The sequence below is a fragment of the Schistocerca cancellata genome, chromosome 3, assembly GCF_023864275.1.
Source record: "Schistocerca cancellata isolate TAMUIC-IGC-003103 chromosome 3, iqSchCanc2.1, whole genome shotgun sequence".
Taxonomy (NCBI): Eukaryota; Metazoa; Arthropoda; class Insecta; order Orthoptera; family Acrididae; genus Schistocerca; species Schistocerca cancellata.
Genome location: NC_064628.1, coordinates 835,539,740 through 835,683,918, shown reverse-complemented (window position 1 = coordinate 835,683,918; position 144,179 = coordinate 835,539,740).

The window sequence follows — 144,179 nt, the reverse complement described above, 5'->3', positions numbered from 1 at the left end:
GTTCACTGTTGTTATTTGAGTTTACTTACTGTCATTTTGACATCTAGAGACAGTGAGTAGAGCTGTGGATTCTAGAAAAGGATCAATCGGAGCATTTCCGTCATATTCTTCTGTTTGAGTTCAGTAGAGGAGTGACCGCAGCAGAGGCAGCCAGAACGTTTGCACTGAGTGTGGGGATAATGCCACTGGGCAGCACACTATAAGAAAAGGGTTTTCTCGTTTTAAGGAGGACGGGTTTGATATTAATGTCTCTCCACGTTCAGGAAGAACTTAGAGGTTTGATGAAGAACGTTTAGACGCATTAACCGTCGATGATCCACATCAGTGTACTCGAGAATTGGCACATGTAACGAAGTGCGATCATTCCACCAGCCTGCGACATTCGCGTACAGTAGGGAAGGTTCAATAATCAGATGTATGGATACCGCATGCTCTAAGCCAAAGTAACAGAAATCGGCGAATGGCCAAATGTACGTCCATGCTTCCTCGTCATCGATTGGCTTGTGGGTAACACCTACCATTCCTATCACGTATCGTTACTGACGTCTAGAAATGTAGTCTGTATGCTAACATAAGGAACACAAAAGAATGGTTGAGCCCAAACAAAGCAGTACCACCCCGTACAATGACCTGCTGGCGCATCTGGTGATAAATCAACGGTGTGGCTTACTAGGAATTGCTCCCTCGAGATGTAACCATCAGTCGGGTACGTGTTTGAAGTCAGACTCAATTTTTCTTTGAACCGTTGGGCAAGTGTAAAAGGAGGTCGGTAAAAAAATGGTTCAAATGGTTCTGAGCACTATGGGACTTAACATCTATGGTCATCAGTCCCCTAGAACTTAGAACTACTTAAACCTAACTAACCTAAGGACATCACACACATCCATGCCCGAGGCAGGATTCGAACCTGCTACCGTAGCAGTCGCGCGGTTCCGGACTGAGCGCCTAGAACCGCTAGACCACCGCGGCCGGCGAGGTCGGTAAAAGGATCCACTTATTATTTTATTCCGGTTGCCAAGAATGACCGCTGCCCATACCAACTCGCAGAAAGTATTTCCTTTAATTTCGCGACGAACACGCCACCGCCAACCGTGTTTGGCCTATCCTTTCGGAACACCGTTAGCTTCTTCGGAAAATTTCGGCTGAGCTTATATCCGGCTTTAGCCAGCTTTCACTGCCTACAACGATCTCAGCATCAGTGCTTTCTATTAGTGCTTGGAGCTCTGGTACATTCCCAACACAGCTACGACAATTTACAACTGTTATACCAATGATTTCTGTATCTACGTTTTCTTCTGTTCAGGCTGCACCCTTTGTGACTGAAGTCCTTCTTATGTCTTCCCGAGACGCTCTAACCTAAAAAACCGCCCAGTTCAGGCCACACAACCCCTGCTACCCATGTAGCCGCCTCCTGCGTATAGTGGAAACCTGACCTATTCAACCGAACCCGAAATCCAACCACTCTTTGGCGCAAGTCGAGGAATCTGCGGCCTATACGGTCGGAGAACCGTCTGATCCTCTGATTCAGACCCTCCACTCGGCTATGTACCAGAGGTCCACGATCGGTCCTGTCGACTGTGCTGCAAATGGTCAGCTCTGCTTTCATCTTGCAACCAAGGCTGGCAGCCTTTACCACTTCTCGAAACCAGAGAGAATCTCTTCTGATCCAAAGTGACACACATCATTGGTACCGACGTGAGCCACCACCTGCAGTTGGCTCCACCCTGTACTCTCCATGTCATATGGGAAGACCCTATCCACATCTGGAAGACTCCACCCAGTATGCACACGGAGTGCACATTGGATTTCTTACCCTCCTTGTCGGCCAAGTCACTAAGGGGTCCCATAACGTGCCAAACGTTGGAGCTCCCAACTACCAATAATCCCACCCTCTTCGATTTCCCGGATCTTTCACGCTGATTGGTTTCCTCTGAAACAGGACAGGCGACAGCATCTGGCTCAGCGACAGTGTCAGCCACAGACAGCACCTCGAACCTGTTTGTCAGACAAACCGGGGAGACTTCATGTGTGGCCGCCTGGGAAGTCTTTCGCCACCTGCTTCGCCCTGGGGCGACCTCCCACTCGACCACAGGTGAGGGTTCAGCCTCAGTGCCAGCAGTAACTGGATTAGCCACCGGTGAGAACCGAGTGGAAGACTCTTACTTGCTGGAGGTCCGTTGGATCCCCACGGTCATTCCAAAACAGTGGTGCCCCTTTACAGTTACAATATTCGCTTACTAACCACAAACCATCATTTCTAAATATATGTTCTAGTAGTAGAACGATGCTGTGTGACGAGTTTGAAATTTACGCCTGCTGATCTTAATTTTCGCTGTTTGAGGTGCGGTAAGAATAACCACCTCATCTACTTGTCTTCTTAGGCCGCGCTTCTACCGATTATCAGTGCCCTAAAGATGAACAGCGAAGGAAAATTTCAGTTCATTTATCATATTTTCTATTACTTTTATTTAGATAGTTTTATTCCGTTTTCAAGACATCCATTCGTAACTCATTCCTATATGTGACGAGAGAGGAAAAAACCAATTACTTTGATTTCCAGTTTGCATTAGTTCGCCAAGAGCTCGGATGGATACCCATTGTTAGGAGAAATGCCACAGAAATTAACATCTGCTTGCTGCATAAAGAGCAGAAAAGGACTCTGAAGCTCGCATTGCTGTTGCTTCTTCAGTTTACAACTCTGGGTATTTGCGATTTCGCTGGAGGCCCACTACGGTCGATTGGATGCTTGTTTGGAAAACAAGTTACAGGACACAACCAGGGGACCGACAATTCCATAACATCCCTCAATCCATTGATCACGAGATAGCCAGACCATATACAGCGGTCAGTACATCCTGCAGTCCAAGGTTGAAACGAAGCTGTCGTGTGTCAGACGATCTTTCAAAAAATGGCTCTAAGCACTATGGGACTTAACGTCTGAGGTCATCAGTCCCCTAGACGTAGAACTACTTAAACCTAACTAACCTAAGGCCATCACACACATCCATGCCTGAGGCAGGATTCGAACCTGCTACCACAGCAGGAGCACGGTTCCGGACTGAAGCGCCTAGAACCGCTCGGCCACAACAGTGTAGAAACGAATGTGCAATTACTTACAGTGGGCAGGCACAGTACACAAGTGTTGAAATGATGTGTCACGAAGATCAGGCAGTGTAGCGAAGAACTTTAAAGTGACGGAACGATAGAGAATAATGCACTAGATCAAACCGTAAAAGCTTTTGTGGCTGGAATTTACTCTGTTGGTGATTTCTGTTACATAGATTGGCGATTTTTGTTACATAGGTACTGTGCCATGGTCTCACAACAGTTCCTATAGCAGATCATGTCAGCAGAAGAAGATTGAGTCTTGGCACTGTTTAAGCGGAAAAATGTTTCAACACTGTGAAAGAACCTATAGCTTCAGCACATGACGTAGTGAGGCAAACACACTTCTCTGTCCCCGCCCAGCACTGGCATACGGACGGTGGCTTCCGCCCAGGCGGCTCATCCAGTACTCTGCGTTGATGACGGAAAGTCCGTGATCGGCCAGCAGCCTCGAGAGGACACGCCCACTGACGTCAGAGGTGCACTACTTTCCTCAGCGCCTGTGCCCATTCCTTCTGTCGCGTCGCTGCGACGGAACGCGATGTAAGCTGTGCTGGGTGGGATGGGGGGTATGTCTCTCTGCCCTCTGGCAGGAGTCAGGCGACTGCTGCCACTATGGCGCCTGGTCCCACTAGAAGTCGGCATCGGCAGCAGCAGGCACAGACGGATGGTCAGTGGAGTTGTGGCACCATGTCCTGTGGCAGGCACAGCACGGTCTCGAACCCATGGCGCCTACTGGCGATGTCCAGTCGTCTGTCCCATTGGGTACGGAATGGAAACCACAGTGAAAATCCGAACTTTGCACAAATGTGTTGGGCAGTGTCACTAGTAGGCTCGTCGATCGTGTTATGCCTCTCTTTTCAGTTCAGGGTGCACAGTGAGCATGTAAAGATAACTACATTTGTGGCGGGGTCAGGGATTTTCTCTGCCTCGTGATGGCTGGGTGTTGTGTGATGTCCTTAGGTTAGTTAGGTTTAAGTAGTTCTAAGTTCTAGGGGACTGATGACCATAGATGTTAAGTCCCATATTGTTCAGAGCCATTTGAACCATTTTGATGCCTACATAAATAGTGTTTCTCTCCAAGTATGTGGGCCTGGGGAGAGATTTCGCCTATAGTCATGCAGCCCACATAACATAACTGTCATGCGTTTGCTTCTTCAAAACAATGTTCAGCCACACTGTCAATGAATATGCTCCTGCAATGCTGTCGATGGGAACTGTCTGATTACCCACAATACAATCTGTAATTGGCTCCTCCTGAACTTTATCTCTGCTCACATGAACCACTGGCTATAAACGTAATATTTTGTCAAAGACAATTAGCAGTAGACCAGTGTAGATAATTGGCGGAAAGCGCAGGGTGGCTGCCGTCTATGACAAGGGTATTGGACAGCTGGTACAATGCTACTACAAATGTCTAAGTCGCAGGGGTGAGAAGTTGCTGGAACGCGTAGCTAACAGTTGCAAACAAAGCATTCATTATTTTCACAGTGTTTCCATTTCGCAACCGATCGGACATCACTTCCCACATAGCCCTCGTATTTTGCCTTTAGAGCTAGAGTTTGGTAACAATATCAGTCAACTTTTATTTGTACTATGTTTATACATTGTTTACACCGTATGGGCTTACACCAGCATTGGTTAAGAGCAAGTATTCCCTGATGGCAAAAATTCTTGTCTGACAATCTTAGCCAACTTTCCATTGCACTCTCATCAACTCAAAATGTGTGCCATTTAGAGAATCCTTTAGTGGCCCAAACAAACGAGAAGTCCGAGGACGCAAGGTTTACATCACAGGGTGCACAAGACAATGATGTCGAACCAATTTCGCGATGTGTTGCCAGTTCTGAGACTTGTATGTTGGCGTACATTGCCGTGATCGAGTAAGATTTCTTTTGGATTTTTCTCTAACTGGAAACGTTGTAAATGGTTCCTTGCTTTGTTCAGATTCTTAACATATGCCTGTCCCTCAATGTTTTGTCCCTTTCGAAAGCAAATCTACTAGCATGGCATGATCACTGTCCCAATAGATGGGAGTCATGACTGTGCTGCCTTGAAAGTCTTTTATGGATTTACGAGTGATGACACCCCACTGCCTTCTCTTTTCTGGCTCAAACGAATGCCCCCATGTTCCATCGCCTGTAGTGATCCATAACAGAAAGGCCTCTCCATTCGCCTCAAACACCCGCAATTCAGATGAAATGGATCTTCTTTGAAACTTGTGGTCTGTTAATATAATTGCGTAGGCTTCCGCGACCAGAGTCAGTCGACATGAAAGTTTTCTGGATATGGTACCGCGCCCAGACCCAGAAGAAGGCCGTTGCAACCGTGGCCGAAACGTTGTGTTTTCTCCAGCAGCATTAGTTTTGTACATTATGACGCGGTACCATATCCAGAAAACTTTTATGTCGATTGTGGTCTGTTTATTTGCATGCCTCGAACTCGCCTTAGGCACACTAAAGAATATCCAAAAGTTTCCGTCACTGCACACGCCTTTCCACTGCTCACCGATAGTTGGAAAACCAACTGAGTTGTGATGCACAAATCCGCACGAATAATGACGTCGTTACGATTCAGCATGCTGGGGCAGTGGATCTAATAGAACGTCCCGGGTATGATCCAGGTTGGAGATCAGTTTCTGCATTTCCTGACGCATCGTCTATCAAATACACCACTATCCTACACTGCATACAGACGTTTATGGATGTTCAGCACGGGTTGTTTTTTCCCAATCAATAATTCAGTTACTGTACTTCACATGTAAAGAGTATCTTGCGTAGATTCGAATTTAATGGTTCACTATGGGTGTGACTTCTGCCGGAATAGTTCAAAAATTGAAACACGGGGAAAAGAAACATCAAACACCTAAATGGAAGTTTTATTATATGGATTAGCAACTGCAGAAAAACGTTGTGGTATTATTGACTGAAGGGCTCTTGTACAGTTTCATTATTTTAATGAGTTAAAGAATTAAACTGTATTTTTTTCCAGCTGTACGTCTGAAATTGTGCAATGTCTTTACTGACCTTTAAGTGCTGGCGAGAGTGTGTTAAATAATTATTTTCGTGCCAGCCGCTGTGGCCGAGCGGTTCTAGGTGCTTCAGTCCGGAACTGCACTGCAGCTACGGCCGCAGGTTCGAATCCTGCCTCGTGCATGGATGTGTGTGATGTCCTTAGGTTAGTTAGGTTTAAGTAGTTCTAAGTCTAGCGGACTGATGACCTCGGATGTTAAGTCCCTTAGAGCTTGGAGCCATTTGATCCATTTTTTGATTATTTTCGTGGTGTAGTAATTTGTGTGCAAATTATTATGAGGCATTTTTGGTTTTTATGTTTATCGTTGGTTTTCTTGAAGTTTCTATTTCGCATTAGCAACTTTTAGATGAGGTACTTGCGTATATCACTTTTCGTAACCTATGGTGGCAACGTAACACATTTCGTCTCAGATTAAGGAATTCAACCGGAAATAACGCAACTGAGCAATAAGCATTCGACCCGTGTATCAGAGCACAATATACGAGTAGTATAAAAGTAAAAAATCTGTGTCAAATTTAAAGATGAGCTGTTCGAAATTATGAGTACGTTTGTAACTTGAACAAATAGGCGCGACGATTCAGTCAGTGTGTGAAATCTTATGGGACTTAACTGCTAAGGTCATCAGTCCCTAAGCTTACACACTACTTAACCTAAATTAGCCTAAGCACAAACACACACACCCATGCCCGAGGGAGGACTCGAACGTCCGTCGGGACCAGCCGCACAGTCCATGACTGCAGACCACGCGGCGCGCGGCGATTAAACCAGTGATTATCTTTAGCCTTTCCAAGCAAATCTTTATCATAGAGATGAAATTGCCTTGAGCACAATCATAGTGATCACATTGAGTCACCTATTGACTGACGAAAATACTCGCAACACCAAGGAGGAGTTCGAACGAGGTCATGCAATAGGGCTACGAAAAGGTAGATGTTCCTTCCGCGATACTGGAGAAAGACTTGGCACGAATGCTGCCATTGTACACGATTGTTGGCAGCGATGGTCACGAGAACACACGGTCGCAGGAAGACCGAGCTCCAGACAGAAACTACCGAGAAGGGAGACCATCGTGTTCGGTGTATGCGTCTGGCGTATTGTACCGCTTCTACAGCAGGAATATGAGCAGCAGTTGTCACAACAGTGACGCAATGGAGTGTTACAAATCGGTTATTTCAAGGAGAACTCCCAGTCAGACGCCCTGCAGTGTGCATTCCACTCACCTCGAACCATCTCAATTGGACAGAGCACGGCGAGAAAATGGTTTTCCCATTTTAAGAATGGTTGTTTTGACATTAGTGATACACCGCGTTCAGGAAGGGTTTGATGAAGATCGTTTTAAAGCATTAATCCACAATGATGCACGTCAGTGAACTCAACAACTGGGAGATGCGATGAACTGTGATCATTCCACAGCCGTGCGACATTTCCATACAGTGGAGAAGGCATGCAGGCCGCGGTGGCCGTGCGGTTCTAGGCGCTCCAGTCCGGAACCGCGCTGCTGCTACGGTCGCAGGTTCGAATCCTGCCTCGGGCATGGTTGTGTGTGATGTCCTTAGGTTAGTTAGGTTTAAGTAGTTCTAAGTTCTAGGGGACTGATGACCACAGCAGTTGAGTCCCATAGTGCTCAGAGCCATTTGAACCATTTTTTTTGGAGAAGGTATAAACGTCGGGTGTATGGGTAAGCATGCTCGAAGCCAAACCACAAAAATCAGCGGCTGGCCGTCTGTGCATTTTTGCTTGCTGGTCATCAAATGGCTTTTGAACAACAGCGACCATTCTGTTCCTGTATCGTTACTGTTGGCGAGGAATGATCTCTTTATGCTAACATAAGGAAGAGAAAGGAAATGTTGAGCTCAAACAAAGCCATAAGACGCCGTACAAAGATCTGCACACATACGCAAAAGATATTGTCATGCATCTTGCGTAACAGCGACAGTGTGGTGTATTGCGATTTGCCTCCCTGAGGTGTAACCCTTACTGCTGACATTTATTCTCAACAACGGAGAGGTCTTGCAGTCGCAGTCCAAGAATAACGACCAGGAGGATTGCGTGAAGTGATGCTTCTCAACGATAACACCCGCCCGCATTCTGATAGACTAACAAAATTACAGGAGTTGGGTTGGGAAGTCATTCCGCACCCATCATACTCACCTGATCTTCCGTCCTCATATTTTCGCTATTTTCGGTCTCTATCGGATAGCTTTCAAGGAACTATGTAACCTCCCCTTCACTTATCGACCTTAATGACAGTGAAAAATTAAACCGCGTGTACCTAATGGAAATTTGGGAAAAGCAATCGTCACCGAAGTTAATTTGTCGGTAAAGCGGGAAGAAAGGGTTACATCTAAAAGGACAAATGCAAATGAAACTGGTGGAAATTAATTTTGAAAAGGGGTAAAGTTAATAAAGAAAGTAAATGTGCGGCCGTTACGTTAAGAATTAACTAGCGCTAATTAGATATTTGAGATTTGGGGGAAATTACGGTCGCTAGTCCTAAGGACAATTACTATAATAACAAAAAAAAGAAAAGTTATTAGACATATAATTAGCACTAGATGCGTGGCAACTGAAGGATGACACGTGTAGTGTGAAAACTGAAAATTTGTCAGAAGTAATAAATTTCGCTACACTCTGACTTAATTTACCAAAAGAATTAATAAAACCGGAAAATCGAAAGTTAAATTAGTGACTGAAGTTAATAGTGAGCTTTCTTTCTGAAGCACATCGAAATTCAGTAAAATACGGTTAGTCTTGGACAACCTCAACAATCATTTTAAAAGCTACTTGAATCTATGCAATTTAGAAATAAGAGATTTAACTTTGAACTTGAATTAAATGATTCTGAACAATTAACAATAGTAAAATTTAGTACGTACCAAGCTGAGCTGCAGTCACAGGTAAGCTAAAATACGGTAACAAAACTCGCACTCTTAATTTGTGCTTGTGCAGTCTAAATATTGTAGCCAGCTATGAATACCTTAACTGAACTTTGAAATTAAAGGAGCGAAATCGAATGATGCTGGCGTTTGAATTTCAACGACACTCGGGTTCATTCTGGAAAAGGAAGGGACCCTGCTTGGTAATGCAATTGGGACGATGAGCAACAAAGGTTCATGCTAAGTTGCTGTAATTTTGTGGTGCAACAATTTTAAAAGTTTGAAAAGCTTAGATCTGTCATACAGTTCTAAAACTTTATGTGCTTCCAGTCTTCCTTGTTGCTTGATTGAAGGTTTGAAACCATCGATCGAGGAGGTGGCGACAGTCACTCATTGTCGGCCGTCGCTGTTGCAGAAGCTGGATGTTGGCGCGCCTTCTTCTTGACACGGTCACCAGACGAAACGGGCTCTTGATGTGCGCCAGCTAATGCTTCCCGTCCGCAACACCATGTCAGAAACTATCATCACAAGTCGAGCGCAATTACATGCTGCCAAACCCCGAAAGCGCGGCAGCTCGCGGGAGCTTCACACAACACACCTGCTCCACTGCACCACCCCAGCCAGACTCTCCCTGCTCTGCCCGCGCTCCATGCGGCAGAGTTAACAGTACCAAAGATCCTAAACACTCTGGTTCTCCACACGACCTATCGACGTATTCGTTCGATAGCATAGTTTTCCCTAGGCAAGACCCAGCGTAAAAATACAAGTAATATTTACAAAACAACCAATTATACATCGACATAAATGCATAAATATATATATATATATATATATATATATATATATATATATATATACAAATAGTAAAACATTTACAATATATAAAGACACAGAAATGTCATATCTTGAGGTAACAAAACAAGGAAAAAGAATTATAGTACAATAGATGGAAATAGGAGGATTGGCATTTCTGGCGTTACAACTTCCTTGCCTGATGAAGTCTCGCTCCGAACATGGCTGGATGAAACTATGTGCTGGACCGAGACTCGAACGCGGGTCCTTTGCCTTTCGCGGGCAAGTGCTCTCCCATCTGAGGCTCGATGAGTTCTCCGCCTCAAAACTACGTGGGTTCTACAGTCGAGGAATAGAAGAGCTACCGCAGCGTTGGCAGACTGTTATAAATTCTGAAGGAGAGTGTACTATATATTTGATGACTGTAATCTCTATCACGTATACCTCCTGTGTTTCTTAAGCTTATAGAAAAACACTGTAAAATATGCACCAACCTAATAATAATGTTCTACGTGCCATATGGCATGTCCAATAAGGACTAGCTAGACGCCATATAATAAGAGAATTTGATGGAATAGCTTGGAAAGGAAGATTTACAAAATGAATCCAGATTCTTTTCGAAAATAGACCTAGGTGTGAAGATACTACCGTCCAGCTAGTGGAAATAAGTCATACAATCACCTAAACGAGGAATATACGCTGTTTCAGGGCGGTGAATGTAAAAGACTAGCTTTTGTTCCTACATGTTTCAAAAGCTGTGATCTAGGTTATTTCATCAAATTATGCAAGGCATAGAAACTAGTTTGTTCCCATTGTGGACTCAATGTGGACGACTGCAATTAGCGGGTTGAGAAAGCCAAGTTTATTCAGCGCCTTAAAAGTGGCAGTTATGGTCACGTGAATGAAAAGATTATGCCACCTACCAGTTCCACCTACAGGGATAAGTAGCTTGGGCTGATCACAAGTGCCTGCAGTAACGCGAATACTTTTGATTATGATACAACTAATATTCGAAATCCATAAGCAGCACGTTGTGTGCAGTGGCAGGACGTAGAAGTAACCTTCCACGAAGACAGGAGACTGTTACGGGACAATTGTGTGACGTGAACATCTTGGTATCCCAGTCTTTTGAGAAATTCAAGATGATTATCATGCTACACTACCTACGTACGTATTTGAATATTAGAACGACATGATTAACTAAACAGAGGGGCAGTTAGTAAACAGGCCATCAGATTCGAAACATCAGGTTATTCCAGCGCGTGTAGTGACAGAACATTCAAATAGTTGGGAAGCACATCAGGGTCCACGCCACACGAACCTCTGGCGCACACGAGGGATACAAGCCACCCTCCGTCTTGCACACGCATAATCCTAGGAAAACTGTGTGTTTTCTAGCGAAGAAATCGAATTAGGTGTATGGAAATACCAGTTGGAGCATCAGGTTGTCTAGGTTGGAGGCAGCCATAAGATTAGAAACACGTGTTGCTCACCATGAAGGAACCACAATTACTTTTCATTGCCACAGCCAGCTGAAGGCTTTTTGCTTTACTTCAACAACGTTTATATACATGTCAAAGCCCTCTGCAATTGACTCAGACAGATCTTTATACGCCGGAAGGAAGCTTTCGACGTAGAACAACCGTTCAGAGATTTCCCGAAGTCCCACAGACAAGTTTATTTCGACACTAGCCTACCGTCACCTAAGTGCTATGTCCATACAAAACACGTCCAATAGAGGAACTGGGAGCCGATGTTGTGCTACTCTGGTAAAGGGAAACTTCCGGACTTCATGACACACGTGACCAAAAACAGTGCAGAACCAGAATACCAATCTTCATCCTGAACCGTTGCTGTCTTGTTATCAAAGTCACACAGATGTGCGCTGAGCATTCTTTTAAAGCAGAGATCTGTACAGCTTAATGCAAAATGGTCATAACCTGCATATACAACTAATATTCTCACAACATACATCAAATTAAGAGCTGTAACAAATATAATCGTGGTGCGTACCACATACACTGAGGTGACAAAAGCCATGGCGCACCTCATAACACCTTGGTGGACCTCCTTTTGTCTGGCGTAGTTTAGCAACTCGACGAGGCATAAAATCAACAGGTCGCTGGAAGTCCTCTGCAGAACTATTGAGCCATGCTGCCTCTATAGCCGTCCATAATTGCGAAAGTGATACCGGTGCAAAGTTTCGTGCACAAACCGACCTCTGGATTATGTTGCATAAATGATCGATAGGGTTCATGTTGGGCGACCTGGATGGTCAATCCGTTCGTTCCAGTTGTCCAAAAAGTTCTCCAAACCAATCAGAAATAACTGTGGCTGCGGGCTTGGTGCATTGTCAGCCATAAAAAATTCACGTTGTCCGGGAACGTGACGCCCAGGAATGATTGAAAATGATCTCCAAGTAGCCGAATATCCCGAACACCAAGTCCATTCCATGCAAATACAGCCAACAACATAATAGAGACACCACCTGATTGCACAGTGTCTTTTTGACAACTTGGGTCCATGGTTTCATGGGGTTTGCGCAACACTCGAACTCTACCATCAGCTCTTATCAACTGAAATCGGGCCTCATCTGACAAGGTCACGGTTTTCCAGTCGTCTAGGGTCCCGTCGATATGGTCACGCGCCGGCCGTGGTGGCCGTGCGGTTCTAGGCGCTCCAGTCCGGAACCGCGCTGTTACTACGGTCGCAGGTTCGAATCCTGCCTCGGGCATGGGTGTGTGTGATGTCCTTAGGTTAGTTAGGTTTAAGTAGTTCTAAGTCCTAGGGGACTGATGACCACAGCAGTTGAGTCCCATAGTGCTCAGAGCCATTTGAACCATTTTGATATGGTCACGAGCCCAGGAGGGGCGCTGCAGGCGATGTCGCGCCGTTCTGCACAGGCACTCGCATCGGTCGTCTGCTGCCATAGCCTATTAACGCTAAATTTCACCACACTGTCCCGACGGATAGGTCCGTCTACCGTTCCACATTGATTCCTGCTCTCGGTAGTTAACTGAAGGCTGTCGGCCACTGCGTTGTCGGTGTTGAGAGGCAATGCCTGAAATTGGTATTCACAGCACGCTATTTACACTGTGGGTCTAGGAATATTGTATGTTCTAACGATTTGCAAAACAGAATGTCCGATGCCTCTAGCTCGAACTAGGTTTCGCGTTCAAATCACTTCGAAAATCTTTTCAAATGAATCACCTGAGAACAAATCACAGCTCCACCAACGCACTGCCCTTTTATACCTTGTGCATGTGATTCTACCGCCGTCTGAATATCGCTATTTCACGACCTCTGACCTCAGTGTAGTAGGGGCCGATGACAACGAGGTCTTTTCATTAGCCCAATGATAGAAGAATAACTTGAAACGCTAGATGTTTCTTATTCAAGAATTAAGTCTGACTGTGAACAACAAATCAGGGCAGTATAAGATGAGAACAGCACAGTTCTGCCGAAACAGGTCATCCGGTAAAATACGTTTCTAGCGATCTTGGCTTCTGCAGTTTCTTCAGTTACCTGTCAAACGACAGTTTTGTAAATATTCAGCCCAGTCACTCCAACCATTTTTCATTGTGTCTTCTTACGAGGGGTAAATAGGATGGTGGTAGACATAAGTTGGCCACCGTAAAGTTTTTGTGGCAGTCCCCCTGAGTTTCCTTTCAATTGCTCATTCAGAAAAGGCTCCCAGAGTTCCTTCTCAGTTTCTAGAGTTTTTGTCGAAACCGGTCATTTAGTAAATGATTTTTTAGCGATCTTAGCTTGAAAAGCTTCTTCAGCTACCATACACTTCAGATCGTCACCCTGACTGACCATGTCACGAATATATATCTTTTGCCAGATGACTTCTCAAACACTGACAGTAACAACTAGTCAAAGCTCCGTGACCAAATGGGTTCGGATTATATTAACAACGATGTCCCACTCCCGTTTGCTGAAGAAGAAAATGGCTCTGAGCACTATGCGACTTAACTTCTTAGGTCATCAGTCGCCTAGAACTTAGAACTACTTAAACCTAACTAACCTAAGGACATCACACACATCCATGCCCGAGGCAGGATTCGAAACTGCGACCGTAGCGGTCGCGTGGAATAATATGCAGAAAATATGATTGCTATTTATGATAATGAACGATGTTCAGACACCTAAGCCATTTCCGAGATCCAAGGCGACTAAGTTTCATGGACTGCTGTAAAGGTCGCACAGTCTAATGGTTTACAGGGCAGCAGAAGGTAACAAAGGAGGTTATGAAAGACCCTACAGACCCGATAATCTGGAAACTGACAGATGAACCGCTGGAGAGGTCTGGAGGTGTCTGATGAAGCGGACTGGGTTGTAGCTTAATCTGATGACAGTAGCGATCTCTAGAGATTTCAGACGGAAGCTGGAGGAAAGTGCACACCACGTGCCCCAAAAGATGCAGCACTGGTGAAAGAGCAGCAAATTTAGCTGCAAATAAAACTACATATATGTTACTTAAGGAGGAACTCTACTTCAGCCTGATTCTAGCTCTTAATCTAGCACGCAGCTAGCGTGTACCAGTGTATGCCGGCTGAGGAAACTTTCCAGAAGATGTAGATACAGTCTGTCAAGAGGTGGCGAAAGTCATGCACAAAATTGCCAGAGCCAAAATTTTCTCATGGAAGCTGTAAAGCTACACCACAATATAATAGCAGTAGTTTTTGCGAGCTTTGCAGCAAGTGCTTGAACTCACCGACTTCGTCTGGTACGACACAGAGCCTCCCTAAGACGTACGGGTTCTCACACGTATAACGGCAGCCTTCAGTACAACGTCAGCAAGGCCTCTTCTTGACGTACTGGGATTACGTCCCGCTGACACAACTGTCAGATATCATATCAATATATTTGTTGTTCCAGAAGTATGGACTCCAAAATATTCTATCAGATCTTCGAAACTGAACATCTGTGGGACTGGGAATGTGGAAATACGGGGTGCCAAGTATACAGTTTCCTTTCAGAGACAACAAATTTATCACATTATTCCCAGATATGATTCACTGTATGGACTAACTACTGTCCAGACACCCGCTCCAACCGAGCGAGGTGGCGCAGTGGTTAGACATTGGACTCGCATTCGGGAGGACGTCGGTTCAATCCCGCGTCCGGCCATCCTGATTTAGGTTTTCCGTGATTTCCCTAAATCACTCCAGGCAAATACCGGGATGGTTCCTCTGAAAGAGCACGGCCGACTTCCTTCCCCATCCTTCCCTAATCCGATGAGACCGATGACTACGCTGTCTGGTCTCCTTCCCCAAACCAACCAACCAACACCCACTCCACAAACAGGATAGGGGAGAGACCATTACGGGACTGTGAGTTTCTCCATGTCCTCTCCAAGTGGAAGCTAGGAGACATGAAACTCCTTCGGAGAGATACGCAACTAATTAGGAATGGAGATAAACCTAAATTATGGAACATTGTAATAAATATCATATTAGGAAAAAACATTATGGTACGCACTGGAGATGTCAGACATGGCTAATAGGTGTTACAAGAGGAGCGGAGGTGAATCAGAGGAAAGATACCAAAGATGGAGAGGTGCCAATGGCTAGGAAATGAGCGTTGTGATGTGATATGCAAGTGATAATAAACACGACAAGTGAATGAATATAAATTAAAAAGCTGCGTAAAAACACTAGGTGATCGATGTAGTGTTGTGTTTGTCACATAACTGCATGTATAATTGTAATTTACTTTCATGTAAACACTGTCACAACTAGTAATTCGGTAATAAGTTCATCTACAAAGAATTGTGATGAGACGATACTTCGCCGAATCGCTGAATAGTTACAATACGAAGTGCTTGATGCTGAATAAATGAAACCATATAATAGCACATTATGCATGAATACTACACAGAGTCGTGCTGGCTCGAGCTTTATCAGGCCACATACTAACCTGTAGGCTACTCGTAGTACAGAATACAGATTGTCTACGCAAGGATGTTGTTTGCAGGGAATGCATAGGCAAGTGGATAAATGTAGGTTGCTTTTTAATTCGTTACAGCCAAAACTCAAAGGAATACCAAGGCATTCGCAAAACGGAAGGCAGCGAGAAAAATCGTTAGAAGCAACCTAATACAATAATTTTATTTTTTTCTTCATTACCTTCTTTCTATTCATGTTCATTCTAATTGGTTAGAATTCTATTTACCTATTGTTAAGTTGTATTTTGTTATTGCATTATTAGAGTGAAGAGTTAAATACTGTTACGCAGAGAATTTTCTATGTAGCAAATGTACTGCACGTTCTGCTTTAGACAGACAAAGGAGTAGGTTTTGTGAACACAGTGAAGAAATAAACGAAGTATTTGAAGGGAAAGAAACAAATATTGTCTAGAAAAATGACAAGGTTAGTAAGATACGCTGACAGAGCAGACAAATATAGCCACTAGTGACACAGTATTGATAATGTTATTGTAGAGCAACATACGATGCTCTAAACAGAGTAGAAAGATCATTTGCAGAGGGCTGTTGACTAACATATTTACCGCTAAAGAGAAATATGACGTGGAAATCTACAAGCTATGAGCAATTGTGTCACGTGTTTGCTTACGAGGCAATTCAGACCCAGCCTTGCGCGGGATGCTCACAAAGAACCGAGAATTAGCTCCGTAATGAGTCGTCTCAGGAGCAACGTGCGCTAGCAGGAAGTAATTGCCGTCCATGGCGAAACAGGGCACGTGCGGCATGTTCTGGAAGCCGTTTTCGCTCTGCCGTGGCACGGAAAACGATCCAGAAAGCAGCTTCTGGATATCAGTAAGCAGCGGGAACATTCCAGTGGGTATACTGGGAGCTCTCTGCAGTACTTTTCTTAGACATCCAAGAAAAGTACATTTTGGAAGCGTTATATTTAAAGATCTGATTTTGTCTCGGAAGCTATGAATGCACTCATTGGACTCTTTTAGAACATTGTTAAAACAAAAGTCCACAGTTTTCATGTCTTCTGTATCTCATACTTACAAAGCGACCACACGGCCAAAGGATTTTTATGTTTTTAGAGTTCGATGCCCCATAGGACAGTTTTGTTGTCCGTCTGTCTGTCTGACTGTTAAAAACGGGAACGGGTAGGTGCATCAAGCTCAAATTCATGTTACACAATTAGATCTGTGGTGCCTTGGTGGTGCAAAAAAATTGAAGCGTCTACGTCAATTGAGTTAAAAGATATCGCCACTTATGTCATATATTTTAATACTCGGGAACTCACTGATAGGGCACTTCCCTTGAGTCAAGAACCATGAAATTTGGTAAGAAGCATGGTTTCACAGTAGAACCAAAGGAGAAGATCGGAAAAGCACACATTTATAATTATATCACATGAAAAATAATTTTTTGCCATTTTTTTTTCTGACTCTCTCTTTATCCGTCCGTGAAGACCCCTTTTCCTCCAGGACGGGGATACATATCTAGTTGAAATTTATCTCACATACTAAGGTCTATAGGCTCGCAGTGTAGTAAATGTAAGCTTCTAAGTCAATGCAGCCAAAAGCTATGGACATTTAGGTCAGATATTTTGATACTCGCAAATTCACTGATCAAAACCTATAGGATACTTCACGTTGGCCTAGAATCATGAAATTTCCTAAGAAGCACGGTTTCACAGAACAAGGAAAGGCAAAAAAATCCGAAAACAGTTGATTTCTTATTATACCTTACGAAAAACATATTTCTTTGGTCATTTGTTATTCGATGTCAAACTTGAACTTAAAAGAGTCAGTAGTTCTTCGTTTAGGCTGACTGGATCGCAATGGTGAAAGTCAAATATCAGGCAAGGAAAGAATTAGATTTTCACTCGGCAGTGGAGTGTACGCTGATATGAAACTTCCTGGCAGATTAAAACTGTGTGTCGGACCGAGACTCGAAATCGGGACCTTTGCCTTTCGCAGGCAAGTACTCTACCAACTTTTTTCTTTCCTTTTTTTTTTTTTGCAGACGCTCTGTCCATCCTTTTTTTCCCAGCAATCCACTTTATTTATTTTTTTTATTTTTAGGATGGTCAGGGCGTGGTACACGCCGTACTAGCAGTGGGGTCTCTTCACGGCACTGCCAGTGCGTCGAGGCCCAAACCTCTCCCACCCCTTTTTTCTTGTTCCCTGTTGGGTCATAGCACTAAGTGTGCAGAAATCTTAACACAAAATTCCCATTCTCCGATGTAAGAAAGACAAAGAAACCTCTCCTCTGAGTATAAACTGAACACCGATAAAAACTTAACAATTCTTCTTGAATCACACAAATACTTTGGAAGTCGAACACGAGTAATTCTGAACAAAATGTTTTGAAAAAAAAAAACTTTTCGTGTAACATAGAAGTTCCGGAAGCATGGTAATAGTAAATAATAATAAGAAACCAAGTGACTTTTAATTTTTTTCTGTTCGTTCTCGTTCGAGGTGTTGTAGTGGTTCCACATATTTAACCAACAGCCATTCTTTCAAAAATGTTCTTCAGCATGTTGCCGTAGTGCTTCTTGTGGTTGCTATACGTGCTGATTTTTGCATATTCATGTAAACGCAGAATTCTGTCTCGTTGTCCGTCCCAAGTTTGTGGATGACATAACTAACATATTTTCCCAGTAACCAGCTAATGGCGTTGGTTGTTAATTTCGGAAAGTATGTCATGTCTGGTCTCAGGAGGAGCGATGGCGTTATATATTCCGTAGAGGATCTGGTGAGAAAGGCGATTTGTTGCCTGATCCAATTCCATTTATGCACATTGCCACCACAGGTGAATCTGTGGATGAGTGTATCCACCAGACTGCATTTTCCACAAAGGTGTGTCTGGTTTAAACCGATCCCATATAGTCTCTCGTTGGTGCTGATTACATTGTTAACTGTTTTGTACCATGCGGAAATAGCGTCTGTAGATAGCCCGGCATAGTTGATGTTCTGCCATACAGCTTTCCAGTCACAATTTGGGAATTTCGGTTCAATTTTGTTTCTGCCCTCATTTAACTTCCTTTCAAGTATGGTGTCGCGCGCTGTGATACATGTGTTACTTCTGATTTCGTCACTAAGAAAAGGAAAAAGTTCGTCACATACTGCAGACGGGCATTAATCCTTCGCACATCAATCGGTGCTTGCAGGCTATGGGGTACCACAGCCTCAAAGAGCCTTGCGGTTATACATTCTGGAAGGTCTCTGAGTTTATGGAAAGTCCGTTTGAGGAACAGAGCAGACGCTTTGTTGCGAATATTCACCAAACCGAGGCCCCCGTTTCTGACATCCAGTATAACGGTAGTCGCACCAACCCTGAATATGTCTCCTTGCCATAAATAATTGGTAACAGTGGACATGATCCCTTTCGCTACTAGTTTAGGGATTGGAAATACCTGCGCAGTTGAAACGTCCCCTTAGAACAATTTATACAAGACTGTGCTTAAACTGACACACAATATTTTTTAGCGCAACGTAATCTGACTTTCAGAAATCCCTACAAAGGAATGGCCCTGACTAACATTAACCTGTACCTTTCACAAATCACTTACCTCACCAAAAATCTTCGTTACTCGAACTACTGCAATACAGCGAGCGCCACTACTGCCAGCTAAATAAAAGATTCAAACTACGGAAGTCACTAACTACAGATAGGGATAGTTAGCAAATGAAAGATTTTAATAGAGAACAAACAATGTATTTATCTTAATAGTCATAATATATATAGCAGTTCATAATATCCAGTATAACAAATTTCAAAACTCCGCCATCTCTCTCCCCACATCCACCACTGCTGGCGGTTCACCTCCAACTGCGCAACGCTACGCGCTGTTCACATCCAGCTGCCGCTGCCCAACACTACAATGGCAGACAACAATGCAAACTAGCCACAGACTGCACACAGCACAGCCAGTGGGCGAGTAGCATATCGGTCATTGTTACGTCGTGTCGGCGGTTCCATCTCAAAATTCGGTGTACCTTGCCAATTTCTTTCATAATTTCCGAAGTGCCCTGAGTTATTATTTTGTGGCTGTTCCGTATTTCTATGGCCCTCTTCCCGTATTGGAGCGCGAGTGGCCTCTGAAAGACGTAATTCTTGTATTACCTGTGTCAGCTGATCTTGTACTTCCCGGATTTCTCTTTGGTGTTGCGTATTAATTTGATTCTGATTTTGTTTGAATTTCCTAATTTGTTCGCACTCTTCTGTGTCAGTGATGGCTACAGGTCTTGTGTCATTCAGATCATCATCTACCTTTGCAGATAAGTTAGTGAACTGATCCGAAAGTTCGGCTACTTTCTCCGATAGTGTACTTATTTCCTCAGTGTGTTTTTCTGAACCAAGTTTCAGAGTGTCATTTGTGTTGAAATCGTATCTACTGTGTCCTTTAAGTTTTCTTGAGTTTTTGCAAGTTGCGTAACCGAATCGGTAGATGCAACTGAGTCAATTTTAGCTTGCAAGGTGTCGTGATTTTCATGAACAATAGTTTGCAGTTCTTTTATGGCTGCTTCATGATTCTGTAATGCATTTTCAGGACGCGAAAAAATAGGTTGGAAATGCTCACAAATTTGTGTTTTTACGTCATTACAGACTTTCTGACATTTCGATTCAATGTTATATAACTCAGCAGTTAAATCTTCACGTGTTTGTTCGAGAGTTTGTTCCAATGAGTCTAACTTTTGAAGCTTTTGCCGTGTTTGTCTCTGATTTTGTTCCATTGTGTGTAACTGTTGCTGTGTTTGTCTCTGGTGTTGTTCCATTGTGTCTAACTCTTGCTGTGTTTGTCTCTGATTTTGTTCCATTGTGTCTAACTTTTGAAGCTTTTGTCCCATTTGTTGCATTAATTGTAATAACAATGCACTGGTGTCTGAAACATGTTCCTCAGTGCTTTTCGGCAGTGAATTTGCACCGGCAACATTCACATTTTGACAAGTGGAAAATGTGTCTTGACTCATTTGAGAAAACGGTGAGAACCCAAAACCTGAGTCTACAGTATTTGCAATATTGTGTTCTGTCATTCCCGATTCCTGAGGCGAGCTGTTGCTGACCGATCGATCGATAATGCTTCCCTGTTCACTACCTGTTTCACTGTCTACTCCATTATTTGACGCCCGCTCCATTTCCCTATTCACAGTTACCAAATTACTACTTTGAATATTAGTTAATTCATTACATGGTGGCGTTAACACACTGCTTTCGTCTTCACTGTCATTTCTCAGTTTACTTTGGAGCCTAGTGTTAGGTTTTTCACACGCCATTATTGTCACAATATTTCACACGACAACACAGAAAAACACAATTTGAAGAGCAAAAATAGGGGAACACATTAACATAGCACTGAAAATAATATCTAGTTAATTGCAAGCGTAGCTTCGAAATACTTGGTGCAAATCTACATGCATGCCACAACTGTTTTACTGTACAACAATGAAAGGCTGCAACTACAAAGGAGATTCTCTCTACAATTACACGCTAGCAATAAACAAAATCTACACTAATTACACAAACTACAAGAAAACAATCAGAAGATTCCAGTGAGGTATCCTGGCAGGGTCGCCATATGAAACGTCCCCTTAGAACAATTTATACAAGACTGTGCTTAAACTGACACACAATATTTTTTAGCGCAACGCAATCTGACTTTCAGAAATCCCTACAAAGGAATGGCCCTGACTAACATTAACCTGTACCTTTCACAAATCACTTACCTCACCAAAAATCTTCGTTACTCGAACTACTGCAATACAGCGAGCGCCACTACTGCCAGCTAAATAAAAGATTCAAACTACGGAAGTCACTAACTACTGATAGGGATAGTTAGCAAATGAAAGATTTTAATAGAGAACAAACAATGTATTTACCTTAATAGTCATAATATATATAGCAGTTCATGACATCCAGTATAACAAATTTCAAAACTCCGCCATCTCTTTCCCCACATCCACCACTGCTGGCGGCTCACCTCCAAATGCGCAACGCTACGTGCTGTTCACATCCAGCTGCCGCTGCCCAACACTACAGTGGCAGACAACAATGCAAACTAGCCACAGACTGCACACAGCACAGCCAGTGATTTTCATACAGAGCGCTACGTAACGTTGCCAATAAGAAAACAGAAACAGCCTACTTACACAGTGAAATACGCTTTACACAACCCACAGGAGTTGATGAATCTGACTTTTTGCACCAGGTCCATAGTTCGATGGATGTTCTCCATTACAGCACCATGAACTTTCCTCCTAGTTTCTGTCTAGTTAAAAGCAGCCATCCTCATCGGACATGCCATTAAGTTTATTCCCAAAGTTTTATGTTTGTTGTCTTGTTTTGCCCATGCCAGTCGGAGGTGATCTAGGCCCCGTAGATTCAATATTTTACTTTTGGTTTTCATTTGTTGTCGCTCCCGATGCTATACAATACCTTTGGATATCCCTTTCCAGTGTAACTGTCTCCTCCTTATTCCTTATTACAACGCCCACGTCATCAGCATAGGCTCGTATGACAGTTTTCTCACCACTCAAGGTTATGCCTGTTAATCTTGCGTGGCCAGAGTGGGGGAAGGGCTCTAAAGATACGGAAAATAAAAACATAGATAAGGGACTGCCCTGTGGAACCCCTCGCCTTATCTGTATGGGTTTAGAAGTTTGGCCATTGATTACTATTTTCGCATTTATACCTGTTGCAATATTTCTTAGCATGTTGACAATCTGAGGGTGAAAAGCCATTCTTGATAGCGTTGCAAAGAGGTATCTATGACTAACGCGGTCAAAAGCTTTGTTGAAATCTATAAAGATTAAAGCACATTTCATACTTGTCACTGAGGTAATTGCAATGACTTCTCTGTATGCAGATAGACTTTCGAATATCGTTCTGGTCGGAGAACAAGATTGATGATGACTCAATATTTTGTTGGAAAAGGCAGAGAGTCTTTTGTTGATAATACGCGAAATTATTTTGTAGTCAGAATTTAGTAGCGAAAGAGGGCGAAAATTGTTTAAGTTGGTTTTGCCTTTACTCTTAGGAATCAGTACTATTTTACTTTCCTTAAACTCTGCAGGGACCGTTTTTCCGTTCAGGACCTCATTTTCCATGGAAGCGATCTTGTCCCCAATTATAGACCAGTAGCGGGCATAAAACTCCACAGGGAGGCCATCAAGTCCCGGAGAATTTTTGAACGGTGAGTTACGCACTGCCTCATGCACTTCATCTTTAGTAATAGGTGACAGGATGTCAGCGTTGTCTGTTCCCGACAATTGTGGACCTAAAATAGTGAGAAAGTCCTCGAGAGCTGCACTTCCACTGTGGTAGGGGCATATAAGGTTTCATAGTACCTGTGGACTTCGTCCAGTATTTCTTTCTGGCATGTGGGTCTCGTACCAGTATGCGTCTGGACTTCGTCAATAGAAGTTTGACGTCTGTTTTTAGCATGCCGCACCAAGTGATACAGAGAAGCTGTTTCATCTGCTACGACTGATGTGGCTTTCGATTTAATTTTTAGTCCCTCCATCTGTTGCCGTTTAATGCTTAATAACTTGGCTTTTATTTTTTTGATATCTTTCAGACGAATTACGTCATCATGGGCCTGTTGATATAAGTCTCTTAAAACTTTATAATAAAACTCCATTGTATTCCTCAACTCCCTGTGCCTCGCTGCACTAAACTGCATGACAACTTACCGCAGCCTTGGTTTAGCCCTCCTAGTTGTGATGTTACAAAATAAAAGTGATGTTGTTATTCAATGGAAAGTTGGAAATTGAGATTTAACTAACTGTTTTATCAATCACAATTGGCGTAAGAATCATGGATTGACCATTGTCATAAAATATTGCATTATGAGATGTGAATAGTTTTTACTTGCAGTTTCGCGTGGCTTGAGGCAGTCACAACTAGCGTGCTATTGATTAAGAAGTTGCGTTATCGTCTTTCTAATTACTTCATGATCGTAGATACGATCATACCCGGTTGTGAAGTTATTGTTATGACAGAACAATTTCCTAAGGGACCAGAAAGTTCTTAAGGGCGCAAAAACAACTAACATCACACAAAAGGGAAACTCAATATTAAAGCTGATGCAAGAAGACGATAAAACAGTTTTCTTTTTATCAATGTAACACGCACATTGGACTGCTGGTCTTGGAGTCTGTAATATTAGCAAAATGCATAATTAAAATGAAAATAATACTGAGGAGATAATAGAAATGAGCACTGCTAAATGATTCAGTATTCCCAGAACAAATATTTATTATAACTAAAACATATATCGTACCTTAAGCCTAATACTACAATGACGGTAGATTTTTATGTCCATATCATGTCCATTGAGCGCTCTTTTATATAGCCATTGTCTTCTTTGAGTCGCTCGTGCGTCGTCACGGTAAGTTCTTTACACTTCACTCAGACTTAGACATAACACATTTATATACATTTAGTAAAAATTAGATCAGACTACCACAAATCTGCGTCCGTCTTACTCGAGAAAAACAGTAAAAGTCTTTTTAGCTCTCAAGGCTTCATTTGTTCTCCAGCGAACAAAATGGTGAAGGATCGCATATCCATCCGTATTTTTCTGTTTATATTGCCGCCCAAAGACGACGAATTACATTATTTAGAAAATTCCACCGTCGCTATGCGACGCCTTATTATATATTAATCATTCTTTATAAACAAGCATTTGCCTTCTGGCTGAATTTGCTATTTTAATTAAGCCAAAAATAGCGAATATCACATTGCCTCCCATGAGGAGAGAGGGAATGCTGAAGGATTACCTCGATCCTCATGTCCTCATGAGATATTCGTGATTTTTGGTGTGACATTTACATAATGTTACTGGCGTACAAAGTACATAAATTGAAATTACATTTATAAACATATATCAGATATTTATCATTTTTCAAAATAAAGTTTTTCATTCTTTGTTCATCAGTCACTTCATTCCATAATACCAAGATTAACGTTTATGTGCATATTTAAGTTTGGTCCATATTTGCTTATAACAATAAGTGAACGTTCATTTCGCACTTCAGGGGATAGAATTCAGAAATTACTTTCTCTTGAGCTTAACAACTAATACATGAGTACAGTGAGTGTTATTTTCACTAAACTAGAGTGGACAATGTTCGAGCATCTGTTGACTCATTGTGGTTCAATTACAGTTTAATAACGTAGCACTACACTTCGTGATGCTTTCACTTTCTGTGTTAGCTGTCTACGGCGTTCATCATGCAGTACATCTGTCCTTTCCACTGTGGTGCCAGGAATTCAAGTGGCTTCCCGGGTTTTTATTTACAATATGAAACAGAAGAAGTGGAAAATTATTAGTATAACTTACAACCTATTTGATACATTTGTTAAGGATCGGGACTGGTCTGGAGTTTAGGGTCTTCCTATAATGCACATTCATTTTCTTTGTCCATCAAGAGACAGGATTATAATTCATTTTAGCAGTGTTCAGGAGTGCCGGTATTAATGGCTTTAAGGCCTGAGTAATCTAACAATCTACTTCTCACTCATCTTAACTTCAACTCAAGAGAATTGCTTAATTTACGTATGAAAATGTAGTCACACAAGTGTACAAATGTCTTTCCTCCAGTATGTACGATGGAAGTCATGGCGGTTAGCAGTTTAGAGTTTGGATTGTTTCGTCACCCACACGTCAGCCACTCACAGCGGCTGCACAGTATTGCGTGAGCTCCAATACTCAGTATCCGTTCGCGCTCAGGCTGTAACAGAGCTGCTGGTCGTCGATTGCTCCTTTTTTTTGTGAACTTCGTATCACACGAGTGCATCGATACAAACACCTCGCGCGCGTTTTCCATCGGAGGAGCCGGACACTGAAGCTGCCTCCATACTTCTCTGTCAACTGCCTCCCATGAGGCTCACAGGTAAGTGACGACGAATGTTTTAGCTGTCGCTGCACTTAGAACAACACTGAACTTTGCGTTGCACCTGTTGTCGTAGCCTTGACTTCTTTTTACACTTGCAGTACAACACTACCACTAATATACAGTGAACAGTTATTTTTATTATGCACGTCGCACTTTAGTGTGCATCTTCACACAGCATTCGTGCTTAGTTCCTTCGCCGATAGAGTTCATTTACAAAACAATCAATTTTGCACGTTTCCTCCACTGGTATAGAAAGACTTATATTCTACTATTTACAAAAGATCACTTACGAGCTAATATTTACAATTAATGGTCACTCCTTTTGTTAAGTCCAGTGAACAACTGCTTTATGAATGGACTCTTTATATCTCAAGGTTTACTTTCACTAGTGAACCTAAAAACTATTCTTTCAAACTTTCTTTTAAGGGCTCATCTCCTCATTATGAAAACTACAGGTTTCGCATCACTCGTTGCATTTATTCTTTAGTGCACCCAGGATCATTTTCTACTGCCACGCAGCATATCTACTACTTAACGAGTACACATTTAACGCTGAATCTTTCTTTTTTTCTTTTTCTTTTTGTGCTTTCCTCTGTGCTTGCCAAATTTTTTTTATATTTGAGGGCAGACTGGATAACAATAGGTCTCCCTCTTCGCTTCATGTACTCAGCAATCGTTCTCTGTTAAAAAAATAGGGTAACGCGTGTCTACTATTTTTCGCATGAATGGAATTACCGACAGTTCACTGGGTTTACGCAACCGGTCCATAACAAACATTACCAAAGCTAGCGAAGTTCATCACGCTACGTGTCTCATTTCTCATAAGCACTGCTTTGCCTCGAAGCACACGTGCCTTTTACAAGTCGACCCTTGGTCTGGGTTAATGAACCAGGATCAAAAGGAACGGGCACAAGGAAAATGGATTTCATAAGAGGAGTGTCTTAGGAGACATTTTTGCAATAAAATCTGCATGTAAATAAAATTATCATAATAAACATAGGCACATATATAAATTTCAACCTCTTTCATTACAGCATGCTTTGCTACTTCTACGTCTTACTCAGGTTATAGTCAATATTAAGTTTAAATATCACTGCATTGCTTGTTCTTTAGATTAGCCTTCAATTAGGGTATTGAATGATCGCTAGATTACACTACAAATCTTCTGAAGATCTTTACTTGGACTTATTTATGATACAGGGGGCTTGCTGTGTGGTTATTTAGTACCTTGATTCTACTGAAATCAATTCGTCAGCTAACATTCCTCATATACTCTTTACATTGGGCTCAGATCACAGGGAAATAGTTTACTTTCATAGCAATTAGTGGCCTCGTGGAGTACTTACGCTACATTATTGATGCTTCATGGTTTGCCTCTCTTTTTGTACTGTACTTCAACTAACTTAGTTTACGACAGCTTATTGTCTCCTTGCGTGAACACATGTGGGTTACCACTTGTTTTTCCATTTAACAGCACGCTTTAACTGAACTTTAAGCTATTTCTTCTACTCCTGTCCACTGTCTGGACGGTTTGAACATGTACCCTTTTTTTTAAGCAGGTAATTTGGGCTTTTACAACAGAATTTCAAGTACTTACATTACTAAATATAAATCTATAAATCTTCTTGTACCTTGAGAGAAGTGCTTATTTACGCATCCTCCTCCATTTCTCACCTTTACATATTTATATAGCTCCGGGCAATCACCTCGCAAGCACTTTTTTTTTTAAGACTAACTTAAAATTAAATTGAAATTCTTGGTGCAACCTCAATTTCCTGCTTCAGCTTGTTGAAGAAATATCAGTTCATGTCCATCACTATAAACAATTTTTCCATACATAGCATTTAATACTTAAAGTTTACATGTAGTAGCCGTTACCATGTAGTCAGTGCGCTGTTCAACACAATAACAGTTCACACAAGGAAATTTCCAGTACGCAAGAAGCAAGAAAGCAAAATAGATTCTATCTGCAGTTGAGGCTGTGTCTGTAAACTAACTGTCTGTTTCAATGGACCAATCGCTCCCGATATGGAGCAACCCTGAATCGGCAATGATAAAACTTTTGAAACAGAAGACACCTGTCTGAAGAGACATGATGGCATCACATTGATGTTTGCTCCTGTATCAACAATGGCTGTGACAGGAATGTTGGCAATAGAAATCTTAATCGAAGCCTGGGCCTGTTCATCATAAATGTCATTAATGTCTTGAGCTTCTAGGTCAGGTGCAAGGTCATCTCGTAAGTCGGTCTCATGGTCGTACCGAATCGCATTAACATACTCAGATTCAGAGTATTCGTTAGTACTTCCACTTGAACCGGCAGCGACCTCTAGGAGGCTGGAAGGCGCTGCCTCTAATTTTCCGCAGGATGTTTAACCTGTTTGTCATTCATGGCCTTAAGTGTTTGTTCCGTTTCATATTGGTGCTGGTTATGTGGTACAAATGCCGGTGTAAAGGGGTAAAATCCACTGGGTGCATTCACTTGTGAATAGAATACTTGAGACGGCTGATGTCGCCCGATCTTTTGGTTGCCGGCAAAACCATTTCCTTGTGAAGGAAAGTTCGCATTTGGTGCCATTTGAAAATTGTTCCGCGGTCCTCTATCCTGTGAAAAGTTGTTCTGATGTTGTGCTGGGTGGCCTCCGCCTTGCCCATACCACTTGCTATTTTTCGACCTATAACTTTGATTGTACACTGGCCCATTTGAAAAATTACCACTAGTTTGTGGAGAATTTCCATACTGCTCAGGCGCAGAATTGAAGGGTGGGTTTCCGTACTGATGTTGTACCTGGTGGTTGTAAATTGGGTGGTATCTCTGCTGATTACTGTAATTGGTTTTCTGCTTCCGTTTCAAGTTATAGCCGTTTGCGTTTTGATAACCGCTGGCAGGTTGGTAACAGCGATCACAGTAGCGCACTCTCTCCTTCGGCGCATTGTTGTCCGCGTGCGATGCATTCTGCTGGCTGCCAGGGAAGAATTTGCCGCTGCCAACCTTGGAGCGCACATCCTCGCTAATTAAATCTACGGAATCTAGCACAGAAAGGAATACATCCGTGTCTTCTTCGGACACATTTACTAGTTTCTCTCTAATAGACACAGGGAGTTTGCTTTTGAGAATCATAATTACGTCCTTGGAAGAAATCGGAGAATCCCAGAATTTAATTTTTGCTAGATACTTCTCGAAGTATCGCCGGAGACTTCCATGCTTCTCATTGAAAATTTCCGCACCATACACCTCCTTCCTTAATCTTTGCTGTACCCCATTACTCCAAAATTTTGCCAAGAACATTTTCTCAAACTCTTCATAATTCCTACACGTGTCTACCATTTCCGTTCCCCATAATGCTGCATCACCAGAAATAAAGCCAGTGACGAACTGAATACGCTGTCTGTCTGTCCAGCTCCTGGGAAATATGCCGGAAAAATTCTTTAGGAACACGATGGGGTGTATTTCTCGTTTCTGCGGATGAAAAACAGGAAAAGTGCGATGCTTAATCACACTTTCCTCTTGCATTAAACTCACAATGGTGGGCGGATCATTTAGTTTCCGCACTAGTGTCTCAACAGGACTGTTGTTTTGCATGCAATCAGGTGGTGAACCATAAGGAGTTGACTGACATTCGTCACCGTCTAAAGAGTTGTTCCCTATAGTTTGCGTATGTGTGTGCGGATTTTCTGCCCAGTTTCTCAGCATTCTGACTTCGTCCACTACTTGCTGCTTCCACTCGGGAAGATCCCGTGTAAGTGTCCTCCGAATCTGTCCCAATTCAGAAACCACTGTGTCTCCCGACTTACCAGGAGCAGCTAAGATTTCATAAGTTACATCCTTGACAGTCTCCCTAAGCTCCTCGCTGACCTTCTTTTCGATAAAAATATCTTTACCCTTTATCCATTCACCGTAGTGTTCCGACAATGCCTCTGCGTGTGCCTTCACGGTGCTCTTAACCTGTTCTTCAATATTGATTGAGTCTATCTGCCTCGACAGATCCTCCACTACACCTTCAATGTCAGATACTGCATTTCTAACTGAGTTTATTTCTTTGGTAGCTGCCTGAATTTTTGTGTTTAATGTTCCAGATACTTCAGCTATTTCACTTTTCACCTGTTTCTGCATTTTCTGAATTTGATCACTGATCTTAGTTTGGACCTCACCCAAATGGGTATTTAATTCAGGCGTAATTTCTTTATGCAGATCTGTTTTGATTGTGCCTAGCTCTGTTTTTAATGATTCGCTTACAGCATCTAATCGGGCGTTAACAGTCTCATTTTGTGTTTTTATAGTCTCATTTACTGCGTCAAACTGTTGTTTCAGCATTTCCATTAACGCACCGAGGTCATTTGTAGCTGCAGCGGGAAGAGTTTGGACTTTAGGGTCACTTTCCCCTGTTACAGACATGGTTAGTTCAGTTTCCACACGGGAACCTACCGTTCGCAGATCGTAAAGGGTATGGAATACTATTAACGTCTTCACTCCCGTCTCCTGTTGTCACCTGTCTCTGTTTACTATCTGCCATCTTCGTCAGTAAATCACGTGCTACGCAAGGCTTTCGTCGTTTGTCAGTGACGTGGTGAGTCCGCTAAGAGCACCGCTCTCAAGTGAGCGACAAATGAAATTCTATCTGGCGAGAAGACAAGATGGAACCTAACCGTTTCAGACAAATGAATGAAGATGCTCTTCACTGCAAATTGCGCACACTATCCACCATGTTGAAAATGTAGTACAGCTATACTAACAATGGAGAGAAATAAATTCTATTATCAGACTACAAAGAATTTTACTTTGAAAGATAAAATAAAGCAGATTTTCTATAGCGGGAAGGAGATAGAAAGGATGTGGATCGACTTGGAAAAGCAACGGTGCTACTGAAGCACTACACTGCGTATGCAAAATACTGACTTACTTTTTGATGGCTTGATTACCGCTATGTTGTCTCAGCAAATTCGCGTCTCTTTTCTTTTCTTTCTCTCGGTAATTAAACTGCCTTATCAACCAGCATATTTTCCGTCTTCCTCTCAGAGAGATGATGTGTACATGAAACGACAGAACATTTATTAACACAAGCACATAGAAAATTTTCCAAGAATTTGAACTAACTTTTGGTCAAGTCCCTGTTCGGGCGCCAAGTGTGATGTTACAAAATAGAAGTGATGTTGTTATTCAATGGAAAGTTGGAAATTGAGATTTAACTAACTGTTTTATCAATCACAATTGGCGTAAGAATCATGGATTGACCATTGTCATAAAATATTGCATTATGAGATGTGAATAGTTTTTACCTGCAGTTTCGCGTGGCTTGAGGCAGTCACAACTAGCGTGCTATTGATTAAGAAGTTGCGTTATCGTCTTTCTAATTACTTCATGATCGTAGATACGATCATACCCGGTTGTGAAGTTATTGGTAAATAAAATTATCATAATAAACATAGGCACATATATAAATTTCAACCTCTTTCATTACAGCATGCTTTGCTACTTCTACGTCTTACTCAGGTTATAGTCAATATTAAGTTTAAATATCACTGCATTGCTTGTTCTTTAGATTAGCCTTCAATTAGGGTATTGAATGATCGCTAGATTACACTACAAATCTTCTGAAGATCTTTACTTGGACTTATTTATGATACAGGGGGCTTGCTGTGTGGTTATTTAGTACCTTGATTCTACTGAAATCAATTCGTCAGCTAACATTCCTCATATACTCTTTACATTGGGCTCAGATCACAGGGAAATAGTTTACTTTCATAGCAATTAGTGGCCTCGTGGAGTACTTACGCTACATTATTGATGCTTCATGGTTTGCCTCTCTTTTTGTACTGTACTTCAACTAACTTAGTTTACGACAGCTTATTGTCTCCTTGCGTGAACACATGTGGGTTACCACTTGTTTTTCCATTTAACAGCACGCTTTAACTGAACTTTAAGCTATTTCTTCTACTCCTGTCCACTGTCTGGACGGTTTGAACATGTACCCTTTTTTTTAAGCAGGTAATTTGGGCTTTTACAACAGAATTTCAAGTACTTACATTACTAAATATAAATCTATAAATCTTCTTGTACCTTGAGAGAAGTGCTTATTTACGCATCCTCCTCCATTTCTCACCTTTACATATTTATATAGCTCCGGGCAATCACCTCGCAAGCACTTTTTTTTTTAAGACTAACTTAAAATTAAATTGAAATTCTTGGTGCAACCTCAATTTCCTGCTTCAGCTTGTTGAAGAAATATCAGTTCATGTCCATCACTATAAACAATTTTTCCATACATAGCATTTAATACTTAAAGTTTACATGTAGTAGCCGTTACCATGTAGTCAGTGCGCTGTTCAACACAATAACAGTTCACACAAGGAAATTTCCAGTACGCAAGAAGCAAGAAAGCAAAATAGATTCTATCTGCAGTTGAGGCTGTGTCTGTAAACTAACTGTCTGTTTCAATGGACCAATCGCTCCCGATATGGAGCAACCCTGAATCGGCAATGATAAAACTTTTGAAACAGAAGACACCTGTCTGAAGAGACATGATGACATCACATTGATGTTTGCTCCTGTATCAACAATGGCTGTGACAGGAATGTTGGCAATAGAAATCTTAATCGAAGCCTGGGCCTGTTCATCATAAATGTCATTAATGTCTTGAGCTTCTAGGTCAGGTGCAAGGTCATCTCGTAAGTCGGTCTCATGGTCGTACCGAATCGCATTAACATACTCAGAATCAGAGTATTCGTTATCACACTTAGCGCCCGAACATGGGGCCAAGTGTGATGTTACAAAATAAAAGTGATGTTGTTATTCAATGGAAAGTTGGAAATTGAGATTTAACTAACTGTTTTATCAATCACAATTGGCGTAAGAATCATGGATTGACCATTGTCATAGTCCACCAGTCAATGACTGTTGGGTGCTTGTCTACTGTGCGGAGGCACATAGTCCACGCTACTCCTATTTCCTGTTCCAGTTCTTCATCAGTTAAAACAGAGATATTTAAATTCCATTGGCCTCTGAATCGACGGGTTGGCTGTACACTTAAATTAAAGCAAGTTAAAAGTGTACTGTGATCATTAAAATACACGGGAATAGTTTCAACGTTTAATAAATAATTTTGCAAATTCTGTGACACCTAAATTCTATCTAGTCTGCTGCAGGAGTGGCTGGTTAGATACGTGAGCCCGACTGACGTCGGGTGCTGAAGTTCCCACACATCCTTAAGGTGTAGATCACTTACTAACTTTTTTAACTGTGTTGATCTTTCTGGTTAAAATCTCCACCTAGTATAAGAGAACACGGATTTTTCCTCAATAAATAAATCAGTTCATCTTGAAAAAACTTCGCACGATCCAATTTAAGGGAATTTCCTGATGGGGCGTAAAGGTTAAGCACGGTCACATCGAAAATTTTTATGCGTATGGCTCTTCCTGATTCTAGTCGTTCGATTTCAGTCACCGGAATGCCTTCCCTTAGAAGAATGGCTGTACCGATACTGGCTTCCGTAGAAACATTAACAATTTCAAAAAAGCCTGGGATCCGAAATTCCGTTATCGCAACTTCTTGTAGAAACGCGATATCTGTCCCAGACTGGTACAAGAATTCTTTTAGTGCTGCCAATTTCAAGGGTGACTGTATTTTATTAATGTTAATAGTAGTAATGCCATAAGCTTGCATCACAGACATACCAGAAGAAGCTATTTCGGATGAGGATCGGTATGATTATAGCAGCAACGTGCTTCTCTACCAGTCACGATCTTTACAAGCTGTGTGCCCATTACATGTACTAACTTCCTAGAAAAATTTTCACTGCTTTTAAACAAAGTGCTTGAGAAGAAAAGTATCCTGAAATCCTGACAATGCATTGCTATAAGTCACTGTGGCCCTTCTCTTTCTCCTCTTCAGTGTTGGCCCTGATGACTTCATATTTAATATTCTCTTTCTTGATGTCTTTCTTTTCTGGTGTGGCTTTCGCTTGATGACGCGTGACAGCAAGACCCGGTTTCGGTCGCAGCCGCCGGCTGTGGCCGTCTGGCGCAACGGCGGTGGCTTGCGAGTCGTCAATATTTGGTTCCGTGGTGTCTGTTGTGTTGTCTTGCTGGCGAGGCTTGTTTATTTCCTCCTACGGCGCGGCGTTGCGCTTCGGAGTCAGCAGGTTGTTTACTTGGTACTTCGTCGTACTGTTCGCACTGTTTGGGCTGTGCACTTAATGCGGTTATTGCAGCTGTGACCTCAGGCTCAGGGTCACATTTCCGTGAAAGGTCACTACCAGCTGCGTCACTATCTATTCGTGGCGGTATAAGTTCTTGTGCGGAAGTGGGAGCCACATCGACCTGCATTTCATCTCCTTTTCCCACTTCCAACAGGTCTTCAGGACTGGGCTTCAGCTTCCTGGCAACGGGTGCTTCACAGGAAGAGTCCTCATCAACATTTTTTTCAGTGTCCTCTAGAGGACGCTTTTTAGTGGGAGTCTCGCTGTCACGGGACGGGATTTCATCAGTTAATGCAGGTTTTAAAGACGGAAAGTCATTAACATTAAGTGCAACATTTTCCGAGGTAGTAACAGGATCCACGACAGCCGCCGCCTCTGTTGTATTACTGGCTGGCAACAAATCGTTGAGTGTTAATTTCCGGCGTTGCGTAAGGTTATTTGTTAGCACAAAAACACGGCGAGGGCAGTCCTGACGGAGGTGATCAGACTAGTTACATACATGACATGTAGGGGTTTGCCCTGAGTACACAACATGCGCCTTGTGCCCGTCAACAAAGATGTGGGAGGGAATGTTTGCCTTCACTTCCATCTCCACGGAGCGAATGCCGTTAAAGTACTGCAGCTTGAAATGCGAAGCCCACCTTTCGTTGACTATTTGCCTGACAACCCCATACTTTGAAAGGACATCTTTAATTTTCGAGTTGTCCACTTCTATGGGAATATTCAAAACCCTAACATTCCTAATTACAGACTCGAAATTCCGGAGTTTTACAGTACTTTTAGTACCATCACGGTGTATAAATTCCGTTTCATAACAAAATTTTTCCAGAAAGAGGTCTACACTCACGGAATCGTTAAACTTTAGAGAAATGCAGTATTCATCAGAGTCTAGCCGCATGGTATGAACAGATTCAGAATGAAGGCCAATTACCTCGGTAATCCAGTCGTGTATTTCAAGTGCAGAGGGTGTACTTGTCGAAGGTGAAAATCACGGTGTTTTTTCTCACGGAGTTTGCCATGGTGTTCTGCAGCGAAGAAACCTCGGACAACGCCGAAATCCCAACGGCACTACGTAGAAAGACGACACGAACGAAGACCAAATGCTCAGTTGATAACGCTTAATTCACGTGCAAAACGGCAATAAACGATCACGAAACACGAAAACACTGGCGTAAGCACTGAACGTTCACGGAGCAAACTTGAGGAGCGTGCGACCGCTGCGACAGCTAAAGCCAGACTGTGAGCTACCCACGCCCTGTCCTCACAGGTTTACTTCTGCTGGTACCTCGTCTCCTACTTTCCAAACTTTACAGAAGCTCTCCTGCGAACCTTGCTGAACTAGCACTCCTGAAAGAAAGGATATTGCTGAGATACGGCTTAGCCACAGCCTAGGGGATGTTTCCAGAATGAGATTTTCCCTCTGCAGCGGAGTGTGAGCTGATATGAAACTTCCTGGCAGATTAAAACTGTGTGCAGGACCGAGACTCGAACTCGGGACCTTCGCCTTTCACGGGCACGTGCTGTGTCACGATTTGTAATTAAATTTCACTACGTTAATAAACATTCGTGAATCAAAACTTTGTGCTTAAATAAGAAATCTGGTATGACTACAAACATCACGTCCTTTGCGGGAATATGCTGCGGAGATATCGGCGGTTCTTTTGCCTTGATAATGACATCCGATCATAAACTAGTATATTTTACCGCATTCGTCACGTTACAGTATATATTTGGCATAAGGCCTTTCTTGCTCTCTCGATAGCTGCTTGTATCTAGAATCACTTCATAGCTCGGAATCAGATACAGCAAATGACTTCATTCTAGCTTCATCGATAAATGCTCACACTTGCAGATGTTGTAGTCATAGACGATATCATATGCAATGTTTAACCTCTTAAGATCTGACTAAATTTCTGCTAAAAATAAGTAAATAAATAAATTCATATTTTGTGATCGATAGTGAAGCTTTATTACCTGTCAGGTGTAACTGAGCATGACCCATATTTGCAACAACAGGCATTTGGTAAGTTGAGCGCTGACAACTTTTCATTTAGAAAATATTTTTATTTAATAATAGCTGTGTCCGCAAAGCGTTGCTGTGGCTCAGTCTGGTTAAATGAAAAGTGGTGAAAAGAAAAAGCACACGTTTCTAAAATGTATGGGAACTGGATGTACATTTTAATTTCCTATTCCCCTTATCTCTGCCCATCACCTCCTCCCCAGTTTCTCCATCCATCTTCTTCGTACCCTGGCTTTCTCTACCTCGTTCTGCCCCATCTCTTTGGGCACCTACTTCTTTCAGCTCTCTACATCCATTTCCTACAATATGTCGGCCCATTGCATCCCTTCCAGCCTCCCTCCCCCCCCCCCCCCCACCCAACAAAGCCGCCATCATATGGCCTTGACCTTGGCTTATTGTTATTGCAAATTCAGATTCTGTTCTAGTATTCTAATCAAAAGCCGATAGGCCATAAATACAACTTTCCTGTTTTCTCAGAACTGTATTATTTTGGCGCTACAAATCAATGGAAATATTTGCCATCGCTTCACTTGATTTCATCTCTTGCATGCTCCGACAAAGGTTCACAAGAGCCTAATGAGGCTTCATTTACATAAAATTATTTTCGGATTAACTTGGACAACTAATTTATTACATCAAAGCAGTATTTTCTAATTAACTTATACGTGGAACTAATTTATTACATGAAAATGTGATTTACGTCACGTCGCTGATACTATAGACCAAAGAAATTGTTCTGAGAAGTGAATTTGCCCCTGTCACTATCTGTAATTGACCAAACAATGGTAACTTGTCGTGTATGTGTCGTGAATAAACTTGCAAACAGGAAGTAATTCTAGAAGTACGCAAAACAGCAGAGATAATCACACGTCAGAGACGTAGGAAGCTTTGGGTACAATAAATATGTACCTAAGGCCTCTGGCACTCAAGAACAATTAAGCTTCCATTCATTATCGTCTCTTTGGTAAGTGACGTACGACATTTAGGGATTAATATACAGGTACACACTGCGCGGTGACCTTTTTATGATTGAGACAGTAACCGTGGTGCACCAGGCAATAAAAAAAGTATTAAGTACTTTATGCCGCAGCAGCAGACGTGATTCAGTTACCAGTCACTAGGTTATCCGTTACGCACCGCCTGTCTTAAACCCTCCAGTTCCCTCGCAGAACATTAGCAGAGCTACTGTTTTACGAACAGGATTCCCATTGAACACATAGATTATATTTTGTTACTGCCTCGTCACATTTTCAATAAAAGGACATGGCACGGGATTGCGTATTATGGAGGGCCTCTGGTTGCCACACAAAGCTTCATGTGATAGTGGATTTACGATGAAATTATTGCTGACGGCCTGCTCTTACTCATTTTTGAGGGCGTTCATGGTACTCACGAAACTTTGTGGTTGAAAATCCGTGAGAATAATGTGACATCGTAATATTCAACGCACACGTAAGCAGCCTGGTTGGTAACGTCCGTGTTGAGCTGTGGAGGTGTCGTCTGAAAACTGTTGTGAAAAGTGAGAGGACATTCGAAAGGTTACAGCAATGTCATGCATCAACTCCCAATATAAGCTACGTTAAACTGTTTGATATTTATATCGATGGTGCTATTCCCTTGCCTTTTCCGACCTTTGAAGTCTTTTAATCGGACGATTTTAAGGCGAGAGAAAATTTAAAGTGGATTCAGTACAACAGCACTTTTCACATACGCAGATAATTGTCAAAGGTGAAAGAAGCGTTGTGTGATGGCGGAATTCTTACGACTGACAACAAATCTATTCCTAAACCTTATAATCTGTAGTGAGACTCGCACCTATAGAACCAAACGTTTTTATCAACTTAATTCAACAATGAATTTAAATAACACAAGTTATGTACAAACAGCAACAAACAATTTATTTTAAGAGAGAGTGTAGAAACCGTTTTTCAGTCAATTAAGAAAATTATTGAGTTGCAGGAAGAACCTTGTCAGGACCAAGAGAATACTTTAAATGTCCCCTTCCGACAGCGGATGTGTGTCTGGGTGAAGCACATCTGTCTTTCATGTTGGAGCTTAACGTCATTTCCATGTTGCTTACGGCAGTACTCCGAGGATTTTACTTCTAATATCTGGAAATTTTTTCACTCGCATGGTGATAGCGAAACACAGGTTTCCAATTCAGAAATGAAGGTGGCATCTTACAAACAATATTTTACCAGGAGGCGTTGCTTTTGCCTTCTTCTCAGTCACCCTGAGTTCGCTGGTCAGCATCATATTATTTCAGTTTAATGAGTACTACTAGAGAACATTCACTACAGTTTGAAGGTGTCCCGTCTGCTTTCTTACGATAAGTGTTTGAAAAGTCCGTGCAAAGTCCGAGAGATGGCACCACTGGCGCGTATCGAGGTCATATTTAGTTAGTAGCATCTTTGGAAAGAACGCGTACCAAGTTTCAGCCATATTGGTCTACGTCTTCGTGTTTGGCATTCGTGTGAATCAAGGAAGTCGAGTGATTGTCAAAAAATGGACTAAAATGAATTTTGTGTGGTGATTAAACATTACTTTATTCTACGCAAAACGCCCCAGGAGACTAAACAGAAGCTTGATAAACATTACGGTGACCCCGCTACTTCGATTAGAACAGTTTATAAGTGGTTTCAAACTTTTCGGAGTGGCCATATGGGCACTAGTGATGCTGAACTTTCTGGACGCCCTGTGGAGGTTACGACTCCAGAAATCATTGATAAAATCCTTGATCTACATCTACGTCTACATCTACGTCCATACTCCGCAAGCCACCTGACGGTGTGTGGCGGAGGGATACCTTGAGTACCTCTATCGGTTCTCCCTTCTATTCCAGTCTCGTATTATTCGTGGAAAGAAGGATTGTCGGTATGCTTCTGTGTGGGCTCTAATCTCTCTGATTTTATCATCATGGTCTCTTCGCGAGATATACGTTCGAGGGAGCAATATACTGCTTGACTCTTCGGTGAAGGTATGTTCTCGAAACTTCAACAAAAGCCCGTACCTAGCTACTGAGCGTCTCTTCTGCAGAGTCTTCCACTGGAGTTTATCTACCATCTCCGTAACACTTTCCCGATTGTTAAATGATCCTGTAACGAAGCGCGCTGCTCTCCGTTGGTTCTTCTCTATCTCTTCTATCAACCCTATCTGGTACGGATCCCACACTGCTGAGCACTATTCAAGCAGTGGGCGAACAAGCATACTCTAACCTACTTCCTTTGTTTTTGGATTGCATTTCCTTAGGATTCTTCCAATGAATCTCAGTCTGGCATCTGCATTACCGGCGATCAACTTTATATGATCATTCTATTTTAAATCACTCCTAATGCGTACTCCCAAATAATTTATGGAATTAACTGCTTCCAGTTGTTGACCTGCTATATTGTAGCTAAATGATAAGGGATCTTTCTTTCTGTGTATTCGCAACACATTACACTTGTCTACGTTGAGATTAAATTGCCATTCCCTGCACCATGCGTCAATTCGCTGCAGATCCTCCTGCATTTCAGTACAATTTTCCATTGTTACAACCTCTCGATATACCACAGAATCATCCACAAAAAGCCTCAGTGAACTTCCGGTATCATCCACAAGGTCATTTATATATATTGTGAATAGCAAGGGTCCTACGACACTCCCCTGCGGCACACCTGAAATCACTCTTACTTCGGAAGACTTCTCTCCACTGAGAATGACATGCTGCGTTCTGTTATCTAGGAACTCTTCAATCCAATCACACAATCAGTCTGATAGTCCATATGCTCTTACTTTGTTCATTAAACGGCTGTGGGGAACTGTATCGAACGCCTTGCGGAAGTCAAGAAACACGGCATCTACCTGAGAACCGGTGTCTATGGCCCTCTGAGTCTCGTGGACGAATAGCGCGAGCTAGGTTTCACACGATCGTCTTTTTCGGAACCCATGCTGATTCCTACAGAGTAGATTTCTAGTCCCCAGAGAAGTCGTTATACTCGAACATAATACGTGTTCCAAAATTCTACAACTGATAGACGTTAGAGATATAGGTCTATAGTTCTGCACATCTGTTCGACGTCCCTTCTTGAAAACGGGGATGACCTGTGCCCTTTTCCAATCTTTTGGAACGCTACGCTCTTCTAGAGACCTACGGTACACCGCTGCAAGAAGGGGGCAAGTTCTTTCGCATACTCTGCGTAAAATCGAACTGGTATCCCATCAGGTCCAGCGGACTTTCCTCTTTTGAGCGATTTTAATTGTTTCTCTATCCCTCTGTCGTCTATTTCGATATCTACCATTTTGTCATCTGTGCGACAATCTAGAGAAGGAACTACAGTTCAGTCTTCCTCTGTGAAACAGCTTTGGAAAAAGACATTTAGTATTTCGGCATTTAGTCTGTCATCCTCTGTTTCAGTACAGAGTGTCTGGACATTTTGTTTTGATCCATCTACCGCTTTGACATAAGACCAAAATTTCTTAGGATTTTCTGCCAAGTCAGTACATAGAACGTTACTTTCGAATTCATTGAACGCCTCTCGCATAGCCCTCCTCACACTACAATTCGCTTCGCGTAATTTTTGTTTGTCTGCAAGGTGAAGTTCCCTTTGCTTCCGCAGCAGTTTTCTAACTCGCTTGTTGTACCACGGTGGCTCTTTTACATCTCTTACGATCTTGCTTGGCACATACTCATCTAACACGTATTGTACGATGGTTTTGAACTTTGTCCACTGACTGCCCGCATCTCGTGGTCGTGCGGTAGCGTTCTCGCTTCCCACGCCCGGGTTCCCGGGTTCGATTCCCGGCGGGGTCAGGGATTTTCTCTGCCTCGTGATGGCTGGGTGTTGTGTGCTGTCCTTAGGTTAGTTAGGTTTAAGTAGTTCTAAGTTCTAGGGGACTGATGACCATAGATGTTAAGTCCCATAGTGCTCAGAGCCATTTTTTTGTCCACTGATCCTCAACACTCTCTGTACTTGAGACAAAACTTTTGTGTTGAGCCATCAGGTACTCGGAAATCTGCTTTTTGTCACTTTTGCTAAATAGAAAAATCTTCCTGCCTTTTTTAAATATTTTTATTTACGGCTGAAATCATCGATGCAGTAACCGCTTTATGATCGCTGGTTCCCTGTTCTGCGTTAACTGTTTCAAATAGTTCGGGTCTGTTTGTCACCAGAAGGTCTAACATGTTATTGCCACGAGTCGGTTCTCTGTTTAACTGCTCAAGGTAGTTTTCAGATAAAGCACTTTAAAAAATTTCACTGGATTCTTTGTCCCTGCCACCCGTTATGAACGTTTGAGTCTCCCAGTCTATATCCGGCAAATTAAAATCTCCACCCAGAACTATAACATGGTGGGGAAATCTACTCGAAATATTTTCCAAATTATCCTTCAGGTGCTCAGCCACAACAGCTGTTGAGCCAGGGGGCCTATAGAGACATCCAATTACCATGTCTGAGCCTGCTTTAACCGTGACTTTCACTCAAATTATTTCACATTTCTGACGGATGACAGAAGAGTTAAGGTACGTGAGATTGCTAGTGTTGTGGGCATCTATAATGATGGGTAAATAATATTTTGCATAAATATTTGGATATGACAAAGCTATCCGCAAGATGATTTCCGCGACTGCTCACGCTTCCCTAAATACGGAATCGTGTGAAGTTTTGGAAGGATGGTTTGCAGCTGTTCGCGAAGAATCCGCAGGACTTTAAGCGTCGTTTCGTTACTGTGGTTGAAACATGGATACATTACTATATTCCTGAGACCAAGCAACAATCTAAACAATGGGTTACCAAGGGAGAATCTGCAACAAAAAAGGCGAAGACCATTCCTTCGGCTGGAAAGGCTATGACGGCTGTCTTTTGGGATTCGCAAGGGATAATCCTCATCGACTTTCAGGAAAAGGGTAAAACTATTATGGGTGCATATTATTCATCGTTATTGGACTGTTTGAAAATCGAGCTGCAAGAAAAACGCCGGCGATTGGACCGCAAAAAATTCCTTTTCCATCACGACAGTGCACCAGCACACACCTCAGCAGTTGTGATTACAAAATTATTGGAAGCAGGATTCCAACTCGTTTCACATCCCCCATATTCTCCAGACTTGGCTCCCTCGGGTTACTATTTGTTCCCCAATTTGAAGAAATGGCTGTTGGGACAAAGATTTTGATTAAACTAGGAGATGATTGCAACAACTAATAGTAATTTTGCAGACTTGGACAATTCCTATTATTCGGATCAAGAAAATAGAACAGCGTTGGACGAAGTGTATAAGTCTATAAGCAGACTATGTCGAAAAATGAAAAAGTTTTACCCCAAACACGTATGTAGTTTTTTGCACGGACTTTTCAAACGCCCCTCGTATATGATTACTATCTGGTCTTTATTCAGTGACCAATGTGCTCCGTGTCCTATTCGCTTTGTTTTCCATGGTCAACAGTATTTTGGAATTCACTTGTTCATGCAACTAGTTTATTAAATCAAAATGTGATCTACCGCACTATAGAGCAAAGAAATTATTTTCAGAATTGAATTCACTTCTGTATCTGGATGTCATTTTCCAGACAATGATAACTTACCGTGAATGTGCCGTGAATAAAGGCTTAAACACAGTTTTTAACACAAGGAAGTGTCCACAATATCAGAAATCTGCACTTCGAAGTTTTCGTCCTGGGGGGTGACGTTAAAGTGCTCGACTCCAATGCCTGGATTCGGAGCTGGAAGTGTTTGCATCGAATCATCTAATGTCTCAAAAGGCATTCACCCATGTCATCTACGACCTCGAAACCGAAAAAAAAAAAAAAAGTTTGCTGGCCTTTTTTTTCTTAGTTTTTGCCACGATATGGCCGAGTTTGAGCAACAGATGACTCAACATGACGAGCTACTCGGAAAACTATATACATCAGATAGGGCATGTACCTTCTCTTTCATAAGCATTTATTAGTTCCTTTGCTTTCCTACACATTTTGGTTTCAGTATGGGTGTCAATTATTCTCCCTGGATTAACACTGAAGGTGAAGTAACACTGAAAGGGGAATTCCTTTAGAAGATTAACATTTATTTTGACGTAAAAATGTTGAACAGATTAACATTTAACTCACATTTAGGTGGAAAGATCAGAGTCACAGCACAAGTAGTAATGACTTGTGTGAAATTTAGTTTGCTCTCCCAAGAAAGAAAGGAACGTTGTCATGCGAAGTTTAGCGGTGGTATTTGGTTGTTTCTATCATCAGCACAACAAACATGCCAGTTCACAAAAACTCGCGTCTGATTACTGCGACACAAGACGGGCACCCAGAACTAAGTAACTTCGTGAGTAAGTTAAACAAAGTTATGATCTCTAAGCACCTGTAGGAGATTGACAAAACAAACTTGGACTATTTTTTCGCTGGCAGCAGCCTCTGGTAACCCACGTACATGGGGCAACGTTTATTTTACGTTAAATCATGCAGAATATTCTGTCGACACAACATAGATGTAATATTAACTAGTGAAATGAAAAACTGAAGTCCCGATTTTTAATATTAATTATACAAGGAGGCCAATGGAACTTATATCATTCCAAAAGTCCTTTGCCCTAGATGTGCACAGAAAATAATGTGTGTACGGAGCCATTAAGAAAAATAAAAGGAAACAGACATACAAACATGAGAAAAATTCCCCTTTTTCTCTCACGCTGTTACCAATTTCTACCCAGCATATCGATCAAGTGATATGGTAGCAATTAAACACTCGAAAGTAACTAGGTGTCGTGAAATCGAATTCAATGGACGCTTATGTTGAAATGTCGCAGATGATTCACTTGCAGTAACACACGCATACAGGGCACCTACAAGGCCACAACTGCCAGGTCGTTGATAATGTCATCAGTGAAATAACGAAACCTTCGTAGACGTCACAGACTGTGCACAACGTTGTTTGTTTGTATTTTATTTTCGCTTAATTTCGTCCAAACGTAGAGAGAACTAACTTGTTTATTTGTCGCCGTCATCACAAAATTGGAAGTATATTCCAATTTTGTGCGTATTGTCAGTTTTTTTCGTTTTGAATAGCTACGATTTCCCTTATTATACAGAGACTAAATCTGCTAAAGCTATCGCTCGACAAAGGGCACTAACGGGTCGGACTGAAAGACGAGGAGCTAGCGGGAGACAAATTTTGTGTAGACAAAGTAATAGGAGTAATGCAGACATGGATAATGATTCTTCTATTTTGAATTCGAAAGACACATTTCAACGCACACTGAATGTAATTCCAAATAATTTTGAGAGCTATAATTGCGGTTTGATGAATTTACAGTATGGACTTCATAACTGAACACGTTTCGTATCTGAGGTTATTTTTCATAGTACAACAGCAATCACACTATATTGACTCAAGGGAAAAGTTAATTTGCCGGCGTTAACAGAAAATTTATTTTTCATCGCAATGTATCAAGGCCTCACTTCAAATGATCTAACAGTTAAAGAGAAATCAAACAATTGTTTCAATAATATTCATAGTTACAATGCAACATTTGCTTTTGTCATTTTGAGGCTAAAATTTTAGACATGGTCTTACGTGTAGTGTATTACCTTAAGATACAAGACTTTTTTATTATAAATCTGGTCCAATAACTTCTACGTATTCAGCATGTTAAGTGCAGTTATATATTTATGACATCGACACCGCTGTTCCCTACAGACTGAATGAACAATCAATACATTCCTGCAATCAGTTATAGAGAAATTTACTTTTGATCCTGTTTGAAAAAAAATGGTCGAAATTCGACAACAGGCGATGCTAGTATAGCTAATTCTTGGCCAGATGCTCGCATGAATGTTGCTACTATACCGGCAGGTGTGGACTCAACAATGACAAAATATGTAAAACTATCATGTGGGGTGGTTTTAATTAACCGTAAAATCTTTACAAATAGGTAATTTGTGCTAGATGTTTCCCAGCCACGTAGATCAACGAACACAAGTTGCTGGCATTTGAAACACCATACTGGGTTGGGTACATATGGCCACACATTTAGGCAAAGGAAACCTGTCTTAACAAGCTCAGGAAGTTTCGTGCTATTAAATTTCAGGATAAAGTAGTCAGACTTTACGAGATCCCCATCCACCCTCTTCATTATATTTTGCGCGTCAACTGGTGCCCACTCATCTTTCAGTTCCTCCTTGGGAATGTCCACCAGATTCCTGCACGTCACAACACCTTTGATGTAATTCAAGTTGGTGTGAAGCTCAGTTTCGATGGCATATTCCCACGGCATTGCGCGTTCTGTGGTTATTAACTTGTTGGGAACTAGCAGTTTCCGCCAACAGTTTCCCATTACGCAGTCACTTAAGGACTTTAAATTGGCAGAAATTCCTTCTAACCATTTTATACAGAAACGTGAAGTTTTCTCAAAGCTGCCGGCTTTCCTTTTGGCGATTGCAGACACTTTCTGACCGCCAGCATGTGTTCTATTTCTAGACTAGAAACTTTTAGATTCCACTCTTGCGTCAGGAGGACTGACTATACTAGCCATCTTATTTGATTGGGTGATGGAAGAGAAAACTTCGAACGATCAATTTAGGTCCCACTAGCAGCTATAGAAATAAAATTCCACCTAGACAGAGCCCCCCCCCCACCCCAGGCCTAGATAAGCTTTATAGAACTGAGGTGCGGCAGGTTCCCCAGAGGTTGCCCGCCAACGACTGTTGCACCTCAACAGCCACGCACCATATCAGCGCGCAGCACACCTTGAGATTGAGGTGTTTTTTATAGAGATTCTTAACAGCCTCGAGATGAGCCAAGATCCCCGCCCCTGTAACACACAACGCTCCACCGCCGCTTCGTACAGTCGCTGAAGAATGTCCAGAGCTTGCAGTGACAGTGGTCGTGTGGTGTTTACCAAATATCTCAGGGTCGTCAAACGCGGAATCAGCAGATGAATGCTGAGCCGCTGATGGGTTGTCTTAAATAAAGAAACATTTATGCGGTCTAGGCTGTTGATATTTTTATAAACACACAGCGCTCCTTCAGTCTTCTAAAAATCAGAAATTCTCTCAGTATTATTATTTTGGTGGTTTGTACGGAAAAAAGGCGACCTAGGCGTGACCCTCGAGGTCGAGTGTGAACCATCAGCCTACATCCTACTTACACTCGCAGTGCGGTTGCAAAGTGCTGTAGCAAGTGTAAATAAAATCTCATTTTGCATATTTATCATGTCAGTTAAGGATATTTTTTGAGCTCGTATGTGTTACTTAGCCACATGTTTCCTCCATTATTAGACGTTTAGCCTAACTATGACCGGAACACTATTTCGGGTGATTTTTCTTACATTGCAAGTTTAAATTAAGTGAATATGAAGGGGGCTACACCAATTTTTCCAGGGGATTTTAGAGGATTTATAGAGGTTTCTCTGTAGGTAATGTTCTACCCAAGTTCCCGCCTGTCGCTGTGTACAGTGTTAATGTGGTAAGGCCACCCACGAAGGAGTCCCTTGTTTGTCACCATTGAAATGTGCGAATTGCCTTGCAGCTCACCCCGTCTGGAATCAGGACTTCAGCACGTATCTGGAAGAACAGAGGATACAAGTGCTTAAAACTTTGAGTGCATCCCTTATAAATGAGGCCCTGCTGCCCCCAACATTCGCTACCTCCTTGACTTGAGTTGTCAAAGAACAAGTGCAGAAAGCCCATGCTGCTACAGAAATTGATATTGGTAATGTCAGCACCAGTACCTATGTTTGTCCATGTACTTGTGCAGTCATTTCGAAGCCGTCAGTCCCTCCAGAACTTCAGAAAAATCTGTGGTTGCCAACACTGTGGAGCTTTCTGACCCTCCAAAGGTTCCATTTGGTATGCCATCCAATGCTACCATAACCAGAACCACAGCTGTGGCTGCAAAATCTACACAGGGCAAAAATTCAAATGCAAAACGTCCACTAAAGATGGAAACTGGAAGTGAAAGGCTGGACGATGCCGACATCACCCTATCAGCCTCTCTGGGGTCTAGCTCGATTCTTCTCTTTAGGCGATGGAACTTGATGTCAGACTGGGCCAATCATCTCGCCCCATGACTGTCTCCAACCATTGTGGGTTCCCCTCCAAGGCAGAAAGTCAGGATGAAAGTGCTACCCCCATGATAGATGGCTCCCATCCTCCAGTAGAACGTTAATGTTTGAACATCGCGACAGCTTCCAGGAGTAGGTGAACAACATCACACAAGTGATCCATCATGCCACTGAGTTATCCATCCAAAAGTCCTCAGGTTATCCTAGGAGACAACTTGTACCTTGGTGAACAGAGCGCCATTCAGCAATCTGGGACAAACGTGTGGCTCTTCCACGATTTAAATGTCACTTTGCGGTAGACAGCCTCATAGCCTTTCGAGTTGTGAGAGCAAAGGCTCCGCACGTAATGAAGAAGAGCAAGGGAAGGTCACGGCAAGCATTTCTGAACTTTATGAACTGATCCACTTGTTCTACAAACGTATGGGGAGCCATCTGCCGGATTTCTGGTAAACAGAGTGGTTAATGAATAACAGCAGTAATGAAACAGTGGTGTCTTGGAGATATCGCTCAGACGCTGGCGGAGCATTTTGCAAAAACTACGGCAACTGTCAGCCAGGATCCAGCATTTCGTAGCAACTGTGTGACTGCAGAGAGGGGAAAAGCGGATTTCAAATACAACAATTCTGGGACTTGCAACTATGCTTTCTCCATGTGGGAGCTGGCATTTTGTGAGACTCATGATACTGCAGCCGGTCACGATTAAATCCACTTGTACAAGCTTCGACATTTGCCAGCAGCTTCTAAGGAAATCCTCCTCGAATGTTTTAATCTTACGTGGCAGATAGGTATGTCCCCAATTCGTGGAGAGAGCCACTTTTGATACCTCTCCTCAAACTAGGAAAGGGCTGCACATGTCCCAGTAGTTACCAGAGTATCGTCTTAGCGAGCTGTCTAGGAAATACCCTGGAGCAAATGGTTAACCTTAGTATGGTCTGGTTGTTAGATACCAGTCTGCTCCATAGACCCTCTGAATATGGCTTCCGGAGGTTTCTGATGGCTTTCGACAACCTGACTCTGCTAGAGGCGGCTATTGTACGATACTGCTTGGACACAATGTATTCCCACACAACTGGATCAATGGGGCTTTCGTGGCCACCTCCCTATCTTTATATAATCTTTCCTGTCTCAGCGGTTTTGCAGGACCCGAGTTGGTTATTCGCTGTCAGGTCGGTTTGAGCGGGAAAGTGTTTTAAGTGTTACCCTCTTTGCCATAGCCATAAACAGTATCACGTCAACGATAAGGAGTTCTGTACAGTGCTCCTTATTTGTGGATGATTTTGTTGTTTTCTGTTCCTCCTCCAGTGTGGCAACAGCGACCTGTCAGTTGGAACTTACAATGCGGAGGTTAGAGGAGTGGACTGAGAAGACGGATTTTCAGTTTTCTGCAGATAAGTGTGTGTGTGTGTATTTGTTTATTTTATCGTTTTCGTCATATTTTTAATTTCCTGACTTGCATATGAGGCATACACTCCTACATTTTAGAGACTCAGTGAGGATTCTTGGCCTCATTTTTGAGTCCAAGTCGTCGTGGTTGCCACACCTGAGACACCAGAAAGCGAGAATCGTGAAGGCACTGAATATCGTAAAGTGCCTTAGCCACATGTCTTGGGAAGCAGACAGAGTTTTGCGGGTTCGTGTCTGGACTATGGGTGCATGGTGTATGGATCGGCGAGGCCTTCTTTTTTGAAGATCATTAACGCTGTCCACCTTGAGTGGATTCTGCTGCGTGTAGGATCAGTCCCACACCCAGTCACTGTGCTGAGGCTGGGGAACCGCCGCTCACCAGCTGGCGGCAGCTCCTCATGGTGTGCGAGGCATGTAAGTCCCTCGCAACTCCAACTCCACCCACATACCATGCCATTGCTCGTCTCCTCTGGAACGCCTTTGCTCCAACTGTCTACAAGCCGCAATGACGTTTAGGTTCCAGCGCGCGCTGGAGTCACTTGGTGTGGAGCGCATACAAACCCAAGTCCAGGGTTTTAAACGTCTGCCGACCTGGTTACTGCAGAGGCCCAGTGTCATTTTAGATTTAGTGCAGTACAGGAGAGATGATACTTCTGCTTCCGTTTTTAATGCGAACTTTCTAACACTTCATATGAGCATCACAAATATGTAGCTAACTTTGCGGATGGGTCTAAGCAAGGGACACTTGGTTGCTATGTGATTTCCACGGATCGTGTCCTCAAGATCGAACTGCCTCAAGAATTCACTGTCTTGGACGCAGAATTACATACAATCTTGCGGGTACTTGAGCAGATGAAAAGTTCTTGCAGCTCTTAATTTCTTGTGTGTTACGTTTCTCTGAGTTCTCTTCACTCTCTCCAGAGTTTGTAGTCCAGGCGAAGGTTCGAGTCCTCCCTCAGGAATGGGTGTGTGTGTTTGTCCTTAGGATAATTTAGGTTACGTAGTGTGTAAGCGTAGGGACTGATGACCTTAGCAGTTAAGTCCCATAAGATTTCACACACATCTGAACATTTTTTGAGAGTTTGTACGCCGCAAATAAAGTAGTCCAGAATACCCAGTATGCCTGCCTCCAGCTACAACGACTGGGGCAGGAGGTATCATTCTGCTGGGTATCAGGGCGCAAAAGGGAGGATCTAGCAGAAGTCCTGATCCTCAGTTCTTTCAGTGTACCATCCCCTCCAAGCTATGACCTCGCTGTTGAGGTACAAAGCCATGCATCGATGGAAAAAGGAGTAGCTGGAAGTGACCGACAATAAGCTCCATGTAATAAAGCCCACAACTCGGCCGTGACGTACCTCCTTTCAGCCATGTCGACGGGACGAGGTCCTTCTTATTTATCTTCGCATAGGCCACAGCCGTATAGCGCTTGGCTTCTTACTCCGGCGAGAGGACCCTGGTTCTTGTGGTGTGCAGATCACTGTGCGCCACATTTTATTGGGCAGTGTTTTATTTTCCGACCAGCGGGCCGCGGCGGGTTTGCCAAAGGATCTGCCATCTATTTTAGGCAACCTTCAAACTAATTTGGTTAGGATTTTAAAGTTTTGTGAATTGTTCAACATGGTTTTATTGTATTAACACGATGACTGGCTTACCCAAGTTTTTTGTAAGCGGTCAGCGAGTCACATTTCCCTGTGCTTTTCTGTTAGCTCTTCTCTGCGTTTTCTGTGTGTTTTAATTTCATGTATAGCTACTTTCCCTCTTTCTAAGTTGCTTTGGCAACATGTGAGATAGAGTGGCTGTGTGCTCATTTCGAGTGCATACGTGTGCAACAATTTTAGATTTTACCTCCACATTCGTTTGTTTCATTACGTGTAAGGGCGCTGATGACCTCGCCGTTGAGCACACGTAAGATTCAAACACACGCAGACACACACACACATACACACACACACACACACACACACACACACACACACAAGCGGTGTGACAGGCGGTTTCGACAGACCTTGCTGCCATCCTCAGGTCCTCAGAGAAAACTTTTTGTTATGAAATGTCTTCATTTTACGTTGGACCTAACGCCAGGCTGTCACGCGGATAAAACTTTTTATAATGTGCTGATTTTTATCCACTTGACAACTAGGCAAGAAGTCCAATGAAAAAAAGTTTTCTTAAAAGCCGAAGACGAGAATAAAAACTCTCGAGACCGGTTCTAAAATAAAGAAATATTTATGCGATCTAGGGTGTCGAATATTTTCAGGAAACTATAGTAATTAATACATATCCCACGGTTCCCTCACCACAATGAGGCTGAAAGGCAAGTTATAGGGGTTTTTTGAGAATAAAAAGCGCATTGCAGTACCTTTATTTTTACATTTACATGAGGAGCCCGGACGGGGCGGGACGTCCACATCCTGCCAGCTTGCAGTAAGCAAATTGCAATACGGCGGAACGGGAGGGACAACGGATTTTAGTTCAAACTTGATGGAGAGCGTTGCTTTCTCATTGGCTATGGCCAGCCAGACATTTTCTAACTTGGTTACTCAATTTATCTTTTATTTACTGAATTTGCCCACATAGGTTAACTTTGTACAACCTTCATTATTGATGGGTAGCCCTAATCTTCCTATTTTTACCTCGTCCTTGCTATCATGCAAAGAGACACAAAGAAATTGAAACAGAGAGAAGGAAAAGGAAGTGTTGTAGACTACATAAAATAAACAATATTTTCTCTCCAAATGGCGTAGTATATTAATACAACGAGAAAATGGTTATTGATCTACCATACAACGATGCCAAGTTAAAATCGCGTGACTACAGTAAATGTAGCGGAAGTGACAGTGCCACTTCATCACCCCTTTGCTTATGGACCAAAAACCGGGCTAGGGTTGGCTTTCCGATGGAATGACAGGCGTGGTCTTTTTTTGTATTGATGGAACGAAGAGGAGACCCTAAGCTCCACGTTAGATCATTCTTCCTTTATTCCCTTAGCATCAACAAAGAAATCATATAACAACAGTACTTACATTATAGTTATCCCTTTCATGAACGATTACATGTAGTTACCACAGTAAATCAATTCGATAAACGTGTGTACGAAGACAAACTGGCAAACAAATGTGGTTCCAAGTTTGAAGGACATGATGCACACTGTACGGATACAAGAGGCTCATACAGACTACACATAATTAATACGGAGATACGTAGCAGAAGAACATCATACAGTATCATATCGAAAGGGTTTCATTTACAGCATTATATGTGCTAGCCACGGAATACATGTAACATCACATCTAAAGTACGAGGTGAAAGCACATCAATAGAAATACGTTAATAATGTGATATGAGGTGAATTTCTGTTTTTGTCTTTCTGTGGAAAATACAAATTGTAGTTAAAATAACAATAAAATGTTCGGTCAGAGACCTTTGCTAAAGTGGCCAAACGGAAACGAACTCTGCATATCTTTTGCTGCAAAACAAATGCAACATTACTTCAGTTATTCTGGACATTCTGTTGCGTCTTTGTCCGCCTGGTTGTTGTACAGTTAGTACACATGTTTACCGAGCGAGGTGGCGCAGTGGTTAGCACACTGGACTCGCATTCGGGAGGACGACGGTTCAATCTCGTCTCCAGCCATCCTGATATAGGTTTTCCGTGATTTACCTAAATCGTTTCAGGCAAATGCCGGGATGGTTCCTTTCAAAGGGCACGGCCGATTTCCTTCCCCATCCTTCCCTAATCTGAGCTAGCGCTCCGTCTCTAATGACCTCGTTGTCGACGGGACGTTAAACAACACTAACATAACCTACACATGTTTGTATGTACTGTGCATCAGTTACAATGTAGGATATTTTTCTGAAATATGTAAGTGGAATTTATCTGCAGTATCAGACCTGGTCTTATCCCACGGCAATAACCATAACTTTGTGTTAATATTTGCATATTTATTTTCAGAGACCGTTAGAACTGGTGACGAATTGTTCGAGGGTAGAACGACCAAATACATTGTGTTCTTCCGTACCTACTCAGTATCACTAAAGTGAACCACCCAGAAATCTAGTTTCTGATCATTTTCGTCATTCCGTACGTATGTAAGAATCACGTTAGGCTGATCGGTCAATTACCTTAGAACAGTGACGTCGGCAGTCCTTCTATACTTTCATTAACATCCTGCCTCATGACTTTAATAGGCAGTAACTTGATAAATATGTCATACATAATTTACATCTTTCAATAGTAATCATTAATTTCATTTATCTATGTGCTTTGCTCAGGTTTGCGTCATTCAACGTTTGCCTCACCTGTCATGGAATTGCGTAATAATCGGTATTTTTATGTGCCATGATGTACTGGGAAGAGTTTTCGTGGTATTAATATCTCAAGACCTTGTTTTGTAATTTAAATTCTAGAGGGAAACTCTTCACAGATAATTAAGAATACATACACTGAAAATAACCATCTACTTTTAATTTAAATCTTATTCATCCATCAAGTAATTAACTATTAATCCTCCAAGGAGCCAATTTCCTTTCTTAATGATTCCCAAAAGAGAAATTTTCAACATACAGTGACAAGTAGCAAATAAATATTGCAGCACATTGATCAGCACTGCACTAAGATAACAACAATATGTTATGCTCCTGTAGAAGTGACTCTTATTAGTATTTTGTACTTGAGGTTGAGAATTCATTACGTACAAAAATTACTGTAATTGATCAGCAATGTAGGTAAGTTTTTCCCGTCATGGATTCGTACAATTCATCTATCCTTCATTGAAATCAGGAAGAATTTATTCCAGAAATAGCCACAAATTCGTTATTTCAGCAATAGTAAGAGCAAGAAAGAGACAGATTGAACTCATTAAATTTCTAAGGGGATAATAATTATATACCCCAAGTATGAATAAGATCGTGTTAACCACTTAAAACCGTACCTATTTATTAATACAGAGTCAAGCAGTAATAATAATAGTATTCAATAAATAATTCTACAACCACCCCCAACAGAAAAAACATAAAAGAACATCAATACAATAAAGATATTAAATTACATAATGACCCACACAAATTTATGTCGTGGGATTCATATTTCTCTACACACATTAAAAGAGACGTGTTTTCCACTATTCAATGATCTACCATTAAACTTAAGCAAGGGTCGTTGAAACGTCAGAAGTACACTGTGAAACAAGTGCAGACAATAAAATAAACATGATACAGCTAAGTGACTACATGAAAACCAACCTGACACTGATGAATACACTTCATCACTCATCCTAAGGAGTGCTCACATACAACACAATTTATCACTTTTATGCTTTCTAAGGCGATCTCTTGGAAGGATTTTCTTCCAAAGCAACTGGGAGGTACCCTAACGTAGAGAATATGAAAATTATTCTTCTTGGAATCCGACCCTAGTCCACTGAATTTGCGGTAGTGGCACCGCTCCTGTTCCTCGCAAGCTTAACGTCTGTGCCGGCCGGAGTGGCCGAGCGGTTCTAGGTGCTTCAGTCCTGAACCGCGCGACCGCTATGGTCGCAGGTTCGAATCCTGCCTCGGGCATGGCTGTGTGTGATGTCCTTAGGTTGGTTAGGTTTAAGTAGTTCTAAGTTCTAGGGGACTGATGACCTCAGATGTTAAGTCCCATAGTGCTCAGAGCCATTTTTTTAACGTTTGTCACTCCACACCAACTGTCCGTCACTGACTGCTTCAGAAGTCGACGTTTTGTAGACTGTTAATGGGAAAGCTCTAAAGTCAGAACACAAGTCTGCATTACAGCACCAACACAAAAGTGTAAGCAAGTACATATTGAGAAGCTGCAAAGCTTCTGCAATTCCAGCAAATGTTACGTTGTTTATCTATTTGTAATCTGCCTTCGAAGCAGACAGATGCATCAGCACCCCTTATACACAGATAGAGGTATGTAGCATGAACATCACTGTCTATGGACAATGGCGAAAAGTACAGCAACCGGTCTTTATTTCAACTATTAGCAGTCATCTTCAGCGTGTATAAAAACAGGTGATATTAGTCCAAAGTGTCACCTAGTAAACAGTACTGGTTGATGTACAACATACAGGAGTCTAACATGAACAGATGACAATATAAAGTCGAAATCTAGACCTGATGTAATTAAGCGACGGTTTTCGCGAACGATTGCTGTTATTTTCTCCTGTGTCTATATTCTACTAACACCACACACAACGCGATCATATGGATTCCAATCTAATCACCATGAATTATTTTAGTTCACACCACTGATCTCGGTTCTTGTGAGTTGATCATGACAGCAGAATTCATCACAAATATTCTCCTCAAGTCAGTTGTTACAGCATTTTCCTTAGGAGTCAATCTCTTATTAAGCAAATAGTGAGTTATCTAGTATACCCAGCAGTTCACTCACCCATCTGAAAAATGTACCACCTCAGATGTACTTGTCAATCATGGTACCAATCGTCAGTAACTGGTTCGCTTTTCTTTCAATAATATGTCAGCCAGTCGTTGCTGGACAGAAGGAAATCTGTCGAAGTTCACAGTTGTAAGTAGTCTCGTAGCCAACACGAAGGCAGGCATCGTTTGTGCTACTTGATGTGGGAGGGTCTGTCGTTCTTGTATTGTACCGGGTCATCACCGGCAGTTACACAACCATTTTGTGTTGTCCGGGTGAATTCGCTGCGCCCAACAAGTGTTTCTGTGTTGACGAGCGCTTGCCGCAACGTTGTGCGGTCCCGCGGGGGTGCCCAGATGTCGCAACAGTGTAACGCGCGCGCTGCCGGCCATGTCCCAAGTGTAAGCTGTCAGCTCACAGTTCCATTAAGCGACCCGCAGGAGGGTAGGGGGTAGCCGCCAGCCACAACTGATGCCCAGCTTTGGCCTCGCAGTCAGTTGTCGACATGAGGCCGACTGCCTTGGCCTGGTGACCGTGTCAGCGTCAGCCGTCCGCTCCGGCACGTCTCTGGCTGTGCCTGGCTTTGCTCTCCTCTGAGTGGCAGCCTCTTACCACGAACATATGAGGAAAAAAAATTGAATTAGGATTGAACTAGTGGCTTAACAACCACATGTCTAAAATTCTCTCAACTCTTTTACACCTACTACGGAAACTAACACTCTGTCATACCTTACTGGCACATTTGCTTAATGATTTTCAAACATCAAATTACACTTCAGGTGCTATTAGAAAATTTATACAGTCTGGAAACCACTGTTGGGCGACGTCGTTATCATTGTATTTTCAAAAATGGAGTATTAAAAATACCAGATTTAATGCTTGAAGAACTCAAATAATTAACAATGAACAGTGTCATAATTCAGACGCTAAGAAATCTGGCATACCATGAAAGATGTAACTAGGTAATTCTTAAGGATAGTGCCACCAATATGACACATTTCACATGCTTATTGCACTTACACAATAGGAGGTTTGCTCACTGGGCTTAATTACATATTATTATTGTTCCAATAAGCAGGAAGGAGGGGTAGGTATTCCGGATTGTGCACTTATCCAGTGAGATTTACTATACCACCACCTCTGCTAAATTCCATTCATCTTTGCTTACAAGCAATACCCATAAATTGTTGTTACTGCTCCCCACATGCATTACAGTCAAATAATTCATTACCTGGTTCATTTGCTTTCACATTCAATCCTTAGCCACTCAAAAGCATTTATTTATATTGAAAGTTTTCTTTACAATTAAGGCATATCTTTATAATTAATCTGATTATGGTGGGGTTACCACTGCTCCCCACGTGCATTGCAGTCAAATAATTCATTAACTACTGCATTTACTTTCACATTCAATTCTTAGCCTTTCAAAAGCAGTTTTTTATATTGAAAGTTTTCTTTACAAGTAAGGGGTATCTTTACAATTAATCTGAATTCGGGGGGGGGGGGGGGGGTTAAAGTATGGCCTCAATACATCTGCCGCTCAAAAGGAATGTAGTAGGACGTGCCGTACATCAGAGTTGGATGAAGCATGGAGTGGAATTTTAGCAGTGAGAGCGTAAACAGATATTCTGGCAGAAGAACATTTATTAGATCGGTAAATTCAATTGCATACATGAATATGTATAGTGAGTAACATGGCGGTTGCTGTTGCCTGCAATCTAGTACGCAACATATTAATTAAACCTAGAACTTTACTTCGGAGTCCCCTGCAAGGTCTACAATCTACGTAAGAGGAATGATCAAAGGATGGTTTAATCACGAACGGTTACATTCACACGCACTTGAGACACTAACACGAAGGAAAAGAACTAATTGCTATGAAAATGAAGCATAAATAAAAATCACGATTAATTCGGATATTCTACCCCGGAAGGTCACTGTGACCTTGAGACTGCAGACTTTCTCATTAGATCACAGCCACGTGGTCCTCACAAACAAAAGCGAGCACAGATAAAGTTATCAAGTGAGACGAACTGCACAAAATGCAGCCATAAAATCACGGAAATCATACGCAATATACAGGCTCTAGCGAAAGGGATACTAAACAAAATGAACTGAACCACAACAAACTCAACACGGCTCCACTTGTTTGATTAACAATTCAGCTGAACAATGCATATAACACCCGCGAATTGGCAAGTAAAATTTGTCACACATGAAAATAAACTATGAACGATGAAAGGAATCATTTGCTTGTACTAGCTTTGAGAAACTTACATAAAACACAAAATTAATTTCTCATCGAAAAGGTACACTTACCGCCAGTATCTCTCACCAGTCTCGCATTTCCCGGAACACTCATCGAGCATTCGCTCTCCAACTAAAACCGCTCCCCGTACCTAAGGAAGTGACCAGAGGAACCCCTATTGTGGTGCCAGCCAATACAAAAGGTTCGTCCAAGGCAAACAGAAACCTCTCTGTTACCTGGTATGTGTTTCCTACAGTTGACTGTTCTGGCACAGTGGCAGACTACTACACTCCCACGGATCTATACACTGAAATCGCTGCACATTCTAAGTCATACATCCAACTGATCGGATAAGAAGAGGAAAGAATAGATACATTGAAATATGGCACTTAAACGTATCAGACATGCGTGTGGAGCTCCGACAAGTACCAATAACCTAATGGAATGTAAAAGCGAAATATGGATAGTATACTGTGGCCATCAAAACACACTCAGCTGCTCAATCTTTTCCCCTTCCTTCTTTACATCTAAGGTAATAGACCATTTGCAGCAACAATTGAGGTGCCTGAGGCAAACTGATGAAGCAGTGTGCTATGGCAAAATCATGAAGAGGCTCATGCAGAGACCCTTCAAATACTGTCATATACTATTTAAATCATCATTGATCCTAATTCCAGGTTTACAGTGTAGCTCATCCTTTACACAGCAGCAGCATCTGACTTCCCAAATCTATTAATCGGACCTCATCCTGACCTTCAGTTGAAAGAATTACCTGGCGATATGAATATCGCATGTCGGCTGACCACACATCACACACTAATTTATTCCAAGAGCACATACTATACTAGCTTCACAGGCAGTACCAGGGTATCATTAAAATATAAAATACGGTACGAATAACTGCTATAAGGTACTCCCTGCTTTCAATTTAAAAATTTTGCTCATGGTCTTTCTACACCTACACGTCAGTTGTTATTTTATTTCTATTACTGGCTGTGTGTTCCGCGAATCACTCCATCATTGGCAGCCAATACTCCGTCTTCAGCTACATTCTATCTCCCACCACTTAAATTCATTACCACGTAAGTCAGCCTCCCTCCGCATCGCTACATCAGCATACAAGAACTACGACAAAACAAAAAAACCACAAATTCGGTGGACTTTGTCAATGACCAAAACTCTGATGCTACTGTGGCGCAACCCACTACTCCATTAAAGGCGCTTCTTTGCCGTATTAACCCTCTCTTCCACTTCTCAATTACCGAGTTCCCCATCCTAGTTTTAACTTCTTATCGTATTTTTTTAAATCGGCCTCCAGTCTTCCAAAACATGCCACTTCCACCTCGTAGGAATATTCTACTCAGACACTATCTCCTGCAGTTCATCATTTAGTACACTCGAGGTATGAATTAAAAAACGCCTTCTGTCACTATTTTTCGTGTTTTATTCAGTACACGATGCATTTCGGACCCTGTGGGTCCATCTTCAGGTGTAATTCGTCTTAATACATGATTTATTTGTTCTCTTGAAAGAGATGAAATGCATATGTATTAAGACGAATTACACCTGAAGATGGACCCACAGGGTCCGAAATGCATCGTGTACTGAGTAAAACACGAAACATTGTGACTGATGGCGTTTTTTAATTCATACTTGAGTGTATTGAGTACAGTGACGTTTGAAGCTGTAAAATATGGATAAAACTAAGAAAAAAACATCATTTAGTAGATTAACAGCTGAACACCTCGGGAAATCATTCACACCAAATTCAATAGAGGGCCTTAAAGTTCATTTAACTAAGAATGATAACCGCACTGTCTCTCTCTTTACTCCTTCCACGATTTGATAGTGGAAATGAAGTACAGGCCCCTGGGTCTATGTGACGGAAGACCCGTTTCAGTGGCATTTGGGTATACAGTAACCTCAATCAGATTAGTTGAGAGTATACGCTAAAAATCTAAAGAATTTACTGTTCAGAAAACGATGCTTTCTGGACAGTCTATTCATCTTCACCAAGATTTAATCACAAATTCTTATCTAACTCGCTGGTGCCATTTTCGTCACAGGATATATGAATAACAATTTTCTCTTTATATTGACATACTGCGACTTTTGTTTAGAAAAATGTCTGTTCGTTGAAAGAATGAGATTTTCACTCTGCAGCGGAGTGTGTGCCGATATGAAACTTCCTCGAAGATTAAAACTGTGTGCCGGACCGAGACTCGAACTCGGGACCTTCATTGTCCGCCAAAGGCAAAAGGTCCCGAGTTCGAGTCTCGGTCCGGCACACAGTTTTAATATGCCAGGAAGTGTCATATCAGCACACAATCCGCTGCAGAGTGAAAATATCATTCTTTCAACAAACAGACATTTTTCTAAACAAAAGTCGCAGAATGTCAATATAAAGAGAAAATTGTTATTCATATGACACCCAACAATACCAAGTTAGGATTGTGTGGCTATAGGAAATGGAGCGGAAATACGAATCCTGCTTCTAGCTCACATACGTCGTATGCCTATCCAAGTCTCGTTGGTATCTGATTATGAGTCACCACGTAGCCAAATAATTTCAAAAGCACATTGGTTGCTGTTTAACTGCATTACATCGCACTAGTTCCTACTTTTATAATCACGTAAAATCTGTCAGATTTATAACATTTGCCTGAATTTGGTACCATCAGATCTAGTTTTCATTTTATTTCACTGAATCCCAATAGCCAATCGATGATAATGGTCAGAAATGGTATCACGTAACACCATAGGCTGCTGATAAGTGTTCTTTAATAAGTCAACAGTTTAAGTCAAAGATCTGTTTCCCATACAGCTAACAGCAAGAGCTACATAGGAATAAAATGACGTCAGTTATTGTAACTGTGTCATTTTACACGAAGTGTCACATCATATTTGGTTTTGAGCTCGGTCCAGTATGGTTTGATGTGTATAGCGCCAGTACACGTCTATAAGTTGCCTGACAATAAGGTGAAGCGCCCAGAAAAGAGAAGGAAATCAACTGAAACTTTTCGAACTGAGGGGGTATGCGATGTTACTCCACTGCTTACACATTCGAGCGAAGTTTACAAAGAACTTGGCAGTATGAATCCAATAAATCCAATAATCAATATAATGTTATAGCCCCTCTCATTTTGATACAAGTGCTGATTCGGCTGGAAAGAGTGTCGCAAAAGCATTGTAGCCTCTCCTGAGGCAAAATATTCCGTAACTGTTGTAACTGGTCTCTGATAACCTGCCGAATACGGCGAAGCTAACATCCGAGCGGACCCTATACATGTTCTATCAGGAACAGAAGTGAGTATCTTGCTGGTCACATCAGTGCTTCAGCACTATGAAGACGATCTGCTGAGATACATCCTTGTGTGGATGAACACTGTTCTGTTCAAAAATGGAGTCACAGTATTGTTGCATGTTAGGTAACACGTGAGAAAGCAGGATGTGCACTATGTACGATGTACCGTTGCGTCGTCAGAGCTCTTCAACCATTAGCAGCCGTAATCTGGAGTAAGCAGCCGTAATCTAGGCTCCCCACGCTATGATGACAGGAATAACAGCAGTGTGCCTGTCCAAAACATTGGAGGGCTGAGACTTAGTTCCAGGTCGTCGCAGTACCCGCTGACGATGGATATGCGCGGTAGCACAGAACCACAATTCATTGCTGAACAAAATGTGACACCACTCAATAGCGGTCCGTGCTTCTTGGCGGCGTCATCAGTCAAAAGGCAGACTTCTGTGATGTGGGATCAGTGGCAGCCCATGCGTGGTACGGTAATTCCCATGTCCAGTTGACGGTAGTCTCTGACAAAAGATGCGGGATGACACAAAATGTAGTAGGGAGTCCATTACTTGTTCTCGGATGGCAACTTTTCCAAAGTTGTTTCACAGAGGAAGATTGCACTGTAGTTCCTTCTCTAGATTGTCGCACAGATGACAAAATGGTAGATATCGAAATAGACGACAGAGGGATAGAGAAACAATTAAAATCGCTCAAAAGAGGAAAGGCCTCTGGACCTGATGGGATACCAGTTCAATTTTACACAGAGTACGCGAAGGAACTTGCCCCCCTTCTTGCAGCGGTCTACCGTAGGTCTCTAGAAGAGCGTAGCGTTCCAAAGGATTGGAAAAGGGCACAGGTCATCCCCGTTTTCAAGAAGGGACGTCGAACAGATGTGCAGAACTATAGACCTATATCTCTAACGTCGATCAGTTGCAGAATTTTGGAACACGTATTGTGTTCGAGTATAATGACTTTTCTGGAGACTAGAAATCTACTCTGTAGGAATCAGCATGGGTTTCGAAAAAGACGGTCATGTGAAACCCAGCTCGCGCTATTCGTCCACGAGACTCAGAGGGCCATAGACACGGGTTCACAGGTAGATGCCGTGTTTCTTGACTTCCGCAAGGCGTTCGATACAGTTCCCCACAGTCGTTTAATGAACAAAGTAAGAGCATATGGACTATCAGACCAATTGTGTGATTGGATTGAGGAGTTCCTAGATAACAGGACGCAGCATGTTATTCTCAATGGAGAGAAGTCTTCCGAAGTAAGAGTGATTTCAGGTGTGCCGCAGGGGAGTGTCATAGGACCGTTGCTATTCACAATATACATAAATGACCTGGTGGATGACATCGGAAGTTCAATGAGGCTTTTTGCAGATGATGCTGTGGTGTACCGAGAGGTTGTAACAATGGAAAATTGTACTGAAATGCAGGAGGATCTGCAGCGAATTGACGCATGGTGCAGGGAATGGCAATTGAATCTCAATGTAGACAAGTGTAATGTGCTTCGAATATACAGAAAGATAGATCCTTTATCATTTAGCTACAAAATAGCAGGTCAGCAACTGGAAGCAGTTAATACCATAAATTATCTGGGAGTACGCATTAGGAGTGATTTAAAATGGAATGATCATATAATGTTGATCGTCGGTAAAGCAGATGCATGACTGAGATTCATTGGAAGAACCTAAGGAAATGCAATCCGAAAACAAAGGAAGTAGGTTACAGTACGCTTGTTCGCCCACTGCTTGAATAGTGCTCAGCAGTGTGGGATCCGTACCAGATAGGGTTGATAGAAGAGATAGAGAAGATCCAACGGAGAGCAGCGCGCTTCGTTACAGGATCATTTAGTAATCGCGAAAGCGTTACGGAGATGATAGATAAACTCCAGTGGAAGACTCTGCAGGAGAGACGCTCAGTAGCTCGGTACGGGCTTTTATTGAAGTTTCGAGAACATACCTTCACCGAAGAGTCAAGCAGTATATTGCCCCCTCCTACGTATATCTCGCGAAGAGACCATGAGGATAAAATCAGAGAGATTAGAGCCCACACAGAGGCATACCGATAATCCTTCTTTCCACGAACAATACGAGACTGGAATAGAAGAGAGAACCGATAGAGGTACTGAAGGTGCCCTCCGCCACACACCGTCAGGTGGCTTGCGGAGTATGGATGTAGATGTAGATGTAGATATGATCTGCTTGGTAAAACAATATACGACCCTCTCATGTGGTAGTCAGAGGTGGTCGACCAGACTCTTGACAATGAGTATGTCTGCCCCCGCGTTCCTATGCATCAAACATCGGGCCACTATCACATCCAAATGTTCCACAAATCTGGTTACTGCATGATTCGACCTTCCAGGCAAATGGAAATCCACAATGAGGCCCATTTCAAACCCTCTTAGGTGCTGATAACTCCGTATCATGCGCGTATTCTTCACAGTGATCGCCCAGCATCAGGCGCTCTTCTCACACCTTATAAAGGCTTACTGTACCAAGCCTAGTAATACTAAACACGAAAAGCACTATTGGAATCATTGGCCGTTACACATGTCGCAGAGAACTGAAGAACTGCAACTCTAATGTTTTAATACATTGTATATGAAATAGGGAAGGTAGAGGGATATATGGGTTGGGTATTGTGCACATGCAAAGGTGAAGTAGCAAATTTGTGCCGCCCTGGGACTCTAAACTGGATTTACCGCTTCTCATGTGTGGTAGCATTAATCACGTCGGCCAATCGGTCATGGTTCCTGATAGACCCAAATTACTAACTTATTGCACTGTGCAATGCAGTGTGCTTCATTCATTGAATTCTACACATAAATTAGTGATTCCCGTAGGAGTTTGAGCGATATTAGTGCATTCGCATTGAAGCAAATGTCATGTAGCCCTCACGCTATAGATTTGCCGGTATAAACTAGTAGTGTCTGTTCTGTCTGACACGGAAAACAGATTTCTGATGTTCGTTTTCATTTTCTTTTGCTCATTTACCACCTACAGCCTTGAATCACATTCAAAAACTTTTTAAGTAGCTTATGTGCTGTAATGCAACTAATGTGACTCTTTCTATTTTTTTCAGTTGCTGGATCTTTCATCAGTTTTAGGGGAACCTCGAAAAATATTAGGACCAACTGAATCCTGACACTGTGCATCTTCTTGCATAGAAGCCTGTCCCTCTCACTCATTCTGACCATCACCATTGTCAGAGGTTCCTAGAACAAAGGTTGCACTCATTAAATTACTGTAACAGTTTTCGACTGTTTCCCACATTAAACTGTTACACGGTGCTCCACAGAGCAGGTTTATATAATTTTGAAACTCTTCAAAAATCTGGAAATCATTATGAATTTTTCGCCGATCAGTATGATACAATAGCAAATGACATGGCCATAATACTCAGGATTGTACCAATTTCGAATGACTTTAAGCAGGAAGATAATTTTGTAGTATGATAAAAATTTACTTATTGTATCTCAAAACACATTTTTTCACCACTCATCAAAGATAAATCTTAATCGCTTCGAAAGTAGGCTGGCCAAGAGTGGTAAAACATGACAATTCCAGAAAGGGTAAACACAAGGCTACCAACATGGTAACTTACACAAAAATCCAAATTTAACATTGTGCTCCATGTTACACTGTACCCCACCTTCCTGTACAATGTATACACCAGCCTCATCATCTCGAGAGGTGTTTTCTGTGAGAGCGTGACGGCTCCATGTTTCAGTGCAGATGCACTAATATCGCCGGAGCTCCTACGGGGATCGAAAATATGCTAGTACGGATAAATTAACGAGGCACTCTGTATTCACAGTGGCATTAATTTGAAATATGACTCGGCCAGAAACCATGTTTTCATGGCCGAAGCAGTTAAGGCAACCGCTCACGAGAAGCAGTAAATCCGGCTTCGAGTCCCGGTCCGGCCCAGATCACAAAGTTTCAACTTTAGCCATAGCATTTCCACAAAGCAGTCCATGTAGCCTCGATGAGTTGGCAGCAGTCGGTTGAAGTAAGGTGGATCGTGATCAGTTTCCATTGCGTCCAGCCGCGCCACACCCTTTGGCGGCAGAGACTGATAGCACAGATACATGCGTCATTGTCAGAGAATCAATGTGCCTGACTTCAGCAACCTGCATCCCACGAACAACATGGCAGCAGGTATAAACACGATCGAGGCGGCTGTAAGAATGGCTACTGAAATATGTAAACCCCAGACATTTACCATGAACATGCTCCCAAGAATCCACAGTGTTTGAGGAGCTGGAGAATTGCCGCTAGCACCACGCACAGAGAGTGACACAGCAGTTGATCTCTGGGTGCCTGGGTGGAGTTGAAATCGCACCTCATGATCGATGCATTCTGCCAACCCGTGAAGAGAGCCGTGACTGCATCAGAGAAGAAAGTGGTACGATCGCGGCGACGACCCAAACCAGGAGGCGTATGGGCTTAGTTAATTCTGACTCCTACTAAACCTTCCGGGATGTGAGGTCATGGTCCAAGAAACTCTACTGTTCCTGATGTTTCGTCCAGAACTGCGCTGGACATCCTCAGCGGCGCTACACCGCTGAGTCTTGCCGACTTACCGGTCGGATGTCCGAGGGCGACATATATATTGCAGGAAAGGCGACAACCCAAACCAGATGGCGTATGGACTTTGTTAAGTCTGACTCCTACTAAACCTTCCGGGATGTGAGGTCATGGTCCAAGAAACTCTACTGTTCCTGATGTTTCGTCCAGAACTGCGCTGGACATCCTCAGCGGCGCTACACCGCTAAGTCTTGCCGACTTACCGGTCGGATGTCCGAGGGCGACATATATATTGCCGGAAAGGGAGTGTGGTCGAAGTAACACGTGATGAGCATAGATAATCCTTGTCAAAGATAATTTGTCTAGCGATTCTGGAGAGTTACTGTCCATATGTCACGAAGTTTTATTGCCTCCTCATTACTATTAAAATTATCCTGATGCTTATAAATTTCAACGGCTTCTTTACATAGTCGTGGATAATAATTTGAGGTTGAAGATAAAAATTTACCAGCAGCTATGTCGTCCGGTCGTAAAAAGGCTCTGAGCACTATCGGACATAACATTTGAGGTCATCAGTCCCCTAGAACTTAGAACTACTCAAACCTAACTAACCTAAGGACATCACACACATCCATGCCCAAGGCAGGATTCGAAGCTGCGACCGTAGCGGTAGCGCGGTTCCAGACTGAAGCGCCTAGAACCGCTCGGCCACAACGGCCGGCCAGTCGTGAAAGCCTTCATTCTATAATACTGATTCAGTAATCGTGAGAGCCACACCTATGGCATTAGGGAGGTAAGCAAGTGTATCAGTAAGGATGCGGTCAAGTAGGAGGTTCACCTTTCCACCACCAGTAAGGGGAAGCGTGGAAGACATGTGACGTGAGGCAAATGAAAGTAGAAAAGTTTGCAAGATGCACCACCTGGAGGAGGGCGATTGGAAAGTACGTAGCACACGGCATTCATAGAGCAAAGCTAGTTTATTGCGTACATGAATGGTTTTGACGCTGACTGTCGCTATGCAGTTAGTTTGAAATGCTGCCTTCACCAGGAGGCAGAGAGGCCCTGTGGAAGGGCACATCACTGTGATGGGGAGGGAACCGACCCCACCAAGGATGCCCATCGTTCTTTACGCCTCCATAACATCCGTCCTCGGCATCGACGTCGTCTGCCCAGGCAACAGACGTCTCACTGCGGTGGTTCAATGGATCAACAACAGAGGTGTGCGACAGGTAGCGTCAGACACAGAAATGGAGGCAACTGCATCAGACGCGGGCAGGAGAAGGTCAATAGTCCGTTGGTGAGTGATGACTGGAGACGGAGGAGTGGAAGGATGTCGCATCGTCAGGTTCCAGGTCATCAGAGGACAGTGATTCATCAGTAGGAGGCTCGTCATTCTGTGCACACATCCGATGGAGGTAATCATGAGAAAGTGTAAGGAGTTTCCTCGGCTACTGTTGCTTCCTATCATGTTGTTCCTTGCTGGATGGCGGGATGCTGTGTCCGATATGTGGCCAGACGCCAGAAAATCGGAGGTCGCTACAGCTCTGTGATCAACAACCACGGGTCGGTGGAGACGGGTTGTGACTGGGTGTTGTGTGCTGTCCTTAGGTTAGTTGGGTTTAAGTAGTTCTAAGTTCTAGGGGACTGATGACCACAGGTGTTAAGTCCCATGGTGCTCAGAGTCATTTGGAGACGGGATGAGTCTGCTGACGGCCGTCGTCCACTGGTAATGCATCCGGCTGCAGTGTGGGAGACACAGTCATAACGACCACGGCGTTATCGAGAAGAGCCGATGCCAGTGACAACTGATTCAGAGTGGGCGCTGCAGGCAGCCCGCCAGGGACGCGTAAGATGGGGATAACAAAGTGACCACTGCAGGGAGAGCGATGCCTCTGATCAGCGTCTGAACCAGTCCACGTAGGAGATATTCAGAACGGACATGACCATCCGGGCCCCGACCTGAACAAGTTCAAATGGTTCAAGTGTCTCTAAGCGCTATGGTACTTAACATCTAAAGTCATCAGTCCCCTAGACTTAAAACTACTTAAACCTAACTAACATAAGGACATCACACACATCCATGGCAGAGGCAGGAGTCGAACCTGTGACTGTAGCAGCAGTGGGGTTCCGGACTGAAGCGAAATGGTTCAAATGGCTCTGAGCACTATGGGACTTAACATCTGTGGTCATCAGTCCCCTAGAACTTACGAGGTGCATTCAAGTTCTAAGGCCTCCGATTTTTTTTCTAATTAACTACTCATCCGAAATCGATGAAACTGGCGTTACTTCTCGACGTAATCCCCCTGCAGACGTACACATTTTTCACAACGCTGACGCCATGATTCCATGGCAGCGGCGAAGGCTTCTTTAGGAGTCTGTTTAGACCACTGGAAAATCGTTGAGGCAATATCAGCACGGCTGGTGAATGTGCGGCCACGGAGAGTGTCTTTCATTGTTGGAAAAAGCCAAAAGTCACTAGGAGCAAGGTCAGGTGAGTAGGGAGCATGAGGAATCACTTCAAAGTTGTTATCACGAAGAAACTGTTGCGTAACGTTAGCTCGATGTGCGGGTGCGTTGTCTTGGTGAAACAGCACACGCGCAGCCCTTCCCGGACGTTTCTGTTGCAGTGCAGGAAGGAATTTGTTCTTCAAAACATTTTCGTAGGATGCACCTGTTACCGTAGTGCACTTTGGAACGCAATGGGTAAGGATTACGCCCTCGTTGTCCCAGAACATGGACACCATCATTTTTTCAGCACTGGTGGTTACCCGAAATTTTTTTGGTGGCGGTGAATCTGTGTGCTTCCATTGAGCTGACTGGCGCTTTGTTTCTGGATTGAAAAATGGCATCCACGACTCATCCATTGTCACAACCGACGAAAAGAAAGTCCCATTCATGCTGTCGTTGCGCGTCAACATTGCTTGGCAACATGCCACACGGGCAGCCGTGTGGTCGTCCGTCAGCATTCGTGGCACCCACCTGGATGACACTTTTCGCATTTTCAGGTCGTCATGCAGGATTGTGAGCACAGAACCCACAGAAATGCCAACTCTGGAGGCGATCTGTTCAACAGTCATTCGGCGATCCCCCAAAACAATTCTCTCCACTTTCTCGATCATGTCGTCAGACCGGCTTGTGCGAGCCCGAGGTTGTTTCGGTTTGTTGTCACACGATGTTCTGCCTTCATTAAACTGTCGCACACACGAACGCAATTTCGACACATCCATAACTCCATCACCACATGTCTCCTTCAACTGTCGATAAATTTCAATTGGTTCCACACCACGCAAATTCAGAAAATGAATTATTGCACGCTGTTCAAGTAAGGAAAACGTCGCCATTTTAAGTATTTAAAACAGTTCTCATTCTCGCCGCTGGTGGTACAGTTTCATCTGCCGTACGGTGCTGCCATCTCTGGGACGTATTGACAATGAACGCGGCCTCATTTTAAATCAATGCACATGTTTCTATCTCTTTCCAGTCCGGAGAAAAACAATCGGAGGCCTTAACACTTGAATGCACCTCGTAGAACTACAGGGTTATTACTAATGATTGAAGCGATTTCACAGCTCTACAATAACTTTATTGTTTGAGATATTTTCACAATGCTTTGCACACACGTACAAAAACTCAAAAAGATTTTTAGGCATTCACAAATGTTCGATATGTGCCCCTTTAGTGATTCGGCAGACATCAAGCCGATAATCAAGTTCCTCCCACACTCGGCGCAGCATGTCCCCATCAATGAGTTCGAAAGCATCGTTGATGCGAGCTCGCAGTTCTGGCACGATTCTTGGTCGAGGAGGTTTAAACACTGAATCTTCCACATAACCCCACAGTAAGAAATCGCATGGGGTTAAGTCGGGAGAGCGTGGAGGCCATGACATGAACTGCTGATCATGATCTCCAGCACGACCGATCCATCGGTTTTCCAATCTCCTGTTTAAGAAATGCCGAACATCATGATGGAAGTGCGGTAGAGCACCATCCTGTTGAAAGATGAAGTCGGCGCTGTCGATCTCCAGTTGTGGCATGAGCCAATTTTCCGCGGGCTACGCGTGAAACTTGCCCGCACGCGTTCAACCGTTTCTTCGCTCACTGCAGGCCGACCCGTTGATTTCCCCTTAGAGAGGCATCCAGAAGCTTTAAACTGCGCTTCCATCGCCGAATGGAGTTAGCAGTTGGTGGATCTTTGTTGAACTTCGTCCTGAAGTGTCGTTGCACTGTTATGACTGACTGATGTGAGTGCATTTTAAGCACGACATACCCTTTCTCGGCTCCTATCGCCATTTTGTCTCACTGCGCTCTCGAGCGCTCTGACGGCAGAAACCTGAAGTGCGGCTTCAGCCGAACAAAACTTTATGAGTTTTTCTACGTATTTGTAGTGTGTCGTGACCATATGTCAATGAATGGAGCTACAGTGAATTTATGAAATCGCTTCAATCATTTGTAATAGCCCTGAAACCTAACTAACCAAAGGACATCACACACATCCATGCCCGAGGCAGGATTCGAACCTGCGACCATAGCAGTCGCGCGGTTCCGGACTGAGCGACTAGAACCGCTAGACCACTGCGGCCGGCCCGGACTGAAGCGCCTAGAACCGCTCGGCCACAGCAGCTGGCCCTGAACAAGTGCGCGGCTGGCCATCGTACATGGCTACAGCTCTGCAGCCGGCAATTAACAAGAAGGAGGGAAGGCACATGTATCCTCAGTTCAATTTTTATTTGAGGGGTACCTCTAAGGTCACGGTATGCTTCGAACGTCTTCCAAGTTTCAGCAATGTGACTGACGACGTTGCCGTAAGGTTTAAAGGCGGCCACCACAATGTCTGACGGCACCTCAAACGGGAGTTCTAAAGTCCCCGGCGTTCGGAAACCAACACCAGAGTGGTCCACCACGACAGCCACTACATAGCTGTCAGAGTATCGGAACTCGAGACTGTTAGCTTGGCACAAGGTCGGCGCACAACTCTTCAATCACTAGATTTTTGTACACAGTGGTATTAACGATCGCAAAATGAATTCAGAGAACATCTTGCAGCGGGAGACGCATTTCGTCCCGTACAAATCGTTCTACTTCATAGACTTTTGGTCGTTCATGATCCAAAGGAAACGTTGATTTCTCGTGGCTTGGCATTATGTTCCGCGAATTCGGGAACGATGACAAGATGCTACGCGGAAGTAAACAAATTCGCACTCGTCGCAAACAGCACAACAGGCGAGGGGCAAACAAGGCGTGTTCGCCTCACCACTGTCGAAAGCAGACTACCCCTAGACCACGTGTTCTTGGCACCTAGACGACTGTAAAAACCGTGAATTGGTCAGATGAGTCCCGGTTTTAGTTGGTAAGAGCTGGTATTAAGGTTCAATGTCGCACAGACTCTACGAAGCCATGGACACAAGGTGTCAAAACGGCACAGTACAAGTTGATAATGGTGTGGGCTATGTTTATGTGTAGTGGAGTGGAGTGGTCCTATGGTCCAACTGAACCGATCATTGACTGGAAATTATTATGTTCGGGTAACTGGAGACCATTTGCAATCATTCATACACTTCATGTTCCCAAAAAACGATGGAAATTGTGTGGATGACAATGCGGCGCTGCACCAGCCCACAATTGTTCGCCATTGGTTCTGGACAGTTCGAGTGACATGAATCCCATCGAACATTTACGAGACACTATCGAGATGTCCGTTCGTGCACAAAATCCTGCACCGGCAACACTTTCGCAGTTGTGGACGGCTGTAGAGGCAGTATGCTTAACTTTTCTGCAGGGAACTTCTACGACTTGTTGAGAGCATTCCACGCCGTGTTAATGCGCTAGGCTGCGCAAAAGGAGGTCCGACGCGATATTAGGAGGTATCCAATGATTTTGTCACCTCAGTGCACTGTCATATATGACACCATGTTTACAGAAGGCCAGGGCCAACCGACTTGCACGGTAAAAGGAAATACCACGACACTGTCGACCTGTGTGTCGACATAACTTGTTTACTTTTATTGCTGAGTTAAAAATTTTATTTAGAGGCTTCAAAATTGTAATCTGCTTTTGGAAATATAGCGGAAATCGCACAACTGCGCGGATGGAATAACAGTTCAGAATATAATTCTTGATCAGTTTTCAGCACCGAGTTGGCAGATCATTTTATCGTATGCGTGGTATGCATCAGGACTAATTCCTGAAAAATAAATGTTTCTGAAAATGTAAACAGAGTCTGTTTTTCGCCGAATATTCGAGAGTAACGACGTAATTACGAGGAGACTGCAATTATTAAATGTTCTTCGTACCGCGGGTACATTCGCTACGCGGAAGTAAACAAATTCGCACTCTTTCGCAAACAGCACATGTGACTAGTACCACCCATCTAATTATTCGAAAGATGTGAAGGACATGCAACAGAGTGACGAAAGATCCATTGGAAAGCGGCTAGGTTAAATTTTTAATTCTTTACTAATTCATATCGTCTGAGATATTTATTTCGAAAGTATATGTTTCCAGACCCCTTATATGACCATGAAAATTACTCAATTTACGATTATGCATCAATCCCATAAATTTTGAGCCGCTTACGCTTGTTGAAATTTGGCGGTAGTTTTACAAAAATGAGGGTGTGTCGTGCCAAAATATATTAGTCTTTCATTTTGGGCTGTACACAAATGATCAGCAAAGTGCCAAATATGAGCCTAGACGGTTTGCCGTATCTGACTCCTTCCCCTTGTGAGTGCACTGGAGACATCATATTCGACTCGATAAAACCTTTTAAATTTTAGGAGTCGTGATGACAAGTACGACATTCCTAAGAAACGAGATATTAGCTGTTTTGAAAGAAAAGAGACATCTCAAAGAACTTATTTGTCATTGCCTCATGCATCGAGAAGCGCTTTGTTCGCAGACGTTCGAGAAGAAATTTGCAAAGTTATGGATCTAGGGGTTAAGGTTATCTATCAAAGCTCTTAATCATTGCGAATATAAAGCATTTGTAGTTGCAATGGGCGTTGAGTGCGCTGTCCTTCCGTTGCATAACAAGGTAGGTTGATTATCCAGAGGAAACGTCTCGCTTCCTTATTAACAAACATTAAAGCATTTCGCCTTGAGGGTGTTCACCATCTACAACCAATGAACGATCAGTGGATCCAAAAATTTAATTTCATGATAGACATTACGTTTCGTCTAAATCAGCTTGGTCGTAAACTACAAGTAAAAGAACCACATTTTTTTTTGGATCTTAGAAGTTACTCAATTCGAAAACAAATTCTCTTGTTTTGCTCACGATTTTGAAAGAGAAATTTTATCCACTTTCCAAGCCTGTTGAAACATCGTCTAGAAAATAATGGTGATATTGACATTTACAACATAAAATCCACAATTGTAAATATGAGAGAAGCTTTACGCAACAGATTTCAAGAATTTAGAAACAGCAGAGAGACATTAGACGTTGTGAAAAAAGTTTCTTAATTCTACTGTAACAAATTGTGTTTCTCTTGCCCAGTAACTTACAATTAAGCTGATTTAGACAGGACATAACGTCTACCATGAAATAAAATTCTTGGATCCACTGATCCTTCATTAATTGCAGACAGTTAATACGCTCAAGGAGAAATGCTTTAATATTGATAATGGTAACTCTGAAATGCAACTACTGGACTTAAAAAGAGAGAAACCGAGGAGCTCGAAATTTGAACGTCGTTGTGCTGACATGGAAATATTGGAGACAAACAAATATTAACTTAGTTCACAACAGAAATGATCATCTTTGAAAGATCTGAAGGAGGAGGATGTGTTGATTATTAACATCTGAAATAGTACTTCAAGCTCATATAATCGGTCGAAAAATCTTGCATTTTCTGTTATGTCCTTATTAAAGTCTGTATATTCATGTCAACAATCATTTTGAAACATGAATCTTATGAAGAGCATATTGAGAAGTCGTCTTACTGACGATAAACTGGACACGTGTCTAAATTTTAAGACTAATTGGACTTACCCAGACTTTCCAAGGAGGTGCAAGACCACTGTTCACATTAATGTTTGCGGTCATTGTCATGGTTTAATTTTATATATACCTTGAAAAATTTTTATTTTATGAATAAATACTATCTTTATTAAATAAGTTATCAAATTTTAACCAATGTGTAAAGTTTTTTGAAAATTTGTGGTAAGTCCTATGCGACCAAACTGCTTAGGTCTTCGGTCCCCAAGTTTACACACGACGTAATATAACTTAAACGAACGTACGCTAAAAACAACACACACACCCATGTCCGAGGAAGTACTCGAACCTCCGAAAGGGGCAGCCGCGTGAACCGTGACAAGACGCCCAAGACCGCACGGCTACCACGCGCAGCTACCTATGGTTTAACTAAGGCTTAAAACTTTAAATAAATTTATGAAGTTAATTTCAGGGGCCTTTGTGGAGTGAAGTGTATGTTGAGATGGTTTAGACAAATAGATATGATGAATGAAAGGAGATACGTGAAACTTCATAAAATACGAGCAGAAATGGGTGAGTTGGAAGGTGTCGACCGTATCGAACATACCTCAGACTGAGAACATATTTAGCAAAGGCCAGCTTAGATGTACTCTAATAAAACGAAAACAATATACCTGCGTAAGTTTTAAAAATGTGGCTCTTAAAGAAATTTCTGTCGCTGTATCGACTAATTAATTTCCCGACCACTATTCCATACCAATACCCATGTTCAGTCTCTACACAGTTATTAGCCACATTTTCCACACTGTGATCCTTTTCTGGCGTCACTGCCTTTCAACGCTACTCTTTCTGTTAACCGAAGCTTTACGGAAAATTGTCCTTTGACCGAAACCGTTCACTTATTAAGGAATATATTAACAGAAGCTTGCGGCTACATGATGATATTTCTAAAGTTTCTGAAAGCACTAGAACACTGCAAATGGAAAATATTTAAGACGATAGATTATTTTCAGTTCCTTTGTTGAATCACGTTTTGTGTATCCCTAAATTATATAAAGTTCATCCATACAGAAGATGATAGAAAAATATTATTACGATGTGTGTTCATCTCTCGAAGCTAGCAAATCGATAGCTTACGAATTTCGCCAGTTAACAAATACGAACTGGAACCGTTAAAATATGTTGGAGAATCAATGGGGAGCAGTTTAATATGGAGGAAGGGCATAAATTTTGTCGTGGTGTAGGGGGATATCACCCTGAAATTAACTGAAAAAAATACTAAATAGTCCAAAAGACATTGCTTCATAATAGGGAGAGCATGTCAGGCTAATTAAGTGCTATTTGGTGCCAGTGGAGTGTCTTTATTATTTCAATTAACGGAAGAGACAGTCAACATTCGAAAAAGAGATATGAGGTGCATCTGTTAAGTGTACGTGAGAGTCACAGAAGTGCTAAACAGTCTCCAGAGGAAGACGCTGCAGGGAACCACTGTGCGTCATATAAAGGCTGTAAAGATTCCGACCGTCTACGTCTCGATAGGATGCAAGAAGGCCGGCCGCAGTGGCCAGCGGCTCTAGGCCCTTCAGTCCGGAGCCGCGCGACTGCTACGGTCGCAGGTTCGAATCCTGCCTCGGGTATGGATGTATGTGATGTCCTTAGGTCAGTTAGGTTCAAGTAGTTCTAAGTTCTAGGGGACTGATGACCTCAGAAGTTAAGTCCCATAGTGCTTAGAGCCATTTGATGCAAGAAGCATATATACCATGTGATCCAAAGTGTCCGGGCTCCTGCTGATGGACATTAGGTCTTGAACTCTGCTGGGGAAACTCTCATTGAGGTATCTGAGTTTCTATGGGGGAACAGCAGCCCATTCTCCCTCAAGAGCCAAACCGAGCGAAGGTAGTAACATTGGACGCTGGAGCGAAGTCTACGTTCTAGGTCATCCCAAAGGTGTTCCATTGGGTTCAGGTTGGAACTCTTGACAGGTCGGGCTATTTCAGGAACATTACTGTCGACAAAACACTGCCCCACAGATGCTGCTTTAGGACAGGGTGCATTGTCATGCTGATACAGTCATCGTCTCCGAACTCTTCCTCCACTGTATGAAGTACGCAATGCTGCAAAATGTGTTCCCGTCCTTCTACATTTAGCGTTTTTTTACGTAAAATAAGAAGACCACACGCTAACCACGATGAACACCCCCATATCGTAACACCACCCCCTCTGTTTTTCACTGGGGCACTACACATAACGGCAGGTAATGTTCTGCAGGCAATAGCCAAACACAAAGCCACCCACCATCGGATTTACATGGGGTAAGGCGTTATCCAGCGCTCCAAATCACTCATTTCCGGTCTTCCGCTGTCCAGTTGTGTCGATCTTTACTCCTCCGCAACAGTCGCTTAATATTGACGACAGAAACGTGAGTCATGCGGACCTGCTCATCTAGTGAACCCCATTCTTTTTAACTGCCTACGCACAGTCCCTGAGCTAGCTCGACTGCTGATGGTACATTGGAGCTCAAGAGTGATTCCTTGTGATGATTTCATACGATTTTTTACAGCCACTCTCCACAACAGTTCATGTTTGTCAGTACATAACGTCTTCCCGGTCTCCGTTTAGGTGTGGTCGTCACTTGGCACTTCAGTTTCACAGTCACATCACCAAAAATCGACAAATGGCCCTTTAGAAGGTTTGAAATGGCAGACGTGGATTTGTTACTCAGGTGACATCAAGCGACTAGTCCACGCTCGATGTCACAGCTCTGGTAGCCGACTCATTCTGCTGATCTCTTTACAGACATCACAATACTCCGCGCCTCTATTAAAACTGGCTGCCCCCCCCCCCCCCTCTGAAGCATGTACACGACTTAGTCAGTAATTAAAACACTGTACTCTAGTCTGTGGCCGAGTGTACGTAGCGTACCACTGCAGTTTTTCCTCTTATATTCCAATTCCTGCCAGTAAACGTGAAGAGCATCTTGCGGTGAGCCACTGTGTTCGCCGTAATATGTCTATTTTCAGCGACGTGAAGGAGAGGAAAGTTATACTACCCGATGAAACGTATGTGGACACCCTTGCGTAATGTGGAATTGAGCACTAGATGTTGCGCTATGTACCCTCTGCCACTCACAATATAACAGTTTCCTGAGTACTGCCGGGAGCAGTGGCCGAGCGGTTCTAGGCGCTTTAGTCCGGAACTGCGCGATTCCTACGGTCGCAGGTTCGAATCCTGCCTCGGGCATGGATGTGTGTGATGTCCTTAGGTTAGTTAGGTTTAAATAGTTCTAAGTTCTGGGGGACTGATTACCTCAGATGTTAAGTCCCATAGTGCTCAGAGCCATTTGAACCATTTGAACTTGAGTACTGATCGACACATGTAGATGAATAGTTGTTGGAGTAGCAGATGGAAATACCTATTCTTGGTGACATACTGTCGGTTTGGTGACACTTTCCACATCCTGATAACTCGCAGTCATTTGCATTGTTGCCAAATCAGTGTAATAAAGCTAAGTCTGCCTTCTTTTTAATACTGGTTAGCAGTCAGATGAGTGATGAAGCTGATGTCTGGAATTACTGCTTTTTCCCGTTCCATTGCTGCCAAATCAGCTTCATAGAGGTTATACACAGTGTCAGACAAAGACTCTAGCTAGGTCTCACTTCCTTTTAATACCATTTGGCAGGAAGATGAGTGTGGATATCTGAGTGGAGATCGAAAATGTCCTCTACGGAATCGTCATAAATTTCACAAACAAAGGTCTTATAAGAAATCAGGCTCAGTTATACATCAGATCCAGTGCGCCATAGGAAAAAGGAGCCGGATTGATTCCGTGTTCCTTGGCATCGGGAAGGCATTCGACACAATTCAGCCCAGCAGTGCCGTCAATAAAACACGATCCAACCGGGTATCGAACCAAATTTGTACACGAAATAGACTTACGTAAACCCACTTCGGGAGCGTCTCAAGGATACTTTATAAAATTATTTTTTTAGTTCATCATCCCTCTGACTGGTTTAGTGCGGACCGCCACGTATTTCTCTCTTGTGCCTACCTCTTCACATCGGAATACCTCCTGCACGCTCCGCCATCACTAATTAGATGGATGTATTCCCATCTCTGTGTTGCCCTATAGTTTTTACCCACTACAGCTCCCTCTAGTACCATACAAGTTATTCACGGGTGTCTTATCACGTGTCATTTCATCCTGTCTCTTATTCTTGTAGGTGTTCTCCATGTGGTCCTTTCTTCGTCTCTTTCACAGAGAACCTCCTCCTTCCTTACCTTAACAGTCCACCTAATTTTCGACATCTTTTTCCAGTTTTCCCAGAGTTCATGATTCGCTCTGCTCCAAATGTACATACAATCTCAGAAATTTCTTCCTCAAATTCTGGCCCATGTTTGATACTAGTAGACTTGGCTTGCGCTAACATGCTTTTCATGTACGCCTTGCGTCGCCCATCATATGTAATTTTACTCAGCAGAGTTTTTTACTTTGGCCTACTTCATGGTCCCCAGTTTTCACGTTAGTTTCTGCTACTCATTATTACTTCCGTCCTTCTTCAGTTTACTTTCAGTCCGTATTCCGTACTTATTAGGCTTTACATTCCATTCAACAGGTACCGTAATGCTTCCGCACCATGACTATATACAGCAATGTTATCAGCAGATGTTATCGTTGATATCTTTTCTCACTGAATTTTAATCCAACTCTTCAATCTTTCTATTACTTTCGATGCTGGTAATTCGATGTATAGATTGAACAATAGGGGCGAAAAACTACATCCCTGTCATATGCCGTTTTTAATCTGAGCACTTTAAAAAAAAATGGGTTAAATGGCTCTGAGCACTATGGGACTTAACATCTGAGGTCATCAGTCCCCTAGAACTTAGAACTACTTAAACCTAACTAACCTAAGGACATCACACACATCCATGCCCGAGGCAGGATTCGAACCTGCGATCGTAGCAGTCCCGCGGCTCCGGACTGGAGCGCCTAGAACCGCACGACCACTGCAGCCGGCTAAACATTTACAGAGATGGGGTAGTACATTACACAGTGGCAGCTGCAAAACCTCGAATAGTCACGGGTGTTCGAGGATCAAGATCGCTTCAGTACAGAAGCATGGGGAAAAATTGTTAGTGTAAGGCACTTAGGGCCATACTCTTTACCAAACAGATTTTTTTTTTTGGTCCTCAGTCTACTGAGTGGTTTGATGCGGCCCGCCACGAATTCCTTTCCCATGCTAACCTCTTCATCTCAGAGTAGCACTTGCAACCTACGTCCTCAATTATTTGCTTGACGTATTCAAATCTCTGTCTTCCTCTACAGTTTTTGCCCTCTACCGCTCCTTCTAGTACCATGGAAGTCATTCCCTCATGTCTTAGCAGATGTCCTATCATCCTGTCCCTTCTCCTTATCAGTGTTTTCCACATATTCCTTTCCTCTCCGATTCTGCGTAGAACCTCCTCATCCCTTACCTTATCAGTCCACCTAATTTTCAACATTCGTCTATAGCACCACATCTCAAATGCTTCGATTCTCTTCCGTTCCGGTTTCCCCACAGTCCATGTTTCACTACCATACAATGCTGTACTCCAGACGTACATCCTCAGAAATTTCTTCCTCAAATTAAGGCCGGTATTTGATATTAGTAGGCTTCTCTTGGCCAGAAATGCCTTTTTTGCCATAGCGAGTCTGCTTTTGATGTCCTCATTGCTCCGTCCGTCATTGGTTATTTTACTGCCTAGGTAGCAGACTTCCTTAACTTCATTGACTTCGTGACCATCAGTCCTGATGTTAAGTTTCTCGCTGTTCTCATTTCTACTACTTCTCATTACCTTCGTCTTTCTCCGATTTACTCTCAAACCATACTGTGTACTCATTAGACTGTTCATTCCGTTCAGCAGATCATTTAATTCTTCTTCACTTTCACTCAGGATAGCAATGTCATCAGCGAATTGTATCATTGATATCCTTTCACCTTGTATTTTAATTCCACTCCTGAACCTTGCTTTTATTTCGATCATTGCTTCCTCGATGTACAGATTGAAGAGTAGGGGCGAAAGGCTACAGCCTTGTCTTACACACTTCTTAATACGAGCACTTCGTTCTTGATCGTCCACTCTTATTATTCCCTCTTGGTTGTTGTACATATTGTATATGACCCGTCTCTCCCTATAGCTTACCCCTACTTTTTTCAGAATCTCGAACAGCTTCCACCATTTTATATTGTCGAACGCTTTTTCCAGGTCGAGAAATCCTATGAAAGTGTCTTGATTTTTCTTTAGCCTTGCTTCCATTATTAGCCGCAACGTCAGAATTGCCTCTCTCGTCCCTTTACTTTTCCTAAAGCCAAACTTATCGTCACCTAGCTCATTCTCAATTTTCTTTTCCATTCTTCTGTATATTATTCTTGTACGCAGCTTCAATGCATGAGCTGTTAAGCTGATTGTGCGATAATTCTCGCACTTGTCAGCTCTTGCCGTCTTCGGAATTGTGTGGATGATGCTTTTCCGAAAGTCAGATGGTATAACGCCAGACTCATATATTCTACACACCAACGTGAATAGTCGTTTTGTTGCCACTTCTCCCAATGATTTTAGAAATTCTGATGGAATGTCATCCATCCCTTCTGCCTTATTTGACCGTAAGTCCTCCAAAGCACTTTTAAATTCCGCTTCTAATACTGGATCCCCTATCTCTTCTAAATCGACTCCTGTTTCTTCTTCTATCACATCAGGCAAATCTTCACTCTCATAGAGGCTTTCAATGTATTCTTTCCACCTATCTGCTCTCTCCTCTGCATTTAACAGTGGAATTCCCGTTGCACTCTTAATGTTACCACCGTTGCTTTTAATGTCACCAAAGGTTGTTTTGACTTTCGTGTATGCTGAGTCTGTCCTTCCTACAATCATATCTTTTTCGATGTCTTCACATTTTTCCTGCAGCCATTTCGTCTTAGCTTCCCTGCTCTTCCTATTTATTTCATTCCTCAGCGACTTGTATTTCTGTATTCCTGATTTTCCCGGAACATGTTTGTACTTCCTCCTTTCATCAATCAACTGAAGTATTTCTTCTGTTACCCATGGTTTCTTCGCAGCTACCTTCTTTGTACGTATGGTTTCCTTCCCATCTTCTGTGATTGCCCTTTTTAGAGATGTCCAACTGTACTGCCTACTGCGCTATTCCTTATTGCTGTATCTATAGCGTTACAGAACTTCAAACGTATCTCGTCATTCCTTAGTACTTCCGTATCCCACTTCTTTGCGTATTGATTCTTCCTGACTAATGTCTTGAGCTTCAGCCTACTCTTCATCACTACTATATTGTGATCTGAGTCTATATCTGCAGGAGCAGATATAGACTTACGGTACGCCTTACAATCCAGTATCTGATTTCGGAATCTCTGTCTGACCATGATGTAATCTAATTGAAATCTTCCCGTATCTCCCGGCCTTTTCCAAGTATACCTCCTCCTGTTGTGATTCTTGAACAGGGTATTCGCTATTACTAGCTGAAACTTGTTACAGAACTCAATTAGTCTTTCTCCTCTTTCATTCCTTGTCCCAAGCCCATATTCTCCTGTAACCTTTTCTTCTACACCTTCTCCTACAACTGCATTCCAGTCGCCCATGACTATTAGATTTTCGTCCCCCTTTACATACTGCATTACCCTTTCAATATCCGCATACACTTTCTCTGTCTGTTCACTTCCTAGCTACGTAAAGACCGACTGTCCGCCTTTGCGTCTCCACCAGCCCTGTCCCTCTGCCCGTCTCCGACCGCGTCTCCCGCATGCCGAACATCGTCGCTCAACTCACCATTGCAGTTCCCTCCCCTGAAGCCGTCCATTTGATTGGCTACAGCTTGTTCTACATTATTTTACATCTGAACATATTTAATTAATCAAAGCTTGACCATTTTCACGTCCTAAATAAAGTAATAATAATATCCATTACATAATAAACTTAAATTTTTTACATAAAATCAATACAATTTCCTCCTTAACTTTGAATGTCACGGCCAATAGCCTTGCACGAATCTGCTTTCTGCTAAATAAATACAGAACAAAAGTAACTATTATGCATTTAACTTTACAACAAATATTCTGTTGCTATGATTCAATAAGGTGTCATGCTGACGTCGTTCAATGTGTTTTGTGTGGAGGAAATGATGATCTGATGTTTAACTGAAAATACTGATAATTTAAATTAACTATATCTTTTAAACTAATAAAGTTACAGAGCTGATATTTACATTATTTGTCATATTAATGACGAGCTTTTATATGAAATGTCGATCGTTAAGATCGACCAAAGCGTTAAGATTTTAGCGTTTAGCTCTTTGTTACAAAACTTGTTAATATCACTTTCACAGTAAATCCTAAACTGTTATAGATAAGATCAATCTTCAAATTTTATTGGGATCACCATGAAAATTTAAGGAAGATGGGAGATTAAAATTACTGTGACTTAATTCACTGAATTACGAGGTGCATTCAAGTTCTAAGGCCTCCGAATTTTTTTCTAATTAACTGCTCACCCGAAATCGATGAAACTGGCGTTACTTCTCGACGTAATCGCTCTGCAGACGTACACATTTTTCACAACTCTGACGCCATGATTCCATGGCAGCGGCGAAGGCTTCTTTAGGAGTCTGTTTTGACCACTGGAAAATCGCTGAGGCAATAGCAGCACGGCTGGTGAATGTGCGTCCACGGAGAGTGTCTTTCATTGTTGGAAAAAGCCAAAAGTCACTAGGAGCCAGGTCAGGTGAGTAGGGAGCATGAGGAATCACTTCAAAGTTGTTATCACGAAGAAACTGTTTAGCTCGATGTGTGGGTGCGTTGTCTTGGTGAAACAGCACACACGCAGCCCTTCCTGGACGTTTTTGTTGCAGTGCAGGAAGAAATTTGTCCTTCAAAAGATTTTTGTAGGATGCACCTGTTACCGTAGTGCCCCTTGGAACGCAATGGGTAAGGATTACGCCCTCGCTGTCCCAGAACATGGACACCATTTTTTCAGCACTGGCGGTTACCCGAAATTATTTTGGTGGCGGTGAATCTGTGTGCTTCCATTGAGCTGACTGGCGCTTTGTTTCTGGATTGAAAAATGGCATCCACGTCTCATCCATTGTCACAACCGACGAAAAGGAATTCCCATTCATGCTGTCGTTGCGCGTCAACATTGCTTGGCAACATGCCACATGGGCTGCCATGTGGTCGTCCGTCAGCATTCGTGGCACCCACCTGGATGACACTTTTCGCATTTTCAGGTCGTCATGCGGGATTGTGTGCACAGAACCCACAGAAATGCCAACTCTGGAGGTAATCTGTGCAACAGTCATTCGGCGATCCCCCAAAACAGTTCTCTCCACTTTCTCAATCATGTCGTCAGACCGGCTTGTGCGAGCCCGAGGTTGTTTCGGTTTGTTGTCACACGATGTTCTGTCTTCATTAAACGGTCGCACCCGCGAACGCACTTTCGACACATCCATAACTACATCACCACATGTCTCCTTCAACTGTCGATGAATTTCAGTTGGTTCCCCACCGCGAAAATTCAGAAAACGAATGATTGCACGCTGTTCAAGTAAGGAAAACGTCGCCATTTTAAGTATTTAAAACAGTTCTGATTCTCGCCGCTGGCGGTAAAATTCCATCTGCCGTACGGTGCTGCCATCTCTGGGACTTGTTGTCAATGAACGCGGCCTCATTTTAAAACAATGCGCATGTTTCTATCTCTTTCCAGTCTGGAGAAAAAAAATCGGTGGCCTTAGAACTTGAATGCACCTCGTAATACAGAATTAAATACACTCCTGGAAATGGAAAAAAGAACACATTGACACCGGTGTGTCAGACCCACCATACTTGCTCCGGACACTGCGAGAGGGCTGTACAAGCAATGATCACACGCACGGCACAGCGGACACACCAGGAACCGCGGTGTTGGCCGTCGAATGGCGCCAGCTGCGCAGCATTTGTGCACCGCCGCCGTCAGTGTCAGCCAGTTTGCCGTGGCATACGGAGCTCCATCGCAGTCTTTAACACTGGTAGCATGCCGCAACAGCGTGGACGTGAACCGTATGTGCAGTTGACGGACTTTGAGCGAGGGCATATAGTGGGCATGCGGGAGGCCGGGTGGACGTACCGCCGAATTGCTCAACACGTGGGGCGTGAGGTCTCCACAGTACATCGATGTTGTCGCCAGTGGTCGGCGGAAGGTGCACGTGCCCGTCGACCTGGGACCGGACCGCAGCGATGCACGGATGCACGCCAAGACCGTAGGATCCTATGCAGTGCCGTAGGGGACCGCACCGCCACTTCCCAGCAAATTAGGGACACTGTTGCTCCTGGGGTATCGGCGATGACCATTCGCAACCGTCTCCATGAAGCTGGGCTACGGTCCCGCACACCGTTAGGCCGTCTTCCGCTCACGCCCCAACAGCGTGCAGCCCGCCTCCAGTGGTGTCGCGACAGGCGTGAATGGAGGGACGAATGGAGACGTGTCGTCTTCAGCGATGAGAGTCGCTTCTGCCTTGGTGCCAATGATGGTCGTATGCGTGTTTGGCGCCGTGCAGGTGAGCGCCACAATCAGGACTGCATACGACCGAGGCACACAGGGCCAACACCCGGCATCATGGTGTGGGGAGCGATCTCCTACACTGGCCGTACACCACTGGTGATCGTCGAGGGGACACTGAATAGTGCACGGTACATCCAAACCGTCATCGAACCCATCGTTCTACCATTCCTAGACCGGCAAGGGAACTTGCTGTTCCAACAGGACAATGCACGTCCGCATGTATCCCGTGCCACCCAACGTGCTCTAGAAGGTGTAAGTCAACTACCCTGGCCAGCAAGATCTCCGGATCTGTCCCCCATTGAGCATGTTTGGGACTGGATGAAGCGTCGTCTCACGCGGTCTGCACGTCCAGCACGAACGCTGGTCCAACTGAGGCGCCAGGTGGAAATGGCATGGCAAGCCGTTCCACAGGGCTACATCCAGCATCTCTACGATCGTCTCCATGGGAGAATAGCAGCCTGCATTGCTGCGAAAGGTGGATATACACTGTACTAGTGCCGACATTGTGCATGCTCTGTTGCCTGTGTCTATGTGCCTGTGGTTCTGTCAGTGTGATCATGTGATGTATCTGACCCCAGGAATGTGTCAATAAAGTTTCCCCTTCCTGGGACAATGAATTCACGGTGTTCTTATTTCAATTTCCAGGAGTGTAGTTTTCTTAAATGTTTCCCTGCATGGCTGTTCTTAGGTCCGCCACATGTAACACCCCTATGCCTCCCTGCGCCCAAACAACTCATACGGGGTTTCCCTATGATATAGGTTCTCGTCTCACTCGCACATTACGGCGATTATGCCTGATCAGCCTGGCCTCATTCAGCACAATAGACGCCTGTGAATTTCCACATCTCGTGGCGAATCTGCGCTCCTTGTGGCACACGGTCCTTTAAGACAGGATTCGTTTCACAATTCCTGGAAGGCTGTCTCTTTCGGCCATATACTTAAATGAGAGCGAAGTGCTCGTTAACTGACAATATGCTCATGCGCATTAACAACAAAAATAAAAAAATGGGGGCTCATTCAAACGTACTCACGGACTATAAGAGCCAAAACAACACAGTGACGATCAATAAAGTCTCATCTCGCAAACATAGGGCCTTATCTACACGAACTCACTAATAAGAGCAAAAACAACATTGTAGCGACTGTAGCGTCTCCTCTCACAGGGTGTAAAAGATGCAGTGTAGGTGACACACCATATTTTATAAATAAGGAAAGATTAGGTATTTTAATATCGTCTGGCATCCACCTGCATTCGGAAAAGTCAGAATTGAAAAAAAACTTTGTATTGGCCTATTTGGCATTGTTTTTAGTGGGCAGCTTACTTTTATTACTAAATGCCCGTAGTGGTCACCTGTCACAGTTGCAATTTATCTATCTGCCAGTTTCATGGGACAGCTGATATCTGTTTTTCAGTATGCCATATAATTACTGATTGCACTTACAATTTTAAAATGCTGTTATCATCTACTAATTAACAGATATATTCTTGCGCTAGATGTTAAACACAATAAGTTGTATATTTGAAGTTAAAAACCGCGTACATATCTTGAATCAGTGTAAATCACAGTGCACAAATTTCATAGACTATAATCCAATATTTGAGAATGAGTGCAGTTAGGGACTTCAAACAAAATTTACACAGAACTTCGAAGTTTTTCGAAATTTTTCTTGGTGACACAGTCACGAAACAATGAAAGGAAACATTTCATCACAGATAACATTTTTGCTGTTCATGTGGTAAAACTTCAGGAACAGGTTTTACGTTTTAATGTATTAATTCTTCAACGCTAACTATTTTCGCAACAATCTCCACATTTACCACTGAATGTATTTGCAAAATTTTATTATTGTACGAAAAATAGTTCGGGAGTTATGACGTCATAAACATTTCAGATGTGTCAAAAATTAGCTTTGGCTTAAAACGGAGCGCAAACTACCCACACGATAGTCATCCAGTCTTTGATCATGAGAGTAGTTAACGACTTCCGACAGACTTTAAACACATAATGGGGTTATCACTTGTTCGGTTTGACATTTAGGTTTTCCTTAGTCTATGGGTGATTAATCTGAAACTAATGAAACACACATAACTGGGCTTTTGCGTCTTCAGCGATAAAGGTGTTCGTGCTTAACGTCAAATATTTAAACATTAGTCATTTGAAGCCGTTGCGAAACCGATTCATTAAGGAATCAGGAGTAGGGTTGGGTTACTGCTAAATATTAATAATTGCACCAAACGGCAGTCGAATTTTTGCATTTTTCTAAATTTTTGTACGTGCAATTCTGAACTCAAATATCAGTTTCCAGGCAAAAATTCTCGAGAAAATGACTAATAAAATACATAGAACTGAGAAATAATAAGTAGCGCTTGAAACCGGTAATCGCTAAATGGTTCGTGTCTCCTTTCGGTCACTATTTTTTCGTTGTTTTTCTTTCAGTTCGAATACTTACGTAATTTAATTATAAAATTCATCAAATGTATGCTGGTTAATACATATCTAATCGTCATTTTTATGAATAATTGAAGTGTTCTTATTTTAATTAGATACTGCATCAAAAACTTCAGTTTCAGTTGTAAATATCAGTTCTTAATTATCAATTTTTTATACTAGCTTAGCGCTCGCTGCTTCGATTCCATTGACTGTATGTTCTGGACAGTTTTTTTCCTTCAATCGAAATTTTATGTTGTTCACAAATCGCAAAGTCTTATAAACTTGCACCCTAATTAAAGATTTTACCGAATTTACTTGTGACCAAAAAGCGAGTCTGGCACTGAGGAATTCTTGTGCTTAAAGTTCCATAGAAACTTTTATCCCATAACATAAACTGATTTAGAAGTCAAATAGAAATTGTCATAGATTTTGCTTTAAAAATGTTTTACTATAAATAAATATTTTCGTAAATACTTCAATTCCCTTCGTCACTAACTTATTATTATTATTCACGTATGGGTCCAGTAGGACCACGAGAGGTACAATCCATCAATGTCAAGTTTGATGGTTTGGCTTTCTTTGTGGCTAAATTTGTTTCATCCTTTCAGAATAAACTCTTTCTTTTATCAGACCACGGTGTTCCAGTCCGTTTTCTGATTTCCCTCTGACAAACTTTGCAATGATCTCCTTAGTGGCTGATATTCCCAAAACACTGAAACACGTATTTTTTCCCCCTAACCAAGAAGCCTAATAGAACTTTTCTTAGATTTAGCTTAAATAATTCTTTCATAATGAAATATTTCAATAAGGATTTCCATCCCCTATTTCACCACACTATAGGTTGTATTTCAAAAAATGGTTCAAATGGCTCTGAGCACTATGGGACTCAACTGCTGTGGTCATAAGTCCCCTAGAACTTAGAACTACTTAAACCTAACTAACCTAAGGACAGCACACAACACCCAGCCATCACGAGGCAGAGAAAATCCCTGACTCCGCCGGGAATCGAACCCGGGAACCCGGGCGTGGGAAGCGAGAACGCTACCGCACGACCACGAGATGCGGGCGGCTGTATTTCCAAGAACACCGAAACATGTATTCTTTCATTTCCCACGGAGAAGTCAAACAGCAGTTCTCATTGATGTAGCTTTAAAAATGCTTTTTTAAGACTTAAATGCTGAAGCATGTGCTTTAGTTTCTGACAGAGAATTCAAATACCTATTTTTGTACTTATAGCTTAAACATTGCCTTAATAGCTACATAATTTCAAAAAACCTTTCATCCCGTACTTCACCTCCTCAGGGGTGGAATTTCGAATAGTACCTTACTAAAGATACCTACAGTATTAGATCAACGCCCACTGTAAATTTCAAGTTTCTATCCTCAGTAGTTTGGGCTGGGCGATGATGAGTCAGTGAGTAAGTCAGTCAGTTTGGACATTGACTTTTATATGTAGAGACTGTTAATAAATTGTTCCAATTAAAACAAATCAATCTTTTTCACATTTACGTAGTTTCCACTTCACCTTTGTTTAAAAATCTGTGTTAGACAGTAATCGAGCCCAGGACTTCTACTTTGCAGGGGAGCATTCTACCACTCAGCGACGTGGTCTGTCGATATATTCAGCTTACCGGAGTGAATTACAGCCGCTATAAATATTTCGAAATTAATTTTTTCGAGAATTTTTCAGTGTTAAATCAGACTGCTTTGGGAAAGTCATATCTGAGATCTAAACTTCACGTTCCATAAATACAAAGAATTACAAAAACACGGTTGCTGTGTGGTATCCTTGTGAGTGAACATTCGCCTTTAAACCCCCGCCCACTCTCGTGACAAATTCCGAGTTGCAACAGGTGGGCATTCAAGTTAAGACTCTTCAAATCAAGTTTAAAGGAATTTCCTCTGTTTGAAATGAGTTCGGTTTCGCGAAAATCCGACTTCATCCATATCTTTTAGCATCCAAACATCGCTTTAAGAATTTACCATTTACTTATCATATAGATATAAGTGGGAAAAGCAGGTTCTGAAAATTGAAGTTAATCAAAACCACGCTTTGGAACCAGGCGTCTCAACCTTGTTTCGAGAAATGTTACGTGTTTCGCTTCACCCAGTACTGAAAGTGATATTTTAAGAGAAATAATTCAGTTGCGTTTCATTTTTAGGAAATTCCTGAACGTGAATGAAATATGGGAAAAAAATTGCTTCGTTGATACATTCGTTTGTCATCTTTCATTTGTCTAACAGACAAGTTGACTTGTAGTTGAAATGTCCTATTTTGAAAACAGAAATATTTATATTTGAGTGGACATTATCTTGACTACTTGTAGTTTCTTATGGTTCCGTACCTTTATCGTTAAAAATAGAACTTTTATAGTAGCACTTTGTTGTCCATGTTTCAGTCAGTCTTTTAAGAACCCTTTTTCTCAGGAACAGGTACATATATGAAGTTGGAATTTATGTCATACACCAAGTTCTACAGTACACTGGCGATGTAAAAACTATAAGCTCGTAAGTCAATACCAGCAAAAGATACGGCCATTTATGTCACATATTTTGATATTTTGCCACTGTCGATATCGATAAAAGGCAAAATTCATCGAGATTCTTGATTCTTGGGACGGATGAACTATCTATACACAAAGTGAAGTTTTTATGGGAGCCACAGTGGGCGAATCCTATTCGCACTGGTTCCTATTTTTGCTAAATAATTAGTTGTTGACAGCCACTTTAAGCAATTTGATTAATACCATAATGATTCAAGTTGCTAAATCTTCTGGCCTGAATGCACGTGGTTCACGAAAATATTTTGTTCCTGAGGTTCTGTCCAAATATGCGTTGGATATGTTCTGGGGTGCTCCTGGTTCCGCTAAATTTTGTCAACTGAAGGGTTACATATCGCAGAAAGAATTAAATACTATGAAAAAGGGACCCCGCAGAAGTTTACACGTGATCGGCAGAGATAATATTTGTCAGAGATAAAATTTAACCACAGACCATAGATAACTTAACTATCAGTCGTCTTCTTTGCGCTGGGGTGTCTAGACCCAAACAATACCAATTCTGTACAAAACTAGAGCATCGTCAAGCACATAACGACGAATACGTAAAGGCAGTAAATACTGGAAATGCTTTATAATGCGTTTCAAAGGACTATAGAGATGCTTTAAAATGATTATAACTATTCAATTATTTTTCTTAAATACTACAGTCGTAATGATGTTTGCAGTATCGGCACATTAACAGGGCGTAAATATCGAGGACAGATATAGGCGATGATAGTGCCATCACATATCTACAGCTACACTTGTACTCCATAAGCCACCGCTTCGTGAGTGGCAGAACATTCATGGCCTACCAGCAAAGTTTTCTGTCTTTCGCGTCTGGATAAACCTTTCTACCATCCGACCCCCTCAACACTAAATTCATGCGAACTTTTCACATGAAATTGTTATAGACAGAAACTCCTACTTACTTATTATCGAATTATCAAGCCCCGGCTCAACAGGCAAGAACGTTAGAGCAGAGAGGGCTGTGAGGCGACGTCAGCCAATAGTACGCTGACCGACTCCTCTCTATGACGACAACGAGACAATAGCGGCATCTACACGAAGAAGACATAAGCGCCGCGCCGCCTGACCACGCCCAGTTGAAGACCAGCCGTTCGAAGAACGCTACAGCAGCGACTTAGGAAGTGTATTTCTTGTCTTGTGTTACGAACTGTATATACCGAAGAGACTTTTTATTTGCCTGTCACCCATTGCTTGTGTCACCATTGTAAGTCGTCGAAGTTAAGTAATGTCATTTACCTTGCTGTAATGAAAATCCATTAATACGATTGGCTTGAATTGTTGTCTAGCGACCTGAGAAAGCAGATTTCCTAGGCACCCAGTATCAGACGAGTAGTCAGAACCTAACAGTCAGTAAGAGATAATACAGAAAAATTACGGACGTATCGTTTCCGATGTAGACTCAAAGACATGTAATGCACACATTACACTGCTTCAAAAGTGCTTGAATACCGCATGAAAAGAACTCTTTTTGGTGTGAATGCAGCTACTCACACACCGCTATTTTCACCTCATCTCGTTTGCTGAAATGCTTGCCCGCCAGCGCTTCTTTGAGCCATACGGCGGAAAATCGTTTAGAGCGATATCTCGTGAGTAATCTGGAGGTTCTTGACACTGAAATTTCATATCCTGAATTATTGTTAAGGTCGAATGGACGGTGTGGGGAGGAGCACACCTGCAGCATTGTTTTAATCGAAGTATACCTTGAAGTACAGAGGTCGATGCCTTCGCTTGTGACGGCGCCTCTCCATTAACATCGATAGTACTATATTCTGATTTTTACAATTAAACACAGTTCAGAGATCCTCGGGGTTTATCTTCGATTGCAGGGTGAAGATGACTCCGTAACAGATTAGGTATGAATTTCTTGTTCATTGTTAATCTCCGTTACACGAGATGCTCCAGAGTTTTCTGATCCCAAAAGAAAGTGACCCTGTCTTTGCACTGCCGATGATTGAGTGCGGAATTTGTTTGATTTTGTCGAAGAACTATGGCGCCATTCCTTACTCGATCTTTTCATTTCACGTTGGTGGGAGGTTTCATCTCCGTTAACAATTCAAACTAATCGCAAACTGATCTCATATCTGTTCAGATAAACAGTTTACACGTTTTTTCGTCACTAGACGAAATAACAGCATTCTGAAAGCTCACGTCTCTGTATATGGAACTAAGAACTACTCTTAGCCTGTGATGTGCAGTCAAAGAGATGAACATCTGAAGTTTGTGTTAATTAATCACTGTTTGTAGCCACCATGAATCCTCCAGAGGAAGTCACTGCTGCTGCAGTGGTAATCAAAGCTTGGCACCACCAAAGAGCTGACGAGATAAGATGGCGTTTCCTCACAGGCCGCCACCGAGTTAAATGACCAGCGGAAGTGGTAATTAATGTAGTACTGCAAGAATTACCGTCGAGCACCCGACATAGCTTTAGCAACATGCTTCTCTGCCCTGGCCTGACAGCTGTTCTGTCCGCGGAGAGTTTTAGACTGTGTGCATGTACACTTGCAGCAAAGCTAATTACCGATGCGAATAGAGTATAGTGGTACGTTTGTATCAGTGCAGTCTGTAGACTGTAATTAGTTGTTTATTCATGCTAGCTGCTGCAGTATTCTCATTGTTTTATCAATTGTCAATCGTATGTGATCGTTGAACCAGTGCCTTTCGTCTGCAAGCACCCCAAACATTTTGTTAATTTTGTACATTTAATGTTTATATATCACAGTTTAATCCAAAGATCGCTTTGCAGGCATCCTTTCAGATAGAATGTATGTTGTTTTGTTGATCGCGATTGTGAATTTGTTTGTGTTGTGCCAGCGTGTAACTGTTGTTTAGAGTTCCACTTGCTTTGTCTTCCAGACGAATTATATTGGCTGCTGAGATGATAACTAAAACGTCATCTGCATATGCCATTACTTCTATCGTTTTTCTCGTCTTTATCCACAATTTGAAGGACCGCTTCCGTGGAGATCATCATCATCATCATCATCATCATCATCATCATTTAAGACTGATTATGCCTTTCAGCGTTCAGTCTGGAGCATAGCCCCCCTTATACAGTTCCGTGGAGATGTCCGAGAAAATTGGTCCACAGATCAAAACTTGCGGACACCTCTCGGCTATTTGTGCAATAACGTTGCTATTCCCCGAGCGCAATTCTGCTACCGTGTCCCGACAGAATGAGGCTCGTACAGTTATTAATTTATTATAATAAAAAAGCCGGACAAATGACAGTAAGACACGCGCTCCTAGTGTTACTTACAAACTTAATTACGTATACAGATAATATGACGTGTGTCTCAGTGGTCCGGGCCAAATCTTTTTATCGAGAAGCCACTTCCGTGACTTGCGTGTCCCTAACCTACGCTAGGTATCCTACCGGAGAAAGGGGACGTACAGTTTTACTTCGAGTCCGAACTACATCTTGTATCTGGCGACCAGTCACGTAATTGATAGGCGAAGGCTGGCTTAAAGCGAAGACTGAAAAACCCGTGATTCTTCGGGAAATCGATCCCGCGACCTCTTGGTTTCCCGGCACACACTTTGCCGCTTTTATCTGTGGGTGTATTTGCTTAGAATGTTCATATGACAAGTGCCATCCGCCTATTAGTTTGATGGAAACTGGGAATACGTAACATTGAGTGAAAGAGCCATTGTGAAGCGGCCAGGATTAAATTTTTATTTCTTTACTAATGAGAGTCGTTTCACAAACTTATTGCCACCAGCCTCGACGTCTGAATAGACAGTTCATCTGTAAGTTTAGATGAGTGAGTTTTCGAGTTTGAGATTATCTAATGCATATGGCTGTACTTTTTGACAGATTAGAGAATAAACAAAACATATTGATTTGCTCACGTAAGGAGCGTTAAGGTAGTAATAAAAAAAGAAAAAAATGGAAGTCACTGATAAACTGATAAAGAATGGAGGATTTTCACTCACATTCACATTCCTCCTTTTTCTATTAAACACCAGCTGGCTTAGAATGTGGTTCCCCAATGCATGGTTAAAGGCCACTGTCTCGTCTATATTTTAGAATGAGGAAAGAAATAAGGCCACGAACCAAATGGGTACAAGTACTTAAATTCAGTACATAAAAGTATACTAAACTCACCCTTTCAACTGTACACTGGTGTCTTAAATAATCGAGTAAAGCCAATAGTAGAGTCACTCTTAAAAGAAGAACAGTCTGGTTTTCGAAAAGGGAGAGCTTATACTGACAATGTATTTTTATGAAACAGCTAATAGATAAAAGAAGCAAATATTATTTGCGATCCTATATGGCATATGTGGATCTAGAGAAGGCCTTCGATAAGGTACTCAGGAACGAATTATAGAGTATAATGCCTAAATGCGACTACCTTCAACACATAATAAGGCGTATAAAAAGTTTGTATACAGTCAGTCAAGCTAATTTTTTACCAATCAGGATATCTTTGTACGATTTATGACTTTTTTTCAAATGGTTCCTGCTCCACCTACATGAATTATTTTGTACTAAAAGTAACAGTTTTATTACCTCTTTATTATCAGTTAGTATTTGAGTTTTCTTTTCAACTTCCTACAAGTTCTAAGGTTATGATTACTCTTTAAATGAGTTGTCCGTGAAAAGAGCTTCTGGTGACGGTGCTGAACAATGTCAGGTCGATAGAAATAAGTTTGTAGTTCAAAGTAAATCTGCAGTACTGAATTAAAAATGTTGGTTTTTTAACTCTTATTAACACCTGATTTCCTTCTGTCGCGATCTAAATTTACCCAGAGCGTTAAGCATAGGAAAAATTCTTTGTTTTTAAAGACTGGCCTAAAATTATTCTGAACAACTGTATAACATTGTACTACGATTAAAACTGAAGTTTTAGTCTAATTGGGTATACTTGGTACATACGAGAGTTGGAACTTAAATAGCGGCAAGTATTTATTCACAACCGATCAACTGATACAAAAGAGTTACTTGTTTGCACTAGTTACTGTCTTTCATAGCACTCACCAGCGTTGTGTAGAACAAGTTGCCAGCGATGTGGAAGTCGTAGTATACCGTTAGCAGAGCCTGTTCTGTTGATGGTGCGAATGGAGCGGCCCGGTCTACTGCCTGTCGATTTTCTGCAACAGTTCTGAAGCGAATGCCACGAAGTGGTTCCTTCATCTTCGGAATCAAATCCAAGTCACAAAGACTTAAGCCGCGTTACTGTTCGTTATTGGAGCATCACCTGCCACCAGCTTTGCGAAAGAAGCGGCGGCACTTTCTGCGCAACCCACCCATCATTTTGGGCAATCTATGCTCTGTTCCGTCGATGGGACTAAGAAGTACTATATCATCCACCACACTTCCCGGACTCTTGTATCGGTTGTGAATAAATAGTAGCCACTATTTAAATTCCAACGTTCGTATTTTCACTTTTCAAAATACTCAGTAACTATGGATATAAAATATTATTATGTCTATTGCGATGTGTAATTTATTTTGTGTCTAGTATTTTCAAAAAATTTAAAAAATTGTTACAAAGTTACCCAAATTAACTGTAGTGTCACCTCCTTCAGACCCAACTTATCCAGTAACAGAGGAGGAAATATAGTTATTAATCAGGGAGTAAGATAAGCGTGTTTACTATTAAGCACGCTGTTTCACATTTATATGGACGATATCCAACACAGATGGATGGATCAGGCGCCACCTATAATTATGTTGGGAAGGACCACTTTAAATGTGCTAGCATGTGCTGATGACTTATTGATTATGCAAAACACTGAAGATAATCTTCAAAGACTGTCCATTTACTAAGTAACATTTGTAAAAGATACACTCCTGGAAATGGAAAAAAGAACACATTGACACCGGTGTGTCAGACCCACCATACTTGCTCCGGACACTGCGAGAGGACTGTACAAGCAATGATCACACGCACGGCACAGCGGACACACCAGGAACCGCGGTGTTGGCCGTCGAATGGCGCTAGCTGCGCAGCATTTGTGCACCGCCGCCGTCAGTGTCAGCCAGTTTGCCGTGGCATACGGAGCTCCATCGCAGTCTTTAACACTGGTAGCATGCCGCGACAGCGTGGACGTGAACCGTATGTGCAGTTGACGGACTTTGAGCGAGGGCGTATAGTGGGCATGCGGGAGGCCGGGTGGACGTACCGCCGAATTGCTCAACACGTGGGGCGTGAGGTCTCCACAGTACATCGATGTTGTCGCCAGTGGTCGGCGGAAGGTGCACGTGCCCGTCGACCTGGGACCGGACCGCAGCGACGCACGGATGCACGCCAAGACCGTAGGATCCTACGCAGTGCCGTAGGGGACCGCACCGCCACTTCCCAGCAAATTAGGGACACTGTTGCTCCTGGGGTATCGGCGAGGACCATTCGCAACCGTCTCCATGAAGCTGGGCTACGGTCCCACACACCGTTAGGCCGTCTTCCGCTCACGCCCCAACATCGTGCAGCCCGCCTCCAGTGGTGTCGCGAGAGGCGTGAATGGAGGGACGAATGGAGAAGTGTCGTCTTCAGCGATGAGAGTCGCTTCTGCCTTGGTGCCAATGATGGTCGTATGCGTGTTTAGCGCCGTGCAGGTGAGCGCCACAATCAGGACTGCATACGACCGAGGCACACAGGGCCAACACCCGGCATCATGGTGTGGGGAGCGATCTTCTTCACAGGCCGTACACCACTGGTGATCGTCGAGGGGACACTGAATAGTGCACGGTACATCCAAACCGTCATCGAACCCATCGTTCTACCATTCCTAGACCGGCAAGGGAACTTGCTGTTCCAACAGGACAATGCACGTCCGCATGTATCCCGTGCCACCCAACGTGCTATAGAAGGTGTAAGTCAACTACCCTGGCCAGCAAGATCTCCGGATTTGTCCCCAATTGAGCATGTTTGGGACTGGATGAAGCGTCGTCTCACGCGGTCTGCACGTCCAGCACGAACGCTGGTCCAACTGAGGCGCCAGGTGGAAATGGCATGGCAAGCCGTTCCACAGGACTACATCCAGCATCTCTACGATCGTCTCCATGGGAGAATAGCAGCCTGCATTGCTGCGAAAGGTGGATATACACTGTACTAGTGCCGACATTGTACATGCTCTGTTGCCTGTGTCTATGTGCCTGTGGTTCTGTCAGTGTGATCATGTGATGTATCTGACCCCAGGAATGTGTCAATAAAGTTTCCCCTTCCTGGGACAATGAATTCACGGTGTTCTTATTTCAATTTCCAGGAGTGTATAATTTTAAAATCTCTGCCTCAAAATCAGTAACTAAAGTTTTCCAGGGCAAACAACCAATGAGAGCAAAGTTTATTTTGGCTGACAAAATTTTAGAACAGGTTCAACATTTAGGCTGCGATATCTCATATGGTTACAATAGACAAAATTAATAAATTCAGAAGATGTTAGGTAATATGTGGAACTATTCGAAAAAAGCTGAAAACAGGACGGACAGAAACCGCTGAAGCTATACTAAATTATTTCAGAGCCTGTTATTCTGCATGGCTGTGAAAAGTGGACGTAAAGACAAAGACCACAGTCATATACAAACCACAGAAATAAAATTCCTTAGGTCACTACTGGGACACACACGCCTTGATAAAATAAAGAAAAAGGATATATGGAATCAGTTATAAATATCTGCAATACTGGATAAAATGGGCGAATATACTGTAGAAGCAAATGGGGATAGCATTTAGAAGGATTCGAAAGTGGCACCGTAATACTAGTCTATTGGCTGAAAAGACCTAGGATACCCGAGGCAAAGATGTATTGTGGCTGGAACCGACCAAAGGGCCTAATCCTTGAAAGTATGATGATTATGATGATGATGTGTTGATAGAACTGACTTGGAAATCCAAGTTATTCATACCTTTGAAAGGTATGTGCTAAGGCCTGCTGGCCGAGCGATTCTAGGCACTTCAGTCAGGAACTGAGCGACTGATACGGTCGCAGGTTCGAATCCTGCCTCGGGCATGGATGTGTGTGATGTCCTTAGGTTAGTTAGGTTTAAGTAGTTCTAAGTTCTAGGGGACTGATGACCTCTGATGTTAAACCCCATAGCGCTCAAAAAAATAGCTCTGAGCACTATGGGACTCAACTGCTGAGGTTATTAGTCCCCTAGAACTTAGAACTAGTTAAACCTAACTAACCTAAGGACATCACAAACATCCATGCCCGAGGCAGGATTCGAACCTGCGACCGTAGCGGTCTTGCGGTTCCAGACTGCAGCGCCTTTAACCGCACGGCCACTTCGGCCGGCATAGCGCTCAGATCCAGAAAATAAAGTCGGTAGTTGCTAACTTCAAGGTGGAATGAGTATAATATCTTTGAGTAGGAGGATTTTTGATGGTTAAGAGAGCCGGTCGTGCGCAGTAAAAAACTCGTGAGTCGCAGCTAGGTGCCCAGAGGAAGCAGACGCGTGGTAGCAGCTTTAAGGTAGGATTTTCGGTACACTGAGCAAACTTTAGCAACTTAATGGGAGAAGCTATATAATGATTTCAAAATGGGTTTTGTTAGATAATGTTAAGGGTTAGGGTTTGTATGTCCAAGGTTTGACGCCGTAAGCGTATTGTAAAAATTTTTGTAAGAGTGATTCGTGCTACAAAAATGTTGGGAATGGTAGTTTTTGTGTATGACTTAAAATTTAACAATATATACATATTGAGACCAATATTGTGTTTAAATGTAACAGCCTGAATCATGATCCACATCCTCTGCTTGTATTGAATATGATGATGAATAGTATATTAAAGTTACCCACCAATGAAAGAACGTAAAGAAAATGAGGCCTTTATGAAATATGTATGTGCAGTTCATGGTTTGAAATCGATTTTGGTATAACTAAAGTTATCAGAGCAAAGTTATTTCAAATAACTTATTTTATGCTATTGCACAACTGGCATTATTCAAGGCAAGATATAATTTCATTAATTAACCATCAGGGCCAAAAGTTAATTTTTCAGTACCATCTTAATGCCATCCTTGTAACTTTGCCAATTTCTGTTGCAGTAAATTCTGTCCTGTTTCCGAGGCATACCTTGAGTGCTGAGCTTTTAAAAAATGGAGGACCACAATTGTAAATAGAACTACATTCCTTAATTGAAACAATTTGGGAGACAGAAAACATACCGGCCGATTGGAAAACTGCAATTATATGCCCCATCTTTAAGAAGAATGATCCCCTTGTCTGTGATAACTACAGAGGAATTGCCCTACTCGATGTCACGTATAAAATTTTGTCGATGTGTTTACTACACAGACTGATTTCCATAACCGAAGAACTGATTGGGGACTACCAATGTGGTTTCCGCACTAACAGATCCACTTTGGATCACTTATTCACATTGAGACAAATAACTGAGAAGGCATGGGAATTTAATGTAGATATCCATATTCTATTTATAGACTTCAAGAAGGCCTATGATAGCACACACCGACAGACACTCTTAAACACCATGAAAGAATTTGAAATACCATTAAACTTAATCAAATTAGTTAAAATGTTTTTGGAAGAAACCATATGCAAAGTTAAGACACCTGCAGGAGAGACTGAAAATTTTAAGGTGTACACTGGACTGAGACAAGGGGATGCCATCTCACCTATTCTATTTAATATTATCTTAGAGAAGATTGATAGAGAATTCACCAAAACTAATCCACAAGGGATCCAACTGCAGGGACAGAACATTACTAGACTTGCTTATGCAGATGATGTAGCCTTAATAAGCACTTCAAAAGCTGAATTAATCAGGATGATGCAAAACTATTACAAAATAGCTGAGAAAGCTGGACTTCATGTGAATGAAGAAAAGACAGAATATCTAGTCATAAGTAAAAAACTCCAAAAGAATACACCACTGACCGTAAATGGTCTCACTTTCAAGGCAGTTGACCACTTCAAGTACTTAGGGAGTCTTTTTAGCAGAGACAATAGAGCAGAAATAGAAATAGACGCCCATCTAGCAGCAGCTAATAGAACTTTTTACAGCTGTATCAAAATTTTAAGGACGAGATCACTTAGTACTGAATTCAAAATCCGTTTTTATCAGTCAAGTATTGTACCAGTAGCATTATATGGATGTGAAGCTATTACATTCAGGAAAAAAGATGAAGAAAAACTGTTGATATTTGAAAGAAAAATACTAAGAAAAATATTTGGACCAATCTTCGATGAAAATGTCATGGAGTGGAGGATAAGGAAAAATGAAGAACTGCGGGAGCTGTACAAACATAGTACCATTGTGGAAATGTTAAAGAAGAGAAGACTGAACTGGGCTGGTCATGTAGCAAGGATGCCGGAGAACAGACTACCCAAAATAGCATCCACTAAGAAATTAGAAGGAAAGAGAAGAAGAGGAAGACCTCGAATTAGGTGGATGGAGAATATCCGGGAAGATGCAGCTAGGATGGGCATCAACTATGATTGGACAACAATTTCCCTGGATAGAAATAATTGGAAGAGGATCGTAGAGCAGGTGTATGGTCGATAAGGCCTTAGCCACGTGTAAAGTAAAGTAAAGTAATCTTAATGCCATTGCACAAACGGCATTATTCTCTTAAACTTGATTGCTGAGTCAAATACGTGTTTCATTACTGGCAAAATGAAGGAGTGCAAGAAACAAGTTCGCAGACGCAGTCAGATGCAGGTTGGTTGAATAATTAATTTGGAACAATTTTATCTTTGACACTTTCACTAATTAAAAAGGAAAAAATTTTGGTTAGATACTTTCACTTTTAAAGATAACTTTATCCTTGATACTTTCACCTTTAAGAGAGTGCAGCCTTCAGTATTTGACATGAATTTCAACTTGGTACCTCTATCAGTTCTTGAGAAAAAGGGTTCTTAACTAACGTACAGATGGATAGACATGTAACAAGTGGCAAACAAATAGGTCATATAATAACAAATTAATAATTTTACGATTTTTTGCTTTACTTGCATTGTCAGTCCTTTTACTTCTTGCCAAATTTTATGACTGTGTGTAAATGAGAAGTACTCTATCGGTTTTGATGAGTGAATTCCAGTGCATCAAAATATGTGACATAAATGGTCACATCTGTTGATTACATTGGCTTAGAATGATGAATTTTTTTCACCACCAAGCGATTGTAGATCTTAGTGCCCTACGTAATGTTCAATCTGATATCTCCACCCATTCCTGAGAAAAGGGTGTTTTAACAGATGATTTGACAGACTGACAGATAACAAATGGATAAAAAAATGAAAAAAAAAGTCTGATACATTTCTAAATTACCAATTTCATGATTGTAGGTCAATGGCAAGTACCCTATAGCTTTTGATGCGTGAGTCTGTGAGTATCGAGATCTGTGACATAAATAGCGTATTGTTTGATTGCCCTGACTTGAAGCTGAAATTTTTCACCTTGCTAAGGGACCATAAACATTAATATGTGTTGTAAATTTCAACTTGATAACTCTAGCCTTTCCTGAGAAAAGGGCATCTTATCGGACGGACAGATAGACAGACTGACAGACGAAAAAGGAAGAGATCCTGTAAAAGTTCGTTTCTACCGATTGAGGCACAGAACCCTAAAAATAACCAGTCATCAGGTTGACGAGTTCTAGAGAAGTAAACTGATGGTTATGCAATAGATAGGCGTTAAGACAGATGTGATGGTTTTCATTACTCGTTAATATTAGTGTTCATTAGCATGTTAATCAACAAGATCCAGCTTATACACCACCTGCCGGCCGCGGTGGTCTCGCGGTTCTAGGCACGCAGTCCGGAACCGCGCGACTGCTACGGTCGCAGGTTCGAATCCTGCCTCGGGCATGGATGTGTGTGATGTCCTTAGGTTAGTTAGGTTTAAGTAGTTCTAAGTTCTAGAGGACTGATGACCACAATTGTTGAGTCCCATAGTGCACAGAGCCATTTGAACCATATACACCACCTTGGTTTCATTATGATCACAGTCATTTATTTTCACTTTATAAGCTGATTTCGGCGATATGTTATTTTCTGATACTTATTCTGAAATCAAAGTATAACGCATATGTCATACAATTTCATATGCTTATAAATTTGTGGGTCAGTTGGTGATAGATATATGAAAATACCATCTAAGATCCATTGTGTGTTACCATACTGCTGTAGTTTAGTCACTCTAAGTCGGTATATTTCAGTTTTCATTGTAGGCGTAACAGACTCGAACGAGAATAACATTGTGCACTGGTCACTCATTTGAAAAAAAAAAAAAACTGCTGCCGTAATGATGACCTATGATTAATTTGACACTGTCTAATCTAGAATAAATATCAGTTCATAGGTCTATCGACAACGACCACACCATCAGCAGATAATACAACCTATGTGTATGTGCCGGAGACATGGTGCCTAGTATCTTTTGTCAGGGAGTTGAACATTACTATCACATTGTTTTAAATTAAGAGACAGTATGGCTTCTCGGGGATATGAATTTGCGAAAACTAGACCACTTGGAATATTGATAGGCTTACGTTTCATACGGATGTAGTCTGAAATAAAATGATGTGCATCTCTTCTTTAACGAAGCCAGAGCAGAATAGATAAAGGACGCCATGGGGAACTACAACTGCATTATAGTGTAAACTGCGGTGGTACCCGATTTCTAATATCTGTGTGGACGAACGAAATCTTTCTCGATAAATTAAAATATCTAGTGCGAGGAACTATCGTGGAAAGCACTCATCTTGAAATCATACAAAATTCAGATCTGAGCAGATGACTAGATGACAACTACTATCAAGGCAGTTTTTAGGTAAGGTAGTCCCGTACCTAGCAGGCTGTTGTTGATGATGATGACACTGATGTTGTCACTGTTGTGGTCTTCAGTCAGAAGACTGTTTTGATGCAGCTCTTCACGATATAGTCCATCCTCTGAAAGCCTCTTCACCTCTGTACAACTATTGCAACACAATCCCACTTGAGCTTGCTTGATGTAGTCAAACTCTTCTCGCAGTATCACCTATACCATCTTATCTACATCTTCTCGCGGTATCACCTCTACCATGTTATCTATATCTGCATGAGGACACTGCAAGCCAGCTGACGGTGTGAGATGGAGGATACTTTTGAAATTACAAACTGATGCTCCCAGCGAATGGCACTTGAGAAGAATGTTGTACTGGCTCTAATATCTCGAATATCCTCATTGTGGCCATTTTACGAGACATACGCGAGTGGAAGTCATTTGTCCCTGGCCCACAAACATGGGTCTATATTTGTCAGTATTTTTATTGATAATCTTATTCTCATGCATTTCGAGGTTTAATTTTCGTCTGTTAATAAACTACTGTTCACGTATACTTTCCTTTGTTGACCGAGTAACCTTACACTTCGTAACCAGCTCTCTACCGCTTCAGCTGCTACCGGGATGCAATGTGGCATCACAACTTCTGCCTCACCCTGCTCCACTTTCTCCAAATCATCTACAACAAGAACGAATATCCGGAATGAGATTTTCGCTCTGCAGTGGAATGTGCACTGATATGAAACTACCTGGCAGATTAAGACTGTATGCCGGACCGGGACTCGAACTCGGGACCTTTGCCTTTCGTGGGCAAGTGCTCTACCGACTGAATAACCCAAGCACGACTCACGACCCGTCCTCACAGTTTCACTTCTGCCCGTACCTCGTCTCCTACCTTCCAAACTTAAGCTGTGAGAACGGAGTGTGAGCCGAGCTTGGGTAGCTGAGTTGGTAGGCCACTTGCCCGCGACAGGCAAAGGTCCTGATTTCCAGTTTCGGTCTGGTACACAGTTTTAATCTGCAAGGAAGTTTCAAGTAATAATAGTCTCAGACAAAAAATATTACGTATACACACAGCGCTACGATGAACTTTTAGAAAGATATTTTTAAGAAATATATGTATCTCCAATGTATTACAAACAGCATACACATAGCACTCTGAAGAAGAAAAATATATGTACTTACGATGCTATTGTTGCTACTGCTGCTGTTGCTGCCACTGCTGCATCTCATCTTCCAGCTAGTTCACGATTTAGCTCAAAGAACAAGAAGACATATATTCAATACTACGAAATTATTGGTGGATTAATATTAGATATAGGAAAAGTTTACAGTTATCGAATGGAATATGTACTTACCAGATAATTCGCCTTGCATGTTGCGTATGCCGGCTGGAGTGGCCGAGTGGTTCTAGGCGCTTCAGTCTGGAACCACGCGACCGATACGGTCCCAGGTTCGAATCCTACCTCGGGCAGGTTAGTTAGGTTTAAGTAATTCTAAGTTCTAGGGGACTGATGACCTGAGATGTTAAGTCCCATAGTGCTCAGAGCCATTTGAACAATTTTTTTTGTTGCGTTTGCCAGTGGCGTTGCTATTTTTTGCTGCTGATGACCACTTCATGGTAGATGTGCTATCGAAAATTCGACACACTAACTAGTACAACTGAACGTAGTCACAGACTAGAGCAGAATGAGGACGACTGGAGGTGGAGGAAGGCTTTATATACTTTCACTGATTCGGCATTAGCCAATAGGAATGCAGTATTCTGAGGAGGGATGAAAACCTCCATCTCTGTGTTTGGACACGTTCGTTCATGCGTGTGTTTCCACAAACCGGAAGCAACCACCTGAGGGAGAGAGAGAGAGAGAGAGAGAGAGAGAGAGAGAGAGAGAAGAAGCAAGTTGGGAATTTCGCAGATATCGAATATCAAATGATGCCGCCATTCTCTTTTTCGTTGGTGGGAAGTAATCGCTTGAGATAGTGCACGTGTTCCGGACCACACACAGACATGAATCCCCTAGGTACCAAATATCAAAGGGATGCCGCCATCTGATATCCTTTTCGGGGCTGCGAGATCAAGGGACGCCGATATCCAGTGTGGTGCAGTCCTCAAGGGGATTAAAAATCGGTCTGGCCACGCGGTAACGGTGACGGCTACCATGGTGCCTTGTGGTAAGCTATATTGTGAACTACTCCTCAGTATGGGTTGGGCTGCCTTCACGATCGTGTGTGTTGTGTGGGTTAGGGGGAGCACATAGCAGAGGCACAGTGAATATCCACTGCCAGTGATTCCGAAGCAGTGCAGTAGCGCTGTTTCTTCTTGGAGCTGTCAGCACTCGGGGCTCTGCCCGGTGCCGGCGACCCAGAACGGCCACTAACTTACCTCACTTCATTCCATTCCTCGGTGCTTACAGTTATTATGCCATGGAAAATAGGGGCAGGGGATGCAGAGACGAGCTCCACTCAAGTGGAAGAGGGGGGGGGGGGAGTGGGGAGGGAGCAGCCTGTCTCCTGCAAACTGATTAAAAAAAGAGTATGCAAACTGAACTGAAAAATATACAGGGTGTTTCAAAAAGAACATATGTATTTCGATTGCATATATTTATTAAACTGTAAGACATACAACAATAAAACTCGTTACACGAATTACGAATCTCTCAAGTTTGGATTAGAGATGTTCCATATGTCCTCCACCAGCGACACGAAGAATATCACATCAGTATTCGAATTGCTCCCGTACTCGTGTACGCATTTCCACTGCCACTGACGTTATGGCAGTACAGATACGGTTCTTCAGTTCTTCCCCTCAGGAGGAAGTCACAGGGCGTCACATCCGGTGATCGTGGAGGCCAGTTGAGAACTGCTAAGTCGCTGTCTGTTTGACGACCAACCCAACGGCTCGGTAGAGATTCATTCAGATATACACGCCAGTGAGGTGGTACCCCATCTTTTTGAAAAGTGAAGTTGTCCGCATTCAGCCTCGGAAGAAATGGTTCACATGGCCCTGAGCACTATGGAACTTAACATCTATGGTCATCAGTCCCCTAGAACGTAGAACTACTTACACCTAACTAACCTAAGGACATCACACAACACCCAGTCAGCCTAGGAAGCAATGAATTTGTAAAAGCAAGATAATGATGGTCTCTAACCGTGTTTCCATAAAAGAAAAACGGGACTTGAGCAGACGCGAAGAGATATCGCACAAAACGCACTCACTTTGGGTGAATCTCGTACATGTTCAGTGTGTGCATGTGGGTCATGTAAGCTTCAAATTCGTACATTGTTTGTGTGGTCGCTTCACCGCTGGACACAGTGCGTTGCAGGGAAGTTTTATCACTGTCAGGAGCAGTCTGAAGCTCATCGGAAAATGCTACACGTTTGCCTTTGTCGTCGTGACGAAGAGCCTGTAACAGCTGTACCTTGTGCGGCTTCGTAACCAATCGACGTCTCAAAACACGTGAAATTCTGATTGTAGGCGGCTGTAACTCCAAATTGGCCCGACGAGTCGATTTTTTAGGACTACACTGGAATTCGTGACACATTTTCGTCGGAAACACAAGGGCTGGCAGGGCTCTTTCCTTTACATATATCCATATCTTGTGTCTACAAACTGTTGATAGCAACTGTGCATGTTCTATCTATTCGGAGGTTAAGTTTGGTATCCCAACCTTAAACGTCTTTGCACCGTAATCACGGAATTACACTTCGTAAACTCAAACATGGTTGTTACTCAGCAACAGTATACTAGTTTCAACATTGGATTAAACAGCCAACCAGTTGCACGTAAACGTTAGGTACATTGACCTAGGTTCTGACACACCTACTAAGTGTTCCGACACCCCTACTAGGTGTCAAAGCCTAGGTCAGTGGACCTACCGTTTCTATGCAACCGGTTGGCTATTTAATCCTATGTTGAAAGGACGCTTTTCTTGTCACCCCTACCCAGCTTAGTTCTGACTCTTTCCCCCCTCCTGGCGAATCCCCCAGCTCTCCCCTCCTCTCCCCCACTTCCCCTCTCCTCACCCACATCTGAAAATCGGCGGGGAAAAGGTCCATTCTGATGCTGGAGAGGAAGTATCTCACGACATGAAATTCAAATCAATATCAATAATACATCGTGCTTCAAATAAATATAAGCATTACTAAGCACTGTGTTGTCAAAGCAATTGATAGTTGCGCCACGGCTCGGGTATTAGAACAACGAACACAATGTCTAGTTTATTCTCATTGCTGCTAGATGTCGGTTGTCTTCTGTTTACTTGGTTACCGTCACAATGTCTACTCTGCAACAGAAATCAAAATGATTTCTGTTGCAGAGTAGACATTGTGACGGTAACCAAGTAAACAGAAGACAACCGACATCTAGCAGCAATGAGAATAAACTAGACATTGTGTTCGTTGTTCTAATACCCGAGCCGTGGCGCAACTATCAATTGCTTTGACAACACAGTGCTTAGTAATGCGTATATTTATTTGAAGCACGATGTATTATTGATATTGATTTGAATTTCATGTCGTGAGATACTTCCTCTCCAGCATCAGAATGGACCTTTTCCCCGCCGATTTTCAGATGTGGGTGCGGAGAGGGGAAGTGGGGGAGAGGAGGGGAGAGCTGGGGGATTCGCCAGGAGGGGGGAAAGAGTCAGAACTAAGCTGGGTAGGGGTGACAAGAAAAGCGTCCTTTCAACATAGGATTAAATAGCCAACCGGTTGCATAGAAACGGTAGGTCCACTGACCTAGGCTTTGACACCTAGTAGGGGTGTCGGAACACTTAGTAGGTGTGTCAGAACCTAGGTCAATGTACCTAACGTTTACGTGCAACTGGTTGGCTGTTTAATCCAATGTTGAAACTAGTATACTGTTGCTGAGTAACAACCATGTTCAAAACTAAAGCTTCCTTTCTCACACAGGGGAGGAGAGGAGGAGCATATAAATATGACTTCAACAGTGTCGCAGAACCCCCTTTGTCCCACTGTTGCCTATTCCAGTGCCACGGTCAGTTGCGCTATGTTCCTAGGTTGAGGATCCATGGCGGGAATAGTCTAATCGATGTTTTTCCCTGTAGTACCTTCGATATCGCTCCGGTTGCATTTTCCACACTAATCTTCCATCACGCAAACAGTAGCGACTCACCTGCAGGCATGGCAGCTCCCCTCAAATGTTGGCCGCAGGAACAAGTCAGACGGGGGTGGGCGAGAGGGCGGGCTTGACACAAAATCGATGGATCTGTCCCCATTGAGGTGTAGATGCTAATGGTAATAACCAAATTGTCCAGTCACTAGACTGACCTCATTGTGACCTCAGTGTCGGAAAACAGACATGTTGATAAGACCTGACATTCAGGCTGGTGAACGTGTCCCCGTTAAAAGCATCTGGAGTACGTGACGAGCGTACTTGATAGCATAAAAATCAGAGCATCCTGGCACGAGACTGTACACCTCATAATCTCACAGCGTAATATACTTGGAGACATATTTTTTTTTCTTATTTGATAGTTAATGACCACTGGAGTATGTGACAGGCCTGACAGTTGCTGTCAAGAGCAGAATGACTAAATACCTATGTAAGCATAGGGTTGTATTGTTGACTATCGATAGTCGCCTCTCTGCTGAACGCAGAGCAACAGTAAGGAGTCGTGGCGTACCTTCCCTGGAGTGCGGTCGGTGTGTTGCGTTGATGCCGTGGCTGCAGCACGTACATTTACAAGTAATGGTGAAGTAATTGAAAAGGCCCCAGGAGTAGACAACATTTCATTAGAACTACTGATAGCCTAGGGAGAGCCAGCTCTGACAAAACTCTACCATGTGGTGAGAAAGATGTATGCGGCAGGCCAAATATCCTCACACTTCAAGAAGAATATAATAATTCCAATCCCAAAGAAAGCAGATGTTGACAGATGTGAAAATTACTGTACTATCAGTTAAAAGAGCCATGGCTGCAAAATACTAACACGAATTCTTTACAGACAAATGGAAAAACTGGTAGAAGCTCACCTCAGGGAAGATCAGTTTGGATTCCGTAGAAATGTTGGAACACGTGAGGCAATACTGACCCTACGACTTATCTTAGAAAACAGATTAAGGAAAGGCAAACCTACGTTTCTAGCATTTGTAGATTTAGAGAAAGCTTTTGACAATGTTGACTGGAATACTCTCTTTCAAATTCTGAAGGTGACGGGGGTAAAATACAGGGAGCGAAAGGCTATTTACAATTTGTACAGAAACCAGATGGCAGTTATAAGAGTCGAGGGCCATGAAAGGGAGGCAGTGGTTGGGAAGAGAGTGAGACAGGGTTGTAGCCTATCCCCGATGTTATTCAATCTGTATATTGAGCAAGCAGTAAAGGAAACAAAAAAAATCTGAGTAGGCATTAAAATCTTTGGAGAAGAAATAAAAACTATGAGGTTCGCCGATGACATTGTAATTCTGTCAGAGACAGCAAAAGACCTGGAAGAGCAGCTGAACGGAATGGGCAGTGTCTTGAGAGGAGGATATAAGATGAACACCAACAAAAACAAAACGAGGGTAATGAAATGTAGTCGAATGAAATCGGGTGATGCTGAGGGTATGAGATTAGGAAATGAGACGCTTAAAGTAGTAAATCACTTTTGCTATTTGGAGAGCAAAATAACCGATGATGGTCTAAGTAGAGAGGACATAAAATATACAGTGGCAATGGCAAGGAAAGCGTTTTTGAAGAAGATAAATTTGTTAACACCGAGTGTAGATTTGAGTGTCAGGAAGTCGTTTCTGAAAGTATGTGTACGGAGACTAGCCATGTATGTAAGTGAAACGTGAACGACAAATAGTTTGGACAAGAAGAGAATAAAAGCTTTCGAAATGTAGTGCTACAGAAGAATGCTGAAGATTAGATGGGTGGATCACATAACTAATGAGGAGGTATTGAATAGAATTAGGGTGAAGAGAAATTTGTGGCATAACCTGACTAGAAGAAGAGGCCGGTTGGTTGGACATGTTCTGAGGCATCAAGGGATCACCAATTTAGTATTTGAGGGGAGCGTGGAGAGTAAAAATCGTAGAGGGACACCAAGAGATGAATACATTAAACAGACTCAGAAGGATGTAGGTTGCAGTAGGTACTGGGATATGATGAACCTTGCACAGGATCGACTAGTATGGAGAGCTGCTTCGAAACAGTCTCTGGACTGAAGACCACAACAACAACAACAATTGAAAATATTTGCCACACAAGTTTTGCGTTTAATTTAAGTGTTCACGACGCAGTATAGATGTTTATCTAGAAGGTGATGTTTCTCGGTTTCGTGTGTGAGTCGGGGGAACAACAATCAACGGCGTCCTGACGGTTACGGAAAAATGATGTGGACTGGTATAACACTAATTGCAAGTTGTAAGTGAAGGAAAAACATACCATTTTGAGTGGTTGAATATCACGAGCGCAGGTACTTTTTCGTTCGTATATCGTACCCGAAATTTTACCGAGCATCCTCATCACGATTCGGTCACGCGAACGCTCGTGTTATGGGCTACTGAACTGCTTAGTACTGTTGGAAGAACTGTGCCAATCGACGACTGATAAAATATGAGTTGAACAGTGATTATTTTGTGTTCTATACACCGTGGTTTTTATTGGATGACATCATGTAGACAGAAACCTTATACGTCACAACGGACACGTACTCGGAGTACAAATACTGATCACGTGCAGCGGGAAGGACCAGGTACGTGGGTCTAGGCACACGGTCGTTAAATATCCAGCCCCGTTCCTGTGTCTAGGGAGTGTTGTACAGTCTCGATTGCTAAAGGCTAGCTTTTATTAGTACTGCATATCTACCCCCTTTCCTCCCGGGAGTGTCACAGCCAAACTGCAAGCCTCATATTTTCATGACGAATGCCAGGGATACGTGAGCCATTCTTGAATTAGGCTGCCCTACCAACGATGTCAAGCACCATGACTCGCAGCATATTTCATCTCATTCCCTGGCGCCCGTAGGAGACAAGCAGCCCGTGGCACTCAACAGTCGGCATTTTTTAGCCTTCAGTAGGTCACTGTGCCGCTCGGCACCTTTTATTCTCGCCTGCTCTATTGTTACGGCTCTGCCCCAGATCCGGGTGAGGTGAGCTTCAGTTGTCGGCGTCTGCATGGCCTCGAGGATAACAGGACGCCAGTTCTGATACCCTGCTGCACTGGTGTACGTATTATTGATCTCACTGTGATTTTTCATTACGTTGTATTATGCTTTGCAGTTGTTTCAAAATGGTTCAAAAATGGCTCTGAGCACTGTGGGACTTAACTGAGGTCATCAGTCCACTAAAACTTAGAACTCCATAAACCTAACTAACCTAAGGACAACACACACATCCATTCCCGAGGCAGGATTCGAACCTGCGACCGTAGCGGTCACGCGGTTCCAGACTGAAGCGCCTAGAACCGCTCGGCAACACAGGCCGGCTGTTTCAAAATGGCACAAATCCAGAAACTGCGTTAGTGAAATGAAAAAAGTAACAGCTAAAAGAGAATAAGAGGTAATTAAAAAAAGTTTGGGAAGCTGTTGGCCCATAGTAGAAGAAATTAATAATTTTACTTAATGTTAACGGCTTCATAGTATTAATAGATTTATTTATGTGTTTTTGCAAACTAAAACCGTTTGGGAGTGAAGGTGTCACAGAAGAAACTAAATCAGGATTTGCTTGGGAAGCAAACGCTAATGACAGAACGGAAAGAGATTGAGACTTGCTTTCAATTCCTAGCTTTACAGCTTCAAATGAAGTGAAATCAGACATCCGCGAGAGAAAATTTCTAGAATATATGAATCATTGTTGATTGTGATTTCGATGAATTTCCCAACCTACACCATTCCAAAGATCCTGTTGAATGGTTCAACTTTCGACAGATTGTCAGGTTTGTTAAGCAGCCAGAAGAAGAGGAATATAGTAATATATATATTATTGAGGGCCAACTATAAGTACCACGAGTTTGTATGCACTCTCAGCACGTTTTGTAAATGATTATATTCAATGAAAGGCTTATGTTCCACAGTGCATCAAATCTGATGAAAGACACTGCAGAAAATATTTCGAACTTGGTACAGGCCCTTCTGGCCAAATATAATTTCAAGTTTAAAATCACTGTCATAACTTCGGTCAGTACTTCAAACATGAAGTCAACTGCCATGCATTTGAAACTTCCGCACGTCCAAGTTTAGCATATTCTTTACATGGCATTGCCCTGACATATAATACAAAAGTCAATGGAGAAAATTTCACTAATGTGAAACCAATCTCTTCTACTGAACAAGTGTCCATACTGATACGTGGTACTCGCTGCAATTAAGGGAAACGTGGAAGGGAGGACCCACCAATATAACTTTCTTTTCACACAACCTGTTTATTTAACAACATATAATCGTAAAATTTTCTTTAACAAAGTGAACAAATTTCCAAAATTCTTTTGACCTTAAACCCTAAGTTGAATAAGCTTTTACAGAATAAATGTGCAGTGCTTATTACAAAACAGCAAACAATATCACAATGATTACAAGACGCCCTGACTTGCAGCCCGCCCGTTATCGCGTGAAACAGCGGTGTTCACTATCGCGCTGGACACAGTCTGTCTTAGCAAATGCACTTCTGCAACACATGAAAACTATATGAGCACCATCGATGACAAGAGTAATTCAATTTCTCAGAAGAAATAATTTAACTTTTAATCTGAAAGCTGTATGTCGAAAGGTTCGGGGTTAAGATGGGCACTTGTGCTTAATGGTTAAACAGATTACCAAACGATATGACAATGACAAGGTTTACTTCAAAGCAAAAATGCTTCAAATGGCTCTGAGCACTATGGGACTCAACATCTGAGGTTATCAGTCCACTAGACTTAGAACTACTTAAACCTAACTACCCTAAGGACATCCCACACATCCATGCCCCAGGCAGGATTTGAACCTGCGACCGTAGCAGCAGCGCGGTTCTGGACTAAGCGCCTAGAACCTCTCGGTCACAGCGGCCGGATTACTTAATTTCAATCGGCAACCAAGGTGCGACTGAATCCCAACCTATCCATTCTAACAATTTTATTTTGATTAAAGCCCTGGTGACAGTTGGCTGTTAATATTTCAAAATTAAAGTGATTGTCAGTTATTAAGACCGCTCTGAGGAAACGTCTTAGAACATTACTTGTGAACTCTTTATTACAATAGAACTCACTCGGCGGAACCACAAGATCCTGCTAGAATACACAAATAATGATCCGGTCTTTCAAACAGCGCAACGAACAGCTTATGGTTCAAATGGCTCTGAGCACTATGGTACTTAACATCTATGGTCATCAGTCCCCTAGAACGTAGAACTACTTAAACCTAACTAACCTAAGGACAGCACACAACATCCAGTCATCACGAGGCAGAGAAAATCCCTGACCCCGCCGGGAATCGAACCCGGGAACCCGGGCGTGGGAAGCGAGGACGCTACCGCACGACCACGAGCTGCGGACGAACAGCTTAGTACAACAGGTTGTTCAGATTATAACTAGTGACTGAGAAATACAATTACAATCAAAGAATTGAACCGGTTAACATCTAAATCTAACCACAGGGTCCCTCCTCTTTTGTTTAACCGCAACCTGTGCCTTAGAACAATTATCCCGGCGTATTTACGACCAGTGGCTTCAAGTGGCTCTGAGCACTATGGGACTTAACATCTATGGTCATCAGTCCCCTAGAACTTAGAACTAATTAAACCTAACTAACCTAAGGACATCACACAACACCCAGTCATCACGAGGGAGAGAAAATTTACGACCAGGAGCTGATTCATTAGAACATTGATGATCGGGTACAAACCAGAAAGGAAAGGCAATATAATAGCAGGACAAATTTTCAAACGTCAACTAGTGTCTTAGTACAATACTACGACCTACATTTTCGGCCAAAGAGCCGACCATGTAAAACTCTGAGGGTCGGGTACATATCAGAAAACAATAAGAAGGGCAGGTAGACAATGACACAAATCACCACGAGGATTACAGAATGTTACTCACCTTTATCAGCAAGCAATTCCATGGATCCACAGTGCGTCGCAGCGGTTACTGAGCGGTGCCGATGAAAGCCAGGTAGAAGAGGGCAGCCAGGCCACGAGCGGTCGTCCGACACGAATGTTGCCAACCAAATGACGGGATGTCGGCCTGTTGCTTGTAGTCGACGCTGACCCCGGTGAAGTACTCTGGTATCTTAACTCTGCGCGGGCCCTCCTTGCGCAGTTCGTGGCTTCGGCCGCTCGGACCACGTGAACATCACTTGTCGCGACGGTACCGCCAATCCGCAAACTTTGTGTCTCCGTCTTGGTTCAGCGAACCCCGTATATAAAATCGGCAATGAAAGACCTTCTAAGGGCACAACCCACAGATACAAACTGTTCCTCGTAGATATTGGCAACAGGTCCGCAAGAAGGATAGTCGATACTACACGTGAGCCAGTGGCGCCAGACAGGTCTACTAACTCAATGTCGCCACGGCTCACATACCTCATAAGTTATGCATTTTAGAGTCCGTATTTACTGGGTTTTTTTCTGTTTTGATTCATACTACCTCCTCCAAAAATAAGGTAAGCAAAGAGCTTTAGTGGAAGAGTTGTACTTCACAGGACCAAAGACGAACAAGCGCTCATAGCTGTTACGGTATGCATTTTTGAGCCAATGTTTACAAGAAGTTTTTTTGCTCTAGTCTATTTAGTCACCTCTGAAAATTGCCTGTCTCACAGACTTAGCAACAACAGTGAGAGGTATCAGCACGGTTTCTACTTATAACTTTCGGCTTGGTCGTTTCTGGGCCAGTGTCGCTTAGCTCCTATTGATGCATTTGCCCTCCTACGTCAACCCTGAAAGTTAATAACATCATCACTGAATCACGATGTATCTGAACTTGACGACTGATAATTTGTACTAGAGCGGTACTCGAAATCCAAACTTCCTGCTGACCATTCGGCTATCTGAGAGTGGTTCCAGCCCTGACGGAAACTTTCTGCAACACTTCACATTTTCACCTGTGATTCCCGAATACTGCTATCACTTTCTCCCACACAGTATGTGGGAACAGTGTAACACCACCGGAAGAATGGAGCTGATGGATGATCATGGCTTATGCTACCACAAATAATACATTGTGTCAGTCAGGTAAGATTTTCATCCCAGGTGTTTCCTGAAGCGTTTGAGATATTGTAATTTTGTTTCCACCCAAATAAATTGCGAAAAATTCGTCACTGAATGACAGGAGTGTTAGTCAGAAGGTAATACTCGTACATCATACCTTTTTTAGAAATGAAAGTAAGTGCTATATACAGAGGACAGCAGCGACAGGATTCACGAATAATTTGTCAGTTTTTAACACCACCTTTTTCACATAGATTTTAGCCACTTTGCAAGAGAAGCTTGCAAACCTGCGCGGTAAAAATTATGATCCTGCTTCCTCAGCCATTGGCGCATAGTATTTTCCAAAGTCTCGGCTTTTTCAACGTATGTCTTCGATGTGTTTTTTGAATAAGCTGGACAGATGAAAGTCTGATAAGATGTAGCAGTTCTGGTTTCTGTAGTCTGGTCCTCCAAAATCTCTAAGTAGCCCAGATTTTTCGTAATAGCTATCGCACAGCCTTTATTGATGGATAACTAGTGACGAGCAGTCGTCTCGGATGATTCGACCAAGACGCTAAACGTTGAGTGAAGCTACTTAATTAGCTAGCACCACATTGCATCTGCCAACTGTGTTAGACCTTCAGCTTCTCTTCTGTTACGAATCCTTCGTCTGATTATGCTAATGTCCATAGCGCATTTCCATATTCCTTTTTGAGCCTATCATGAGAGCGACTGAGCGTTTCACCTTCTCAATCACCGAACGGTGTCTTTTATGTACGCCAATGTGAGAAATGTTATAAACTTATACAATGTTTCCTGAATGGCTTCACATTCATGATTAGTAAATTACCAACTTAATGAAACAGAAAAAAATGTAGGAAGCAATACTTTCTGACTCGCCCCCCTATAGTCTTTTTTCATAAATACATCGGTTACAGAGATATGAGAGTGAACAACACTACTTCAAATATAACAACCGCTAGCATCATAACAAGAAGAGCTATGAATTTAGCGGCATTTCACTCTTCAAAATCCGGATAGTAATTTTAGATATATTGCAATGCTTAGAAGTGAGCATTCGTCTATTTCGAACATGAAACGGATTGCTGTCTGATGTGGAAGTTCGTGTTGTTACACGGAACTCTGATGTCGTACTGATGGGACATGACGCAGCTAAGAGCCTCTACATACAAAAGGGAAACCGTGGAAAAATTTTAATTTCAGTCATATGAATGACACTTGGCTGTATGTAGTTGCATCGACACACCAACTGGACTTCTAAGTGTGATTCACCAGTAAACGATGGTAATATTTTTGTTTTCATTTCTGCCACAGCGTTGGTGAGAAGGTTCAGATTAAAAGTGGAATGGATTTGTAAAAGATGCAACTGAGATATAAAGCTTCTTAAGTAATAACCAGATCCTGAGTTTAGTGTAAAGATTATAACAAACCGCTGGATTTCACTAAAGTCAGCGATATTTTGAACCTAAAATGTACTTCATATCTAAATAGCGAATTATCTTCTTCTGTTATTTTTGATTGTAGTTTGTTTTAAACAAATCTGAATGACGAACCATCATCTTCTTTACCTTTCTACCGGCAGGCACTGGACGATCGAGTCATGTAATTAGTGTAGTCTTGAGAACTATTGACAATGATAGGTAATTGCTATTTAATGAAATTTCATTTAAATGGACAGATTGTTAGGGTCTACTAGGTAATGTAACAATGAGTGTTGATGACCTGTTAATAGCCACCCTTATGTGGCAAGAGTGCCTATATTTGTTGGAAAGAACATTACACAAAATTTCAGAAGCAGGAGATATAGCAAATCCACAGAAATCAAAATCTCAAACGGGTGAGATTAAATTTACAGGCTGTATAATTTCTTCCATAGACATAACTCCAGAGCCAGATGAAATCAGTGCTGTAAAGAATTTTCACTAGCTGAGACAAAAAAAACAAAACAAAAAAAAACAATCTAAGACATTTTTGGATTATCAGACAATTCGCGCTTATTCATATTTTGAATACTACAGCCTTATTAAGCTTATTGAAGGAAAATTCACCATGGTGTGTACGACTGACTGGCGAAAGATTTTTATTCAACAAAACATGCTTTAGTTAACTCTTTTATTTTATATCGTCCAGATATACCTAAATATTTCTGTATTCTTGCTGATGCCTCGTTCACTGGTTTGGGAGCATATTTATTTCAAGTTAATGATGAAGACGGCAAGCAGTATATTCATGTTACAAGTGTTGCCAGCTGCACACTGTCCGAGCGTGAGGAACTCTACTCTGCTATCAAGATAGAAACCCTGGCTGTAGTTTGGGCATTTAAGATGGTCAGGTACAATAATTATGAAAAAAAAGTCTTGTATAGTCATCAGACATTAAGCTTTCTAACATTCATGTAAACTACCCCATACATACCTTACACATTGGCCACTATTTTTACAAGAACACAGTTCTGAAGCAAAATTTTTCTGGAAAATAAAATATACTGGCAGATACTTTGACTCATCTACCACAAGGTTTACCTTAGTGCTCAGAACATATTACTGTGCACTGCTAGTGGAAGAACGTGATTACAGAAAATATTTTTAAAATGTGTGGAAACATGGATGATTTGCAAAATACTGACTAGCCCTGGTGTGAAGTTGCAACATAAATTTTACAAAATAATACTTAAAAACCACATTCCAAAATACATAATAAGTTAACGTTCAATAGAAGTAATGTATGATCTGAAACATGGTGAGTTTGCATATCAGTTGTGTGTAGGGTTGTATTAATTTGGTAGAGGAATCATATGTGTCGGGCATTTCAGTGCAACTAAATGTGCAAGGAAGATCAATTTGTATTGTTACTTTCCCAACATGAGGAAATGTCATATATATCAGAAATAACCTGCAAACAAATGTTGTCATAACAAATTGCATTGTGTCATACCGATAATTCTGCTAAAATCATTTGATATTGCAGCGCCTTTACCCTCACCTTAGTTTATGGCACACTTTCAAGTACTTCACACCACACATGTCACAGTAGTCTGATAATAATCAAATAGGAAACACATACAACATATCATATTAATTTTCAAAGATCAGTTAAAGTAAGATTGTTTATGGATTCTTCCGTCGTGTCTTGATAGAACAATTCCATATTAAGGGTTGAATAACAGTTCAGCGGGTTTTTGTTCTACTGCAGTAGAACAAAAAACCGCTTAAGTGTTACTCAGCCCTGAATAAGACTGTTTACTGGCTGTGGAAAGAAACTTTCTGTTACATTACTCAACGTAATACTGACAGTCGTAATTGTAACAAGCAGAAAGGTTGTTTGAATTCAGCAGTTACTTTTATATTTCTTTGTCCGAAAAGTTACAAATTATGCCACAAACTATAAATTACAACTGTGCTTTGACAATGAAATTCAGTGTCCAAGTTACGTAAAGTTTTACTATCATTTTTTTATTATGGAAGTTACTCTATTTTTAGCAAGGGAATCAGTATCGGCTTTTGCATAATACTCTTTATGACATTATTTATACTATTGTAGCAACGCTGCCGCGCGCTAATTCAAGCTCGCCAGTGTGTGTGTGTGTGCTGTGCGCGTGTGTCGCACCCAAACGCCACCGGCGGTCTACAATAGGCGCAACCGACCTCGTCCCTTTCTGACGCCGGCTTTTAGAAGACAAGCGTTTGATAGCACATGGATTGTGCCATCCCGGGGTACGCCCGACATTCCGCCTAGTATCGCAACGTTTCGTGTGGCCAGGCATGCAAAAAGACTGCCGCGAGTGGGTCCTATCTTGTCTTCAGTGCCAACGCTGCAAGATTAACCGCCATGTACACGCACCGATCGGCGATTTCCCGGATACCACCGCCCGCTTTGCCCACGTTCATTTAGATGTAGTCGGACCACTTCCACCTTCGAACGGACAAAGATATCTGTTTACAATGATCGACCGTTTTACACGTTGGCCGGAGGCAGTGCCGGTGGATAATATCACAGCAGACACATTAGCTTCCGCTTTTGCAACGACTTGGTTGGCAAGATTTGGATGTCCACTACATATTACCACTGACCGCGGACGGCAATTTGAATCAGACCTGTTCTCACAGCTGGCCAAGTTTTGTGGTTACACCCACCATAAGACCACAAGTTATCACCCAGGAAGCAACGGAATGATCGAACGCTGGCACCGTTGTTTGAAGGCCGCGCTGATGTTCCACGAAGAAACCTGGACAACCGCACTACCAGTGGTCTTGTTAGGCTTACGGAGTACTGTCAAACCAGACCTGGGGTCGTCAGCGGCAGAACTGGTTTATGGAGAGACGCTGCGCCTTCCTGGGGACTTTGTAGACGCCGATGCCACAGAGACAGTTGCTACTGGCCAGCCGGATTTCTTGCGACGATTGAGGGACCATGTATCAAAGATTCGCCCTCCGAAAGCCACACGTCATGGCAAGCCGCCCACTTTCGTGCTCCAGGACCTGGAACAGTGTCGTCACGTCATGCTCCGCACTGAGGGCGTTAAACCGCCTCTACAAGCTCCTTATTCTGGTCCATATGAAGTGCTGCGGCGCAGTGCCCACACCATGGATATCCTAGTGAACGGCAAAACCACGACTGTTGCGTTGAATCGGGTTAAACCTGCGTATGTTTTTCCTGACACCCCACTAGCGGCACCTCGTCGTAGGCATCCACCTACCGCTGTTCCAGACACTGACGCCACATCTCCGGTGCCGGCTCTTCAACATCCGCCGCCCAACGCAGCACAACATCCGCCTCCTGACGTCGTTCCTCCTCCTCCGACGAGGACGACCCGTTCTGGACGTCGGGTGCACTTTCCGGCGCGGTATCTCGACGCCGACGCTCCGCTTCCGCCCGGGGGGCTGATGTAGCGACGCTGCTGCGCGCTAATTCAAGCTCGCCGGTGTGTGTGTGTGCTGTGCGCGTGTGTCAGTGCAGTGGTGTGCGGTCGTAAATACTTTACGCGGCGTTTGTGTAGTTCCGCGCCCAGCCTCTAGAGGCGCTGTGTTTTCTAGCTTTTATATACGTTCTGTTTATTATTATTATTATTGCTTGTTTTTTTGAGTTAGTTAGTAGTTCCGTGCCTCCTGACTTGTGTGGACGAGTACTGTTTTCTCTCCTAACTACGGAAGTTTTCCGAGGATTAAGGATCCTCTGTAGAGGCCGGAAGCAAATTTTATAGCTCCGATCTGTCCATGCATGCCGGGCGTCGTCAGAGACGCGCTCGCAATAAAGTTATTGTTGCTCAACTGAAGGTCTTCATTCTTCTGAATCACGTTAAGCAAAGGTCGGACAGCTACCAGTTTAGCTGAACCCGACATTATAACCAAACATTTCATTAATACGTAATTGTCCAAAAGTTGGAAAAATCAGGTTTTGACAATCTAATAAATTAATGCTCACTTGATTTTCAGTTCATTTCACGATTATCTCGGTTCATACAAAGGGATGGGATGGATACTACTTGGATAATGATTTAGGAAAATTACTTACGTGACAATATGCACGAAAACAATGTTATTCAAGCAATAAAATTCCAACTACGCTGGTCAGTCTATTACACTTCTAGTAATAAAAAGTCTAGATCTTACTTCACTTCATGATGCCGTTGGTTTGTCGTGTGGCTTCATTTAGTGGTAAATAGGGCACAGGTTGAGCTTCTTGCCATACCATAGCCAATAACAAGGGCCCACCGTACTCTTGATGTTATGTGAATTACTCTTGCTGCATTTGTACTGTGCCCAAAAATGCCATATTTTGCCCATTTAAACATCCACCAAACTACCAATTCACTTTTCACTGCTCCGCACCTCGAAAACAGACTCTTTGTCTCCGCACTTTTGCATAGCCACACCGGAGAATACACACAACCAACGACACCAATCGTCTCCTCGTGATTCCCAACTGCTACTTTTTTCGCTCGCTCGCACGTCCAGCGATAATGCATTTACAGTTTATTACAGTCTTTGACAATAGCTTTTCCTTGACTAGACCAGCGTATCTATTTACAAAATGTTAACATTCCGTGTGTATTCTCTTCCTTAAATAACAAATAGCATTTGTAACTTGACAACATATATACAAGAATAATATTCAGCACAACAAATGAAGCAAATTTCGCAAAACACGTAGAAAATGTATGATCATCCACAGAGCTGTGGTGTTGTAAGATCATAAATAATTTACACTGTACACAACACAATACACATCAGGTGAATTAGTATGCAAGAGAAAGAGAAGACAGAACAAATAAAACGACTTCTACGTCTTCGGAGAGGAGAATGACCATGGAATAAAAAGGTAAGGAAAACCTTGGTCACACTCAAAGAACAAGTACACATGAGAAAAGCGGAAAGGAATAATAATTATACTCGTGAGTGGCAGCTACTTGGTAGCTTATCTTGACATCAGCAAAATTAAGGGATTGGATGGAAACCAAGATTTACATGAATTATTAATCTTATTTCTATATTAAATTAAGTATTTGTGAGTTCATGGATTATTCAATGTAATCTAACAAGTAACTTAATAAGTGACATTTGTAGAAATTTATAGAGATATACGTATGCATATAGACTGAAAAAAAGCTATGTGATCTGTACCATTGGTTGTCAGACATTTATTACAGGAGCAAAATTATGACAATTAGTAGTCACTCTGATCAACTCTCCAACACTAGTTTGCATCTGTTAGATAAACTGTTTACTAAACGCTACACTGCGTGTGTTACTCAAACACAAGTTGAAGAGTATACGTAAACATCAGTTATTAGAAATGTAAGGCCAAAATACATTTTAGTGTTAGTATATATACTGCACGGATAGCACAACTTCATAAACAGGGGATACATGTTGTGATGCTGTCCTACTTAAGACGAGTGTGCTAGTGCTATATAAAGAAAAAGAATAGATTTTTTAGGATACAGGATGATTTTAAGTTCCAGTTTCAAAATGCTGCAAAAAAAAAAAAAAAAAAAAGAAAAGTAGAAAAAAAAAACGCTGCTCTGAATGACGTCAAATTTGAAACGAGTATTATCGAAGAAAGGTGGAAATATTATTGAAAAAACATACTTTAAGGGAAATTATTACACTACGTGATTCTCTAAACATCAAAAAGTAGATAGGTTTGGCAGAAAATGGGGGCTTAACTGCAATACGACGGCTAAGGTGTGAGTTGCACATTAAATCAACTGTGCATGACTGCAGAAGTTTGGCATTCTACAGTTGACGCCCTGTTGGGTAAGCCCACCCATCGCACCATGTTGTACTACATAGAGTGATAAAAATATTTTCAATCGTCCAGGTCCCAAAATTCGAGGAAAAAGCGAGGACAACGTTCGTTTTCCACTGCCCTGAGGGCAAACACTGCATAAAACCAGGTTTACTGGTGGCTGCTGGTTTTCCACCGGAGGTTCGTTGCCACTGCCGCTCATTGTGTTTCTGTCCGTTGAAGTGCCCTCTTGGTAACGAGCTGTCAGTTGGGGATTCACTTGCAACCCTTCGCGTTGTCCGTGATTTCATCGAGAACGATCATTGGTTGATTGGTCTGCAATCTCGCTGGACGATGTGTATAGGGTCTTTACGCAACTTCTGGATTCTTTGTGCTCCTGATTAATTACATTTCGTCCCTGTTACTACACAGTGACTCGTTTTAGTATTCTTTGAGTTGCTTGTGGTATTTTTTTTTGTGGATCTATGAAGGCGTCCAGCTAATAGGAGTCCTACTCGGATAGACAGGACAATTATTGCTCGAAAGCTGTGTTCGTTAGTCCTATCTGCACAGTGCGACGGTTGTCATGTAGAGCACTGAATGCCCTACATTGGTAAGGTGCAGTATTTGTGTCTAGTGACATTTTTGTTAATACTATCCGAGTACTGCAATTGTGGAAGCAACGTGTTGTAGTTGCCTTGCCTTGGATTAATCTTGTGTTTAAATATTACCCTATTGTTTAAATGTTTGTCAGTATTATATAACTTTATTGCAGTCAGATTTGATTATATCTTGGTCTTTAGTGTCATAATCTTATTACAGTGTTTGTCATTTTTACTATATTTTAAAGGGGGAACAAATTTACAGAAGGTTCAACTGGTGAATTATTCTTGTGTTTTGCGTAGTTACTGTCTACGCTGACCTAACACTCTTACCAGGTAATCATTTCTGCAGGCTGGGCTAGTTATCTATATTGTATGCTAATCCACCTCATGGCTGTCCGACCGGTCAACAATAGACAAACATTTAAACAACAGGTTGTTGACCAAACAATTCTTGAATGGAAATAGGCAATCATTTAAAATTCTGTAATTGGTCAACTTGTAACTATGTAACTATCTCTGAAAACTTTGGTTCAACTGAAACATTGTATATCGCAAAATTTATCTGCAGTGTTATCTATAGAACATGGTACTAAGTAACAACCGAGAAGCGCTTAACAGCAGGTAGACCAAACCTCACCGCATTTGCATGGCCTTCCGAGTGACAACAGTCTACAGGTAAATCTCGTTGTGTATCAATCACGTGGCGCATTGTTTATCAAAATCTGTCTGCTCCAACAAGATCTATTGAGCTTAGGCATACCCTCTTTATAGGTCCTGACTTCGCAATCAAACGCCTTTGTGTTGTGACGGCATTACCAGAAATGTCCTAGACTTCCATCTTGTCTTGGGTGCATGTAGATGCCGCAAGTGATTTCCCAATTAGCCGAAGATGTACATTGATCTCTCATAGGTACTGAGTTGCATTCAGTTCACACTACCTTTGGAAGAAAGATGGATAAGAACGTTTTCAAAGCGATGTTTATCCTGTACGTATCTCTGCAGTGAATAATATGCAACAGTTCATGTTAGATGACAGTTGTTACTCTGTTACCTAAAAATCATGGTATTGTTTTTAACTGCTATACGCATACTCTGATTCCCTCAGTATTTACCCACAATTAAAGAATACAATCCACCTACAAGTGCGGCAGACGTCGTTGTCTTCAGATACATTGAGAAGCAAACCATCTATAACCGCTTAATGTGAATGGATGTTAACGCCAATAATCGTCTCACTATACAGGATGTATCATAATTTCTAGCGAACACTAACGCGGGAAAGGTATATAATAACAGAAGGAAAAACTGAGCAGTAAAAACTGTACTTAAAGCGAGACGAGTGAGAGATAATTCCATATCTATGGTCAACCCATTACTGACTTCTGTGTGAAATATTGTTCTACACAGCACAAATGTATTTGAAATTCGATTACGCCCCGATTAATTGATGTCATTGGCCTACCTTAACATGAAATACAATATTATTTTAGTACGTCACATACTAGGGTTGAAGGTAAAGTAGCTGTAGTATCGATAAGACGCAATATTTAATGAGCAAGCAAGTACAGTTGCATCACATTCCTTCAGTGTAATCACTCTCAAAATGTTTTACCCCTGGGGCAATCGTCGGGAAGCTGTTGGTGACCGTTGGTCAGGCGTTCTCTGTAGATGACAATGACGGACCATCCTGCTGCAGTGCAAATGCCACGTCAGGAAATTAGAGGTCTCGGTGGGATTCCTTCAACTTCTAAAATAGGTCGAACTCACAAGGACTCACGTTTGGTGAGTACGGAGGGTGTTGCAAGACCTCCCAAAACCACCGTGCCGACAAGATCTTGACACTGTTTGCGAGTTGAGAACATACGTTGTCCTGTAACACGATAGAGCGAGCTCAATGTATTCTCGCCATAGGTTTCAGGCAATCCTTGATGACCTTCTGATGCATTTTTGCCACAGGCGTTGAAATCGACACTCTTCAGTTCAACACCGCAGGCAAACAACACCCCTAACAGGATGCACTTCATACGTGCACCACACACCGACAGTAGAGCCACCTGCTTGCTCCCATATCCTTTATGCGCTTTCCCGATCTCCTACAAGTGTCTCGATTACGTTGACTGTACTTTATTGACAACCCTCGAATTACAATTTACTGTACTTCTAATTTTTTAAGGTGGTATCCTACGCGTTGTTCATTCATTTGGATGAAATTCTGCACTTAGGAATAAGTAACCAACTCTTTTAAACACCCCCACACCATGTTACAAACCTCCTCCACTCGCATCCTCTACCACCTTGTAAAATTCGCCTCCCTCCTCTTCCATCTCGAACATCTCCGAATATACTACGTAACTAGTTTTCCCCTGCATGTTGATCCTGGTTCTCTGCAGCGCCTCTACCACCACATTCCCCCAACACTATACCTCCACGACCTCTCCCAACGTAGCTTCAATCGCCTTCTGTTACCCAACTGAGAAATCTGTCCTGATATATTCACGTCCCACCTGATGTAAAGGGAATCCGCCTCACCTCCCCCCAGTCAGGGCCCCCTTCCTCTCCACTTCTTTCCACTCAGATCCTAAGGCTTGGTCTGTAACAGCATTCCTCTTCGCTCCGCCAAAGCCCTCCTCCAAACATCTACTCACACAAACACACCTTGACTGCTACGTTCCCATCATACCCCTGTCCCTGACAGACTACGCTCACTCATCACTTCACGCATCTATGTTTCTATCTCGTCCAACACATTAGCTTTTACCTTTTCACTTACGCAACTGTTCCATTCCTGTTTTGTATTTTGTGTAACAATCATTTACCATTTCATCTGTGTAAATATTTTAATCAATCAAGAAATCAGTCGTTTTTAACTTATGCAACTGACTACATATCTTTTTATTGTTCAAACATTCATTTTGACAACCACCGTGTCCAAATTTACACTATGTTGAAGCATTTTTATCCTCACATGTCTGAAGAGCGGCGTCTTGTATCCGCTGACAGCCCACTCCCCGCTCACACGGTGCGAGGGCGTGTGAAATGACTATTAAGGAAAACCAAATTACAAATCTGGACAAGACGGCTCAATTCCCTGCTCCAGTTCTTCAAGCATATCAACAGAATTTCTGTATATTTCACATATTTCAAAGGGCTGAGACTAGGTGGTCTTAACGGCCAAAGTACAGGCGCTGCTCGATCTATGTATCTCGGATGATAGTGTCATGTTAAATGTCGTCTCACATTATCAGCAAAAAGTGCGGGTGTCGCTTCATGCATGGACCATATTCCCATCCTGGGGCCATATGTGAAATCTGAGCACATTTAAATGAGGACTTAATTTGTATTTATTAGGAGAACATTTCATACTGCGCTCAATGGCTGCTTGTTATCACAAATTCACAGTTATCGCTTGGTTCGTTTGTGGAGGAGTGTTTACTAAGACGCATTCGTTTCTATTATTGTATACTTTCACCCATGTCAGTTTTCGCTTCAAATTATGATACATCTTGTGTTAATTTGGCTACCACGTTAATTCAGAAGTGCTTAGGTACCCAGGCACATCCCGACAGATATTACTAACCCAGTCACAATAAGGGATATTTTTATACACTCTCGATCAGAACGGGGGGCTTGATGGCCCTACTCGTAAATGTCTGCACTTGTTGGAAGTGCTTTGACTTCCTTTTGGCTCCTGTAAACGCCTGTAAACGAATATTAAGGGAATTCTGCATCTGCACGAACGTAGTGCAGAAGGGTGATGTTATATATACGAGGGTTGGAACTTTAATAGTGGCAACTATATATTTACAGCTGGTACTAAATAGATATGTGTTTGAAAGTTTTACTGACCTTCAGAGTAATCACCAGCATTGCGTATAACCCGTTGCCAGCGATGTGGAAGTCGTAGGATACTCTTAGCAGTGCCAGTTGTGTTGACAGTTCGAGCGGCGCGGTCTATTACCAGACGAATTTGTAGCAGTTCCGAAGCGAATGCCGTGCAGTGTTTCCTTAAGTTTAGAAATCGAGTTGAACTCATGAAGGCTTAAGTCAGGGGAGCGCAGTAGGTGGTATAGCACTTAGTAGTCCCATCAGTCAAACAAATCAGTAACAGCTTGCACTGTACGTGATTCATCATTGTCCTGTAAAATGATGGTCAGGTCCTGCAGAAAGTGTCATCACTTCTAAGCTGGTCGTAGGTTGTGTTCCAAAAAATGAATAGCATTTGACTAATGGGGCTGTTTACGAACTTCTAGCACATGTAGAGGATAGTGAGAACATCTTGATTAAGGAACCCATATCCGGAAACGTATCGTTTACGTTCTACGACAGTTTCAATGCAGATGATTATCCACACCCATGTGAGAAATGTACTTAGGCGTGACCAAGTAGAATTGCTGCAATCCATTTGAAAAGAATACTGACTCGTTCCGTTATTAGTTACGCATTTGCATTACAACTTACCCCTTATGGTTTACAATAGTCGACAACAACAAGAACCCAGCATCTACGGCACCAGCCTCAACGTACCGATGCATTACAACAGCGGCTCGATGTGGCGACCACCAACGTTGTTACACACATTGTACCTCCGATGCATGTTCTGGTACACTCTCTCCATCCCACCTAGTGTCTCTTCAATGTCTTATGCAGTGGCCAGAACTTGTGCCAGCAGATCTTCCTCTGTCTCTACAGATGTCTCATAAATTAGGCTCTTCATACGACCCCAAAAGAAGTAGTCCATAGGGGTTAAATCCGGCAATCGTGGCGGCCACGAGATTGGACCACCACAGCCTATCCGTCTTTCACCACACCGTCTGTTGAGAAGTCTCCGGATAGCCAGTGAAAAGTGAGGTGGTGCTCCATCATGCTTAAACCACATTTCCTGACGGAAATTCAAAGGCACAACTTGCAAGAACGGGTCCACAACGTGTCGTAGGAAGACTAAGTATGCAGTACCCTTGAGCTTGGATGGAAGGAGGTATGGTCCAATCACATGACCGCCCAGGATACCTTGAAAGGTGGCTACAATGAGCCACAGCGCCAAGATTGCGCAAAAGAGTATTATTCAGCCGCCTCTACTGGCAGTGCTTGTCGAGAAGTCGTAGTGGAAAGTGCTTATCGAGATGTGGTAGTAGTGAGTCGGTGTTGAGATGTTGTAGTAGGGAGTGCTTGTTCCATGTTTTATGCAGTTTTGATGGGCTAGACAGCAGATGTTGTTCGAATGGAGATATTGTAATGATCAGAGTGCTTTTCGTCAATATATATGAAGGTAAAAAAATTCCCTTTTCTTTTTATTATTTCAATGTCTTAAATAATGCGTCATTACAGGTTCAGTCAACAAAGCATCTGGCTTGTGTTCTTGTATTAGAGTGTAATTCTGGTTTTCTTGCGCAATTATAGTATTTCTATTTTTTTAATTACTTAAAATATCTTGTCTTATTGAAGAAGAACTGTGCCAGATGTGTACGTTGAATCACACTTCCACACACAGAACAGTTACACTTGTGCTTTGGTTTCGTACGTTTTATAGTTACTGGGGACTTAATTAATTAATTGTGTTAACGGAAATTTTCTTTCATTTTTTTGTTGTTATTCTATGCAGTCAGATTGCGTACTAAAACTAGTCAGGGCCAACCGTTTACGAGACAGCGTAACCGGACAGTCAGCTACTAAAAATTAAAAATATTTGCATTATTATATAAATAACCCCAATGCACGTATTGACGAAAAGCACTCTGTTCATTACAATATCTCCATTCAAACAACATCTGCTGTCTAGCCCATCAAAACTGCATAAAACATGGAACAAGCACTCCCTACTACAACATCTCAACACCGACTCACTACTACCACATCTCGAAAAGCACTTTCCACTACGACTTCTCGACAAGCACTGCCAGTGGAGGCGGCTGAATAATACTCTTTGGCGCAATCTCTGGCGCTGTGGCTCAGTGAAGCCACCATCAGTGGCACCCAGCAATGTTGAACAGGTGCAGACACCAAAAAGTGACATTATTTCAATAGATGGAGCATCAGTGGCACCCAGTAATGTTGAACAGGTGCAGACACCAACAAGTGACATTATTTCAATAGATGCAGTCCATCAGTGGCACCCAATAATGTTGAACAGGTGCAGACACCAACAAGTGACATCATCTCAGTAGAAGCAGTACATCAGTGGCACCCAGCAATGTTGAACAGGTGCAGACACCAACAAGTGACAACATTTCAGTAGAAGCAGTTCCATCAGTGGCACCCAGCAATGTTGAACAGGTGCAGACACCAACAAGTGACAACAATTCAGTAGAAGCAGTCCATCAGTGGCACCCAGCAATGTTGAGCAGGTGCAGACACCAACAAGTGACATTATTTCAATAGATGCAGTCCATCAGTGGCACCCAATAATGTTGAACAGGTGCAGACACCAACAAGTGACATCATCTCAGTAGAAGCAGTACATCAGTGGCACCCAGCAATGTTGAGCAAGTGCAGACATCAACAGGTGACATCTTTTCAGTAGAGGCAGTCCATCAGTGGCACCCAGCAATGTTGAGCAGGTGCAGACAGCAACAAGTGACATCATCTCAGTAGAATCAGTTCCATCAGTTGCACCCAGCAATGTTGAACAGGTGCTACAGCAACAAGTGACACCATTTCAGTAGAAGCAGTTCCATCAGTGGCACCCAGCAATGTTCAACAGGTGCAGACACCAACAAGTGACATCTTTTCAATAGAAGCAGTTCCATCAGTGGCACCCAGCAATGTTGAGCAGGTGCAGACAGCAACAAGTGACATCATTTCAGTATAAGCAGTTCCACTAGTGACACCCAGTAATGTTGAACTGGTGCAGACAGCAGTCCATAATATTCACTATCACTAATCACACAGTTCATCAAAGTTCATTAGCACAAATTAAACATTTCCTAGTGGCACCCTTCATGTTGAACAAGTGTACGTAACAGTCCATAATATTCACCATCACTAATTAGACAGTTCATCAGCAGTAATTAAACTTTTCCAAGTGGCACCTATCAATGTTAAACAGGTGCAAGCACGAACAACAGTTTGAATGCACACACAATTGCTTTTACAAAATCATTATCAATGCTCTTACACTAAACATACAAATTATAACAAACACACAACTGATATCAGATAATTGTCATATTAACTATTACAACGACACAAATATCAGTAAACCTATAATATTCATGGGTGTCAGTGCAGGCCACAACAAACAAGTAATATAATATTTAGGAGATAGATCGGTACCAATTATTTGGGATTAGGAAAGGAAAACACACAAAATACACTCACTCATCTTTCATCCACATTAAGTACTACTGTGTAATTGAATAGTATTAACTGTGTAAATGCAATTCTGTCCAAAATTTTATGTTCAACTTGTGTATCAAGTAGTAGTGGCAGCAATGTATAACAGTCAATAATAGTTAGTCAACGTCGTAGTCATCATGTCAAGACCAATGTTTGCCAAGCCAAATCAAAATGTACAGTTTCTGAACAACTGTCAGTGTGCCAAGATATGCAATTACTTCCTTTCTCAAAAAAAAAAAAGTATATACTGCTTAGTGATTTAACAAAGTGTGTGTAGACAATCTTCTTTCCACTTGAGTGTTATTGTCTGCTATCTTCAACCTCCTTGTTCCATATAGACCAACAAACAAACAAAAAAAAATGCTCCTCACTTACTTCACCTCTTATCCACCAAAACTCCAATAATCATCATCATCATCACATAATCTTAATACTTCAATAATACCTCTTACATCGATACATATAAACCTTATCATCAATCTCATTTACCCTACCTCTTGTCCACCAAAACTCTGATAATCATCAACTTCACACAATCTCAATACCTCAATAATACCTCTTCAATACGTCGATACATATAAACCTTATTACCAATATCATTTCACTTCCATAACACCTCTTTCCTCTTGTCAGTCTCCTCGAACAAGTACAGACAAAATCCTAGTGCAAACTTCAATTTATCATCCCATGCAATCCGAAGACACAGTGTCCACACACAACATCTGTGTAATCCATCTGACCCAAATCTTCTACTCATTATGAATTATAAGATACATTTTGGTTACCTTGTCCATCATTAAAATAAAAGAAATGCATACATTACCTCTAACAGCCTTTAGTTTGAATAACTTTCAGTAAGTAGGTGCGTGTACATAGTATGAAAGGTCACATAAGACTTTGAATGAATAAATCGCAATATTTCACAGTGTGTACACCACATCACGAATCATGGCAAAACAGAAGCAAACATGTGGAGTATTTCTTGTGTCAAGTGTCACTTACTTTTTCAATTGCTCACGAAGAATGAAGTGTAATAACTGTCAATGGTCTAAACCTAGTGTTGGTATTTCATGTCGTTAGCTTCCTTTCTATTAGCATAAATTTATACAGCTTCCATAAAACCTCCAGCTCATGTGACTTCTATGAATTTTCTTGTATCATTGTCGTTCGTAGAATTATAGCAGTTCATTTTCTTATCTTAAAATATAAGGCGCTAAGCGTAAGCAAAACATGCAATAGCGAGTAAATATACCAGTAGAGAACAAAATGTCAACAAGTGGATGCAGCACAATTCCTACAACGAGGCTCTGCCAAGCAAACAATCTATAATTAATACCATAGTGTGACCTAAACTCCATGTTCGCACACAGTATATCAGCAGTTCTATATACCAAATTAAAGAATAGTCATGACAAAAAGCAGAAATGTGTAAATATGCAATCCATACGCAAAGCAGCAAATATATATCTTACATAATAAACAGGTCATTAGCATCATATCAGCATAAGCAAATAAATGTTCATATGTAATCTTAATAAGTAAACATGAAGGCGCAAGCAGATAAATCACAAAGTATAACCTACATACATAACCATATCAGCACAATTAATCAGGTGACAATTACAATTTATATAAATAAGCACAGCAGACACATAATAAAAAAAAAATGTGACATCAGTGAAAAAGCAGTGCAGCCAAGCGATGCATAATATACATAATTAACAACCCTGTTCATTAATCAATCATTGTCAAAATCAGTTAACACAAAGTATAAATCACGTAATCGCGAGCAGCAAATTACGTCAAAAGTACGTACCTAAGGGGAAATATGTTACCTGAAAAATAAACTCAATTAATAGTTACCTTTTTAGTTTATTAGTTTCTTCTTCGAAATTACATTCTTCCTGAAAATTTCTCGATAGCAAGTCCTCTTAACGTCGGACACACACAGAATTTATCTGAAGTTCTTAAATATTTGATACAACCGTATCCTGAAAAATACTGAACGTTAATAACATAATTCATCAAGTCACTATAACTTTATACTGAATTTATTCGGAGAAATTACACTGTGTATTTGATTACGGCTGTCAGTGCATTCGCACTGAGCGCTCGATCAGCTGTAGGCGCGTGACGTAGGAAGTGATTGTTTGCGGTCAACGACTGCCTTATGCGGCGCGCAGACTTGACTGTTGCTTTGAGTTTGTGCCGCCGCCGGAACACGGCGCGGTATTCTTGTACTCTCCGTGTGTTTATGTATAACTGTTAGTTTCTCGAAGTGTCATTCCACAAAAATTTTAACGTTCGATATGTGATGTATTCCCTTAGAGCGCCGAGATTTAAGAGTTTCTACTTCGACAGTGTTATCATGAATAATTTTGCGAACTCTATATGGACCGTTATAAAGCAGAAAAAATTTACGACACAAGCCTTTTCCTTTGTGAGACAAACGGTGAGACTTAATTAACACTTTTTGACCAACTGACAAGCTTTTTAAACGACCAGGACGTTTAGCTGATTTCTCTCTTCTAGCAGCCGCAGATGCAATATTTTACAGAGCCAGGTTGACAACTTCAGAATGCCGCAGTTTCCGTGTAGGCGGAAAAGGAACGATTTCAGAAATGCGATATGTCGGTGCTTTATTTTTTAATATCAGTATATGCGGTAAAGAAGTTGAACCATTAGGGAGTTTATTCAGAATGTTTTGGAAAATATGAAGATAATGATCCCACGTTCTGTGATTTTGATGACAGTAAAGTCGACACAATTTATTGATTTCCTTCATCCATCTCTCTGAAGCGTTAGATTGAGGGTGAAAAAGTGAAATGAAGATTGGTTTAATCTTACGACGCCGTAGAGTACGAAGCCAAATTTTAGAACGAAACTGTGATCCATTATCTGATATAACCTTATCAACATGTCCCACTTCTTTAAGAAAATGTTTGATGAAAGCGTTAGATACTGAACGAGCTGTTGCTTTGCGTAAAGGTGTAAAACACACATATTTTGATGTCAATTCTACTGCTACCAAAATGTACGCAAAACCATTAGTAGAACGAACCACTGGACAGAACAAATCGACTGCAGCGATGTCCTTTAATTTCGCTGGAATGATAGGAAACAACGGTGCTCTGTGAGAAATAGTTGGCGGCTTAGCCTTTTGACATAATTTGCATTTAGCAAGAACAGATCGAATACGTTTTTCCATATTACTGAAGTAGCAATTTTCTCGTAATTTATGAAAGCATTTTCTGGGACCAAAGTGTGCATAACTGAAATGTGTGGACCAAATCAATTTATTGACCCACTCGTCAGGAATGCAAACTAACCAAACAGAATTGTCGACCGATTTTCGTTTAAAAAGAATATCATTGCGAACTAAATAGTACTGTCTGATCGCTACGCTTTCCTTTCTCCTCCACTTCTGCTTAATGTCCTTCCAGATTGGATCCTTATTTTGCTCCTTAGCGATGTCCTGGAGCGAAGACGAAATAAAATTCTCAAACGCAACACCTTGAATATACATCAAACAATAATTGTTTTCTTTGCAGTCCTCTTCAGCACTCTGTTTCAAACCCATCGGTGCACATGATAAAGCATCAGCAATAATATTTGAAGAACCCTGTATGTAAACAATACTAAAGTCAAATTCCTGTAGATACAACGCCCATCGTGACAATCTTCCATGAGATAATTTTGTTGACATAAGAAATTCCAGAGCTCGGTGATCGGTGTAAACCTTAGTATGTCTGCCATACAAAAATATGCGAAATTTTGTGAAAGCCCATACAACAGCCAAAGCTTCAAGTTCCGTAATCGAATAATTCTTTTCTGATTTAGAGAGAACACGACTTCCAAATGCAATAGTTTTCTGTACTACAACGCCGTCTTCTTCTATCTCTTGAAATAAATATGCCTTTGCATGATGAGTCCGTCGCCAAACAAAAATCTTTAGATAAATCTGGATGTGAAAGAAGTGGAGCAGCAACTAAAGCATCACGAAGTTGTTCAAATTCTGATTGAGCTTCCTCATCCCAACACCAATTAGAATTCTTACCAGATAGTTCACATAAACGAGGTGTGGCCAAATCGTCCAATCTAAAAAGCGTCTAAGAAAATTACAGACACCAAGGAAACTACGAACATCACGTTTTGTGGTAGGAACAGCATAATTACGGATTGCGTCTAGTTTCTCTGGATCAGGAAGAATACCTTCTGTAGAAATAATGTGACCGAGAAATTTCACCTGAGAACGACCAAATTCAGATTTTTCCAAGTTCACTGTAATGCCAACTCTTGCAAAAATACGTAATAATGAATCCAAAATTTTGTTGTGCTCACTCCAAGAACGTTTAGCAATAAGAATGTCGTCAACATATGAAATAATATTGTCACAAAGATAAACAGGTAAAATTTCGTTTAAACTACGAATGAATGCTGCTGAAGATACAGTAAGTCTAAACGGTAATTTCCGAAACTGGTAACAGTTACCAAAGGCTAAAAAGGCAGTGTATTTTCTACAATCAGGGTGGAGTTCTATTTGCCAAAAACTTGTGCGTATATCAATCGTGGATAAAACTTTAATTCCATGGAAATGTTGAAGAAGTTCATCTAAATTTTGTGGGCGGTCAGTTTCAGGAATGATGATATTATTTATCTGTCTGGAATCCAGAACCAAACGAATTGACCCATCCTTTTTAAGAACGACGTGTAATGGGCTAGTATAAGGACTGACTGCAGGCTCAATAATGCCCTGATCTAACATGTACTGAAGTTCACTCATAACCTTGTCTCTGTAAGCCAAAGGAATAGCGCACGTTTCCCCCCGAAATGGTGTGTGTTCTTTTACTTTAAATAAATATTGTAAGCCTTGTATAATTCCTGTGTGATGACTAAATACTGTAGCATGTGAAGTCAAAATGTGGTGCAGTTCTTCTCTCGCATCGTCATCTGGCACTTCAGCTTTTTTAACCTTTTCATTAATTAATTCTTCGCTATTAATTATATCATCCATCGCGTCTCTGTATCTAATGTCATTGTCATGAATAAACACACTGTCGTCATAATGCTCAACGAAAACATCGGAAGTAAGAAACCTTAAATATTTTGTATCTGATTCAGATCTTGCTAAACACTCGAAAAATTTCAAACATTTCGGCATTCCGGCAACAGTCAAATTCACACTTCCTTCTTTAAAGTTTAAAATAGCCTTATGTGTGTTAAGAAACTCCATACCTATTATAATTTGTGTACTGAGTAATGGAACAATAATAAAATTAGCAGAAAATTCGTATCCTTGACAAATGAAATTTAGGTTGGTCTGTTGTTTAACTTCCACACTTTTTCCAGAAATCGCTCCTCGAATTGTAGTTTTAGAAACAGGTAACACAGGACAAGCAATAGTTCTTACACATATACGAAAAACTGATTCACTAATGACATTCAGTGGGCTCCCAGAATCTAAAACTGCAGTGAACTTATTATTACCCACACATACTTCAATAACAGGATGTAAAAATGCGTCTACATTATTTTCCTTTTCGTCTAGCAAAATGTCTCTCATGTCTTCCAGGCGTACGTAGTGTAAAGTCGTAGTCTCATTACTTTCTGAACCGTCTATATTGCTGCCAGAAGCCGAAGCTACAAGTCATTATCGATTGCTTGCGTCACGTCTTTGATTATTCGCGTCATTTTGCGGATCAATTTCTACGATTTGGACTTGTCTCTCTGAAGTTCTGTCACGTGGAGGATGCCAATTAGGTCCTTCCTGTCTGTTAGATGCAAATTCTTGGTTGTGTCTGTTATTAAAATTTCTGTTTTCCTGTCTGTCTGCATAACTACTTCTTTGTAATTTCGACTGTCACTTCTGAAATTATTGTTGTATCTACTACCCTGGTTATTTCTGTAGTAAGAATTTCTATTACTGTATGAATAATTTCTGTCTTGATAATACCGATTACTGTTTCCGTATGATTGATCATTCCGGCAGGAATTACCGTTATTATAATTGTCTGTGTAATTTCTGTTAGAACGTCTGTTATTGTCATAAGGCTGGTATCTATTGTCCTGTCTGTTTCGTCTGTCATTCTCAAAATGACCCATATAACGTCCGTTCCGATCACTATCACTTTTCTCTGAAAATCTATTGTGATTACCGTTACTGAAAAAATTACAAGAAGTCCCGTCGTCGTTATCATACTCAAGTTCTTGTAGCAAAGTCTTAAAAGTCTCAATGTCGTCTTTACATCTTCCGGCTAAAGCAGTTTGTCTTATGGATTGTGGCAGCATAGTTAAACAAATGCGAATTAATTCAGTCGGGCTATAATGGCTGGAAAGGAACTGATTCTTTCGAATCATGTCTTCAAAGTATTCTGCTGGCGTGCGGAACTCAGATTGTTTAAAATTACGCTGCATAATAAGACTGTGTTTTACTCTGTCTTGCGTGTTTTCGGACCAATATGCCGATAGAAATGCATGATAAAAATCATTTAGATTATTACAATCTCTAATAAGTGCGCGCATCCGCGTCGCCGGTTCGTTTTCTAAATATCCACACATAAATTCCAGTTTGTGACTTAGTGGCCAATTTGGTGGAAGTGCGTACATAAATTGATCTAACCATGAACATAGATGTATGTCGTTCTTAGAATTGCGAAAGATCTTAAATTTCCGAACAGTTAAGAAGTGTTTATAGTCAAAGTTTTCTCCTCGTGGCGACAAAGACCTACCGCGTCTGTCCCAGTCCGAATGTCGATTATTGTCAAGTTCACGCGCCTGGCGCTCTCTTGTTGCTTCTCGTAAATGAAATAAATTATTTTCTTCAAAGCCCTCTGCTATCTGTGATTCTAAATTTCTTCTGCTGTCTTTTCCTACGATTTCGCCTTCAATTTGTTTGACTTGCTTTCGTAATGCCTCAACTTCCCTTTTAACGCGTTCATTAAATTTTCCCTGATTTTCAACATGTTTATTTATGTTCTGATACTCTTCGGTTTCTGCAAATGGCAATGGTGTTGTATCATCTGAATCTCTGTCCCCATTTAAACTAAGACTTTTCAGTTTATCTGATATCTCCTCAACTCTTTCAGATAAGTCACCTAATTGTTCTTTCTGTTTATTTACGTCTTCCGTAAGTGTCGCGACTCGGGTTTCAGTATTGACACATTTGGTAGTTAACTGTTCATATTGTTGTGTTACGTTATTTAATCTGTCATTTGGTACGGATTCCTCGATTCTCTCAAATATTTCTTCCTTATCGTGTGCACTTTGTAAATTTTTGTACTATCACGCGATCTCTTTCTTCCTGTTCTCTATCCTGCGCCTTTTGTCTAATCTCTACTACAATTAATCTATTATTGTGAGCATTCAAAATCGGTTGTACTTCTTCTCTGATTTCTTTCTTTAATTCATCTTTCATATTTTCGAGACATGTCCCTATTCGTGAGTCTAACCGTGTTTCCATTGTTCCCATCTCAGTTTTAATAGTTCCTATCTCAGTTTTAATTGTTCCTATCTCTGTTTTAAATTCAGATCGAAAATTTAAAACTGCACTCATCAACTGCTCCATATTAACTTGTTCGAAATTCTTTTCGACCCTAACATTTCCCGTAAAACTAACTTCCTTCGTCATAGCAGTAAAGCTATCTGTGTTCAATACTATCCCAGAATCTTCTGTCGTTAATCTCGTATTCTGAAGATTTTTTGATTGTGAAAAAATTTGAATTGGTTCCGGACTATTTTCCCGACTTATTAAATTGTTTTCAACTTCATTATTCATCATACTGTTGTCCTGTGTTGGCGAGTTCGCCATGTCAACAATTTCGTCATTCTGACTATCCATCATTTTTGCCTTTTTCATCGATCGCTTAATCATTTACAAAATATACAAAACTCGTCACTATATGAAAATTACACACAATGACACTTTATCATCAACAATATCATTCACACGAAATGCTTCCCTCAAACACGAATAACGAACAATTGAAATCTTCCTAACTGCACAAAATTGTCAAACCCGTGTACAAGACAACAAAAAAATACCATTAGAAGAATGACAATTACCAAATCTACACATGCAATATAGACTAAAATTACTAAACTACAAATTACTACAACAATACTGCTGTCTACTATTTTTACAATCAGAAGAATTCCAAGGGACGATCCGAAGCAGCGGTCGCCACGTGCATGGGGGCTTATTTATATAATAATGCAAATATTTTTAATTTTTAGTAGCTGACTGTCCGGTTACGCTGTCTCGTAAACGGTTGGCCCTGACTAGTTTTAGTACGCAATCTGACTGCATAGAATAACAACAAAGAATGAAAGAAAATTTCCGTTAACACAATTAATTAATTAAGTCCCCAGCAACTATAAAACGTACGAAACCAAAGCACAAGTGTAACTGTTCTGTGTGTGGAAGTGTGATTCAACGTACACATCTGGCACGGTTCTTCTTCAATAAGACAAGAAATTTTAAGTACCATTTATATTTAAGTAATTAAAAAAAATAGAAATACTATAATTGCGCAAGAAAACCAGAATTACACTCTAACACAAGAACACAAGCCAGATGCTTTGTTGACTGAACCTGTAATGACGCATTATTTAGGACATTGAAATAATAAAAAGGAAAGGGAATTTTTTTACCTTCATATACATTGACGAAAAGCACTCTGATCATTACAATATCTCCATTCGAACAACATCTGCTGTCTAGCCCATCAAAACTGCATAAAACATGGAACAAGCACTCCCTACTACAACATCTCAACACCGACTCACTACTACCACATCTCGATAAGCACTTTCCACTACAACTTCTCGACAAGCACTGCCAGTGGAGGCGGCTGAATAATACTCTTTGGCGCAATCTCTGGCTCTGTGGCTCAGTGTAGCCACCTTTCAACCCACTCACATGTTAATTCCAAACCTGTCTTGAAATCCCTGAACCTGCGTGGCATGAAGGTTTTCGTCCGCCCAGACATGGCTATGTCGAGCATTCAGAACACAGTCCCTGGTGAACCTACATTCATCTGTCAAGAGAACTCGACTTGAAAACAGGGGCGCGTCGATGCAACGGTGCAGGAACTATGTGCAGAATGCGACGCGTTGTGGAAAGACTGCTGGACCCATACCGTGTACCATATATAAGTGGTACGGATGTAAATGTTTCTCATGCAGGACGTCCAAGACGGTACTGTGACTATCAGACATCGCACGTGCAATTTTTCGTGAACTCGTTGACGGGCTGTCTTCAATGCGAAGCAGTACACCTTCTTCAAATTCGGGAGTGCGGCGTCGCCGTGGAGCACCACTGTCCTGCCTCCTCACGGTGAACGTCCCCGTTTCTCGTAGCCGTTGTGTAACTTCCGCAAACAGTTTGTGTGATGGAGTGTGGCGAACGTTCGTGATAAAGCCTACTAGCAGCTCTTCCATTACCTTCAGCTTAGCCGCACACAAGGAGCATGTCTGTGTATTCCGCAAACGTGTACTGAATCATGTTTCCTCTATCGGTGATTCACAGGTATTGACTCGATATCACAGCAAAGCAGACAATAAGTGACATCTGGGGATCGTTTGACGTAGTACACGTCATCGTGTCTATTCTGCTGCATACCAGGACAGGGGACACTGACACGTTTCTCTTGCCCTAAGCAGACGTCCTCCTTTATTGAATTTCAATTCCCCCCGAAGGGGGCGGGCTGGCAGCAACTTAGTATGCCGCTCTTCAGCCCACAGACTTTGTAAGAAAGATGAAGAGAATAAATAATAAAAACAGGCGATAAAATCGGAGACTTAAAGAATAACATGGCGAAAAGAAATCGTGGAACTTAAAACAAAGAACAGAGGGATGATGACATTAAGAAAATACATACAAAGCAGACAGGTAAAACAATAGACAGACAATTAAAAAAAAACACGGCGACAGTCTGGTTTCTGTTCGCAAAAGACATAAAATTCACACCCAGCGACAGCATGGTTTCTGTTCGCAACACGAGAAAGACGAACAACACTGAACAGTCACTGGAACATTGCACTAAAAAGTTGGCAAATGTGACATACCACAGCCGAGAGCAGGTGGGGGGAAACTGGACAGATGATGGGAAAATAAAAAAGGGGAGGAGCCAGGAAATGAGCTGATGGAGGATGAGAACCTGTAAGAGGGGTGGGGGGGGGCCCTGGGCAGACGCGACAGGGAGTGGGGTAGGCAGAGGAGGGGAATACAAAAGGACGCGGGGAGGGGGGGAGAAGGGAGGTAGGGAGAGGTTAAGTGGGGAGAAAACAGGACGGAAGGGGGGAAGAGGGAGCCCAGGGAAAGGACAGAGGAAAGGAGGGGGAGTGAGGATCAGAGTTGATAGGAGGGATAAATGGAGGGAGAGAGGGCATCATCCGGGAGTTGATGGAAGCGACCATGGCAAAGGAGACGTAGGGTCGAGAGATGGAGGGTAGGGGGGACACAACGGTGAAGACGTGGCAGGGGGCGGGGTTGGGAGAGGAGAGGAGCAACCAGGGGGTGAGGGGGTTCAAGACGGCGGTAGGTGTAGTGGATGCGGATATGTTCGAGGAGTAGGAGCAGATGGGGGAAAGGAATGAGATCATGGAGGATCCGCATGGGGGACGGGAGGCGTATACGGAAGGCGAGGCGTAGTGCATGACGCTCAAGGATCTGGAAAGACTTATAGAATTTGTGGGGGGGGGGGGGGCAGATATCCAGGCAGGACTGGCATAACAGAGGATAGGACGGATTAAGGATTTGTAGGTGTGGAGGATGGTAGAGGCGTGCAACCCCCCATGTCCAGCCAGAGAGGACTTTGAGGAGTCGGAGGCGGTTGTGGTCTTTGGATTGGATGGAGCGGAGACGAGGGATCCAGGTGAGGTGAGGGTCAATGGTGAAGCCAAGGTAGGTGAGAAGCAGACGTTGACGAGGTACACATATGTATTGAAACTGTCGTAGAACGGAAACGATACGATTCCGGACTTGGGCTCCTATTCAAAATGTTTTGTACTACTACTCTCTACATGTCCTACAAGTTTGTAACGGGAATTTCATTGATCGTGACCGGGCCAAATGTCTCACGAAATAAGCGTCAAACAAAAAAAAAAAAAAACTACAAAGAACGAAACTTGAAGGGGGAAACCAGATGGCGCTATGGTTGCCCCGCTAGATTTCTCTGCCATAGGTCAAACGGATATCAACTGCATTTTTTTTAAATAGGAACCCCCATTTTTATTACATATTTGTGTAGTACGTAAAGGAGTATGAATCTTTTAGTTGGATCACTTTTTTCGCTTTATGATAAATGACGCTGTAATAGTCACAAACATATGGCTCACAATTTTAGACGAACAGTTGATAACACGTAGGTTTTTAAATTAAAATACAGAACATAGTAACGTTTGAACGTTTTATTTCGGTTGTTCCAATGTGATACACGTACCTTTGTGAACTTATCATTTCTGAGAACGGATGCTGCTACAGCATGATTACCTGTAAATACTACATTAATGCAATAAATGCTCAAAATGATGTCCGTAAATCTCAATGCATTTGGCAAAGCGTGTAACGACATTCCTCTCAACAGCGAGTAGTTCGCCTTCCGTAATGTTCGCACATGCATTGACAATGCGCTGAAGCATGTTGTCAGGCGTTGTCGGTGGATCACGATAGCAAATATCCTTCATCCTCCCCCACAGAAAGAAATCCGTGGACGTCATATCCGGTGAACGTGAGGGCCATGGTATGGTGATTCGACGACCAATCCACCTGTCATGAAACATGCTATTCAATATCGCTTCAACCGCACGCGAGCCGGTCGGTGTGGCCGTGCGGTTAAAGGCGCTTCAGTCTGGAACCGCGTGACCGCTACGGTCGCAGGTTCGAATCCTGCCTCGGACGTGGATGTGTGTGATGTCCTTAGGTTAGTTAGGTTTAATTAGTTCTAAGTTCTAGGCGACTGATGACCTCAGAAGTTAAGTCGCATAGTGCTCAGAGCCATTTGAACCGCACGCGAGCCATATGCCAGACATAAATCTTATTGGAAGTACATCGCCATTCTCTCATGCAGTGAAACATCTTGTAGTAACATCGGTAGAAAATTACGTAGATCAGCATACATTGCACCATTTAGATTGCCATCGATAAAATGGGAGACGAGTATCCTTCATCCTATAAGGCCGCACCATACATTAACACACCAAGGTCGCTGATGTTCCACTTGTCACAGCCATCGTGATTTTCCGTTGCCCAATAGTGCATATATATATATATATATATATATATATATATATATATATATATATATATATATATATACAGGGTGGTTCATTGATAGTGATCGGTCCAAATATCTTATGAAACAAGCATCAAACAAAAAAACTACAAAGAACGAAACTCGTCTAGCTTGAAGGAGGCTAACAGATGACGCTATGGTTGGCCCGCTAGATGGCGCTGCTATAAGTCAAACGGATATCAACTGCGTTTTTTTAAATAGGAACCCCCATTTTTTATTACATATTCTTGTAGTACGTAAAGAAATCTGAATGTTTTAGTTGGACCACTTTTTTCGCTTTGTGACAGATGGCGCTGTAATAACCGCCAACGTATAAGTACGCGGTATCACGTAACATTCCGCCAGTGCGGAAGGTATTTGCTTCGTGATACATTACCGTTGTTAAAACTGACCGTTTACTAATTGCGGAAAAGACCGATATCGTGTTGATGTATGGCTATTGTGATCAAAATGCCCAATGAGCGTGTGCTATATATGCTGTCCCGTATGTTGGATGACATCATCCAAGTGTCCGGACCTTTCACCGGATAGTTACGTTATTTAAGGTAACAGGAAGTGTTCAGCCACATGTGAAACGTTAACCACGACCTGCACCAAATGATGATGCCCAAGTAGGTGTTTTAGCTGCTGTCGCGACTAATCCGCACATCAGTTACAGACAAATTGCGCGAGAATCGGGAATCTCAAAAACGTCGGTGTTGATAATGCTACATCAACATCGATTGCACCCGTACGATATTTCTATGCACCAGGAATTGCATTGCGACGAATTTGAACGTCGTGTACAGTTCTGACACTGGGCACAAGAGAAATTACGGGACGATGACAGATTTTTTGCATGCGTTCTATTTAGCGACGAAGCGTCATTCACCAACAGCGGTAACGAAAACCGGCATAATATGCACTATTGGGCAACAGAAAATCCACGATGGCTGCGACAAGTGGAACATCAGCGATCTTGGCTGGTTAATGTATGGTGCGGCATTATGGGAAGAAGGAAAATCGACGCCCATTTTATCGATGGCAATCTAAACGGTGCAATGTTCATGACAGGTCGATTGGTCGTCGAAGCACCATACCATGGCCCGCATGTTCACCGGATATAACGTCCCTTGATTTCTTTCTGTGGGGAAAGTTGAAGGATATTTGCCATCTTGATCCACCGACAACGCCTGACAACATGCATCAGCGCATTGTCAATGCATGTGCAAACATTTCGGAAGGCGAACTACTCGCTGTTGAGAGGAATGTCGATACACGTATTGCCAAATGCGTTGAGGTTGACGGACATCATTTTGAGCATTTATTGCATTTATGCGGTATTTACAGGTAATCACGCTGTAACAGAATGCGTTCACAGAAATGATAAGTTCCCAAAGGTACATGTATCACATTGGAACAACCGAAATAAAATGTTAAAACGTATCTACGTTTTGTATTTTAATTTAAGAAACCTACCCGTTACCGACTGTTCGTCTAAAATTGTGAGCTATATGTTTGTGACTATTACATCGCCATCTATCACAAAGCGAAAAAAGTGGTCCAAGTAAAACATTCATATTTCTTTACGTACTACAGGTAAATGTAATAAAAAATGTGAGTTCCTATTAAAAAAAGGAACGCAGTTGATATCCGTTTGACCTATGGCAGAGCTATCTAGCCGGCCAACCATAGCGCCATCTGGTTTCCCCCTTCAAGCTAGACAAGTTTCGTTCTTTGTAGTTTTTTCGTTTGACGCTTATTTCGTGAGATATTTGGCCCGGACACGATCAATATAAGTGTTACATTTTAATAATCAGCACCTATCAAGTATTTCCAGTCTCTGAATAAAGTGTTTTGTCAGCTCAACAGTAAACTATCTTTCTCTATCTTTCTAGCTCCCGCTGGTCCTCGCTGATCTAACTATGACGTCGTCAGCCAATGTCGCCTGGAACTGAGCTGTCAAAGTGAAGAGAATATCTGCTTTGATGGACTGGCCCCTGAGCGCTGGTGGGGCCTCTGGTGTCGTGCAGTCTTCCCGGAGAGGGGAGATGCGGCGTCTGATTTGCGCATGGAGGTAAGAATAAGGGGAGATGGCGCTACGTATCCCAGCCGTACTACGTTTTGAAGCCATGGGGGCGTGGCTCGCTGCCACGACACTCTGACCAAAACATTGCCAGTGTGCTATAGCGCTGCGTGTATTACAGTCGCTAATTGCACCATATACGCATGTAACGTCATCAAATCTCGTAAAGGCGAAATTCCGCGTTTCTTCTGATTAAAAATAGTTTTTAATGTAATATTACGAATAGCTAGCCTTCAATGTAAACGATACAATTTTGTTAATTCAGTAATAAACGTGTATCACAAACTAAATAATAGAAACTGAAAACTAAGTTAGCTATACCCTCCCTCCAAAGCCCCATAAATACATCTTGTTTGTAATATGTACTGGGACAATTCAGTTACGTTACACTACTGGGAAACACTGTTCATTACCACCAATATTTACTGAAATACGGTACATAGAATGGCAAATCTACACAGTGTCCTGTTTAGGCCTATACTTTACGGCAGTTAATGTAGTGTTAGCTTTTAATTTGGTACGTGATGAAGACAAAGTGAGTTACTCAACACTTCGATTATCGACGATACGTACGTATTATACTGAAACGTGAACTTGAAAACTAAGAATTTAATTCTTTGAATTAACATACCTTTTGAAAATGTTTTGGGTGTGTAGGGAAAATTGATGGTACAGCATTTCCTCGGAGCCTTACTGTTGAAAGGGAAGTTCGGTCTATGTCCTCTTCTCGGAAATGCTGAGAACATATAGTGCTCCATTTAGACGCACGCCAATTCTTCCTCCTCACGGCATTCTCCCCCAGAGCTTTCCGCCTTTCATTTTTAGGAAATCTAAAATCATACAGGAGAAAAACACGCTATAGTACAAGTGCCGATGTAGCACACGTTCATTCACAATGAAGTTGTAAAATCACACTTAACGAGACAACTTACACATGAAATGTTATTCCATTCGATTTCGCATCACAATCAGAACGATTCGTACATCCGAACACCACACAAGTCACCGTAATAGCGAAAAATCCTTCCAAAAGCGAGCGACAAGCCTATGCACACAAGCTTACAGGAGCAACGTTTTGGTCGGATTGAGATGGCCACCCTCGGCTTCACATAGCTTCACAGCTGTGACGTCACGGCGTCTCCCTCTGTTCTTACCTCCATGGATTTGCGTCTACTGCCACGTTCGCGCCACCTCTGGGGGTCCGCAGATGCTGACATTCCAGCTGGCATTGTTTTGACGGCCAGCGTCTCACGGTAACTCCACAGCCAGTGTCTCACGGTAACTCCACAGAACACAAATACGTTAATACGTTACACATCAAACCCTATCGCACTTCATTATGAACCGTTGTATCAGATCTTAAAAAATTATTGTAAAATTACAAGAAGAGAAGAAACTGAAAATATGTTCCGAAGCAAGTCTTGAAGCTCTTTGGTTTCTTTTCTGCAGGTAAAATCTAAAATATGACTTAGACTTTTCCAGCGTAATAAGTCTTGAAAGTCTTCTACAGTCAACTCGATCGTTTTTGATCAACGGGAAAGTCA